This window comes from Hypanus sabinus, chromosome 4 (genome assembly GCF_030144855.1).
Source record: "Hypanus sabinus isolate sHypSab1 chromosome 4, sHypSab1.hap1, whole genome shotgun sequence".
Classification (NCBI taxonomy): domain Eukaryota; kingdom Metazoa; phylum Chordata; class Chondrichthyes; order Myliobatiformes; family Dasyatidae; genus Hypanus; species Hypanus sabinus.
In genome coordinates, this window is record NC_082709.1 from 42,246,458 (window position 1) to 42,380,394 (window position 133,937).

The 133,937-nt window shown below is 40.7% G+C and overlaps 1 long non-coding RNA gene across 1 annotated transcript; it reads right to left on the minus strand.

The window, feature by feature from the left end:
* Positions 1-16,268: 16,268 nt before the first annotated feature.
* Positions 16,269-90,701, minus strand: LOC132392687 (uncharacterized). Its single transcript, XR_009511621.1, has 3 exons — positions 90,635-90,701; positions 56,750-56,887; positions 16,269-20,636 (listed from the first exon to the last, which is right to left on the minus strand). It is a non-coding gene; the product is annotated as an uncharacterized LOC132392687 (long non-coding RNA).
* Positions 90,702-133,937: the final 43,236 nt, after the last annotated feature.

Below are 133,937 nucleotides of genomic sequence, written 5' to 3' on the forward strand. Positions count from 1 at the left end.
AGTCAAGAGGTTGTGTTGTAAGTTTATAAAACTGTATTTGGGCTACATCTGGTGAAGTTCTGGTCACTTCACCACAGGAAGGATGTTGAGGTTTTGGAGAGGTTTACCAGGATGCTGACTGATTTAGAGGGCATGTGCTATCACAAGAGGCTGGACAAACTTGTGTTGTTTTCTCCGCAACACCGGAGGCTCAGGGGAGATCTGATAGAGACTTATAAGGTTATGAGAGGCATAGAAAGAGTGGACAGAGAGGACCTGTTTTCCAGTGTTGAAATGTCAAATACCAGAGGGCATGCACAGAAGGTGAGAGAGGATAGGTTCAGGGGGGATGTGAGGGGTAAGTTTTTTACTCAGCAGGTCAGGGACGCCTGGAATGCACTGCCTGGTATGGTGGTAGAGGTAAATACATTAGAAGACTCTAAATGATGTTTAGATAGGCACTTGGATGTAAGCAAGGTGGAGGGATGTGGACATTGTGTAGGTACGTGTTCGGGTGTTTTGGTTTGCTTTTTAACTGGATTGGCAAAACGTTATAGGCCAAATGTCCTATTCCTGTGCTGTATGTTTACGTCTCTATGCGTTATAACAGTGGGATGCAGAAGAACATTTCTGAAGACACAACATGTTGAATCTTGAAGTGGCTGGGCTACAGCAGAAGACTATGAACATACACTTTGTAAGGTACAGGAGATACCTACTAAGCAGCCACTGAATGCATTAAAATAATTCAACATTCTTCCTTATGCTTATTTCTTAAGTGAAGATCAGCTGCTCTGCACTCAACACTTGATCCCAAGGCCCAGCATTCAATAGTGACACCAGAAGCACAGTGAAAGGTCAGGTCAACACAAAGAGCAGTAGATGTGCTGTCAAATATCAGTTGCTATAGCGACACTAGTGGGTCAGGCAGCATTGGTGGAAGGAAACGGTCAATGTTTCAAGTCGCAAAAAATGTGGGAGAAGGGGTGGGGTAAGAGCTGGCAAATGATAAGGAATCCAAGTGAGGAGATGTTGATGGGACAGGTGGAGAAAAGAATGGTGGAAATAGCAAAAGAGGTGATGAGGTGTTAAACGGAGGTACCAATCAGAATCAGGTTTGTTCTCATTGACGTAAGTTGTGAAATTTGTTCTTCTGCAAGTTATAAAAATTACCAGTTTAAAAAACTAGTGCAAAAGATGAATAATAGGATAGTGTTGATGGGTTTATGGACCATGGTGGTGTAGGGGAAGGAGATGTCCATAACATATTGCTGCCTCTTCCCCGATGGCAGCAATGCAAAGAGGGCACGTCCTGGATGGTGAGGGATGATGAGAACAGCAGATGTCAGAATCTGATAAAGAAGGAAGGTGAAGAATACATTCATGCAGCATAGGAACAGACCACTTGGCCGAAATTGTCCATGCTGACCCATGCGCACACACTGCATTAACCCTATCCTCTAGCACTGAGCCCATTGTCCTCTATGTCTGAGTAATATAAGTGTTTGTCTTGGCACTTCTTAAATGCTGATAGTGAGGCAGCTTCATGCATTCTCTCAGACAAAGCATTCCAGATTATTTATATTCTCTGGCCTAAGGCAGACTCCTTTATATTACTTCTAAATCTCTTCCCCCTTACCTTAAATCCACGCATGTCCTCAAATGAAAGGCTCCTCTAGTTTTAAATCGTGATGTGGGAAGTTTTTTTCTCATATCTACTCTATAAATCATATAATTAGATGTCATTCAATCATGTCCTCTCCTAATCTTATGCATCCCAGGGAGCACAGACTTAGCTGCTTCTCCAGTGTCTCCTCATAGCCAATTTCTCCATCCCAGGCAATATCCTGGTGAATCTTCTCTGCACCCTCTTCAATGCTCTCTTGTTTTTCCCAGTGTAGTGAGTAGAACTGCACACAGTACTCCAGCTGAACTCGGACCAAAGCTCTATAAAGTTGGAGTAGATCCACTCTACCTCTGTATTCAGTGCCTCAACTAATGACAGCCAGCATCCCATATGACGTCCTAACTACATTATCTGCTTATGTGTCACCTCCAGGATCTATGGACTTGTACCGCAAGGGCCACTTGTTCCTCACAATGAAGTGAATGAGCTGTGGAGCTGAACCTGCACTGAACTGGAGAAAGTTAAGCTGTCAGATTTCCAGGTGCTGCTGCTGTGGGGCTGCAGGAAGTTGACAGCCCACAGCTGGACTCCATGAGGAATCCCCCGCTGAAGTGTAGTTGGAATGACACCTGTGAGGAGTGCTCAGGAAACGCAAAACCTTTGTGTTTGCACAGGCTTACATGGCTATGCCAGATTTCCTCCCAGTTAAAAGGGGAAATGGGCGAAGTTCCACACAGAAGGGATGACGTTCCTCAAGGAAATCCGGAATGTCACCGGACGTGTTCGAGAAGCGAGTTGAATGGTCAGTAGTTCAACAGGAACTGGACCATGGGTGGTGTGAACAAGATGAATTATGATATGACATGGGAGAATAGAAACAAAACAGAAAGAAGCATGTTTAGAAGCAGATGAATTGTTTTTTGATATACACAGATTACTTTTTATAATGTGCATTTTACTTACATTTTCTTTTGATTTTGCTGTAAGAATGACAACTTACCTCAATATAGCTATAAACTCAAGCACATTCACCCGTGTCCCTTTACCACACCGAATTTCTTGGGGATCCGTTTGCTGAGTTTATTGAAACAGTGCTGAATAACGACTGATGATAAATCAGCTTAAATCCACTAGAAGCAAGGTTGATGCTGAAGGACTCGACGTTACAGGCTCAGTGTTTGCAGCACCAAAAACAGGTTCCTCCCCACCTACTTCATCTTTGTTGACCAATATACTTATCTGTGCTGGTTCAATTTACCCACATTCAGTCTGTAACCTTCCATTTGTGTGATTTTACTGATTCAAGTGCCTGTTGGATGCTTCTTAAATGTTATGAAGTACCTGCCTCAGTTACCTCCTGGGGCACTTCTTTGGGTGTGTAACTTCATTTATTTTTGTTAGGGCTTCAAGAAGTCGAATGTAATGCTGTTTTTTATTGGCTTAACATATGGGGAATGAACTTCCTAAGAAGCATTTATTGCCCTTAGAGCAGCCTCAATTAATCTGCCCAACCAAGCATGGTGATAAGCTTAGCAATATTGCAATTATTAGAGAGCACAATAGAAGTGAGACAACATTTTTTTAAATTCTAACAATGTTGATTAGGATCTTCTTTCTGGAGCAGATCTAATGAGATTTTCTGTTTAAAACAGTATCTGTTTGAGCAACAAATTACAGCTATCTTGAATCAGTTATGCATTCAAAATGTGTGACTTCAAAGTGTGGTTACATTGCTTTAGTGAAGTGTTATCATTAGCATTTAAATTAATTGATGATGACAGGGTTTGGACTGGCGCCTGGAATTAGAAAATCATGCTGATTGTTGAACCTGCGCATCTTATATTGATATGTTACGTCCTAGCTCAGTTAATATTGGCACAATTAGAGGCTTCGTTAGCCATAAACCAATGTGGAGATAGTGCTGCAAATGGAATGAGGTGGGATATTTTTCAACAGCTTGCAGAGTGATGGAATGCCGGAACCTTGCCAAGATAATTAACAAGGCTGTAGCTAAAAGGGACAAAGGGAGTTCATGAAAACAGATTAAGGAAGAACAAGCAGGTGGTGGATAAATGGAACGGTGCCAGGCAAGGTGAGGCAGGTACAATGATAATACTTAGACAGGTACATGGATTAAAGAGGTTTGGAGAGATACATTTGCCAAGCACAGGCAAATAGGGTGAGGTTAGGTTGCTATCTTGGTTGGTAATAGACAAGTTCAGCAGAAGGGTCTGTTCTCATGCTGTGTGACTCTAAGGATCTATGAATCTATAAAAAGAACAGAGAAGTCCTTTAAACTCATTTAAGTAGTAGTAATGCACTTAAAGGGAAAGCAAGACCAATTTAGCCATCATAAAACAACATTGATGTTTCTGGTCAATACCTTCCTCAAACTAAAAGATTAATTATTTCCTTTCCACTAAGCTCCATGGTCTGTTGAACTTCTCAAGCTTTTCTGCTTTTAAATATCAATTTCCAGCATCTGCATTTTTTTTAACTTTCCAGTCACAAGAGAGACAGTGATTGAGAAATTGTACATGATACGAGAGGATGCATTTGAAAGGTTGGCAGTATAGAAGGTGGAAGGGTCATCCACCCTTGATAGAATCCATTCTGGATTGCTGATACAAAGAGAGGAGGAAATTGCTGAAGATCTTGCCACAATCCCCTGCATCACCTTTGAAATGGGAATGATGCTGGAGGAGAGGAGGAAGGATTCTGAATTTTAGCCACCATCCAAGAAGCAAAATAGGAGTGACCCTGACAACTGGAGAACAATTTTAGAATGTGGTCAACAAACCTTCAATAACAGTAAACTGGAAAATATGGGATAGTGAACAAAAGCCGGAACTGATTTCTTAAAGATAATTCATCTTTAACCATTGTAAGACCATAAGAGATAAAAGCAGAATTACACTATTCTACCAATTGAGTCTGCTCTGCTATTTCATCAAGGCAGATCCATTTCCCTCTCAACCTCATTCTCCTACCTTCTCTCCATAACCTTTCATGCCCTGATTATTCAAGAACCTATCGTCTCCACCTTAAATACACCAATGGCCTTGCCTCCAGAGTCACTGGTGACAATAAATTACCCAGATTCACCACCATCTGGCTAAAGAAATTCCTTCTCATCTCCATTCCCAATAAATGTCCCTCAATTCTGAGGTTGTGCCCTAGACTCCCCAACTATAGGAAATATCCTCCTGACATCCACTCTATACGATAGGTTTCAATGAGTTCCTAACTCATTCTTCTAAATTCCAGCAAGTACAGGACAAGAGACATCAAACTTCATATAAGAATCCTTACCTTCCCAGGATGTCCTCTGAACCTTCTCCAAAGTCAGCACATCCTTTCTTAGATAAGAGGCCCACAACTGCTCTCAATACTCCAAGTGTGGCCTCACTGTCACTTCTTTGCCCATTCTCCTAATCTGTCTAAGTCCTTCCTCAACACTACCTGCTGCTCCACCTATCTTCATATTGCCCACAAACTTGGCCACAAATTCCATCATTGAAATTATTAATATATAACACAAAAAGAAGCAGTCCCAACACTGACCCCTGCAGAATATTATTAGTCTCTAGCAGCCTATCAGAAAAGGTTCCTTTTTATCCCTACTCTTTGCCTCCTGCCAATCAGCCAATCTTCTGTCCATGCTGGTATCTTTCCTATAATACCATAGGCCCATATCTTAAATGCCTCATGTATGACACTTTGTCCAAGGCCTTCTGACCATCCAAAAACAAAACATCAACAGAATCTCCTTTGTCTATCCTACCTGTTGTTGCCTCAAAAATTCCAACAGGCAAGATTTTCTGTGAGAAAGGTCATACCGACTTTGGTCTATTTTATCATCTGCCTCCAAGTACCCTGAGACCTCATCCTTAACAATCAACTCCAGCATCTTCCCAAACACTGAAGATAGGCTACATGGCCTATAATTTCCTTTCTTCTGCTTCCCTCACTTTTTGAAAAGTGGAGTGAAATTTGTAATTTTCCAGTCCTCCCAGAACCATGCCAGAATCTATTTATTTTTGAAAGATTACGATCAATGCTTCCACTATCGCCATAGACTCTATAGCCTCTCTTTCAGAACCCTGCGGTAAAGTTCATCAGGTCCAAGTGACTTACCTATCTCCAGACTTTTCAGCTTCCCAAGCATCTTATTCCTAGCAATAGCAATTTCACTTTAACATTCTTGAACTTCCAGCATACTGTTAGTGTCTTCCATAGTGAAGATGGATGTAAACTGTTTATTCAGTTAATCCACCATTTCCTTGTGCCCATTATTACCTTTTCAGCATGATTTTCTGTGGTCCAATATCTACTCTCACTTCTCTTTTACTCTTTAGATATCTGAAAAACTTTTTGTATTCTTTTTGATATTATTGGCTGGTTAACCTTCGCATTTCATCTTTTGCCTGCTTGGGGCTTTATTATTTGCCTTCTGTTAGTTTCTAAAAGCTTCCCAATCATTTAACTCCCCACTAATTTTTGCTTTATTATATGCCCTCTCTTTCGCTTTTATGTTGGTTTTGACTTCACTTGTCAGCCACGCTGGCGTCATCCTGCCTTTAGAGTATTTTTCTTCTTTGGGTTGTAAATATCTTCTGCCTTCCAAATTTCTCCCAGAAGCTCCAGCTATTGTTGCTCTGCCATCCTCTCTCATGCCTCTGTTCCTTCACTGTAATACTGATACATCTGACGTTAGCTTCCACCTCTCAAATTGCAGGGTGAAGTCTATCATATTATGAGCACTGTCTCTTAAGGCTTCCCTTACTATAAGCTCCCTAATCAAATCCAGTTGATTACAGAACATCCAATCCAGAATAGCCTTTCTCCCAGTGGACTCAACCACAAACTGCTCTAAAAAACCATCTCATGGGCATTCTACAAATTCTCTCACTTGTGAACTAGCACCAACTGAATTTACCCAATCTACTTGCAGATTGAAATCCCTCATGGCTATTATAACATTGCTCTTTTGACATATATTTTCTTTATCCCGTTGTAATTTGTAGCGCATATCCTGTCTATTCTCGGGAGGACCGTATACCACTGTCATCAGGGTCTTTTTACCCACGCAGCTTCTTAGCTCTGCCCACAGAAACCTAAATCTTCTGATCCCCTGCCAACCCTTTCTAGGGATTTGATTTCAAATTTTTACCAACAGAGCCTCCCCACCTCTTCTGCCTACCTGCCTGTCATTTGGATGCAATGTGTATCCCCGGATGTGATCTCCCAAAGGAGATTTTCTTTCAGCCAGTGATGCCCACAACATCATAACTTACAATCTGCAACTGTGCTACAAGATCATCCACATTGTATTATACTGCAAGCATGCAAATATTACACCATCAAGTCCCATATTCATCACTCTTTTTTATTTTGTTCCCTTGTCACACTGCAACTCATCCCACTAACTCCGATTTTGCTCCATTATCTGCCTGTCTGTCCTGACAGCCTCACTGTACCCTGCACCTAGCTGTATACCAATTGCCCCATCCTCAGCCCTATCATTCTGGTTCTCACCCCCCTGCCTATATAGTTTAACCCTTTCCAGCTGCTCTAGCATACCTGCCCACAAGGATAATGGTGCCTTCGGGTTCAGGTGCAACACATCCTTTTTGTGCAGGTTATACCTTCTCCACAACAGATCCCAGTGATCCAGAAAATTATGGGGGGGTTAGTTAAAATATATATTATAGTGTTGATGATGGCCATGATTTGATGTTTAAAATGGTGTTATCAAAGTATTACATACATGACTTATTAGCAAAATTAAAGAGGCAGAGACTGAATAGATATGACTTACCCAAGAGGCAGTAACTAGAAATAGTTGTGAGTGATTGTTTGAAGACTGGGAGAAAACATGGATTGATATTCCTCTATGGTCATTGAAAGTACTTGGGCATAAGTTTGCTGATGAAAAAGTCTAGGGGTTAGGAGGGGAAATAAAGATTACATTTATTGCAAGGAACAAATAAGAGGGAAAGGTAACTGACCTGAAATATTAATACTCTCTCTCTCTCTCTCTCTCTCCCTCTCTCCCTCTCTCTCTCTCTCTCTCTCTCTCTCTCTCTCTCTCTCTCTCTCTCTCTCTCTCTCTCTCTCTCTCTCTCTCTCTCTCTCTCTCTCTCTCTCTCTCTCTCTCTCTCTCTCTCTCTCTCTTTCTCTCTCTCTCTCTCTCTCCCCCCCACCCCTCTCCGTCCCCTCTCCCCCTCCCTCCCTCCACAGAGGCTGCCTGGTTTGCCAAGTTATTGCCGCAGTTTCAGTTTCTTTCTGCAAATGAACCGATGGGGATCTCATTGAAACCCACCAAATGTTGAAAGGTCTAGATAAGGTGGATGTGGAGAGAATGTTTCCTCTGGTGGGGAATCTAGAACTAGAAGGCACAGCCTCATAATTCAGGGGCAACCTTTTAGAACAGAAGTAAGGAGGAATTTTTTACCCTAAAGAGTGGTGACTCTATGCAATGCTCTGCCACAGACTGTGGAGGAGGCCAAATCCGTGGGTATATTTAAGACGGAAGTTGACAGATTATTAATTGTTCGGGGCATCAAGGTATATAGTCAGAGGGCAAGTGTATGGGGTTGAATGGGATCTGGGATAAGCCAGGTGGAGTGGACTCAATGGGCTGAATGGCCTAATTCTGCCCCTCTGTCTTATGGTCTAAAGCAAATATAGCATATATAAGATAGCAAGCAGATATAAGATATCAGTAAAGTACAGTTACACAAAAAAACATAGTCCAGGATCCTGGGTCCACGTACAGTGCACCTAAAAAGTATTCACCACCTTGGGAGTTTCCATGTTTTATTGTTTTATGACATTGAATCAGAGTGGGTTTAATTTGGCTTTTGGCTTTTTGACACTAATCAATAGAAAAATATTCTTTCATGTCAAAGTGAAAACAGATCTCTACAAAGTGATCTAAATTAATTACAAATATAAAACACAAACTAATTGATTGCATAAGTATTCATCATCCTCCTCCCCCACTCCTTTAATATGACACACCAAATCATCGCTAGCACAGCCAATTGGTTTTAGAAGTCACATAATTAGCTAAATGGAGATCCGCTTTTGGAAACCCTTGTGCAGTCAAGGTGTTTCAATTGATTGTAGTAAAAATACACCTGTATCTGGAAGGTCTAACTGCTGGTGAGTCAGTATCCTGGCAAAAACTACACCAAGAAGACAAAAGAACACTCCAAGCAGCTCCACAAAAAGGTTGTTGAAAAGCACAAGTCACTAAATTTTAAAGTCACTAAATATCCATTGGAGTACAGTTAAGTCAGTCATCAAAAAATGGAAAGAATATAGCACAGCTATAAATCTGCCTAGAGCAGACTGTCCTCAAAAACTGAGTGACCGTGCAAGAAGGGGACTAGTGAGGGAGGCCACCAAGAGACCCATGACAACTCTGGAGGAGTTACAAGCTTCAGTGGCTGAGTTGGGAGAGACTGTGCATACAACAACTGTTGCCTGTGTGCTTCACCAGTCACAGCTTTATGGGAGAATGGCAAAGAAAAACCCACAGCAGGAAAAATAAATCACGAGAAATCTCAGCTAGAGTTTGCCAGAAGTCATGTGGGAGACTCTGAAGTCAGCTGGAAGAAGGTTTTATAGTCTGATGAAACCAAAATTGAGCTTTTTGGCCATCAGACTAAATGCTATGTTTGGCGTAAACACTGCACATCATCAGAAACACACCATCCCTACCGTGAAGCACAGAGATGGCTACATCAAGCTGTGGGGATGCTTCACTGCCACAGGCCCTGGAAGGCTTGTGAAGATGGACGGTAAAGTGAATGCAATAAAATACAGGGAAATTCTGGAGGAAAATTTGATGCAGTCTGCAAGAGAACTGCTAATTGGGAGAGAGCCAATAACAAACAGGAGAAAATCTGCAGGTGCTGGAAATTCAAGTAACACACACAAAATGCTGGAGGAACTCAGTAGGCCAGGCAGCATCTATGGAAATGAGCACATATGGAAGAGTCTCGGCCCAATATGTCAACTGTACTTTTTTCCATAGATGCTGCCTGGCCTGCTGAGTTCCTCCAGCATTTTGTGTGTGTTACTTGGGAGAAGATTTCTATTCCAGCAAGACAATTACCCCAAGCATAAAGCTAAAGTTACAAATGAATGGCTTAAAAACAACAAAGTTAGTGCCCTGGAGTGGCCAAATTAGAGTCCAGACCTCAGTCCAATTGAGAATTTGTAGCTGGACTTGAAAAGGGCTGTTCAGTCATGATCCCCATGCAATCTGACAGAGCTTGAGCAGTCTGGTAAAGAAGAATTTGGAAAAATTGCAGTGTCCAGATGTGCAAAGCTGATAGAGACCTATCCACACAGACACAAGGCTGCAATTACTGCCAAAGGTGCATCTACTAAATACTGACTTGAAGGGGGTGAATATTTATGTAATCAATATTTTTGTGTTTTATATTTGTAATTAATTTAGATCACTTTGTAGAAATCTGTTACTTTGGCATGAAAAAGACTTTTTTCTGTTGATCAGTTTCAAAAAAAGCCAAATTAAATCCATTGTGATTCAATGCTGCAAAACAATAAAATATGAAAACTTCCAAGGGGGTGGGGGGTGAATATTTTAATAGGCGCTGTATGTTGGTGCAGTCTCCAGTCAAAAGCAATACAGCTTGTTTTCTGTTGAGCAAACAGTGGGGGCTGCACCAACTGCCCCCTATCTTTCTAGTGGAACACACTGACCCTGATGCCTCTCTCCTGGGTGGTCATAAACAGGTGACACCATGGCTTGGTCTAGTCCATGCTACGAACAAGGCCACGTAGCTCCCCCACTCTCACCCCTGCCATCCGCCAATAATTTGCAGCAGACTTGCAGCATTCCACCTTAACAATGTCCAACAGGATCTTGGGATCACAAGAAAAATGATTGTTAGTCTGCACACCACCTTCGCACCTCAGCTCCTTTCTGAAGCAGGCAGCAGTTTCTCTGCCAGCACGCAACTCACTGATGGGGTAGCGCTAAAGTTCTTTAAGTTTTTAATGTCCAGCAGGGTCATGCGATCATAAAAAAGTATGTTTAAAAAAAGAAAATAACACCTTTGGTTGGCCTTGTAGATTCTGCTGTGACAGAGCATACCAGCATCTTATAACATACAGATTATTAATTGTACAAATAGAAGCACAGACTATAAAAAGATATCATTCTAAAACTATAATTGTGCAGCCTTGGCTAGAGAATTTTGGCCAATTTAACGCAACAACTTTTGGAAAGATCTCAAGGCCTTGGGCTGGAATAGCAGCATGGATGAGTGATTTCAGTTATTTAAAGAGACTGCCAAAGGAGAGGTAGTTTTCTTCAGAGCTGTGAAGGGTAAAATGAGATTTGATAGTACTGCTGAAAATCATGAAGAGTTTTGATTAAATAATGTTGGAGAAATGGCTTCAGCTGCAGCATAGTCAGTAACAAGGTAACTCTTATTTAAAGTAACACAGACAAAATGCTGGCAGAACTCAGCAGGCCACACAGCATCTATGGGAGGAGTTCATAGATGCTGTCTGGCCTGCTGAGTTCTGCCAGTATTTTGTGTTTTTCAGTAACAAGGTGATTCTTACTTAAAGTAACACAGACAAAATGCTGGCAGAACTCAGCAGGTCAGGTAGCATCTAAGGAATAAACAGTCAACATTTTGGGCCACGACCTTTCACCAGGTCTCAGCCCAGCTCAAAATATCAACTGTTTATTCCACTCCATTGATGCCGCCTGACCTGCTGAGTTCAGCCAGCATTTTGTGAGTATTACTCTGGAGTTTACTCATCTTCTGTTTTCGTTTATTACTAATTGAAGGTAGTTTTGCAAAGAACCAGAGGAAAGACTGAGACAATTTTTTCTTGGTTTATGCAGAGACAGTATGATATTGTGCTGCCCAAAAGTCTGGCACACAGTGAAGCAATAACAATTTTCAAAAGAGAGCTGAAAAAAATGCTTGAGAAGGAGATATTTTTAGGTTGCAGGGAGAATAACATCGAGACTAACTGGACTCATCAAAAAGCCTTGTCAAGGACAATGCACATCCAATATGACCCAAATAAATGGACTCCTCTGTATCATATTTTGATTCTAGGACCCTGAATCCCAGTAGGAAACTGAATTTTAAAAGAGCAATTTGTTTGGGATTGTTGCAATTATCTTTGCAAGTAGTTTGATACTTTAGAAATTGACTGTGATATTAGCAAAGAATCAAGGAGGCAAGATCTGATACAAATAAATTTCTCTGATAGAGAAAGATATGAAAGGAAGATAGTCAGTAACAAGACAGGAGTCTACATGAATGATTACTCTTGGGGCAAAAAAAATGCATTCTTGATATAACAATTGATTAAGCATAACTGTTAGAACAAGGGAGAGAAGTCAATAATAGCACAGTTGGTGAATTACATGGATTTGCTGTCCTGGTTTTGCTGAGTATAGGAAGATCCTGTCTGTAATAGAAAGGAGTTTGATTTCTTTTTTGCCGAGGCAGCACTGGTCTCAGTTATATGTTTTCCATTCTCACTCCATGTGCAAGCAAACCTTTGCATTTAATATTCATTGTTTATTTAGTTTAGTGAGTGGTCTGAGCATTGTGGTGTTTTTTTCTGCAATGTGATGGCTATTCGAAGGAAATACTGCATCAGTGTTCAAGTAGCGAACTTAAAGTCCTGATTTAGCTACAAAGAGAAGATAATGACAAAACTGCAGATTGTTTAATAGAAAAGACTCCTATTATTTTAGCTTTTAGTGTTTAATTTGCATCCTAAAATCCCATCTGTTACTTCAATAACTGCAGGGAAGAGCTGATTTCATTTATCTGTTTGAAAGTGTGACAGATTCAGTGGTTTGACTTCATCCAATTCTCACATCAATTTGAGGCAGAGAAGGAGAGAAAGGAGACACTGGAGTGAAGTAAGGTAGGACACAATAAAATAGCCAAAGACGGAGCAGTAAAGTGAAGTGCTGCAGCTCTCCAATAGCATCCGCAAAGCAAATTGAATACTGATTCTGTGAAATCCGCATTTATTTAGCTTAATTTCGGCAGGTTTTGATAAGAGGGGCAAAAAAGCTCAACCTCATAGAAAAGCTGGGAATGACATTGTTGAAGTCTTAAGTTTTATCCAAACTGCATACTCTTGAAACAAGATTACATAAGAGAATGCAGGGCACAATTAATCTTTATTTTTTGACACTAGCCTTTTTATTCATTGCATCCTTAATAACCAAATGATCTTTGGTATCACCTAGCAAATAGAACATCACTGGTGTATTACCATTTGATTAACAACATTGCACTCTCTACCTGAAACAAACACCTCAGTAGGAATTTTGATCACACAAATGCCACGGTGAAGATCTGGATGAAAAATAAGATGGGAGAAACAGCTTCTAGCTCCCATATACAGAAGACTGCTGAAAGACAAATGCTAGATTATTCTCTAAACAGTGAATTGGGGCAAGGAATTAAATCCACCAAGAGATCTAGAACTGGAGATGGTGTGGGTACGAGGGTATGGTTCTGTGTACTTCCAATGTAAAGTAATATTGAACTTGGACTACAGTTCTATGTATCTCAAAATGGAAAGCCAAAAGTTTCAAAGTAAAAACTAAGGTTAAGTTTATTGTCATATGCACAAGTACATGTACATACAGATGCAATGAAAATGTTTCTAAAAAAAAAATTCTCTGAAAATGGAGATTTTCCTTAAATGCAAGTTTAGACATATGTTCATTTATACTGTATGTCCTTTTCAATTTTTACAAATCTCAGTATATGTTTAACATTTACATTTTTGACATAGAGTATTGCCCAGAGGAAGTATCTGAACATTCGAGTCCGACATTGCAACAGACATTGTGGTAAAATTGCTTACATTAACCTCAAAGCAAGGAGAAACAAGGCAACATGTCTTAATGACGGCCATGCAGTGCCTCTGGCATCCAGGTGCTTTGAGAGGATGGTCAGGGCATGCATTAACTCCAGGTCATCTCAACCCACTGAAACTCACAGAGGTCTGTGGCATTGTTAACGTCCTGACCAACAAACTGCAAAGAGTAAGAGTGGGCATCAAAATGACCACCATGATTTTTCTCAGTTCTTGAGTCCCAGAAGACTGCATCCAGAGACCCCTACTATACCGTCTCTATACTCATGACTGCATGCCCAAGTTCTCCTTTAACTCCACCCGTAAGTTTGAAGATGATACTGGCAGAGTGGGCTGTATCTCAAATGATGATTACTTGGAGGAGATGGGAGCCTAGTGACATGGTGTTATGATCACAACCTTTTCTCCAATGTCAGCAAAACAAAAGGTCTGGTCATTGACTTCAGGAAGGGGCAAGTGCACAGGTTCTTGTTTACATCAATGGTGCTGAGGTTGAGAGGGTCAGGAGTGCCAGGTCCTCAGAGTTAACAGCATCTATAGTCTGTCCTAGTCCAACCATGTTGATGTCTTCGGCCTGGAAAGCTCACGAGCGCTTCTGCTTCTTCAGGAGGCAAAAGAAATTTGATCCTCACCAATCCTTACTGCGGTACCACCAAAAGCACACTATTTTATGTGAATGCATGACAGTTTGGTATGGCAACTGCTCTGCCCATGACTCAGTGACACTGCAGAGAGTTGTGGACACAACTCGACATATCATGAGAATCAGCCTCTCCTCCATGAACTCTGTCTGCACCTCACACTGCTTTGGTAAATCAGCCAGCAGAATTAAAGATCCTACCCACCCTAGACATTCTTTTCTTCCCCCACGCCCACTGAGTAGAAGATACAAAAGCCTGTACTACCAGGCTCAAGGACAGTTCTATCCCACTGTTATCAGACTACAGATGGCACCCTAGTATAATAAGATGAAGTCTTGACCTGATCGTCTACCTCATTGGGACCTTTCAACTTATTGTCTACCTACTCTGTAATCTTCTCTAATTGTTACCCTTTATTCTGCATCTTGTTATTATTTTCTCTTGTACTACCTCAATGAACTGATGTGTATGGACCAAAGATTAAAGTAAATTTGTTATCAAAGTACATATTTGACATCATATACAACCCTGAGATGAGTTTTCTTGTGGGTATACACAGTAACTCCAAGATACACAATATAAAGCTGAAGAAATTTGGCCTGTCCCCTAAAACCCTCACTAGTTTTTATAGGTGCACCATAGAAAGCATTCTTTTAGGGTGCATCACAACCTGGTATGGAAGTTGTCCTGTCCAAGACCGGAAGAAGCTGCAGAAGATCATGAACTTAGCCCAGCACATCACACAAACCAATCTTCCATCCTTGCACTCACTTTACACCACACGCTGATGGAACAGTGCTGCCAGGATAATCAAGGATAAATCCCACCTAGCCAACACACTTTTTGTCCCACTTCCCTCCAGGAGAAGTTTCAGGAGCTTGAAGATATGTACAGCCAGATTTGGGAACAGCTTCTTTCCAACTGTGATAAGACTGCTGAACGGATCCTGACCCGGATCTGGGCCGTACCTTCCAAATATCTGGACCTGACTTTCACTACCTTACTTTCCCTTTTCTATTTTCTAATTATGATTTATAATTTAAATTTTTATTATATTTACTTTGATTTGTACTTCAGAGAGCACAAAGCGCAGAAACAAATATCCCTGTGATGATTGTACGTTGAGGGATGATGGATGCTGTCTTCCTGTGACAGTGCTCTGTGTAGGGGTGCTCCATGGATGATATGCAAGGCAAGTTTTTCACAGGACCTGGGTAAATATGACAATAATAAACCAATTTGCCAATTTAATTTAATTTAATTAATTTACCCCAGGTTCCAGTATGTTATGTACACCTGATTTATGGAATACATAAGCATGATTTTGATGGGTTCTATAAGGCTGCAGGTATCTTCTGCCAGATAGGCATGGGGTATTTCCATTTGCCTTCTTCCTGTCACTAGCCACCCACTCCCAGTCCCAGCCCTCTTACCGAGGCACAACAATCAGAGGTTGGCCTGGGAGTGTTGAGCAGACTCACTCATTCACTGAATCAGTGAGGCTGGCTGGTGGCCACTGTTCACGTGCCAGTTTTTGTTCATTTCCTACTTAAGAACAGTTCCAATTACAAACAGTTATCAGGAACAGAACACTGTTGTAACCTGGGGACTGCCATTTTCAAATTCTAAAAACCAGCAGCTCATCTGTTTATCTCTCTGCCTTATTTGTCTCTGGGTTCAGCACCATGCCAACTGTGAAGTCAGCTAAGTTTCTTCACCCTGCTGGCCGTAGCAGTCCCAGATGAAATCATTCTGCTTAATCTCAACCTAGTGCATATCAATGCAGAGCTGGAAGCTACTGACAAATTGCATTAAATAGGCAATCTCATTCTGGAAATCCATAAGGACAGCTACTGTGGGAAGTGGCAGAAAATAAACTTGATGCAGTAGGGAATTCTTTCTTCAGTTTGAATCAGAACAAAGAGGAAGAAGATTAATTCCACATCTGGTAGACAAAAGCATAGCACTGTAGCTTCAATTATTATTTTGTAATAAATTATGTCTTTAATCATCCAGGACCTTTTATTTCAAAAGTCCTCCTATTTATATACATCAAGTCATATCAATGACAGAAACAAGAATTTCATTTTTTTTCTGTACTTTAATGTAGCCAAGGTCAGTTCAAGTTTATTGTCATTCAACCATACACATGTGTACACCTAAATGAAACATCATTCGTCTGGGGCCAAGGTGCAAAACACAGTACAAAGAGTCACACAAAGCACGTTTAGTTATGGTCCAGCACATGCAGTTGCAATGTACAGTAAGCTCAAGTCCCAGAGTGGCATGGCCTAGAGATTGACAGGTTGACATAAAGTGAGGTACACAGGAGCATGTTTATGTAAGACAGGATAGATAATGTTACCGGCAGTATTATAATAAAACAAGCTGTGGTATAAGAATGTGAAACAGCCACAATAAAAGATGAGAAGTTGCTGATTAGGTGCCACGGTAATTGATTTTCTACTTTTTATTTGCTGGGATCACCAAACTACTCTTTTGCGGTATTTTCTTGTAATTGATTTTCACTATTTAGCAATCAGACACAAAACGTGCAGCATTCGTCCCTTTATTTTCCCACAGCTATTTTGTCCGTAATCTCTGCAGATCCCTCTTTAAGTCCCTCAGACTCACTCCCACCTTTCCTTTGATTAAAAATTTTGGAATCTGTCTCTTGGGCTATGATTTTGGTTACCTGCCCAATATATATGGCTCAGCAACAAATTCAGTTCAAATTTTCTCCTTTGATGTGCCTCGAGATACTTTCTTATTGAAAACAAAATGCCATGGCCCAGGTTTTGTGGGCTATGGCAAATCAACTGTATTTGCCAATTGATCTCAAAATCAACTATTCCTTTCCTGATACCTTTTGGCCAGATGTCAGTTTAAGGAAATCCCTGCCGCGCATTGGCAGCGATGTCATCAAACTGGCTAAGCACCAAATCACATCGAAGAATTCTCACACTCAGCAGCTCAGAAAGGAAAAAGCACAATGTTTAATAAATATTTTAAATCTCGTTAATAGTGTTAAATAAAGGCTGGGACATATAAGTGTGTAAGGAATCAGTTGAATTAATATCAATAAACCATTGATAATTTTTGAAAATCCATTATGATTTAAACAGAAAATTACAACATTGATAGGTTGCTTTTTCTACCCATCACAACAAGCAGTTATTATGGGTTAGTACACCAAAAGATACAATATAGGGCACCATATATTGTGGATGGAGCAGTTCATGAACATTCTAATACATAACTGAAAAGTTCATCCTCCATGCCATACTGGAGTATGTTTGTACAAAACCAATCACTTCAGTTACATCACAGAAGCTTCTCCTCACCTCTCCTGTAATGTGGGGTTGCACACTAGTAAAAAAAATACAGTGTCCTAATAATTGTCCATCTGAAAGGCTTGGGTAGCAGGTGTCAGTCTTCACAAGACAGGCTGGCTGCATCATTAATGGTCTTACATTTGCTTTTGTCTCCAAGTTTTGTAAGTCAATCTTGAACTCCTCCATCCTTACAGCCATTGCTTGGTATGCTCCACATGGATCCATTTCCCCACCAGATACCACAGGCATACATGATTGCATTTCAAAAGTAAATTGACTAGCCAGCAAATAGTTGTTTCAGGATTGATGTTTCATTGCAGTTATAAGGTAACATATAATGTATCTTTGTAAATTGCTTTGTGGCTTCTTACATAGACCATAGCAGTGTACAAAAAGGGGCTTTTAGTCTACCATATCTGAGCCTCCTGTCATGTGGTCCATATCCTTCCATGTGTCTATGTCAATCTAAATACCTCAAATTATGTTATCATGTCTGATTCTGCCAACTCCTCTGTCCAACTGTTCCAGACATCTGCCATTTCCTGAGAAAGAAAGATCTTGTCGCACAAATCTCCTTTAACCTACCATCCTCTCATTTTAAACCCATGTTCTCCGGTTTTAAATATTTCCACCCGTATAAAGACAGTATTCATCCTCTCTCTGCCTCTCACAATTTTATAAACTTCAATCAGATTATCCTTCAGCCCCGAGAAAACATCCAAGTTTTTTCAGTCTCTCCTTATAGCCAACACCGTCTAATTCAGGGCAAAACCCTGAAGAACTTTGTCTGCCTCCTTTCCAAAGCCTCCAGGTCCTTCATGTAACCAGAACTGCGTACAGCACTCTAAACACGGCCTAGCAGCTGCATCATGGGTTTCCAACTTGTATGTGCAATAGCCCAGCCAGCCAATGAAGGCAGGCATGACATGTGCCTCCTTTACCATACCATCCAGTCATGTTGCCACTTTCAGGGAGTTATGGACTTGCATGCTAAGTTCTCTCTGCATGCTGAAGCTCCGAAGTGTCCTGCTAGTTACTGAATACTTTCCTCTTGCTTTAGCCCTTCCAAAATTCAAATATTGAAGTCTTGAAAGGTTCCCCAATTCCTTTCTTCTTCTTTATTTTCTTCCTTCAGTTTTCCTAGAAGATATCTATTTCTTAAAAGCTGGACTGATGGATTCTAGATCCCCTGCTGGTCGGAGGTGGAAGAGATTTCCCCTCCGTGTTTCAGGAGGTTTTGTGGCTGCTTTTGATCTGCTACTTCTGCATTCCACTTGCATTGCTGTATCTTTGTAGAAAATTGTAGTAGAGTAGGATCCCAGAATTCATACAGCAAAACATCTGCACTCCTCTCCTCTTTAAAGACAGCTACCATGAGCATCAACAGTAATTATATTTTGAGATATAGATTAGCGAGAAGAAACAAGGTAATTATTATTTGAGATGTAGAATAATGAGAAGTGCACCTTCTTTCATTTATAATTGATTGTTCTATTGTTCCTTGACATTAACCAATTCTGCTGCACATCCAAAGACTCAAAATGCGACAAAAATAATCCAGATCAAAGAGGAACAATACTTGAAAGCGATATCTTTCCAGTCATTTTAAATGGATGGGACAACAAAACAATCAATTGAGAAGATAAATGGTCTGGAAAATAATTATAAAGTCATGAAAATCTGTTATTGAAGTGAACATACTGATTTGTAAAATAAAGGAGAGAAAAATTCATTTATACCATCACTTTGGAAAAAAATTTACATACAAGTACCAGGGAGCATCTTCAAAGCACCGACAAATTTTCTCACTTTAAATTGGCTGGGAAACAAATGATTGGATTGGAATAGATATTTGGATGCAGCTATAAAGGAAATCATGATGTGTCTAATCTGTGCAAACAAAACTGAACAATAAAGATATTTAAATCTTCATATTTTTCAGGAAAATAGATAACTTGATCAATAACTTAGGTATGGTAGTTAAATTAACAGCTAATAATCTGTTCTGGTGAAGGTTCTATGATCTGAAACAGTAATTTTGTTTCTTTATCCAAAGATGCTTACTGACTTGCTGGAGTAGTCCCAGAATTTTCTGTTTTTAGTTCATAGAACGTAACTGTCAATCCAGAGATGCAAGTTCAAATCCTTCCACGGCAGGTAAAAAATTTCAATAACAGAACATAGCTTTAATAATGGTGACCAGGATACCGATTGTCATAAAACCCTTTCTGATCCTCTGATGCACTGTAGTAAAGAATATCTACCAAAGCAAACACGAGGAAATCTGCAGATGCTGGAAATTCAAGCAACACACTCAAAATGCTGGTGGAACTCAGCAGGCCAGGCAGCGTCTACAGGGAGAAGCGCTGGCGACGTTTCGGGCCGAGACCTAATGAAGGGTCCTGAAACGTCGACAGTGCTTCTCCCTATAGGTGCTGCCTGGCCTGCTATGTTCCACCAGCATTTTGTGTGTTCTGCCATCTTTACATGGTCTGACCAAAAGGTTCACCTAGTCACACTAAAGTTAGTGCAGAACATCAAGAGTGATAGAGGTGATGGATAGGTCATTTACATAATTGTATCCCCTAGGGAGCCTTGATGGTTTTGGGGAGGGGTGGGTACTTGATTTGTTGCTCAATCACAGTAATAACCCAGCTCCATGCATCACCAGCAAGAACTAGACTGCACACCACAAATGGGTGGGGAGTTATCACAGGAATTGACAAGTTTATAGGACCTTTTGAGGAACTTCTACATTCTGCAAACTCATCTGACTGAAAGGCAATGTCTGACTAAATGCAGAGTTCTGAATATTTTTAAATAAAGATGGAAAATGCTGGAAGCACTCGGAAGGTTAGCAGCATCTGCAGAAAGACAAACAGAGTTAATGCTTTAGATCATAAACCCTTCATCAAATAATGTGAGAAAACAAGCTGTTTTTAATTTGCAGAGGTGGGTGGGGTGTAGGGGTGGATTCAAAAGGCTTCAAAGTTCCCAGGCTGAAAATGAGGTGATGTTGGTCAAGTTGGGTTAAGTCGCGTTGCAGAGCAGGAGATCAAAAAGACAGCAGAGTGGAAGTGGAATGCCGTACACTAGACTGGTGAATCACTGCTTCACGTGGAAGATCTGTTAGGGTATCTGGGTGGGAGAAATTATAATAAGAATATTGTGAGGGTTTATCAATTTATTTTTAAATTATAAAATCTTGTTTTCATGATATATTTTAATTATACGCATATGTCCTGATAGTTTATAAACGACTTTGACAATCAGATACATTAACAGCAGTTCAAAAACCTTGGACAGTGATAAGCTGTTAAAAGCTGCCAGGATGTCACAGGCTGGGGCCTCAGCACTACTTGGTAAGGAGCCAGGTCTAGAGCAATCCAAACCAGTGACTTTGACATGGCTTTAAATTTAATGTCACTAGCATGTGTCTACCACAGGGTTTGCATATCTCACCAGCCGCAGAGCAGATGGATGTCTGAATACGTATTTGTCCCACCTGAATAGAAGCTTTCTTCTCACCACACCATTTGCCGTTCCCTCTAGCAGATGTTTGGCAGGAGTTCTTGTGCTGACTTGGCTCTTCCTCAACCTTGGACATCAGCACGTCAGTAAAGAAACATCCATGCTGGAGTCTAAGTGCAGTGAATGGGATCAGCACGGATTGGAACTGGAATGTGTTTATTCTTGTCACATGCACTGACATACAGTGCAATGCTTGCCTTGCATACTGTTCAGACTCAACACATTGAGGTAGAACAAAGTAAAATAAGAATAATGCAAAATAAAAAGAGTAATTGCTACAGCAAAAATGTGTACAGGTGAACAATGACTTGCAAAATCATAATGGGGTAGATTGTGAGGTCAAGATTCCAACTTATTGTACTAGGGAACAATGGGGTAGAAGCTGTTCTTGAACTTGGTGACACGTGCTTTCAGAGTTTTTTGCAATCTTCTGTCTTATGGAAGAGAGTTGGAGGGACCTGGCTGCTTTACAGATGTAGGTGGGAAGATGTATTTAGGTGGGGTAAGTGCCCAGGAGGGTGTGATGAGGTCATACACTGAAGTATGCTATGCATGAGCATGCTGCACAGGAAGGAGACAGAGGAGCTCAGCAAGGTTATGAAAACAAGGGATATCCATAAGGGCTCTGGAAAGGAGAGACAATCAGAAACAAAGTCTGGAGATGGAGATTCAGAGGCTACTGCACACGACAGGAGAGGGAGAGAATCAGAAGACCAGTGGACAAGCAAAAACTGTACAGGAAGCAGGTGAACACTGCAGAAGATCTAAAAGCATCCCAATAGTAAATAATCATGAAGCTACAAGGATGGAGGAGATTAAGCCGCGCACTATCACTAGAGAAATTAACTTGGCAAATTAATAAGGTTAAGGGCCAACAATTCCCCAGACTTGATGTCCTGCATCTGAGAATCGACTGCAGAGACAGTGCATATGTTGGTTCTGATATACTAAAGCACTCTGGTTTCTGGAGAGTTCCCAGATGATTGGAAAAGCACAAATGTAATGCCAGTCTTCTAGGAGGGAAGCAATAAATCCAGGCCCGTTATTCTGATACCTGCCATCAGATAAATATTGGATTCCACTATTAAGGAGAAAGTAACAGACATTTTGAAAATCATAAGACTATTAAACAAAATTGATTTGGTACTATGAAAGGGAAATGATGTTTGATAAATATGCTGAAGTTATTTGAGGAACAGTTTCAGGGGAAAAAAAAGGGGTCACCCATTTAAGTTGAAGACAAAAAGGAACTCTCAGAATGCCATGAGTCGTTAGAATTCTCTACCAAAGCAAGATGTGGAATCTGAGCCTTTGAACATATGCAAGACCTGCTTCTGTGCTACATGCTTCCGTGGGTCTACAGCACGGGACATCTGTAGCGCAGACCAGACTGAGCAATGTGGATGGAGAGATGGCAGGCAAAGCTGCCTAGAATGGGATGCCAAACCTCAGGAAGCTGGGCAGAGAACAAGCTCCAGTCACACAGGACAGCAAAGAGCAGAGGAACACAACATGGAATGCAGAGCAGTTGAAGCCAGGAATTAAAAGATTGAGGAGCAGCAGACAAGAGAGAGATAAGTCAGAACTATGATTTTGTGTCCAAGAAATCTGAATACTCTGCTGAATGATTTTCTTTCATATAAAACTCCTTTGATGAATTTGTATTTTTGGAAATAAAAACAGATAATGTCTCCCTTCAAGAAGCCAAAAAAAAAATAACTGCCTACAAATACATGAACTGTTTGTATGCTAATATTAACAATACATATTTTCAAGGCCTTGCTGTTTATCCTGAGACCTTCTTGCAACTGCAATAAGCATGACAATAAAAATACATTCATATTCATAGATTATTAAAATCCACATTAAAAATGTCATTAGGATACATTCTTGATTGCCTCAATGTAACTTCATCCATGGCAACCTATATTTGTTTGCTCATTAACAAACAAATTAGAACCCTATTAACATGGAAAACATATTTCATGCAATATATTTGCAGATTACTTCAATAAATTTTTATGCATTCATTTATGGATAAATTTCCAATTAAATGCAACTTTTATATAATGCAATTAAACCTATTTATATGTAATGTGAGAATATGCAAATGTGCTTTTATGCAGGGTTGCTGAATGCCTCAGTTGTCAGTCACTCATTTCAATTATGTCCTAATTCATTGCAATGCAAGTGTCTTTATGCAAATGTGAAATACTTCCAAAGGGCTAAAGGTTAGATTAATGTATAATTGCTGAATAGCGTCTGTGTTTTGCGTGATACAAATAGTTTTAAATGAACTGTATATGGAAATAGCTAGTACTAATCCTTTCTTATCCTCAACTGTGGATATAAAAGAATACTCTAAACATATTTATTTCACTGTCCAACAATGATCAGACATAAATAGTTATTCAATGAAGATTTTTAATAATATGATTTAATAACTTTGTCAAAACGTAGTAATGCTCCATTAATCTGGCACACTTGAGTCTTTGATAATGCCAGACAGGGAGATTTTTTGGACTGTTAGATGTTATAGGATTTAATGCACCAGGACACGTTTAACTCACTTATGTTTGGATGTTGCAGAATAGTAAATTAAATGTTCCAGTGAACCTGTTCAGTACAAAGGGAGTGTAGAAAATGGAGTCCTTGTAAATTTAAAGGAAGCACAGAAATAAGAGCCCTGGTGAATTTATAGAGAGCAGAGATCCAGTGTCCCTTCATGTAACAGGGATGCAAGAAACAGAGGCAGGTGAGCCGGATGCTAAACGTTTTGAATAACAAATTTCAGAGTGTTACTGGACTACTTTGTTGGTGTATGGTGTGTTATTTATGCTGCATCGCTCCGTGGTATGGAAACTGCACTGCAGCGGACAGGAAAGCTTCGCAATGGGTAATTAAAACTGCCTGATGCATCTCCAGCTCTAGCCTACCTGCCACCAAGGACGTATAGTGTATATTCAGAAAGGGGCTGGAAAAAGGCCTGAAAAATAGCATGAATGATCCCACCCACCCAGCTGACTTGTCCGACTCCCATTAGGGAAGAGGCTACACAGCATCCGCAGCAGGACTACAAGATCAAGAAGGAACAATTAGAACTGAACACAGAGAATAAACTGGTTCAAGATTGGAAAAGGAGTACGACAAGGCTGCATACTGTCACCCTACTTATTTAATGTATATGCTGAGCACATCACAGGGAATGCTGGTCCAGAGGACTCAAATGTTGGAATCAAAATTGCTTGACAAAATATTAACCTCAGATATGCAGATGATACCACACTAATGACTGAAAGTGAGGAGGATCTGAAGAGGCTTCTAATCAAAGAGAAAGAAGAAAGTGCAAAAGCTGGCTTGTTGCTCAATGTTAAGAAAACCAAGATTATGTTGACCAGCCCTATTAACTCCGTGGTAGTAAATGGAAAGGATGACAGAGGCTATGCTGGACTGATAATATTACTCGGACAATGCGTATGACCGTGCGGGATCTCAGGGAGGCAGGTTCCAACAAGAAGGCTTGGTGGACAGGAATCCACGAGGTCACGAAGAGTTGGACAAATTAACGACTGAACAACAGCAAGTCCTGACTCAGAAACAGGTACATTCACCAAGCCATCAGGGTGATCAACATCTCCTCCCAGTAATCCACCCACCACATCCACCAGCATCACTACTTTGTCATTTCCTGTCAGAGTCACCTTAGAGTCACTTTATACACAGTACAGTCTATGTATATAACTAATCTTTTGTATTTATATCTATTGTGTTTTTATGGTTTATTTATGCTGCAGCAGATCTGGAGCAACAATCATTTCATTCTTCTTAACACCTGTGCATTGAAGAATGACAATAAACAATAATCTTGAGTCTTGAATTTAATTTTCACATACTTGCAGAAGTTTACCTACAACACACAAATCAATAGTTGTTAAAATTTCTTTCTCTTAATGTCTGTTCCGGAGAGCAACAACTGCAAGCCACCCAGTGAAGGGTCACTTACCTGAAATGTTCCAAGATTCTGCAGATGCTGGAAATCTAGAGTAACACATATCAAATACTGGAGGAACTCAGCAGGTCAGGCAGTGTCTATGGAGAGGAATAAAGAGTCAACGTTTTGGACCAAACCCTTCATCTGGACTGGAAAGGAAGCGGAAAGGAACCAGAGTGAAAAGGTGGGGTAGGGGAAGGTATAGAAGTCGGAAACTGATAGGTGAAGCTAGTTGAGGGGGAGGGTAGGTGGGAGGGGGAGGGGAGATGAATTGAGAAGCTGGGAGGTGATAGGTGGAAAAGCTAAAGAGCTGAAGGAAAAGGAATCTGAGAGGAGAGAGGACCATGGGAAAAATGGGAGGAAGAGGGGCATCAGAGGAAGGTGATTGTGGTGAACTACATATACCTGTCTGGACACGCCCCCCCCCCCCCCCCCCCCCGTTGACTGCTCCTGTGGCTCCTCCCACAGACCTTGGTATAAAGGCAATTGGGGCCTGAGCCCTGCCTCTCAGTCTCCAGGATGTAGAATGGTGGTTAATTGCTGCTTGTTCTTTCTTCCAGTCAATAAAAGCCGGTATCTCGCCTCACGTATCAGAGAGTTATTGATGGTGCATCAGTGATAGACAGGTGAGGAGAACAAAATGGGGTAATGAGGGAAGCCAGAATATGGATGGAAATGGAGAGCAAGGGGAGCCATTTCAAAATGCTGTAAGTTGGAGAAATCTACATTCATGCCATCAGGTTGGAGGCTACCCAAATGGAATATATTAACTCTGAAAAGTCAACTCTGTTTCTCTTTCCACAGGTGCTGCCCGATCTGCAGAATATTTTGCAATTTTTAACCCCAAAAGCACTGGACCAACTCAGTTATTTTCCCAAAGTGTCAGGTTAAAGCCACAATATTTTGCCTCAAAGTGAAGAGTAAATCAGCAAGTCAGGTTAACCCAGTTATAGAGAAAGTTGGCCAGTGGGTGAAAAAAGACCATATTTCTTTGATTAAAATATCGAGGTCCCAAACAACTTAAAGAAAACAACTTGCCTTTGTGTAAAGAACAAGATTTGCTGCTCAGTCATATGCAATATTTCAAGGAGCTTGGTCAAAATGATAGTTTCAAAGAGGCTTTGTAAGGGAAGAGGAGGAGTGAACTCCAGAGTTTTGAGAATGAAGTTCCAGAAGTTAACTCTGTAACAGATAAAGGCTTTGCCTTGAATTGTGGAAGGGTGAAAAACAGGAATGCAAAGTGGTCAAAATGAAACATTTGCAAAAGACTCAGTTGAGAAAAGAATGTCAGTAGAAAGTTGGAGACAAATTCATTACTGATATTTAGAGCTTTATATTTCAGCTCTGACAGAATATTTGCACAAAAACTAATGCAGTAGCATCTTGCAGAGCAGTAACAAAATGAAGTGTGTTTTTCAACAAAGCTATCCACTCCTATAAAATAAAATAAAAACTAGGGTAGCACTGATACTCATCATTTAGCAGGTAATCATATGCTAGATCAAAAGTACCTTGTAGCCACTAGGCAACAGTCTTAGAAACATAGAAAACCTACAGCACAATAAAGGTCCTTCAGCTCACAAAGTTGTGCCGAACATGTCCCTACCTAAGAAATTACTACGCTTACCCACAGCCCTCTATTTTTCTAAGCTCCATGTACATATCCAAAAGTCTCTTAAAAGACCATATCGTATCCACCTCCATCACGGTTGCCGGCATCCAATTCCACACACTCACCACTCTCTGAGTAAAAAAAACTTACCTTTGACATCTCCTTTGTACCTGCTCCCCAACACCTTAAACCTGTGTCCTCTTGCGGCAACCATTTCAGCCCTGGGAAAAAGCCTCTGACTATCCACATGATCAATGCCTCTCATCATCTTATACACCTCTGTCAGGTCACCTCTCATTCTCCGCTCTACGGAGAAAAGGCCTAGTTCACTCAACCTATTTTCATTAGGCAAGCTCCCCAACCCAGGCAATGTCTTGTTACATTAGCAGTGGTATGGCTAACTGGCCTACAGAAAAGTAGGTTGGTAATATCCAGAAACTCTTCAAACCTGGGCAGTTTGGTAACACAGCAGTTAGTGTAACACTACTCCAGTGCCAACGACCTTGGTTCAGTTCCGTCATTATCAGTAAGGAACTGATACATAGTTCCTGTGACCACATGGGTTTCCATAAGACTATAAGACAGAGGAGCAGAATAAGGCCATTTGGCCCATCGAACCTGCTCCACCATTCAATCATGGTTGATCCTCTTTTTTCCCCTCCTCACTGAACTTCTCCCGGTGACCTTTGAGCTATGTCCATTCAAGAAGCAATGAAGCTCTGCCTTAAATATACCCAACGATGTGGCCTCCACAGCTGCTTGTGGTAATAAATTCCACAAATTCACCACCCTCTGGCTAAAGAAATTTCTTTGCATCTCTGCTTTAAATGCAGGCCCCTCTATCCTGAGGCTGGGCCCTCTAATCCCAGACACACCCACCATGAAAAACATCCTTTCCACAACTACACTGTCTAGGCCTTTCAATATTTGAAATGTTTCAATGAGATCCCCCCCTCCCCAACCATCCTTCTAAATTCCAGTGAGTACAGACCCAGAGCCATCAAATGTACCTTGCATGATAACCCTTTCATTCCCAGAATCATCCCTGTGAACCTCCTCTGAACCCTCTCCAGTGCCAGCACATCTCTTCTTAGATGAGCACAAAAGTGTTCACAATACTCAAGGTGAGGTCTCACAAGTGCCTCAGCATCACATTCCTGCTCTTGTATTCCAGACCTCTTGAAATTAATGCTGACATTGCATTTGCCTTTTTCACCATTGACTCTATTTGCAAGTTAACCTTTAGGGTGTTCTGCACAAGGACTCCCAAGTCCCTTAGCTTCTCAGATTTTTGGATTTCTCTTGAAATTAAAAAAGGCAGGATCTCCTAGTGGCCACCCATTTTAATTCCACTTCACTTTCACAGTCCAATGTGTATAATCCATGGCTTCCTTCACTGTTGTAATGGGGCCACACTTTGGTTGGAGGATATTCCATTTGGGTAATCTCCAACCTGATGTCATGAATGTCGATTTCTTAAACTTCTGATACTGCCCCCCCATCACCCTTTCTTAATTTCCTTTCTTTTGCCATCCTCCTTTCTTAAAGAGTGCAGTGACATTTGCAGTTTTCCAGTCCTCTGGCACCATGTCAGATTCCCATGATTTTTGAAAGATCATTACTGATACCTCCGCAATCTCTACCACTGCCTCTTTCAGAACCTTAGGGTGCAGTTCATCCAAACCAGGTGATTTATGTATCCTGAAGTCTTTCAGCTTTTTTAACACTTTCTCCCTTGTAATAGTAGTGAATTGAATTGAATTGACTTTATTACTTAAATGCTTCATATACATGAAGAGTGAAAATCTTTACGTTATGTCTCCATCTGAATGTGCAATGTACAACATAGAAACATAGGAAACCTACAACACAATACAGGCCCATTGGCCCACAAAGCTGTGCCGAACATGTCCTTCCCTTAGAACTTACCCAGGGTTACCCACAGCCCTCTATTTTTCTAAGCTACATGTACCTATCCAGGAGTCTCTTAAAAGACCCTTTCGTATCCACCTCCACCACAGTCACCAGCAGCCCGTTCCATGTACTCACCACTCTCTGAGTAAAAAACTTACCCTTGACATCTTCTCTGTACCTACTTCCAAGGACCATAAAACATGCTAGCCATTTCAGCCCTGGGAAAAAAGCCTCTGACTATCCACACGATCAATGCCTCTCATCATCTTGTACATCTCTATCAGGTCACCTCTCATCCTTTGTCACTCAAAGGAGAAAAGGCCGAGTTCACTCAAACTATTCTCATAAGGCATGCTCCCCAATCCAGGCGACATCCATGTAAATCTCCTCTGCACCCTTTCTATGGCTTCCACATCCTTACAGTAGTGAGGCAACCAGAACTGAGCACAGTACTCCAAGTGGAGTATGACCAGGGTCCTATATAGCTGCAACATTACCTCTCAGCTCTTAAATTCAACCTCACAATTGATGAAGGCCAATGCAGCAGTTTTGAGTGTCTTATGGACTTGGACCCCAAGATCCCTCTGATCCTCCACACTGCCAAGAGTCTTACCATTAATACTATATTCTGTCATCATTTTTGACCTACCAAAATAACTACTTCATACTTATCTGCCTCATAATTTATAATAAATAGCATGTACAAAGGATAGCCAATATAACATAGAAGTACAGTTGTGTCGGTATGAATTAAGCAGTCTGATGGCCTGGTGGAAGAAGCTGTACCGGAGCCTGTTGGTCCTGGCTTTTATGCTGCGGTACCATTTCCTGGATGGTAGCAGCTGGAACGGTTTTTGGTTGGGGTGACTCAGGTCCCCAGTGATCCTTCAGGCCCTTTTTACACACTGGTCTTTGTAAATGTTCTGAATAGTGGGGAGTTCACATCTACAGATGCACTGGGCTGTCTGCGCCACTCACTGCAGAGTCCTACGATTGAGGGAAGTACAGTTCCCATACCAGGCAGAGTGATATAGCCAGTCAGGATGCTCTCAATTGTGCTCCTATGGCAAGTTCTTAGAATTTAGTGATCCATACCAAATTTCTTCAATTGTCTGAGGTGAAAGAGGCGCTGTTGTGTCTTTCTCATCACATGGCTGGTACGTACAGATCACGTGAGATCCTTGGTGATGTTTATGCTGAGGAACTTAAAGCTGTTCATCCTCTCAACCTCAGATTCATTGATGTCAGCAGAGGCTAGCCTGTTTCCATTTCTCCTGTAGTCCACAATCAGCTCCTTTGTTTCTGCAATATTGAGGGAGAGGTTTTTTTGACACCACTGTGTTAGGGTGATGACCTCTTCTCTGTAGGTTGCCTCATTATTATTTGAGATTAGGCCAATCAGTGTGGTGTCATTGGCAAGTTTAATTAGCAGATTGGAGTTGTAGGTGGCGACACAGTCATGAGTATACAGAGAGTAAAGTAGGGGGCTTAGTACACAGACCTGAGGAGCACCTGTGTTGAGGGTCAAAGGGGCAGAGGTGAGGGAGCCTGCCCTCACTTCTCTTCCCTACACCCTTGAATATCTTGCACACTGCTAGTGTCTTCCACATTGACAACTGATGAAAAATACTCATTTAGTTCATCTGCCATCTCTTTGGCCCTCATTGTTATTTCTCTAGCCTCATTTTCTAGTGGTCCTCTATCCATTCTCATCTCTCTTTTATTATTTACAAACTTGAAAAAGCTTTTACTACCCATTTTGATATTGTTTGCTAGATTGCTTTCATATTTCATCTTTTTCCTCCTAATGATACTTTTAGTTGCTCTCTGTAGGATTTTAAAAGCTTTCCAATCCTCTGTCTTCCCACCATTTTTTTTTGCTTTGTTGTATGCCCTCTCTTTTACCTTGGCAGTAGCTTTGACTTTCCTTGTCAGCCACAGTTGTACTGTTTTGCTTTTTGATTATTTATTTGTTTTTCGAATAAATCTACTCTGCACGTTCCTCATTTTTCCCAGGAGCTTACGCCTTGGCTGTTCTGCTGTCATCCCTGTCAGCATCTCCTTCCAGTTTACTTTGACCAACTCTTCTCCCATACCGCTGTAATTTCCTTTACTCCACTGAAATACTGCCACGTTAGACTTCACTTTCTCCTTATCAAATTTCAAGTTGAACTCACTCATATTGTGATCACTGCCTCCTAAGGATTCTTTTATCTTAAGCTCCCTATTCACCTCCGGCTTGTTAAATAACACCCAATCCAGTATAGCTGTTCCCTTAGTGGGCTCAACAACAAACTGCTCTAAAAAGCCATCTCATGGGCATTCAGCAAATTCACTCTCTCATTTCCAAACCTGATTTTCCCAATCTACCTGCATGTTGAAATCTCCCATGACTATTGTAACATTGCCCTTTTGACATGCCTTTTCTACTTCCTGGTGCAATCCGTAGTCCACATCCCAGCTATTGTTGGGAGGCCTGTATATAACTGCCATCAAGGTCCTTTTAACCTTGTAGTTTCTTAACTCAACCCACAAGGATTCAACATCTTCCAATCTTATGTCACGTCTTTCTACTTAATTGATGCCATCCTTTACCAGAGGAGCCATGCCAACCCCTCTGCCTACCTTCCTAACCCTCTGCTACAATGTGTAACCTTGGACATTCAGCTCCCAACTACAACTATCCTTCAGCCATGATTCAGTGATGGCCACGACATCATACACAACAAGTTGTAATACTGCAACAAGATCATCCACCTTATCTCTTATACTCTGTGCATTGAGATATAACACTCAAGGGCTGCATTTGTTTCCCTTTTTGATTCTGCATCCTTAAATGCACTGATAGTCACCTTGCTGATGGCAATTTTGTCCTATCATCTGCCTGCCCTTCCTGACAGTCTGACTGCATGCCATCTTGGCTTTTTTAAACATCCTATCCTTCCTGCCTTGAGGCCCTTTACTACAGTTCCTACCCTCCTGCCAAATTAGATTATACACCCCCCAACAGCTCTAACAAACTTGCCCATGAGAATATTGATTCACCACAAGTTCAGGGGCAAAATGCCACCTTTGAACAGGTCATACCTCCTCCACAAGAGATCCCGATGACCCAAGAACCTGATGCTCTAGCTTCTCAGCTATGTATTGATTTGTCAGATTCTACCCTCACTGGCGAGTGGCACAGGCAACAATCCAGAAATCACTACGCAGGAGCGCCTGATTCTCAGCTTTCTGCCTAGCTCTCTAAATTCTCTTTTCAGGTACTCTTTGCTTTTCCTTCCTATGTCATCGGTTCCAATATGTACCAAGACATCTGTCTGGTCTCCCTCCCTTATCAAAATGTTGTGGATGTGATCTGAGATGTCCCTGACCCTGGCACCTAGAGGCAACATACTACTTGGGTGGCCCAATCACATCCACAGAATCTCCTCTCTGTTCCCCTGACTATTGAGTCCCTATCACTATTGCTTCCCTCTTCTCTCTGTTTCCCTTTTGCACCAATGACCATGCTCAGTGCCAGTAACCTGGTCTCCATGGCATTCCCCTGGGAGGTATTCCCCCACAACATTATCCAAAGCGGTATGATTGTTTTTTTGAGGGGAATAGCCACAGGGGTGCTCTGTGCTAACTGCCGATTCACATTTCCATTTCCTCTGACAGTCACCCAGCTACTCACCTCCTGCAATTTCCGGTGATTACTTCCCTGTAACTCTGATCAATTATCTCCTCACTCTCCTGTACAAGTCAAAGGTCATCCAGCTGCTGTCCCAAATCCCTAACACAGTCTTCAAGGAGCTGCACCCAAATGCACTTCACACAGATGTAGTTCCCTGGGAGAACACACAACCACACCAGGCACAGTAAGAGAGAAGAGGAAACTTAATAGAAGCTTACCCAGAGCCAACACCTCTTTTGAGCCAAAGCCTACTCTTAATCTCACCCTGGCCTACTCCCAACAATGGCTGCCCCATTTTGTCCCTTCTGTACTATTAAAAGCATCACCAGCCTGCAAGAAACCTCATTGCTGCTGTAGACTGCTCCTATCAGAATTGTTTCCTCCGAGTGTTCCAGTTTCCACTCACATTCAAAAGACATATGGGTTAGTAAGTTAATTAGTCACATAGGTGCAATTGGGCAGAGGGTTTGTTCGGCCAGAAGGAGCTGTTACCCTGCTGTACCTCAAAATAGAAATAATAAATAAAATTAATTACTTCATGTCCATTAAGAATATTACATTGACTCAATGGCCACACTCAAGCCATTATCTTCTGTCCCTTTCCAGTTGCAACAAGTCAAAAGATTGTTTAAATCAGACAAAATCACATTTTTAAAGAGTTTCAATAAAATATCAAATTCTTTTTGATTTGATATAGCCATGATGTATGATGAATCAGAGAGGACAATTGTAATTGGTCTGTTGTCTTGATTCAGTAAGAAGAATGATGCAACTGATAGAAACTGGGCAGGCAACGAAGTTTCAAGGGGTAATGAATAACATTAATGAAGGATAATCTGCATGTTTAATATATCAGCACTTCAAAGAGTTTCATTTTAGAGGTGAATAACATGTAATGATCCTGTAACACACTTTTTGAACAGAAGGGCTTCATTACATAAGAACATAAGAAATAGAAGCAGGAATAGGCCATCTGGCCCATCAAGCCTGCTCCGCCATTCAATAAGATCACGGCTGATTTGGCCACGGACTCATCTCCACCTACCCACCTTTTCCACATAACCCTTAATTCCCCTACTATACAAAAACCTATCCAACCTTGTCTTAAACATACTTACTGAAGTATCCTCCACTGCTTCATTGGGTGGATAATTCCACAGATTCACCACTCTCTGGGAAAAGCAGTTCCTCCTGATCTCCAGCCTAAGTCTATTCCCCTGAGCCCTGAAGGTATGTCCCCTCATTCGAGTGTCACCTACCAGTGGAAACAACTTTCCTGCCTCTATCTTATCTATCCCTTCATAATTTTATATGTTTCTGTAAGGTCTTTCATTCTTCTGAATTCCAGAGAGTACAGTCCCAGGTGACTCAATCTCTCCTCATAGTCTAACCCCCTCATCTCTGTAATCACCCTGGTGAACCTCCTCTGCACTGCCTCCAAAGCCAGTAAATCTTTCTTCAAGTCAGGAGACCAGAACTGCATGCAGTACTCCAGGTGCGGCCTGACCAGTACCCTGTAGCATAAACTCCCTAATGAAAGCCAGCATTCCATTTGCCTTGATAAACTGAGCCTTTTGTGATTCATGTACTAGCACTCCCAAGCCCCTCTGCACAGCAACATGCTGCAATGTTTTACCATTTAAATATCTGCTCTTTCAGTTTTCCTTCCGAAGTGGCTGACTTCACACTTACCAACATTGTAGTCCATCTGCCAGACCCTTGCCCACTCTCTTAACCTATCTATATCTCTCTGCAGGGTCTCCGTATCTTCTGCACAATTTGCATTTCCACACAATTTAGTATAATCAGCAAACTTAGATACATTACACTCGGTAGCCTCTTCCAGATCATTAATGTATATCATTAACAGTTATGGGCCCAGCACTGACCCCTGCAGTACACCACTCACTTCTGATTGCCAACCAGAGTAACACCCTTGAATCCCAACTCTTCGCTTTCTATTAGTCAACCAATCCTCTATCCATGCTAATACATCATCCTCAACTCTATGCATCCTTATTTTATGGATAAGTCTTTTATGTGGCATGTTATTGAATGCCTTCTGGAAATCCCAGTAAATAACAACCATCTGTTTGCCTCTGTCCACTAGGCTTATTATATCCTCAAAGAACTCCAGTAAGTTTGTCAAACAGGACCTGCCTTTGCTGAATCCATGCTGCATCTGCCTGATGGATCAATTTCTTTCCAGATTCCTCACTATTTCTTCTTTAATGATAGCTTCATGCATTTTCCAAACAAATGTTAAACTGTCTGGTCTTTAGTTACCAGCCTTTTGCCTACATCATCTTTTAACAGTGGCGCGACATTTGCCATCTTCCAATCCACTGGGATCTGCCCAGAGTCCAGAGAATTTTGGTAAATCATCACCAAAGCCTCTACTATAATTTCTGCCATTTCTATCAGTATTCTGGGATGCATTCTATCAGTACCAGGGAACTTATCTATCTTCAAGCCTACAAGTTTACTCAGCATTATCTCTTTAGTGATAGCTATTGTATCAAGGTCCTCACCTCCCATCGCATCCATAACATCTCACTTTGGCTTGTCAGATGTGTCCTCCACCATAAAGACCAACTCAAAATAGTCATTCAAAGCCTCAGTCATTTCTTCATTACCCAATATCAACTCCCCCTTCTTGTTCTCCAAAAGACCTGCATTCACTTTAGCCACCCTTTTCCACTTTATATACATAATTATAAAAGCTTTTACTAACCATTTTTATATTTTCTGCTAGTTTATTTTCATAATCTAGCTTCTCTTTATTTATTGCTCACTTAGTGGTACTCTATTGCTTTTTAAAGTTTTCCCATTCTTCCAGTTTCCCATTATTCTTGGTGGCTTTGCACACACATTTTAGTTTGATGCCTTCTTTTATTTCCTTAGTTATCCAAGACTAAGACTTTAGGTTAGCTGGTGGCACAGTGACATCAGTGCTGGAATCCGGAATGGAGGTTTCCGGGTTTAAATCCAGTCAGGCTGTTCCCAAGTAAGCTTTCCATCTGTGCTGGATTGAATGTTAAGCTTGCAACTCGACCTCGTAAAATAAAGGAAAAATATTGCGAAATGGCTGTGTGAGGAGTGGTGCGCCACACAGTCTTGGTCCACGCCTTGTAAGGCATGAAAATGCCCAACGCTGGCCTCTCAGGCCTCAGTCGACGTCATCATCATCATATCCAAGAATGGATCTCCCCACCCTTACTGTCCTTGCTTTTAACTGGAATATACTTTTGTTGAGCACTGTGAAAAATCTCTTTGAAAGTCTTCCACTGGTCCTCGACTGTCCCACCATATAGTCTGTGTTCCCAGTTTACACTAGCCAAATCCTCCCTCATCCCATTGTAGTCACCATTGTTTAGGTATAATACACAGGTTTTAGATTGAACTGTTGCGCCCTCCATTTGTATGAGAAACTCAATCATACTGTGATCACCCTTTCCAAGAGGATCCCTAACTACAAGATCACTAATTTTACCTCTCTCATTGCACAGACCAGATCTAAGATAGCATGTTCCCTTGTAGTTTCAGTAACATGCTGTTTAAGAAAGACTTCACAGATGCATTCTATGAAGTCCTCCTCAAGACTGCTTCGACCAACTTGATTCACCCAATCTAAGCGCAAGTTGAAGTCCCCATGGTAACTGCTCCATTCTTACATGCCTCAGATATTTCTCTGTTTATTGCCTGTGCCACTGTAATGTTATTATTCAGTGGTTGATAGACCACTCCCACCTTTTACTATTCCTAATCTCTACCCAGAGGGATTCAACATTATGCTCCTAAGATCTTATATCATCTCTCACTATTGCCCTGATCTTATCTTTAATTAAGAGCACTACCCCACTTTCCTTACCTTCCTGCCTATCCTTCCATATTACCTCATATCCTTGGATATTTAATTCCCAATCCTCTCCACCCTGCAACCATGACTCTGTAATGGCCACTAAATCATACCCCTTTGTATTGATTTGAGCCTCTAGTTCACTGACCTTGTTTCGAATACTACAGGCATTCAAATACACTCATTGTGCTTGTAGTATCTTGTAATCTTTTACTCTTTTGCACTTGACTTTTCTTCACTCCACTCTTACTTTTCTCTTTTTCATCTTTTGCTTTTTTTCTTTATTTTTATCCACATTTTTTGTTTTTATTTTATCCATGTTATAGATTAGATATCTGTTGAACCTAAGCAGGATATAAAAATAACTATTCTTACTTCCTGTAGGTTCTACTAACAGGAAATAGTCATATTCCTGGTGTTCGTTCCACTCTTTATATCTTTATATGCTCCTACTGTTAATAATGTTACAAGTGGATGCATTTTATCCTGCAATTAAAACACAGTAAAATATGAATGTGCATATAAATGCCTCTGATGAACCATATTCTCTGATGCTGAAGAGAACTAGTATGGAAACAAATTCATATTATTCTCAGCCAGAAAGATTGACTGTTTATTCATTTCCATAAATACTCAGAACCTGCTGAGCTCCTCCAGCATTTTATGTGCTGCTCCGGATTTCCAGCATCAGCAGAGTTTCTTGTGTTTATTTTATTTATTCCATTTGTTTATTTCACAAATGTGTACATAGACTTTGCCCTATACCAATAATAGCTGCTTTTTCCAAATAAGCAGAGTTAATTTTCTAACTGATGTGTCTGATTCTTGACGTCAGGAGAAGGAAACCAGAGGTCCATGAACCAGTCTTCATCAGAGGATGAAAGGTGGAAGCAGAGAATAACTTAAGTTCCTCTGTATTATTACTTTAGAGGACCTGGCTTGGGGCCCAGCATGTAAGTATAATTATGAAGAAAACACTGCAGCACCTTTACTTCCTTAGGAGTTTGCAGAGATTCGGGATGACATCAAAAACTTTGACGAACTTCTATAGATGTGTGGTGGATAGTATACTGACTGGCTGCGTCACAGCCTGGTATGGAAACACCAATGCACTTGAATGGAAAATCTTACAAAAAATAGTGGATATAGCCCAGTCCATCATGGATAAAGCCCTCCCCACCATTGAGCACATTTACATGAAATGCTGTCGCAGGAAAGCAGCATCCATCATCTGAGACCCCCACCACTTATGACATGCTCTCTTCTTGTTGCTTCCATCAGGATAAATTTACAGGAGCCTCAGCCCTCACACCACCAGCTTCAGATACAGGTATTACCCATCAACCATCAGGATTTTGAATCAAAGGGATAACCACTCAACTTGCCCATCATTGAAATGTTCCCAAAACAAATGGACACTTTCAAGGTCTCTTCATCTCATAATCTGGGTATTTATTGCTTATTTATTATTATCATCATTTCTTTATTTTAATAGTTGCAAGGTTTGTTGTCTTTTGCACACTAGTTGAATGCTGAAGTTGGTGCAATCTTTCATTGATTTCGTTATGGTTATTATACTATTGATTTATTGAGTATGCCTGCAGGAAAATGAATTTCAATGTTGTTTATGGAGACAAATATGTACTTTGATAATAAATTTTCTTTGAACTTTGAACTTAGAGTAAGTCTTTGATGCTTGTTTGAAAGTGTACGGTTATTCGGATTCTCAGCTACCACCCAGTCATCATGATCCTCTCACCACAATAGGTCTACAGCAGATGCAATCTCAGTGGCTCTTCACAAGGTCTTAGATCACCTGGCGAATTCAAACACCTATGTCAGGATGCTGTTCGTTGCCTATACCTCAGCATTTAACACCATCATTCCCACAATCCTACAGTACCTGGGTTTCTGTACTTCTCTCTGCAACTGGATCCTTGACTTTTTAACTGATAGACCACAATCTGTGTGGATTGGTAATAATATCTCCTCTTCACTGATGATTAACATTGGTGCACCTCAGGGATATGTACTTAGCCCACTGCTCTACCCTCTCTATATCCATGACTGTGTGGCTAGGCACATCTCAAATGCTATCTATAAATTTGCTGATGATATAATCATTGTTGGCAGACCCCTGGATGGAAACGAAGGGGTGCACAAGAGCGAGATATACCAGCTAGTTGAGTAGTTTTGCAGCAGCAACCTTGCACTCATCGTCAGTAAGACCAAAGAGTTGATTGTGGACTTCAGGAACAGTAAGACCAATCCTCATAGAGGGATCAGAAGTGGAGAGAGTGAGCAATTTTGAGTTCCTGGCTGACAAGATATCTGAAGATCTAACCTGGTCTCAATATATCGATGCAGCTGTAAAGAAGGCAAGACAACGACTATATTCCATTAGGTTCTTGAAGGGATTTGGTTTGTCACCTAAAACACTCGAAAACTTCTACAGATGTACCGTGGAGAGCATTCTGACAGATGGCATCACTAACTGGCATGGGGGTGGGAGTGCTACTACACAGGATTGAAAGAAGCTACAGAAAGTTGTAAATTTAGTCAGCTCCATCTTAGGTACTAGCCTCCATAGTATCCAAGACATCTTCAAGGAGTGATGCCTCAGAAAGGCAGTGTCAATTACTAAGGAACCCCATCACCCAGGACGTGCCCTCTTCTCATTTTTACTATCAGGAAGGAGGTACAGAAGCCTGAAGGGACACACTCAGCAATTCAGGAACGGCTTCTTCTGCTGTCCGATTCCTAAATGAACATTGAACCCATGAACACTACCTAATTTTTTGATATTATTTCTGTTTTTGCACTATTTTTAATTTAACTATTTTATATATATATATATACTTGTTGTAAATGATTGATTGACTTATTTATTTCTTTTCTATATTATCCTGTACTACACTGTACTGCTGCTGCTAAGTTAACAAATTTCACAACATATGCCCATGATATTAAACCTGATTCTGATTCTGATCTGCACTGCTTATGAAATTTAGGTGAGAATCAATGTGCAAATGGAAATGCACTCCACCCAAAAATATTGCAAGGTTGATCTTAACAGTGAGAGCAAGGTTGTTGACATAATCGAGTATCTGGCATACTGGATTGCTATTTAATTCCTCCTCTGCTTTCAATGCCTCAGTCTCTCTCCACAAGGTGAGTACATACAACAGTTGCACAACAAGTTTCAGGATTGTTCAACGTTATTTCCTGTATACCAGTGTAAGAAGAAGAAAATAATTGTTACTCTGGATCTGATGAAGCACAAAAAACATAAAAGATAAAGCACACAATAATAATAATAATAAAACACACAATAAATATAAATATATAAGATAGCTTATATACATAAACTGATCAGATGTCCATAAAGTGATGCTAAGCTGTACACAAGGTGGAAATTTGTAAAGTAGTGGGTGGAGGTGTTGAGCTGCTTTACTGCTTGAGGAAGGTAACTATTTTTGAGTCTGGTTGTCCTAGCTTGGATGTCACCTAGTATTCTCCCTGATGGGAAAAATAGCCCTGGAGCAGGTTATGTGGACTCTTTCATGATGCTACCAGCCCTTTTTCAGTACCTCTCTGTATATATGTCCTTGATGGCAGGTAAACTGGTGCCAGTGATTCACTGGGCAGTTTTGACTACCTATTGTAGAGCCGCCTTATGTACTGCAGTATAGTTCCCGTACCAAGCAGACATGCAGCTTGTTAGGATGCTGTCTACTGCACATCCATAGAATGAAGTATGGTTGTGCACAGTCCAGCTCTCTTCAGCCTCCTCAAAAACTAGAGGCACTGGTGAGATTTCTTGTCTATGTAGGATGTCTTCTGGGGCTATGACGGGTTGTGAGTGATGTGCCCTCCCAGGAGGTTGAAACTGCTTGCGTTTTCCGCTGCTGTGCCACCAATGTAAAGGAGTTATGAATGGTTGTTGACTTCAGGAGTCAACAACCACCTCTTTTGTCTTGTTGACATTAATGAAAAGACCTCATCAGACCTCAATCTCAATCTCTTCCACCTCCTCTCTGTAGCCCATCTCATCAATGCGGCGAGCGCCACTACTGTGAACTTGATGATGTTCTTGCTGGGTGGTTAGCTGTGCTGTGTGCAGCAGTGAGCTCAACATACATCCCTGGGGGGGGTGGGTGGGGGTACAAACAATGCTCATGCAAGAGAAAAATTATCAGCAGATGCACTATTAGGAAGTAGTTCAGATACCGGCAATTAAGTACTTTGAGTAGAAGAGCGTATAATATAGGAAACGGCATGAACTCGGCATCAAAGTAGAACCAACAAAAAGCAGCAAATGTAGATATTTAAAGAGTGCTGATAATCATCATTTTCGCATAGAGGAACTATCGATTTCATGGTGTTTATGCTCAGGCATCCAGAGCAGTTAGTTCAATAGACACAATGGCCATTACACTTGCAGTTAATGATTACTTGCCCAGTTATTACAATTAAAATTAATATTGTAGTATTTCAAAGTGGATCCTGCTCCAAAAATTAAAATATTAGCGACCATGTAGTTTAATTATTAATTGCTTGAAAGTATGCAGTTGACATCAAACAACTAATAGAGCATACCACCTTCAAGGAGTTTTGTAGCAACGAAATAATGGTGTAAATTCAGCACATTTTTATTGATTTATTTAACTAAATGCCTCAAGAAAAGTAATCTCATTTCAAAGGAAAGAAATTCAAACAATATTTATAGCAAAAATTAAATGAGGGATGAGAAAAGATACATCCATTGAAAGAAAAACAAACAGAAGATAAAGAGTGTGTGTGAATAATAATTTTATTACAATGCCAATTTCTCATAAGTATTCATCAAATATATATTCCATTTTATATTTTTATATTCATACAGATCTGAGGTATGAATGCTCAATCTCATTGCAATGTAATATCTACCTATGAAATTCTATTGATTTTATGTCACCTTCATTTAACTTATGACAACAGGCACTGATTAGTGGAAAGCTAATGAATAACAGGTTACATGTTTACACTCAGTAGCCACTTTATTGTGTTTCTGGTCTTCTTCAAGGTTTGACATGTCATGCGTTTGAAGATGCTCTTCTGCACACCACCTGTTGTAACACGTGGTTATTTGAGTTACCATCGCCTTCCTGTCAGCTTGTACCAGTCTAGCCATTCTCCCCTGACCCCTGTCATTAACAAGGCATTTTTCTTCCACAGAACTGCCACTCACTGGACGTTTTTTGTTTTTCACACTATCGTCTCCTAACTCTATAGTCTGTTGTCCATGAAGATTTCAGGAGATCAGCAGTTTCTGAGAAACTCAAACCACCCAGTCTGGTACCAAAAATCATTCCACAGTCAGAGTCACTTAAATCACATTTCTTCCCCGTTATGATGCTTGGTTTGAACAACAACTGAAACTCTTGATAATGTCTGCCTGCTTCTATTCTTTGAGTTTCTGCCACATGATTGGCTGCTTAGATATTTACATTAACAAGCAGGTGTCCAGGTGTACCTAATAAACCAGGGGCAGGCAAACTTTTTGACTTGAGGGCCACAAAGGGTTCTAAGATTTGACAGGGGGGCCGGACCAGGAGCAGATGGACGGAGTGTTTTGGTAATACACCTCATAAGAGAAAATAAAATATCATGGGATATGTAGAAAACATGTGCTTTAATTTCAATTGAAAATGAACACATGCATTACAACAAAATATCTGTCTTTGAAGTCCCATGGTATTTAGCTATTTATTGAAATGACTTTTAAAACACTGAAAATTAAATGAATAAAATACAGCTTTTTTTAATAGTAACAGTTATTATTTTAAAGCACTGAAAATTCTGTTATCCTTCAAGATATTATCATCATCACTCTCCTCCTGCCTGTCTTTATTTCAAAAACGGTAGGATATGCAGGTCTACTTGTCCTGCTCCTTCTTATTCAATTGTCCCCTATGCCAAAACTCAACAACGACCCGCAGAATGACAGAACAGTATGCGGAGCGTGTTATTTGATCTGGAGAGCATTTTTTATTTTGAGAACGTACGTGCACCTGCGCACTACTCATGTCCATCACTTAACAGAAATGACATGTAACATGTAAGGCTTATTGAAAAAAATATTTTCAAATGCATTTTTTACATAACACAATGAAGAAACTTATTTTTAATTTCAGTGGAAACAGTGTTGTTGGTCTCCCTTTTTAGCCAGCGCATCAAAATCTGGATTTAGTTTTGTTGTGGCGATTCTCAGGATGGATCTTAGGTGTTGGTCAGTTAACTTGGATCTGTGGCTGGCTTTGTTGATGTTCATGATGCTGAACGACTGGTCACACAAATAGGTCGAGCCGAACAAAGAGTAAAGCGCAAATGTGGAGTAATACGCTGCACCTCAACAAAGGTCAATGTGTAGCAGTGTGCTACATGCAGCGCTAAAATTACGACACGGAGTCGGTAACTGCAGTCGAAGAAAAAAACTTTATTCAAAATCCCCAGCCTCACTTTAAGCCTCCCTCAACCTGCCCCCCTGCGCAGAGGCTCCAAAGCTCTGTGCTCGCAAATCCCCGCAGGCTATCTCCCTTAGCCTGAACGCTGGCTAATTGTGAGCCGGTTCAGATGTGCCAGGAAATGGGTCGCCACAAATGTATATAGAGTGCGTCATCGGTTGGCAAAACGCCAGAATTGCGGGGAAAAAACATTAACAAGGTTTATTAATATAATTTCATCAAGTTCTGCGGGCCGGATTAAAAAGCTTAACGGGCCGCATATGGCCCGCGGGCCGTAGTTTGCCCATGCCTGTAATAAACTGCATATTCAGAAACCAGAACTGCTGGAGAAGTAAAACCATGCTGAAGGAGCTCATTGTAATTAAAGAGATTAAAACACCAACGATCTGTGGCATAGAAATGATACAATATGAGCAGTGACAAGGAATTAAAGCCAGTATCTACTTTGACAGGTTATCTGTCAAAGTTAATGGTCAAAATATTTTTTTTATTTTTGTCATTCAGAAAATGGCTCATCAAATAAGATATTGGTAATCAGAAGTGTAGGTGGTTATAAACTAGTGTTCTCCTACTTGACACGTTGTAATGTTTTGAAAAGAAAATTGTCAGAGTAGAAGAAAGTTTACATGTAAGGACCACCCTTTAAAAAGACGTGATTAATTTGCTTTTCTTCTAAAAAGCCTCTGTTGTGACTGTGATCGAAGTCACCAGAGGTACACTGAAGCTGGCAATGTAGAAGCTTTCTGAACAAAATAAACTTTATTCATAATTTAAAAAATTAATTACAAGAAGCAGGCATTCTTCTGGGGAACCTCGTGGTAGAGTCTCACAAACTCAAAAGTACATCACATTTTTATACCCATAACACAAAAGGTAACAGTAGGTGATTCAATACAATTTCAATAGGTACAATGACATTGTTTACTTCAATAGATTAGGTAGACAAGATTTCCTTTAAATTTCTTATCCTCAATGAGAAACACCTCTGAATGTTCAAACAACAACACACACAAAATGCTGGTGGAACACAGCAGGCCAGGCAGCATCTATAGGGAGAAGCGCTGTTGACGTTTCGGGCCAAAGCCCTTTGTCAGGACTAACCAAAAGGAAAGACAGTAAGAGATTTGAAAGTAGTGGGGGGAGGGGGAATTGCAAATTGATAGGAGAAGACCGGAGGGGGTGGGATGAAACTAAGAGGTGGAAAGGTGATTGGCGAAAGTGATACAGAGCTGGAGAAGGGAAAGGATCATGGGATGGGAGGCCTCAGGAGAAAGAAAGTGGGTGGGGGGAGCACCAGAGGGAGATGGAGAACAGGCAAACAACTTAATATGTCAGGGGTGGGGTAAGAAGGGGAGGAGGGGCATTAACGGAAGTTAGAGAAGTCAATGTTCACTGGCCTACTGTGTTCCACCAGCATTTTGTGTGTGTTGTTGTTTGAATTTCCAGCATTTGCAGATTTTCCCGTGTTTGGTCTGAATGTTCAAGCTCCTTTGTTGGCACAAACTAATTGACACGATATGTCAAAAATCTTCTGAGGACGGAAAGCCAGGTGCCCAAGATCAGTGTTTGTGCAAACTGACTTCCTGTCACTCATTGTTATCAAGGCAAATATCACTGGTCTTGCTGCCATAGAGAGACGCTGTTGTCGTGGTACCACTCATCTAGATTTTCATATTCCCTCCTATATGCTGATTTGTCGCCACCTTTCATTCTGCCAAAACAGTGGTGTCGTTAGGAAACTTCAACATGGCTTTGGATCTGAATTTAACCACACAATCATAAGTATAAAACAAGTAGAGTAGGGGGCTAAGCACATAGCCTGTGGTCCAACTGTGCAGATGGAGATTGTAGTGGAGATGTTGCCAATCCGAACAGACTAGAGTCTGCAAGTGAAGAACTTGAGGGTCCTGTGGCACAAGGAGGTATTGAGGCCTAGGTTTGGAGGGGATGGTAATATTGAATGCTAAGTTGTAGTCAGTGAAGAGCATCCTGATGTATGCATCTTTACAGTCTAGATATTTCAGGGTTGAGTGAAGAGCCAATGAAATGGCATCTGCTGGTGACCTGTTGTGCTGGTAGACAAACTAGAGTTGATCCAAATACACCTCAGGCAGGAGTTGATCTGTCTCATTCCCAACCTCTAAAAGCACTTCATTAAAATGGATGTAAGTGCTACTGGACAATAGTCATTTAGACAGATTGCCACATTCTTCTTAGGCATGGGTATAACTGAAGCCTGCTAGAAACGGGTGGGTACGTCAGACTGCTGAAGCAAGAGTTTAAAGATCTCAGTGGGCTCTCCCGTCAGCTGATCAGCACGGTTCTTTAGTGCTCGGCCAGGTACCCTATCTGAGCTGCAGCTTTCCTTTGGTTCGCTCTCCTGAAGAATGTGCTCACATTGGCTTCTGTGACTGCAATCATCGGGGCCTGTGGGAGTTTATGAAGTTACCTTCATGTTTTGACGATCAAAGCAAGCATAAAAGGCATTGAGTTCATCTGGGAGCGAAATCTTGCTGTCACCTATATCTCTCGGTTTCACTTTGTAGGAGGTGAGAGCATTTAAGACCTGCCACAGCTGTCGAGCATCCTTCGGCGATTCAAGATTGGTCCAGAATTACCACTTTGCACGTGAGATTGCTCTCTGGAGATCATGCCCGCAGCTCTTGTATTTTACTTGGTCACCACTGATCTGTCCCTCCGCAGACCGCAGATCTCTTGGTTCATCAAGGGTTTCTGGATGGCGAAGACTTTGATGAATAATTTTGTGGGGACCCACTTGTGTATGAATATTTTTATAAAGGCTAGCGATAACCATGGTGTATGTGTTCAGATTCTCTGATGAATCCTTAAACACGGTCCAGTATCCCTATGCCTAGGCGATCGGCTTTTTACTGTCCTTATCTTTGAAGTCTTGTTCTTTACCCTCTGCCTATATGCAGGTAGAAAGAGATCAAGCAAATGATCAGACTTCCCAGAAAGAAACCTAGAGATGGAACGGTAGGCATTCCTAATTATAATATGACAGTGGGCGAGTGTGTTGACATCTCTGGTGCTGCAGCTGATATGTACATGATAACTGGGCAGAGATTTCTTCAAGCAAGCCTAAAGTCCTAAAGCAAAAATTTGAAAGATGTTGGGGTAGGCTTTTTTTTGTTTGCTAATCGCTGCACTCAATACCTCAAGTGTTTGCTTAATATTGGTCTTTGGCATATGTAAACTGTGGTCAGGGTCACAGAGGAGAACTTAATCATTAGATGTTCCAGGTCAGGGGAGCAAGAAACAAGACATCTATGTCCAAGCACCACGAAGAGTATCCCATTAAACACAGTCTCACCTTTTGCCCTCTTTGAATTAGCATTTGAGAAGCCCTCATGTTTTACCAATGTATCTGGCGAGTCTGAAGTGAGTCACGTCTCTGTGAAACACAGAAAACACAGCAATCGCTTATTTCCCTCCAATACAGCAATGGTGCCTTTACGTCCTCAATCTTGTTCTTCAGCGATAGTACATTTGCTAACAAGATGCTGGGTACATGAATTTTTACACCTCACTGCTTTAATCAGTCTTGTAGTCCTCTCCTCCTCCCAATTTCTGACCAAGGCAATGTACCATTGTCCGCTTAAAGGTGCCAGACCTACATTGCTGAGAGATAGGGCTACTGAGTCCTTCAGAAGTTTGTGAAGTCATTAGGTCATTAAGATAGATCAAAAGTGCATTCCTTAAAGGGAAAGTACAGGCTGCAGATTGTAGTGAGAATTTCAGAATAAATATATAGAAACATAGAAATCTACAGCACATTACAGGCCCTTCAGCCCACAATGTTGTGCCAACCATGTAACCTACTCTAGAAACTGCCTAGAATTTCCCTGGTGCATACCCTCTATTTTTCTAAGTTCCATGTACCTATCTAAGAGTCTCTTAAAAGACCCTATTAAGATACCTCTACTAGAAGATACCTCTATTCAGAAATGTTGCAAGCTGCAGCTAAACATCACCAAATACATCAGTGCCATCTTGGTACTTGGTTCTTGCTTAAATTAATATCTGCTATACTTACATACCTTCAGCATGCTCCCTATCATCTTCCACTATATCATTACTCCCATGCTAGGACACTACAAGTCTGTAGTCTCTTATGTCTCCCTCCACTAGAAATTTTTATGATTCAGTGAACCAATAAAACAAAAATCTTGAGCTCACACAGACACTCTGCTTTGAGTTCAAAGCATGATAAAGGGATGCGAAGAACCAATTATTTTCAATAAAGAGTTTTGGAGGACAAATTATTTTTGATAAGATCAATTACATTTAAAATGGACTACACAATATGCCCAATTAATTTTCACATGATACATGTATTAAATTGTTTTAATTTGAATTTTAAGATTCATTCAAAGTAATTGCAAGATGCACCATTTATAAAGAAACTAATTGGAACCAATCATTTGCCTCTGTGTAGTTCAGTTAATTTATCTGAGATCAGCACATCATATGTCATTACTGTTACAGAAATTATTCCGAAGATGTCAGGCTATCATTATGTCAGTGAATCATATCTTAATGTTAATGTCAGCTAAATACTCTGCTAAACAAAGGAAGAATGAACTTCTATCACAGATGCTGTTGGAAAATAAAGCTACAGTTGGTGCATGTTTGGTTTAAGGCTTGGAACAGGTGTCATTATGTTGATGAACTCTCTCACAAAATGGATGTTTTGCTTATAAAACACACCTATATGAAAGTTTGACCTCTAATTTTGAGTTTATGTGCTGATTAACATGATTTGATCCAGCAGAACCTGTAGGATTAGATTTTGTTTCCTTGGACCGGTATGTGTAGTCTCCACGCACACAGTTCCACTGAAGATGTGATGTGTGCTTGGCACATGCTTTAGGATGGTTCAGCATCCTGGGGTCATAAGGGATATAAGATCTTCATAGAACAAGGGTATCCTGTGGTGGTGTGCCTTATTCTAATTGTCAAAAGTCACTTCCATTATGATTGGTTCATTTAGAAGCTGCAGCTGCTTTTAAGACCATAACATAAGACCATAAGTTACAGGAGCAGAAATAGGCCATTTAACCCATCGAGTCTGCTCCACCATTCAATCATGGGCTGATCCAGTTCTTCCAGTCATCCCCACTCCCCTGCCCTCACCCCATACCCTTTGACCTATTTATCTCTGCCTTAAATACACCCAATGACTTGGCCTCCACAGCCACTCGTGGCAACAAATTCCACAGATTTACCACCCTCTGACTAAAGTAATTTCTCTGCATCTAAATGGACTTCCTTCAATCCTGAAGCCATTCTCTCTTGTCTTATACCATGGGAAATAACTTTGATATATCTAAACTGTTCGGGCCTTTGAACATTCAGAATGTTTCTGAGATAACCCCCCCCCCCCCCCCATTCTCCTGAACTCCAGCCCAAGAGCTGCCAGATGTTCCACATATGGTAACCCTTTCATTCCTGGAATCATTCTCGTGAATCTCCTCTGAACCCTCTCCAAGGTCAGTATATCCTTTCTAAACTAAAGAGCCCATAACTGCACACCAGGCAGCTATCTAATTGGTGGTGAAGAAGGTGAGTGCACTGTTGGTATTCATTTCTAAAGGTATAGAATATACAAGTGTGGTCTCATGAGTGCCTTATAGAGCATCAACATCACATCCCTGCTCTTATATTCCATACCTCTAGAAATGAATGCCAACATTACATTCACCTTCTTCACCACCGATTGGACAGCTGCCTGGTGCCCAGTTTCAAGTATCCTGGGTATATAAAATAGCACATGGAAGGGGCTTGCTCTCTCCTTCCTTTGTTTAAGATGAGACCATCATGAAGGTATACTGTATGCACACTTTTAACTAATTTATGTTTATTGAATGCATGTATGTTTGTTGAGAACTCAGTGTCTGTAACTTGGGGAACATGAATGTTTGGTCGAATTTTTACTCTTTGTAAATAAATGCTTAATATACCTGTTCACAGAGAGTGCTTTCTGTATCACTTGCTAGACCCACGAACCTGACTGAACATTACAGAGGCAAGTCCTGTATCCAAGGAAGGAAGGATATCCTATCCTTCTTTGGACAGGAAATAGATCTTCTTTGAACTTGGCAATGCTCTGCCTGTCCTTACAGCTTACTCCTCATCTTGTTGCAAATGAATGGGATAGGGGCCTAATGTTGGTATCCGAGTTCATATTTCACTGCATAAGCAGTCTAATATGGTAAATTGTAATGATATTTACTCTCTTTAAATTCATCTTCAGAGAATGCAGGTTGAGAAGGGAGCAGCTTTAGCATGAGCCACTAATATGTCATTCAACCTTTTAATGAACAATTGTCAATCATACTCTTAACAGTCCACCAGACAGTTGCTTCCCCCCTTCAGTTCCTGTAGTGATGTGGAGTCTTTTGCAAAACAAGAACCAATCCAGTGTTGAGTTTAAGGAGCCTCAGATGTCCAAGTAGCTGTTCATTCTCTCAGCCATGACAGAAAATTAACCAAGTTTAATTCACACAAACAAGGACCTTATATACTTTAGCCAGTTTGCAAATGGATTGTGTTAGTATTATAACAAAGGTGTAAAAGTATTGATTATGCCTGCTTCATATGAAAGGATGTAACTGGTAATTTTAGGGGAGCTTTATTTGATCTATTCTAAATATTTATCACTATAATGTGTTAAAAGACCATTTCTGGATACAGACGATCCTCATTCTAGGTTATACTGATTCTGCTGACTGAGCGACAGATCTATTAAATCTTATCTGGCAATTTGGTGGTTCCAGAGAAGAATAATAGCCCAGGGGCTTTTAGATGTTTTCACCTGACCTAGAAATGATTTCCTTCAATGTGGTAATTGAAGAAGTTTTCTAAATAGAATCTCTGCATATGGAAGCAGTATACCAATCTCCAAATTGGCTGATAAATAAACTAGGCCTCCCACCTTTCTCTGCAAGTATAATTATGTTGTGTTTTATGCATAAATTAGCAAAGCAATTTCATATATCATTAAAATGCTGTCAGTTATTCTCGAAGTCTTGCAGTAAGGTTTATTGATTTGTTTGTTTATTTGATACTCATTTAGCATACATTAAGAGTGATCTAAATGTACCATGGATAAATAAGTAACAAGAGGGAATAAGTAACAAGAGATTCCTGAATGCTCCCTGGGTGGTGTGTGGGATTGAAATCTGTCATTTTGACATTGCTAAATGTAGGTACTGAATCCTGTTTCTGAAATTTTATTCTAAATATAATTTTATTTTTCTGAGATTCATACAGGTTGGAATTATATTCTACTGCTTCATTCTTCTGGTTTAAGATGGCGCTAGTGAATTTCAGCAATTTTTAGCTGGTGACTAATAAAACAAGGGTAGCTTCTATAAACTTTGTTAACCATACTTTTTCTGGCAAATGATCATTGCTAATAATAACCTGTAACTTCCCTTTGGACTTGGAGGCAATTCAATGTGGCAGAACTGAGGCAAGGCAAGGCAGCGGGCCTGTCGCTGAGAGTGTGGAAGGGCATGACAGGTCAGGCACTGCTGTGGTGTCCAGGCCTCAGAGCATATCAACGCATCTGAATATGATGCTTGGACGGAAATTTACAGGCTGAATTGAGGCAAAGTCCGGTGTATACAAACGGCAGAACGCGTTGTTCGGATGGAGATTTAAGTGCCAGGCCATATTGAAAAGGTCGTGGTGTTAGGGCCTGAGATGTGGTACAGGTCAATTTGGATAGCTCCTCCACAACGTTTACTCAGCTCTGTATTGAACTATGGGACTCCTTTTGTGGACTTCAGTTCAGAAACACTACTTGCAAGCAGTTACTGTTTGCATAATTTTTTAAATTGCACATTGGGTGTTCAACAGTCTTCTTTTTTATGGGTTATTGTATTCCATTACATTTTAATGGATTCTTTATTATGGCATGATTTGGTTTTTATTCTCAGCACATTGATTGCAAGACAACCTTCTGTATATATATATAATGTTTTTTGTGTGTCTTTGTTTCATGGCTGCCTGTTGGGAGACAAATCTCAAGGCTGTATAATATATACATACTTTGATAATAAATGTACTTTGAACTTTGAACTATGTTCAAGTGAAAGCAGTAAGGATGCACATTTTATGGCTAAAATCTTAATTTTCTGAGTGCATTGAAGTATATTTCACTATTTATAAATATTAAAGTTTTTTTCCAATAACATTGCAGAAATTTAAATGGACCTGCTGAGCCATTGATAACACAGATTATATTAGAGGGCCGTTTGCCTCACTTGCCAAAGGCAACTTGGGATTTGATGTCAGAATAATAGTGTCTTTAACAGTGACTCAGCTTCAAGCCATGTTGATATTACTAATTACCTTATTTAGATTTCTATCAGTGTGCCAACTCCATTTATATGATTACATCCAGATATCTTAGCTCAGTGCAGGATTGCAGACTCATTCAAGACTTATAATTCTGCCATCTGATTACTGTAGCCATAATTGGCAGTGTGAATATGAGATCCCGCATGTGGATGTCAGTCTCCCAGAACCCCGATGAAGCAAGTGATGATATCATTTATCTCTTCATTCGTGGACCTCTATACATTCTGCAGGTGTTCAATCCAGCAAACTCTATTTGCTTTCCTTGCAGGAATTTATGGAAATACAGCCAGGATATTTAAAACATTAATATAACTTCTCATTGTTATACAGTTTCACAATTGCTGCTAAATAATGAGCAGATCACAAAGATTGCTCAAGGTCGCAATGGTTTTCTCACTCAAGTAATCAACATTTCAGCATCACATGGTGAAAACTGTGTGTGGGAAATTTAAACACAACTTTGAAGCAGACAGGACTTAAAAGACCTTTGAAGTTTCAGTCAAAATTGTTCCTATTCCTGACTAATTTTCAAAGATATCCTATCTTGAATGTAAAGTATTTAAAGTTTACCCACAAAAATGTGAGATGTTTATGTAATACACTTTATTAGATTTCTGAAATTTCCTTACTTAAAATAACACTAGAATTTTTTCTCAAATTCCTGGATTTATGACATTCATTTTGCCCAATTATGACAATGAAGTGGAAGAATATTTAGGAAGGTTTATAAAATTTGTTGAGATACAGTTAATGCTTTGTTTTCTGCTCATGTTTGTTGGTTTTCTAATGACAAATCTATCCCTCAATATAGCAATGAATTTGAGAGCTGATGAATCATGTTGCCCATTGTCTTCTAATTCTTTTAGGTTTTTGATTATCTGGCACTATCTCCACAGCTCCTTCACCCTTCATCTTTCCTTTTGCCTACCTTATCTTAATGAACTCCAGATAATATCTTCACTTTTCATTTATTTGCTCTATGTTTGCCCCTTCTTATCTTGGGGATTTTTTCCCAGAAAGAATGTAGGAGATGATTATGCTATCAGCTGGGAAGGCTCCACTGAATAGGAGAGAGGAGCATGTTCTCCAAGGAATCACTAGTTAAATGTTTGGATGATTACATGGTTCTCTTCAGACATCGTGAAGAAAACAGCTGTTCATTCCATCTGTTACAGGTCCCAGGCCCTATTGATAACACCAAAAGCAAATCGTAGACTGTTTATTATGCATAAAGGTGATCATTTATTTCTGAACTTTAATGTGCTTAAGAAATACATGGGAGTGTATGTAATTGAAGGGAAGTATTCTGAGTGTGTTGGCTAACCTGTTTTGCTGCAGCATTGCAGTTGTTTCAAAGGATTATTGAGTTTTATCCACTGTAGATCCAATGGGCTGATTGCTCTATAATAAGACAAAACTGAATAAAAGGGTACTGATTTTCAGTCAGTGTATTTTATTTCCAGTACAGGTATGCACTGGGCCATTAAATATTTAGGTTCAGACGTTGTTGGAGCTTCTCCCCTCCCAGAGTGGCTATCTGCACTCAGCACACACTTCCCCAACCCTTCGCCAGGTACGCAGTGCCTTGTAAAAGTATTCAACCACAACCCTTTGCTCACATAAATGAGTATTACAAACAGGGATTTTGATCAGTTTAACTGAAATTTTTTAGTTGTGAATCACATGCTCCTTTTTCCCAGTACAGCCCAAAGAATCAGGGAACATTGTGAAGCGTGAAAAACTACTGAAATACCAGCAATTCACCCCACTCTGCTCAGTACTTAGTTGAACCACCTTTCCCATCTATTACAGCCAGTAGTCTTAATGAATATGTCTCTATTAGCTTTTCACAGAGTGATAGAGCAAGATTTGCCCATTCTTCATTGCAAAATTGCTTAAGCTCTGCCAGGTTAGTTGGGGTGCAGTGGTGGACAAAAATCTTGAGGTCCTGCCAGAGATATTCGATCGGGTTAAGGTCAGGACTCTGACTGGGCCACTCTAGGACATCAATTTTGTTCAATTGAAGGCACTCCATGGTCGCTCTGGCAGTGCTTTGGGTCGTTGTCCTTCTGAAAGAAAAACTTCCTCCCAGTTTAAGCATTCTGACAGAGGCTGGCAGGTTTCTCTTTGTATTTAGCAGCATTTATCCCCCATCAATGTTGAGCAGATTTCCAGTCCCTGCTGCTGAAAAACGTCCCCGTCCAGTATAGTGATACATCCACTATACTTTACAGTAGGGATAGTGTTAACTGGCTGAAGCACAGTATTAGATTTATGTCACACATACTGCTTAGTGTTGAGGCCAAAATGTTCCACTTTAGTCAGAACCCAAAAAAAAGGGAAAAATTTAAAACTGAAATGTCAACATTTCAAAATTATTCATTCCCCTTTGTCAAGTGCTTAGCTGAACCACCTCTCACAGCTATTACAGCCAGTAGTCTTCTTGGATAAGTCTCTATCAACTTTGCATAACATGATGGAGAAAGATTTGCCCATTACTCCTTGCAAAATTTCTCAAGCTGTGCCAGGTGAGATGGGGATCAGTGGTGGACAACAATCTTGAGGTCTTGCCAAAGATGTTGGATTAGGTTAAGGTCAGGACTCTGACTGGGCCACTCTATGACACCAATTTTCTTCATTTGTAACTGCTCCATGGTTGTTCTGGCCGTGTGTTTTGGGTTGTTGTCCTATTGAATGACAAACGTCCTCCCCAGTTTAAGCTTTCTGGCAGAAGCTAGCAGGTTTTTATCCAGGAATTCTCTGTATTAAGCAGCATTCATTTTCCCATCACTCCTGGCCAGATTTTCAGTCCCTGCTGCTGAAAAGCAACCCTATAGTATGGTGCTACCTCCATCATACTTTATATTTGGGATGGTGAAACCTGGCTGATGTGGGTTATTAAATTTACACCATACGTACCTCTTAGTGTCGAGGCCAAAAAATTCCACTTCATTTTCATCCGACCAAAGTTCAAAGTTGAAAGTAAATTTATTATCAAAGTATGTATGCCATATACAACCTTGAGATTCTCCTTACAGGCATCCACAAAACAAAGAGACCTAACAGAACCCATTAAAAAGACCTTCAAACATCCAATGTGCAGAAAAAACAAGCTGTACAAATAATAAAAGTAGGCAATTCACATTTGGAACTGAAGCTCATGAAAGTAAGTTCACTACCAAAAAACTAATCACGGTAGATCCAGCCTCAGTTCAGCACGGAGATGCGTAAACCTCACAAGAGCAAGCTGAACACCGACTCTTCCCTCTCCTCCAGTACCAACACCCCAATCTTTTCAATCTGTCCCAGTACTTAAAATCGATCAAACAGTGGGTCATTCCTCAATCTCAGACCCAGGTCTTGCTGCTTCAAGATGCCCTCGGGCCTAGGGCCCACTGCTTTGATTCAGCCCAGACCTGAACTTTCCAAACTAGCCCGGCACTTAAATCGGTCAAATATCGACTTGTTCCTTGCTTTCAGGCCCGGGCCCTGCTGCTCAAATCTGCCTCTCCTCACCTCGATGCTCCAGCAACAGTCATACAGTAGCTTGTTTCCCTCTCTCAGGCCACAAGACCTTCTTCCACATCTTTACAGTACCTTCTAAGTGACATTTTGCAAAATCCTTATGGGCAATTTTATCCTTTTTTCCACCGGGGCTTTTCTCTTGCCACTCTTCCATAAATACCCTTATTGTGCAAGGTCATAGAGATTGTGGAGTCATGACCTTCATCTCCAGTTGCAGCCACTGACTTCTGCAGCTCACTCAGAGTGACTGGTGTTGTCACAGTAGGCTCTCTTACAATTGTCATTCTTCTCTAGTGCCCAGGTTTAGCTGGGTGGCCTGATCTAGGTAGCGAGGCTACAGATTCATATTTTTCCCACATCTTCATGATCAACTGCACTGAACTCCAAGGTGTGTTCAGTGCCTTTGAGAAGGTCTTGTACCCTTCCCCAGATATGTGTTACCCTATTATCATTTCCCTGACTTGTCTTGAATGCTCTTTTGTCCTCATTTTGGTTTGGTCTATTGAAAATCTATCAGATTGTTGGACCTTACAGTGAGATGGGTATTTGTTCAGGTGATCCTTCAATTTTCCACATCAACAGATTGGGTGAATTGGTAATTAATATACAGTATTGCACGTGAGGAAAGTTAGCATTGTAATTACAAAGGGGATGAATACTTATTCAGCTTCACAATTTTCATTGTAAGCTTTTAGTAAATTGTTGGCAAGTTTTGGAGTTTTTCCTTTGATTTGACATGATGCACAATACTTTGTAGATCAGCTCAAAAATCCTACTTCAATATATTTTAAATCTAGAAAATAAGACATTAATCATGAAAACAGTTGTGGGGGCTGAATACGTTTTCAAGGCCTCTATTTCTCGACCTGAGCAGGTAGGGTCTGTACTGTGCCTGAATTTGGGTTACAGAGGGCAGAGGCCGTGCCCCCAAAATGCACTGACAGAAAGGTCAAGGTTTGATCAGAACTTTTCCTTGTGACAAACTGAGATATATCTGACATACATTAAATTAAAATTGAAGTAACTGCTGTAAAAATTCAGTGTATCACACCCCTTCCCCACCTGTACCTCCTTCCAAACAGATACATGATCTTGACTTGTACGCTGTTTTTAGAGTCGACAAACTATGAATTTTTAAACATTTTAATAAAATTAACTACTGCATACCAAGAAATAACAAAAACGTTAATCTGTAAAACAATTTCAGGGATCAAAGTATCCTTTACTTCTCTCTGAAGTGAATAGGCCTATGATCCAGTGCCATGTTTGATCTGATGGAGGATCGGAAAGGTGATTCCCCAGCCAAGAACTCACAGCAAGACCAGGCTCTGCCATTGGCTTCCGTGAGGTGTCAAGTACCAGAATAAAGTGACAGATGCAGCTCCATCTGTCTGCCAGTCAATCTCACATTTCTGTTTCCTTGGTGCTGGTGTGGATGTCTGATGACTGCTGATCAGTTCAGGCTGATCATTGATGGTTCCAACCAGAATCAGCAAGTCCAACTCGCAGGATTTGCCCTGACTAAGCAATGAGGTTATTCTCACTTCTAAGGAAAATTGAATAAAGTCATACATGTATTGCCTTTTGTTCACTTGTTCATTTATGGAACAGGCTTGAAGGAATCACAAAGGACAAATCTATGATATAATGTCAGAATGAAGAGAGGTCGATGACACCAGCAAGTTGTGCTATGTGGTCTTCTCCATTGAATAGCAATCCAGGTTCAAAGCCAGCAATTCTACCATTCATATCACTTCATTTATACACCTTTATCAACTGTGGTTAGCTTGTGTTATGATCACAGCCTGGAGGCTATTGATTGGCCATGTCTGCCTAGGCTTGCATTTCAACATGCAGGTCAGAAGTGGGATGCTTGCAGATGACTGCACAATTCGTGGCTCCTTGAGTAGTGAAGCAGTTCATACCCAAATGCAGCAGGACCTGGACAATATCCAGGCTTGGGCTGACAAGTAACATTCGAGCCACGTAAATGCCAGGCAATGACCATCTCAACAAGGGAGGCTCTAACCATCGTCCCTTGACATTCAGTGGCATCACCATCTCAGAATCCCCTACTATCAACAGCCTGACAGTTACCATTGACAGGAAAATGAACTGGACTAGCCATCTAAATGGAGCAGGTCAAAGGCGAGGAATCCTGCAGCGTGTATCTCACCTCCTGACTCCCCAAATCCTGTCCACCATCTACAAGTATCAGGTCAGGAGTGTAATGGAATACTCACCACTCGCCTGGATGAGTGCAGCTCCATCAACACTCAAGAAGCTCGACACCATCCAGTACAAGGCAGCCCACTTGATTGGTACCCTTCCACAAGCATCCAATCCCTCCACCATCGAAAAGTTGCAGCAGTGTGTAGTATCTACAAAATGCACAAAAAGGGGTTATAGGGAGCCACATTGTGTATGTAGCTTCACCAGTTTCTGGTAAATGGTAACTCCCTAAGTAATAATAGCAGGGGATTTAATGACGATAATGCCATTGAACAGCAGGGGGATAATAGCTGAATCTTTTGTTGTTGCATATTGTCATGGGGCATAAATGTTACCAGAAACGATTCACATGAGCTTCAGTAATGGAGCTATGCCATGCGGATAATGTTTACAGTTACTTGGATTTGGACACCGAGATCCCAAAAACACAAGAAATGTGTCCTCAAGCTTAACCTGCAATGCAATATGATCATGGTTGATCTACACTGCACTTGGTCTCCTTGGGGAATCGATAACAGATTTACTGAAGCATATGAGACAATGGCCTATCTTTAATATTCACAAGACAAAGCTCCTCTTTTATGTTTTTGTAACTTTAGGAACTAATCAAAAGAAAAACACAGAAGCTGGAGCATTCCCTACCTAGTTTTTCTTCACTTTGGTTTTACTGAGGTGCTCACATATGACCTGGTGGCATAATGACATATGCCATAAGAGACTTCTTACATATAGCCCATAATGAATTATATAAGCAAACAAAGAATGCTCAAACAATATATTTGCAATATTACTCAAATATTACTGAAATATTAAATAAACTACACTCCTTCCGCTTCGCTATAAACACCCACTCAATATAGAATGCATCTCCTCAGATTTGTAACATATTGTTTTCTAGTCATCCAGTTCTGTCCTTAACCTTTCCAAGTACCCACTTCTGATCACCTCTGTAGCCCCCACCAAGACTGCTTGTCCAGGAGTGGAACATTGAACCTCTTTATTTGAGGAACCCTCAATTTGTCTCGGCTCTTTGTTCTGCATATTCCTTCTGATATTGGGCTTGAGGAGATCCAAGTGTGAGTGCAAGAGATGAACCAAGAACAGCGTACCTGGTGAGTTGTTGGTTATGGAGTGTGTTGCTTTGTGATATGCAAAAAGGAGTTTGGTGATCTTCTAATTCAGTGGAAGTGTAGTCTGCTCTGCTGACATTGCTTGCAGTGCATTCTTTAGACTCTGAACAAACCTTTCAGTCGAGCCAGATGTAATATGTATTATTCCATTCATTTTCAAGAATAACTGAAACTGTTCTGCAACAAACTGTGGTCCATTGTCACTGCCCAGTCCCTGAGAAGCGGCACCTGAACACATCAACAGCATGCGATCTGTAGTGGCTATTGGGAACACTTCTATCAACTTTAAAGCTGCATCCATGACTTCCAAGAAATTTATGCTCGTGAATAGTCCGGCAAAATGCTCGTGAATATTCTGGCGAGATGCTCTTGAATAGTCCAGGAAAATGCTTGTGAATGGTCCGGCAAAATGCACGTGAATCCTCTGCCAGGGAAAAGCAGGCCATTCCCAGGGATTGGGAGGCACTACTCTTGGCATCTTCTGGACGTGTTGGCATACTGAGCAGTGCATAGCAAGCTGCTCAATCTGCTGGTGTATCCCCAAGCCACCAGACAAAGCTTCAAGCCAACACTTTCATTTTGTTAATGTCTAGTTGACCTTCAGCACTTTAGTCCTGACCTTGGATGGTACAACTTCTCTCAATCCCCACATAAGGAAACCCCTGTCAAGGGCAAGTTAATCCCAGTGTTGGTAAATATGGTTAAATTGAAATCTCTGCTGCAGATTACAGCCATTTTGGGTTGAAATGTAGATCTGACACAGAGTGGAGTTTTTTCTTGGTTTTCTTTTGGATCTTTTCTGCCATAATAGGAAGACTTCCGATTTGCATTACGGAGAGTCAAGCTAGCGTGCATCACATGCTGGCCGCTTGTTCCACATTCTCACAACCCTCTGAGTGAAGAAGTTTCCCCTCATCTCCCACTTAAAATTTTCACCTTTCACCCTTAAGCCATGACCTCTAGTTGTAGTCCCATCCATCCTCAGTGGATAAAGCCTGCTTGCATTTACCCTATCTATACCACTCATAATTTTTATACCTCTGTCAAATCTCCTCTCAATCTTCTACATTCCAATGAATAAAGTCCTGACATATTCAACCTTTATATATAACTCAGGACCTCTAGGGCCAGCAAATCCTTGTAAATTATCTCTGTACTATTTCAAACTTATTTAGATCTTTCCTGTAGATAGATGACCAAAACTACACACAATACTCCAAATTAGACCTCAGCAATGTATTACACAACTTCAACATAACATGTCTTCTACAAATTCATCTTCTAAATCCAGTACTTTGATTTATGAAAACCAATGTGCCGAAAGCTTTCTTCATGAGGCTGTCAACCTGTGACACCACTTTCAATTAATTGTGGACTTGTATTCCCAGATCCTTTTGTTCTACTGTACTCCTCAGTGCCCTCCTATTCACTGTATAAGACCTATCCTGGTTGGTTCTACCGAAGTGCAACATCTTACGCCTGTCCACATTAAATTCCATCTTCCATTTTTCAGTCCATTTTTCCAGCTGGCCCAGACCTTGCTGCAAGCCATGATAATCTCCCTAGCTGTCCACTATACTCTCAATATTGGTGTCATCTGCAAATTTGCTGATCCAGTTAACCATATCTTCATCCAGATCATTAATATAGATGACAAACAAGAAGAATGGGCTCAGTACCAAACCCTGCAGCACTCCACTTGTCACAGTCAGAGAGGCAACCATCTACTACCACTCTTTGGCTTCTCCCACAAAGCCAATGTCTAATCCAATTTACTACCTCATCTTGATTGCTGAGCAACTGAACCTTCATGACCAATCTCCCATGTGAGACCTTGTCAAAGGCCTTGCTAAAGTCCATGTAGACAACATCCACTGTCTTGCCTTCATCAACTTTCCTGGTAACTTCCTCAAAAAACTCTATGAGTTTGATTAGACACAACCTACCACTACACGAAGCCATGCAACTATCCTTAATCAGTCCATGTCTACCCAAATGGTATCTGGTCCCTTAGAATACCTTCCAATAACTTTTCCACTACTGATGTCAGGTTCACATGCCTATAATGCCCCGGTGCATCTACTTTGAACTACTTTCCGTACTGGGTTGATGGTGACCTTAAAATCATCACAGATCCTGACAGACACATCCTGTTTGGCTACAGGAACCACTGATATTACCCATAGGCTCCATTCAACATCAGAAAGAATTCCTTCAGCCTCCATGCAATCTCGCTCACTGGCTACTTTATCACAGATGGTATAAGAACCCAGATGGACTTCATAAACCTGGGGTGTGGCATTTTCAGTTAACACTAATTTATCCTTGATAAGTCTTTATTGACCATTACCAAGATTTAACATTGCTGTTGCATCATCCAGAACCTTTCTTAATTCTCTTTCATTTGACTCTATTACAGGGGATGTGGAATGCAAATGATGGATGGATCTCCAATCATGTTGTAATTGTCTCAGCCAATCATGGCCCCACAATGCTGGCCCTCCTGTTTTTACAGCATACAGGCCCAATGTGGCATATTGATTGTTACATTTCACTGTTGCAAATGTCACTTCCCCAGGAGTTATCTTTTATCCAGTATAATTTCTTCATTAGATAGCTGCAGGCTTCAGTTTAGTATCTTTGAAATACCGTTCAAACTCATTTTGTGTAATGACTGAAACAACTGAAGCAGAGTCCAATTCCATTTTAATTAATTTGCCTCTCACTTTGTTGTAAGCCATATTACTTGTCTGTTGTTAGTTTTCACAATGTAAATCATAAGGCTACCCTGTCCTGAGTCACGCTCATCATTATCAGATTTTTCATCAACAGCATGCAGATTAGTGCTCTTTTTAAAATTGTCATTTGACTTTTCATCTTTATCTCTTCCCTGTGCAGTCCCTTTATTTTTGTCTGCCCGACATGCTCTTTGTATGTGTCCTATATTTTTGCATTTCCCATAAGTTTCACCTTTAAACCTGCATTGGTCTGGTGTATGTGACCTCCCCCCCCCCACCCCCGCCACAACAATAACACAATTTGTTTGGCCAAACAGGTTTCTGTTTAGACACTCCAATTTTGTTTATGCTTACTTTCATTCTTGACTACAACTCACTTACCTCTCTGGCTACTGTTTCCATTGGTATAATGAATTCAATTATTCTTTTAAATATGAGTGTTTTCAGTTAAGATCCATTTTTGAATGCTTTCTTGTAAGATTCTACAAAGTAAATGATTTCTCTGTGCATCATTAAGCCATCACTGAACTGACAATGCTCAGATTATTTTGCAATTCAGCCATGTAAGCTGAAATGGACTTCCCTGCCTTTTGATTCTGCTTATGAAACCTAAAGCCATCAACAATGATTTCAGTTCTAAATGTCCCTGCATTACTCTCACGACATCAGCAAAGCTCATTCTGGCTGATTTGGTATGCTTTCCTACCCATTGCTCTCAGCAACACTGGCACTCGTTTCTCAACGGCTATTTAATTTGCTTGAAAATTCAGCTCAATTCGTTCAGTATAGATCATCCAGTTATTAGTTGTGCAATCGATTGCATTCATCTTTCCAATGTAGCCGACTATTTCTGCACTTTTAAATTTATTATTATCACTCAGTACTAACTGTTTATGAAACCGTGGCCATATTGTTGCTTATTAATTTTGTCTGTTTTCTGCCTTTTTTAAACTCACATATCTCTTTTCCTTTCCAAAGAAAAATGTGCTGTGCTTCAACAGATACGTAGTTATCTTCGGTTCATTTCAGAACTTCCTTACCACCACTGTTATGTTTTGTAACTTCAAAAACTAATAAAAAAAAGCACAAGAACCAGGACATGGTCTAAATTTTCTTTCCTTTTTTTTAAGAGAGTCACTCACCAATGACTTTGTGGTGTAATGATATACACTGTTCCTATACTTCTTACATATAACCCATAATGATTTATGTAATCAAACAATGAATGCTTTATCAAACAATATACTGACAATATTACTCAAATATTACTGAAAGATTGAATACACTACATCCTTAAATTCCTTCCACTGTACCACACTGCCCTCTGAAGATAAAGATTCACAAACAAAATCCTTGAAAATGTGGGCCAATTCATATCCCTGGTGTCCATGGCTCAATGTGTCAGGAAATGTGTCGGAGGCTTGACAGACAGACAGTCATACTTTATTGATCCCAAAGGAAATTGGGTAAAAAGCAGAGCAGTGGAGATGATTCAGTGGTGAAAGATAACTGGAACATAACAAGCCGTGAGGGTCCACAAAGCAAGAGAAAGCAGACAATGAGACCTACTGGCTACAAGGTAAACTTTAGGCAGGAAGACTGAAGGCTAGGAGCAACTGGTTGAGGCTGGATGACTTGATGAGTGAACAAGGAGTGTATATGAGAACTAGAATAAAATAAGCTGTAGGTCATGAGTCTGGAATGAGCAGTAGGTGAATAGTCAAACACGAGGAAATCTGCAGATGCTGGAAATTCAAGCAACACACACACAAAATGCTGGTGGAATGCAGCAGGCCAAGCAGCATCTGTAGGAAGAAGTACAGTCGATGTCTCGGGCCAAGACCCTTCATCAGGTCTAACTGAAAGAAGAGATAGTAAGAGATTTAAAAGTGGGAGGGGGAGGGGGAGATCTGAAATGATAGGAGAAGACAGAGGGGGAGAGATGAAGCTAAGAGCTGGAAAGTTGATTGGCAAAAGGAATACACAGCTGGAGAGGGAGAGGATCATGGGACGGGATGGGATGAGAAAGGAAGGGGGAGGGGAGCACCAGAGGAAGATGGAGAGCAGGCAAGGAGTGATTGTGAGATGTGCAGAGAGAGAAAAAAGAGAAAAAGAAAAGAGAATGAAGTGAAATAAATAAATGAGGGATGAGGTAAGAAGGGAGGGAGGGGCATTAATGGAAGTTAGAGAAATCAATATTCATGCCATCAGGTTGGAGTCTACCCAGACAGAATATAACACCTTATATTCCATCTAGGTAGCCTCCAACCTGATGGCATGAACATTGATTTCTCTAACTTCTGTTAATACCCTTTTTTCTCTTTTCTGTCTCTCTTTTTTCTCTCTCTGTCCCTCTCATAATCACTCCTTGACTGTACTTCTTCCTATAGATGCTGCCTGGCTTGCTGCATTCCACTAGCATTTTGTGTGAGTAGGTGAATACTATTAGCTAGGTGCAGACTGGGAGGTGCTTGCATGTGCAAGCTCAGAGGTGTCAGTAGGAGCAGGCCCAACACTGTGAATGCAGACGCTGTTGATAAAATTCACCATCATCTTCATTGAACCAATTCAAACCCACAGAACTTGAATGGAAGCACATCAACTTCCAACCAGAGAGATCGGCCAAGAGGAAGTCTTCCTGGGAATGTGTGGGAATTAGCAGGTGGCTGCTCAGCTTGGAAAACATTGAAATATATGGAAATAAAGTAATTATTAGGTTCTCAGAAATAAATGTGAAGCATTGTGGTGAAGGAAAGTTTAGTTTAATTAGTTCAATCAAATTGTACTTAGCCATGGTATTGCCACAAAGTATATTCAAAGTCAACCAGCTTGAAATCCTGACATCATTACTATTACTCTCTGCTGTGAATCATCTTTGTTTTATATCTTCTCACATTTTGTACTGTAATTTTACAACTATAATCAAAATTCCCTTTGGTCTGCACAAAACAACTAACCTGAAGTAGATTATACGCGTTAGGGCATGAACATGGGAGCTTAAGATACAGTCTTCAATAGGAATCTGTATATGTGGCAATTAGGTTGTAACAATTAAATAATTTATATATCATAAGAGTTTTGCATGGGCAGTAACATCATGGGCTCAGCTTTGGCTCAGGAGGTGAGTCATTAAATGGTATGCAAGAAAACCCTGTTTGGATTTACAATTTTGAGTTAGGAAAGGAAAGAGATAAATGAATCCAAATGCATTTGTGTGATGTTTGAGACAAAATGCTGATAAATAAAATAGTGAAAGATAACCCTGTGGTGGAGGAGAAGATAATCTCAGCAGATGAAGTCAATGAAGAAATAACAAACATCGTCCTGGATTAGAGGGATACCTAGGGTAAAAAGACACACATTAAGAGTTCCTGATCTGTGAAACATAGAAACATAGAAAACCTACAGCACAATACAAGCCTTTCAGCCCACGGAGTTGCGCCGAACATGTCCCTACCTTAGAAATTACTAGGGTTGTCCATTACCCTCTATTTTTCTAAGCTCCATGTACCTATCCAAAAGTCTCTAAAAAGACTCTGTTGTATCCACCTCCACCACCATTGCTGGCAACAGTGTTCTTGGTTTAAATCAACCTAAACATTTACGAAATACTGTTTTCGCAATTTAATCACCCATGCCAACATCGGTTTTACAAATGTTGGTTATCAACCTCTGAGGTTTTGTCACACTAAATATAATCTGGAATTTTCTTGGGATTGGAATTGGTTTATTATTGTTCCATGTACTGAGGTACAGTGTAAAGCTTGTCTTGTGTACTCTTCATACAGATCTATTTATTACAAATTGCTTCGAGGTGGTACTAGACAAAGCAATATCAGACTCCAGAATAAAATGCAACAGCTACAAAGAAAATGCTATGCAGATAGAAAAAGAGGTAGAAGATCAGAATGAGACAAATTGAGAAATCAAGATTCCATCTTGTCATACTAAGGAGTCATTCTATAGTCTTAGAACAGCAGGACAGAAGCCGTCCTTGAGCTTGCTGGTACATGCTTTCAGGCTTTTGTTTCTTCTGCTCAACGAGAAAAGGGAGAAGAGGAATTTATTTCCTTGAGGAGACTAACTTTTTTCAGATTTATTCCATTGTTTAATTATTTATTATGAAAATCATCTGAAAAGAATGATGGCATTTATTGGACACTTTTAAGGAGGTAACTCTTTCTGTTCCACATTTTGTTACATTGAAGATATTGGTCTGAATTCAACCACAGTTCTTTAGTTTAACTAAACTTAAATTGTGTGAACTACGATTTCAAGATGATGAACCACTGGCTACTGTAAAATTTATGGAGGTTTCTAATTATGGACAAGGCAATTGTATCTAAAAATGCCAGTTGGAATTTCTGAATACCCTAATGATCTGAGATGAATAGAGTTAATACTGAATATAAATTATGTTTTTCATTATTGTTGAGGTCTAAGATGATGAGAGGCATTAATCGTGTGGATAGCCAGAGGCTTTTTTCCAAGAGCTGAAATGGCTAACACGAGAAGGCATAGTTTTAAGGTGCTTGGAAATAGGCACAAGTAGGATGTCAGAGGTATATTTTTAATACAAATAGACTGAATTGCGTAGACTGAATTGCCAGCAATGGTGGTAGAGGTGGATACAATAGTGTCTTTTAAGAGATTCTTAGATAGAATCAGAATTATCACCAGCATGTGACGTGGTATTTGTTAACTTAGCAGCAGCAGTTCAATGCAATACATAATAGAGAAGAGAAAAGAAATAAAAATAATAATAAATAAATAAATTGCAGTACACATATAGTATATTGAATAGATTAAAAATGTGCAAAAATCAGAAATACTGTATATTAAAAGAAAGTGAGGTAGCGTCCAAGGTACACAATGCTTAGAAAAGTAAAGGGCTATGTGGAAGGGAAATTCTGGGCAGTTTTTAGAGAAGATTACATGGTTGGCACAACATTGTAGGCTGAAGGTCCTGTAATGTGCTGTAGATTTCTATGTACTATGACGTCAGCCAGTTGTGCGCGAACAGTTTAAAAAGGGCAAGGAATCTGCAGAAGTTTTTGATTCGGAACAAGAAGGAAGCAGGAGAGCACCTAAGGATTTCCAACGGGAAGATATTTTGAGTTCTCGGGGGAAGAGAGAGGCCAGACTTTGCAGGCGCATGATGTCAGTCAGTTGAGTGTGAACAGTTTTAAAAAAAAGGCAGCCATATCCAGCTGGCAGCGTTGTCAGAGGCAGCAGAGTGAAAGGGCTTTGGTTCCACGGGCTTCGGCGGTAACGGGACGAGGTGGGGCAGTTGTTGATTGCTAAAGGAGGTAGTATGTGTGTGAGGGCAGTTTTCTATGGGCGGTGGGAGGTCCTGGAGTCCCCCGGCATCCTGGACGGCCACATCTGCACCCGGTGCATTGAGATGCAACTCCTAAGGGACCATGTTAGAGATGCAACTCACTGACCTTCGTCTGGTCAGGGAGAGTGAGGAGGTGATAGAGAGGAGTTACAGACAGGTGGTCACACCGGGGTCATGGGGGACAGAGAAATGGGTCACAGTCAGGAGAGGGAAGAGTCAGGTACTAGAGAGTACCCCTTGACAATAAGTACTCCTGTTTGAGTACTGTTGGGGGGAACAGCCTAACTGAGGGAAGCGACAGTGGCCGTGCCTCTGGCATAGAGTCCGGCCCTGTGGCTCAGAAGAGTAGGGAAAGGAAGAGGAAGGCAGTAGTGATAGGGGACTCTATAGTTAGGGGTTCAGACAGGCGATTCTGTGGACTCAGGAAAGATACTCGGATGGTAGTTTACCTCCCAGGTGCCAGGGTCTGGGATGTTTCTGATCACGTCCAAGATATCCTGCGGTGGGAGGGAGAACAGCCAGAGGTCGTGGTACATATTGGTACCAATAGCATAGGTAGGAAAAGGGAAGAGGTCCTGAAAGAAGACTACAGGGAGTTAGGAAGGAAGTTGAAAAGCAGGACCTCAAAGGTAGTAATCTCGGGATTACTGCCTGTGTCACATGACAGTGAGAATAGGGATAGAATGAGGTGGAGGATAAATGAGGGATTGGAGCAGGGGGCAGGGATTCAGTTTCTGGATCTTTAGGACCTCTTTTGGGGCAGGTGTGACCTGTACAAAAAGATGGGTTGCACTTGAATCCCAGGGGGACCAATATCCTGGGGGGCAAGTTTGTTGGAGCTGTTGGGGAGGGTTTAAACTAGTTTGGCAGGGGTGTGGGAATCAGAATATGAGTGCAGGGATTAAGGTAGAAGGACAAGGGCAAGATGCTAAGAGTTCTGAGTTGATGAGGAAGGACAGGCAGGGGACAGAACATAATTGTAGCCAGTTAAAGGGGTTGAAATGTGTCTATTTCAATGCTAGGAGTATTAGGAACAAGGAGGATGAACTTAGAGCATGGATTAGTACGTGGAACTACGATGTTGTTTCTGTTACTGAAACTTGGTTGGAGGAAGGACAGGATTGGTTTATACAAGTCCCAGGGTTCAGGTGTTTTAAAAGGAATAGGATGGAATTAGAAAAGGGGGGGGGGGGAGTGGCATTACTGGTCAGGGATAGTATCACGGCTATAGAAAGGGAGGACGCCGCAGAGGGAGTGTCCACTGAGTCGGTCTGGGTGGAAGTCAGAAATAGGAAGGGATCAATCACTGTTCTGGGAGAAGTCTATAGGCCCCCAGATAGCCCTCGGGACACCGAGGAGCTGTTAAGCAGGCAGATTTCAGAATGGTGCGGGAAATACAGGGTAGTAGTTATAGGTGATTTCAACTTCCCTCATATTGACTGGCACCTCCTGAGTGCAAGGGGGATAGATGGGGCTGAATTTGTCAGGTGTGTTCAAGAAGGATTCCTGACACAGTATGTGGACCGGCCGACGAGAGGAGAGGCTGTACTGGATCTAGTTCTGGGTAATGAACCTGGTCAGGTGACAGACCTCTTGGTGGGGGAGCATTTTGGTGAGAGTGACCACAACTCCTTTAGCTTCAGTATAGCTACAGAAAGGGATAAAATCAGACAAAATGGTAAAGTGCTTCACTGGGGAAGGGCTAACTGAAGGAATGAGCCAGGTACTAGTGAGAGTAAATTGGAAACAGATGTTCAAAGGGGAAAGCACAGAAGTAATGTGGGAGAAGTTTAGGGACCACTTGAGCTGGGTTCATGATAGGTTTGTCCCACTGAGGCAAGGAAAAAATGATAGGAAAAGGAAACTGTGGCTGACGAAACATGTGAGGCAACTCAGCAAGAGGAAAAAGGAAGCATATGTTAGATATAAGAAGCAGGAAGTAGGAGGGGCTTATGAGAAATATAGGGTAGCCAGGAAGGAGCTAAAGAAAGGACTTAGGAGAGCTCAAAGGGGGCATGAGAAGGCCTTGGCATGTAGGATTAAGGAGAACCCCAAGGCATTCTATGCGCATGTGAAGAATAGGAGGATGACGAGAACATAGGTGGGACCGCTAAAGGATAAAGAGGGCAACATGTGCCTGGAGGCAGAGGAGGTTGGGAAGCTCCTAAGTGAATACTTTGCTTCAGTATTCACAAGTGAAAAGGATCTTCATCAGGATGAGGTGGAAGTAGAGCGGGCCTGTGTGCTGGATAATGTGGAGTTTAAGGAAGAAGTAGTGCTGGATCTTCTTAAAAACATTAAGATTGATAAATCCCCAGGGCCAGATGTAATACACCCCAGGTTGTTGTGGGAATTGAAAGAAGAGATCACAGGAGCATTGGCCATGATCTTTGAATCCTCTTTGGCTGCAGGGGAGGTGCCGGAGGACTGGAGAATGGCAAATGTAGTTCCCTTGTTTAAAAAAGGTAATATGGAGAAACCTGGGAACTATAGACCGGTGAGTCTTACATCAGTGGTATGCAAACTACTGGAAAGGATTCTTAAGGATAGGATCTATGAGCATTTGGAGAAGTACAGTCTACTCATGGATAGTCAACATGGCTTTGTGAAGGGAAGATCGTGCCTCACAAGCCTGATTAAGTATTTTGAAGAAGTAACAAAAGATATTGGTCAGGGTAGGGTAGTGGATGTGGTCTACATGGACTTTAGCAAAGCATTTGACAAGGTCCCTCATGAGAGACTCATCCAGAAAGTCATGAGGCATGTGATAAATGGAACCTTGACTGTTTGGATAAAAAAAAATGGCTTAACGGAAGAAAGCAGTTGTGGAGGGAAAGTATTCTGTCTGGAGGTTGGTGACTAGTGGAGTGCCGCAGGGATCTGTCCTGGGACCCCTGCTATTTGTGATTTTTATTAATAACCTAGATGTAAAGGTGGAAAGATGGGTGAGTAAGTTTGTGAAAGACACAAAGATTGGAGAAGTTGTGGATGGAACTGTAGGTGGCCGAAGGTTACAAGAGGATATAGACAGGCTGCAGAGTTGGGCAGAAAAATGGCAGATGGAGTTCGATCCGGACAAGTGTGAGGTGATGCATTTTGGAAGGACAAACCAGAAGGCTGAGTACAGGATTAATGGTCAGTAACTTGAGTGTGGATGAACAAAGGGACCTTGGGGTTCAAATCCATACATCCCAAGGTTGCTGCACAGGTTGATAGGGTAGTTAAGAAGGCCTATGGGATACTAGGCTTCATTAACAGGGGGATTGAGTTCAAGAGTAGAGAGGTCATGTTGCAACTCTACAAATCTCTGGTGAGACTGCACTTAGAGTATTGTGTTCAATTCTGATAACCTCAATATAGAAAGATGTGGAAGCTAAGGAGAGGGTGCAGAGGAGATTTACCAGGATGTTGCCTGGATTGGAGAACAAGTCATATGAAGCAAGGTTAGCAGAGCTGGGACTTTTCTCTTTGGAGCATAGAAGAATGAGAGGGGACTTGATAGAGGTCTACAAGATAATGAGAGGCATAGGTAGGGTGGATAGTCAGTACCTGTTTCCCAGGGCACCAATAGCAAACTCCAGAGGGCATATATACAAAATTAATGAAGGGGGGTTCTGATGACATCATCTTAGAGAATGGTAGCTTAAGTCACTAGCTCCTCCGTAAAAACACGTATTAAGCCCCATTATACGTGGCGAGTACGACTGAAATTCTGAAAGATACAAGGGAGTTCCAGAAAGATATAAAGCAGCAACTACATGATATTAAGTCAGAGCTCGCCAATGTCAATCAAGAAATAGCGGTGGCAGAGACTTGAATTGAGAAGGTGGAAGATTGTGTTCAAAACGTGGAACGGATACTGAGTAAGACAATAAAATATTAAATCACCAAGAAGGACCTGGACCTGGAGGGAATATCATGGTGGAAAAATATCAGAATATACAACTTTCCCAAAGGAGCGGAGGGCTTGTCTACGACAGAGTTTGTCGGAAAGTTGCTGCGGGACGCGCTAGTGCTTCTCTCGACTATGGAGCTGGAAATCGAGAGAACGCATCGTGCACTAGTCCCGAAACCTACCCGAGGTAAGCCACGCTCAATAATAATTAAATTCCTTCGGTACAGTACCAAGGCGGAGATTCTACGAAGGGCCTGGGGTAAGAAGAGGTTGTTTTATGTGATAAATTGATATATTTCAACCAAGTTAACCCCCCCCCCAACATTCCTGCAGAAACAAAACGAATACTCTGAAGTAAAGCGAGTACTAAAGCAAAAAAGGATTAGATTTCAAACTCTGTACCCTGGTAAGCTTCTAGTGTTTTATGGAGACGGGATGCAGTTGTACCAGACAGTGGAAGAGGCAACTACAGACATGAAGGCCAGAGGGTTTCCCATCAGTGTGATCAAACCGAGGGAAAGCCTGGCAGAGGAATTATCCTGCTCCACTTGGGAAATAGTGCGCGAATCGAGAAGGCAGGAGACTGGAGGAGGCCATCCACATAATGAACTGGGCTCTAAAAAAGGCACAAATGCCACCCAGTTGGAAGGAAGTGATAATCTCAGCTATACCGAAAGAGGGCAAGGATAAAATGGAATGAAGGTCATTTAGACCAATATCGGTTCTTAACGTAGACTATAAATTATTTACCTCCATCATGGCCAAATGATTAGAGGAGTTTCTACCCATACTGATAAGTAACAATCAGACAGATTTTTATACGACAACGCCAGACACAAGACAATATACGAAGGACACTTCACATTATGGATCATCTACAAAAAAATAAAATCGAAGCAATAGTGATAAGCGTGGACACTGAAAAGGCATTTGATTCGGTTAATTGGAATTTTCTTTACAGAGTTTTACATAGATTTGGTTTCCAAGACACAATTATTAAAACTATACAGACACTATATGACAACCCTATTGCTAGGATTAAAATCAATGGATATTTATCAAATAGTCTTACTCTAGAAAGGGGCACAAGACAGGGTTGTGCATGGTCACCGCTACTCTTCGTATTATAATTGGAAATATTAGCTCAATACATCAGACAAAATGAAGATATCAGGGGAATTACTATAAAAGGGATAGAGCATAAATTGGCTTGTTACGTGGATGACATTTTGATCTGTCTAGGGCAACCAATATACATACTCTTTACCTAAATTGATGCAATCCTTTGAACAATATGGTCAATTATCAGAATACAAGATCAACATAGATAAAACCCAATTACTTTCATATTAGTATAGCCCACCAAGAGAAATTGAAAGTAGATACCCTGGGCATGGCACACAGAGTCTTTCAAATATTTGGGCATCATTATGCCAAAAGGTTTGGCAAAATTATCAGAATGTAATTATCAGCCTTTATATAAAAAAATTAAGGAAGATATAGGCAAGATGGAACCTGATTCCTTTATTCAGTCTCCGTTCAAGGATTGAGTCTATTAAAATGAATATACTGCCCGGACTGTTATATCTCTTTCACACCCTACCAATAGAGATTAATCAAAATCAATTCAATTAATGGAACAAGATGTTATCAAGATATATTTGGCAGGGCAAAAGGCCTAGATTTCATCTCAAAACTTTGCAATTGGCAAAGGAAAAGGGGGGATGGGGCCTACCTTTTCTTAGAGATTATTATTTTGCTGCACATTTGAGAGCTGTGATATGTTAGTGCAACCCATCATATGACACTCAATGGAAAAACATTGAAGAGCGGGTACTTCCCATCCCTATACAAATAATTTTGGCTGATAACAACCTGCAAAGATACATAAATACTACTGATAACCCATGGGTGAAATTGACTCTTAAAATATGGAAAACTATTATAAAAGAATATAATCTAGAGGGAGATATTGCAATTCTTAAATGGTGTGCATATGACTCGGATTTTACACCAAATAAAATTGGATGCTAGATTTAAGGACTGGACAGCTAAAAGAATAACAGTTCTTTGCAACATAATGAAAGAAGGAACACTGTTCAGTTCAGAGAAGCACTTATTAGAAAAACAAGATTTTTATCGTTATTTACAGATGCGACAATATGTTAATAATACACTTAAAAATGTAACCAAGGCAAGTACATGCTTGATAGAGCTATGTAGAAAAGCATATAATTCAGATAACGGTAGTAGAATCATTTCAAGCATGTATAAGGGGTTGTCAAGTCTTAAAACACATTCGACTTCATACATTAAAACAAAATGGGAGAAGGAAGGAGGGATAATTATATCTGAGGAAGAATGGACAACAATATGGAGGTATCAATGGAAGTGTACCAGTTCATTGAAATGGAGGGAGTTTGGATGGAAAAACTTGATAAGATATTTTATTACACCCTCTCAGAAATCCCATTATGATAGTAACCTCCCTGTTTGCTGGAGAAATAGTGGAAATCAAAATGCAAATCATTATCATATATTTTGGGACTGCCCTGTTATCAAAGACTATTGGAGGGGAATACACAATGCCCTACAAGACATCTTTAAATGTGAGAGTAAGACCATATATTTTGGATATATACCTCAAGAATGGTTGAAAAGAGATAAGTATTTAATGAATATACTCTTGGTGGCTGGTAAAAAAGACTCATACTAGGAAATGGTTAACACAGGAAATCCCAACTTTAAATGCATGGGTGGAAATTACAAACTCTATTTCCAGAAAAGTTGGGATATTTTCCAAAATGCAATAAAAACAAAAATCTGTGATATGTTAATTCATGTGAATCTTTATTTCACTGACAAAAGTACAAAGAAAAAACTTTCAATAGTTTTACAGACCAACTTAATTGTGTTCTGTAAATATACACAAATTTAGAATTTGTTGGTTACAACACACTCAACAAAAGTTGGGACAGAGTTAAAATAAGATTGAAAAGTGCACAGAATATTCAAGTAACACCGGTTTGGAAGACTCCACATTAAGCAGGCTAATTGGTAGCAGGTGAGGTATCATGACTGGGTATAAGAGTAGCATCCATCAAAGGCTCAGTCTTTGCAAGCAAGGATGGGTCATGGCTCACCCCTTTGTGCCAAAATTCACGAGAGAATTGTTAGTCAGTTCAAAAGGAACATTTCCCTATGCAAGATTGCAGAGAATTTAGGTCTTTCAACATCTACAGCACATAATATTGTGAAAAGATTCAGAGACATCTCAGTGCGTAAAGGGCAAGGTCGGAAACCACTGTTGAATGCGCGTGATCTTCGAGTCCTCAGGCGGCACTGCCTAAGAAACCATCATGCTACTGTAACAATTATAGCCACCTGGGCTTGGGAGTACTTCAGAAAACCATTGTCACTTAACACAGTCTGTCGCTGCATCCAGAAATGCAACTTGAAACTGTATTACACAAGGAGGAAGCCATACATCAACTCAATGCAGAAATGCCGGCGAGTTCTCCGGGCCCAAGCTCATCTCAGATGGACCGAAAGACTGTGGAACCGTGTGCTGTGGTCAGATGAGTCCACATTTCAGCTAGTTTTCGGAAAAAACAGGTGTCAAGTTCTCTGTGCCAAAGATGAAAACGACCATCCTGATTGTTATCAGTGAAAGGTGCAAAAGCCAGCATCTGTGATGGTATGGGGGTGCATCAGTGCCCACGGCATGGGTGAGTTGCATGTGTGTGAAGGTACCATTGACTCTGAGGCGTATATTAGGATTTTAGAGAGACATATGTTGCCATCAAGGCGATGTCTCTTCCCGGGACGTCCATGCTTATTTCAGCAGGACAATGCCAGACCACATTCTGCACGGGCTACAACAGCGTGGCTTTGTAGACACAGAGTGCGTGTGCTTGACTGGCCTGTTGCCAGTCCAGATCTATCTCCTATTGAAAATGTATGGCGCATCATGAAGAGGAGAATCAGACAACGGAGACCACGGACTGTTGAGCAGCTGAAGTCTTATATCAAGCAAGAATGGACAAAATTTCCAATTGCAAATCTACTACAATTAGTATCCTCAGTTCCAAAATGATTAAAAAGTGTTATTAAAAGGAAAGGTGATGTAACATAATGGTAAACATGCCTCTGTCCCAACTTTTGTTGAGTGTGTTGCAGCCATTAAATTCTAAATTTGTGTATATTTACAAAATACAATAAAGTTGGTCCGTAAAACTATTGAAAATCTTTTCTTTGTACTTTTGTCAGTTAAATAAAGGTTCACGTGAATTAACATATCACAGATTTTTGTTTTTATTGCATTTTGGAAAATATCCCAACTTTTCTGGAAATGGGATTTGTACAATGGACATTTACAAAATGGAGAAGATAACAGCATCTGTTAATCATAAGCTGGAACAATTTGATTCATACTGGGAAAATGGTTTAACTACATAATGCCTCATAGGCCTGATTCTATTCTCACAAATCAATGAATATGTTGTAAAAAAAAGATCACTCCCTACTTGTACATAGTTTTTTTCCTTTTGCTTGTTTTTTCTTTCCGCTCTTTTCTATAAGTGTATACCTCAGATAAATACTTTGTGGAGATTTGTGATATATATGATTATAATGATATATATGTACAATGTCTGAAATACATCTTATAGAAATGTTTGATGATGAACTTCAATAAAAAAATAAATTACAAAATTAAGGGAGGGAAGTTTAGGGGAGACATCAGGGGCAAGTTTGTTTGTTTGTTTGTTTTTTTACACAGAGGGTTGTGAGTGCCTGGAATGACTTGCCAGGGATGGTGGAGACTAAAACATCAGGGGTATTTAAGAGCCTCTTGGACAGGCACATGGATGAAAGAAAAATGGAGGGTTATGGGGTAGTGTGGGTTTAGTACTTTTTTTAAGGATTATATGGGTCGGCACAACATGGAGGGCTGAAGGGCCTGTACTGTAGTGTTCTATGGTTCTATGTTCTATGAGGAGTGACAATCAATAAAACATTAAAGAGCTTTAGATGAAGTGCCTATAAGTTCCTTATTGTATAAAACTGTTAATGCATAAAGGGTTGAGGAACAAATTAAGGTTTGCTTTTAAACACTATAGCACAGTACACTGTGATAAACCAACAATGAGCAGTCAGATGCATTTTCACTATTAGCACCAATGCAATTGCTTTGTGCTGAGGCGAAAGGAATGCTTGGAAGTTAATTGGTATCCTCACCGCCAGGATTGTAAAATGTAATCTACTCTTTTGCCTCATGGTTGTCCTTCAAGGTGAACAGACTTGCTAAACTTGCAACCAGTCTAAACCGGTGAGAGTTGAGTCAGCCGATTCCTCAGTATTCACAACACTGGACTCTGACAGATTCAACATGGAAGATTCAGTAGATAGACAGGACTAGGATCGCTCAAGAAGTTAGGTACTTCTGTTTTCAAGTGTGCTGATGTTGGACTTCCTGAACATCTAGACAGTGCAGTGGGGAAACGTCAACAGTTCCACACACACAACAGCTGGCATTTCTCACAAAAAGCAGCCCAATGAGTTGTCAGTTCACTTTTTTCAAGTTAAGTCTCAAGCATCGGTATGTTGACGCTGCAGGAGTGCATTTTCATTTCTCTTTCTGTCACTTTTACCCTGCCTCTCGATCAAAGGTTCTGTCAGTTAGTTAATTACTATGATATACTGTGTATTGAGACTTCCTTTGTCAGAAAAGTGAGAGTGTAGATAAAGAATTCTTTAGACCCTAACAACTAAAGGAAAAAATACACGATGGTACAATTAGGCTACTAATCTGTTTCTGTAAAATTCAGCTTTAATTCATTGGAGGTCAATGGAGCGGAAATATTCTCCCTCATCTAGTTTCCCCGAGGTCATCATTATTTCATATATCTCCATTGGGTCACTGAAGGCTTCTTTTCTAAAGAGAAACTCTTTTTATCAGCTAGTTGAAACTATCAGAAAGTTGTTTGAGAAAGTGATGAGAATAAAGATGGGATTAATTTATGTATAAATGGATAGTTGATGGTCAGCATGGCTTCAGTGACCCAAAATACACTTTTCTATGCTGTATCTTTCTATCACTCTGTGAAACCTCAGATCTGGTATCATCCTTGTAGATCTTCCCTGTCTCTAGTGGCCATCCACTAAGGTATTGAGACTAGAACTGTGCACTCAATTATAACTCTACCAGGAACTGATTAATGTTGAAAATAACTTTATTGTCTCTGAGTTTCCCATGCTGAGACATAAATCCCAGCGTTTTATTAGTATTTTAAAAAGCTTTACTGGCCTATTGCTGCTTTTAGTGATTTATTCAGCTCTATTCCTTGTGGTTCTCCTTTTGTTATTCCATCCCATTAGGTTTCTTATTTTCAAATTTGAATTCAGTGTTTCTATTTTTCCTGTCAAGATGCATCAGCTCACAATTAAACACATTAAAAGATTTTTTTTTAGCGTGTCACACCAGACAGTCAGCCATTCTTCTCTGGCACGTGGTGTCAGGATGGGTCTACTTTCGGATTAACCGGGTCACGGTATGAACGTTCCTGACTCGACCCTTGTATTTTTTTATGAGGCCGAGTGGCTAGCTTGACGCTCAACCTGGCACGGATGGAAAGCGCACTCGGGAGTGGCCCGACTTGGATTCGACTTCGGAGCCTTCGCTCCGGAGTCTGGCACTGATGCCATTGCACCACCAGCTGGCCGGTTAAAAGATTATTTAGTATTTAAACTGCTGGTCAGTATCTTTTACACTGCATTCATCCTGAAATCCACAGGCAGCATTGTTTCAGAATCTGAAGGCATTTTCTTTTGACATCAAAGAACAGACTCTGGTGTTTTAGTATGTAGACCTCTTGGTGGGTAGTGCAGATGAGAGAATGATCAAAAGGCACGCATATGAGGATAACTGCCAGGATAAAAGCGGAGAGGGAGAAGAGCTCTTGACTGGATATCAAATACATGAATCTTCAAGGAGGAACCTCATAGCACATATTTAATATGTTTCAGGAAAGACATTCTCACTGAGAATGTTATGAACCAACCCTGGAGCAGACCAAGGAAGTTTTGCCAGTGAGTATCAGATCTAAGGTTTGAGTTATAGTTGAAAAGAAAGTGATGTAGGAATGATGATTTGAAATGTGTCTGAGAATGATGATGGAAGATGGCATTTATAGTCCTGGCCACACGTGAGGGGCCATTGTACATCTTACAACATTGCACCCAGGCTTTCGTTGGTTGGCTCCTACTCCAGGTGTAATCAAAATGCAAAATCCACACAGGCACGTAACATCATTCAAACTGTAATCACAATAAAGACATAAATGAAGCACAATTTTACAAGGAAGAATGCAATTACAACAAAATAATAAAGTCCACTTTAGAGGAAAATGGTCATAGTGTAGCCAAAGTGTAGTGATAGGGTTTTGCCAGGAAAACCCTTCTCATCTTTTTTTCCCAGTCCTAATGAAGGGTCTCAGCCCGAAATGTTGACTGTTTACTCTTTTCCATAGATGCATCCTGGCCTGCTGAGTTCCTCCAGCATTTTGTGTTTGTTACTTGGGAGAGGATTTCTATTCCAGCAAATCAATCACACCAAGCATAAAGCCAAAGTGCTGCCAGTGGTGGTGATCAAAGAACTCAGAAGGTTGAAGGGAAGTAGCAGTTCTTGAACCTGGGACTTCAGACTTCTGTGCTTCCTGTCAGATGGTAGCTGCAAGAAGATAGCAAGGTCTCCTTAAGGCAGCACCTCCTGTAAATGTGATGGGAAAAGACATGGTTGCACTCTAATGTATGCCCTTCTTAGTAAATAAGATACAAATACAACCTTTAAACTATTATGTAGTTCCATATTTGATTAACCAGCTACTGAGAACATTTTGCAGCTTTAACATAGACTGAGAGAGGCAGAGCATTAACAGTTCTGCTAAGCAATCAACCGGTTTTCAGGCTGTATTAGAGGTGCTCGTTAAAAAAACCCTTAATCCATGCATCCTATTGGCAGCAGCCCCAAGAGCTACAAATAAAGTTTAAAGCTATGTTGTGATTAATTGCTGTAACTGTTGAGATGTTGTCACTAACAGATCTTGGCTTATCCATTTACAATATAATAATTGCTCCACCCATGTCTGTGAAACACACCAAACAATGGAATTGAATTGCTTGGGCTTCGGGATTGGACTGCTGAGATTTACAGGCCACATATGGTCTGCTGAGTACTGCTGATTTATCTAATCCTATCTTGTTCCAGTTTATTAAAGAAGATGTTTATTAAGCCCATTGCATTCTCATCATAACTATACAAGCTCTAACTGTGATGGCACTCCTAAATGAAATTTGAATATTAATATTCTCAGCCATGCATTTCTTTCTTCTATTTACTGTTGACAATTTACATTATTTTATCCCTTTCAATCCTTGCTCATTTTATCTATAATACATTCTTTCGCAGTCACACACTTAACTCTAATTCATTTGTATCTGGAGTGCATTATACTAGCAATATTTGAAATTCACCATCTCTGCTGGAAATGCACAGTTCGTTATTTGAATGTGAAATATGTTTTGATTTGGAACTCCCATCATTACACAACACATTTAAAAAAATGTCCCTCAAAAGGATGCTAGCACCAGCAGCAGAGAACGTTTGTTTGTGTTGTTTCAGGGATGAGTACAACACAATTTTTGCTCATATTTGCCCAAGAAATGTTTGAGATTTATATTCCAAAGCAAACTACTAAACACTTGCTCGGAGAGTCAAGAATAAATGTGGTTAGTTAATTCATCTGCAGTGAAGTACTGTCAGCATTATTTTGGATAATATTTTTTAATTAAATGACTAGTTGCCTCATTATAGCAATAAGTGGTAAATTATTCATCTTTAAAATCATGTGGTGGTGCCTTAATATATGCTGCTTGTGAGTGATTCTCTACCTTATTTGAAAATTATTAATGTCAACCCATGCTGTGGAAATTTGTGCTATGGAAATTTTATAAATTAATTTGATTTCATCAATTTCTCTGAGGTGGTATTATCATTCATTCCTCAGTGGAAATTTATAATTCTGTACAGTTGAACACTGAGATATGGGCTTTTGAATTTTTGACTTTTTTGATGCTTTGGGGAAGAATGGAAAATGATAGGAAAACTGGAGATGCAACAGGGGATGCTGAAGAAGGAAACGAGATGAGGTGCAAGATCCGGTTGAAGATGGTGGTGGTAAAGCACAGTGACTTCTTGTCAGTAGCAAACAAAACAAACAAAACTGCTAACTAATCACCCTTTTTCTGGTGAACAATCACAGCAATCAATAGGCTGTAGTTTCCATTTCGGAGATGAGCTTTAGAACTGCCTCTATGTCCTGGCAATTTTGTGGTGTGAACTGAAGTCTAGAAGGTACACAACGGTTGCAGCGCGGAATGTATGGGCTGAGCCAAGGCGGCGTGGCCTGCAACTGAGAGTGGGAGATGAGCCATTGTTCAGCCATTGCTGGACCAGTTGAAGGTGATTTGATGTAGCAGAACTGAGGTGAGGCAAGCAGAGGCAAGGCAAGTTCGAGGTGATGGGTCCGGGCCCAGGCCCAAGAGCGAGAAAGGACCCAAGGTTTGATCGATTTAAGAGCTGGTGCAAATTGAACAGGTCAAGAACAGGCTGAATCAAGTTGGCGGAGCCAGGTCCAAGAGCATATCAAAGTGGCAGGGCTCAGGTCTGAGAGCAAGGAACACAAGGTTTGATCAATTCAGTCACCAGTCCAGATTGGAAAGATCTGGCACAGGCTGAATTGAAGCGGCAGTGTAGGGGCCCAAGAATGAGGAATGATCTGAGGGGTCAGATTGAAAAGGTCAGCGTGTCAAGGCTGGAGGTGAGGGATGGGCTGGTTCAGCTCGCTACTCCACAAGGTTTACTCGTCTCTGCACTAAACTGGGGTTGTGGCCTGCAACTAATGGGCTGCAAGGTCAGCTGCTATGATGACTGGCTTTGTGGCTGTGGACTCACTTTCGTGAACTTCAGTTTGCATGATTTGTTTTTATCTGCACATTGGCTGTTTGACAGTCTTCATTTTTTAATGGGTCTTATCGACTTTCTTTGTTTTCTGGTTGACTGTAAGGAGATGAATCTCAACATTGTATATGGTATACATACTTTGATGATAAATGCATTTTGAACTTTGAGCTATGAAGTAAGCTGCCAATTTGCCACCATTGGTTCCTTCATCCAGAGATAATGGTGTAAGTTGCATTACATGAACTTCAAATTTGGCTTCATCAGATTGGCGGGTTTTGGAATAAAATCAGAGAATGCTGGAAGCACATAGCAGATCAGGCATCATCTGTGGAATACAGAAACCAAATTAAAGTTTCAGGTCAAACATCTTTCAACAGATGTTTGACCTGAAACTTACCCCATCCCTATCTATAATTTTAGTCTGGTTCTCTTTCTCTCTCTTCCCCCCCCCCCACTATAATCTCCCCCCAGCCCTACCCTTCTTTCTCTTTTATTTCCCATAATTCTCCACCTTCCCCCAGCCCATTTCCCTTCAGCCTATCACTTTCCAGCTCTTTACTTCATCCCTCCCCCAACTTCTTATCCCCCCCTTGACAATCCCATGTTACTTCACTCCTGATGAAGTGCTTCGGCCCGAAACGTCGTCACTTCCTCCTCCCACAGATGCTGTCTGGCCTGCTGAGTTTTGCCAGCATTTTTTGTTTTTATTTATTTCCAGCATCTGCAGATTCACTCGTGTTATCTTTCAACAGAGTTTGGATCTGTGATTGTCCTGGAAATAGTTGAGATGGCCAAAGATTGCAGCAGAAAGTAGCAGAACACTAATTGCCATCAGTATGATTGAAGACAAATTAAGAAAGAGAAGGTGATAACCATGTAATCCACTAGCCCTCCAACTTTCCTCTGATATGTTCTGTTGTGCATACTCCCAAGATGGTAGTGGTAGCCTCTTCCTTTGGAATCAGAGTTTAAAATGCAGAGGGACTGTTCTGATTGGATGCCCCTGGCCATGATTCATGTTTTCTGCAAAGAACACTAGAAGGTGGTTAATATTTTGCCCCAGGCAAAGACATGAGGCATGATTGAACCAGTTCCCATGTTGTGCACGAAGGCTTGCTGAAGCACCAAATGTAGTCAAGAGGAAGATTACAGTTGCAAACACAGTCGTTATATCTCAAGAAGAGAGCAGGGGGCTCACGGAAAGCAAGCAGGGAAAGGGTGATATGGCTGAGAAATGACAAGTCAGCATAGCGAGTGTGACTCCCTAAAGGGGTTTTTTATCATAAAACTCTTAAGTATTTATTACATTGTTTTGATAGCATTGGTTTTTCACAGCATGGATATTCACCACTTTGCAATGGGACCCATCAAAATAGGCATCTTGTTCACTTACATCATGACTCTCTTAAAGTCTTGGGCCTTAATGAGCTCCTCTTCTCCACAGCCTTCATCCTGCAACCCCACACTGTTCTCTGGCCACAGGTCCCTCACTCTGTGAATGTCTGCCCCTATTACCTACTGGGACCTCACATCCACCCAGCAGCTTGAGGGACAAGGTCACCTACCTCTAGTACCTTTTCAGTTAGCATCTAAGATGTTGCCGATGGGAACATTTGTTTTCAGTCTTTCCCTGTGTTATGTGAAGTTTCATGACCGGAGTAAATTTATTTTTGGGATGTGTGGTGGGAGCAGGCGAGCAGCAGGTCAGGCTGTATCCTAGAGTCATCGAGTCATAGTCTTACAGCACCAACAAGGCTTTGCATGTCCTTGCTATGATTGCACTTGTCTACTCAAATCCCATATTGTGGGGGGAGGGTCACGAATGTGGGGGAACCGAGAAAGCTCTGCAGAAATTGTGACGATGTGGAGGACTTGCTTCGGCACTTTTGGCAAGGCAAAGCAGATTAAGATTAAAACATATTTTGAACTTCTTTGGATGCTATTACTAATTGTGCAAACTGCAAGCCTGTATTTACATCTGCACAGTTGAATGCAGAATTAAACTGGGAGAAGATCACCCCAACAACACTAATTGAAGTTTAGTGTTTGTAACATTCTTTCTAGTTGAGGTAGTAAACAACAGTGGCCTGTCAAACACATACGTTCGGATGCTGTTCATAGACTTCAGTTCAGCATTCAACACAATCATCCCTCAGAAACTGATTGGAAAGCTGAGCCCACTGGGCCTGAACACCTCCCTCTGCAACTGGATCCTAGACTTCCTGACTGGGAGACCTCAGTCAGTCTGATTCGGGAGCAGCATCTCCAACACCATCACACTGAGCACGGGAGCTCCCCAGGGCTGTGTGCTCAGTCCACTGTTGTTTACTCTGCTGACCCACGACTGTGCTGCAACACACAGCTCGAACCACATCATAAAGTTCGCCGATGACACGACTGTGGTGGGTCTCATCAGCAAGAATGATGAGTCAGCTTACAGAGAGGAGGTGCAGCGGCTAACGGACTGGTGCAGAGCCAACAACTTGTCTCCGAATGTGAACAAAACAAAGGAGATGGTTGTTGACTTCAGGAGGGAACGGAGCAACCACTCCCCGCTGAACATCGACGGCTCCTTGGTAGAGATTGTTAAGAGCAGCAAATTTCTCGGTGTTCACCTGGTGGAGAATCTCACCTCAACACCAGCTCCATTGCAAAGGAAGCCCAGCAGCATCTCTACTTTCTGCAAAGGCTGAGGAACGTCCATCTCCCACCCCCCAATCCTCATCGCATTCTACAGGGGTTGTATTGAGAACATCCTGAGCAGCTGCATCACTGCCTGGTTCAGAAATTGCACCAATTTGGATCGTAAGACCCTGCAGCGGATAGTGAGGTCAGCTGAGAAGATCATCAGGGTCTCTCTTCCTGCCATCACGGACATTTACACTACACACTGCATCCTCAAAGCAAACAGCATTATGAAGGACCCCATGCACCCCTCATACAATTTCTTCTCCCTCCTGTCGTCTGGGAAAAGGCACAGAAGCATTTAGGCTCTCACGACCAGACTATGTGACAGTTTCTTCCCCCAAGCTATCAGATTTCTCAATACCCACAGCCTGGACTGACACCAACTTGCTGCCCTGTTGTCTTGTTTATTCTTTATTGTGATGCCTGCACTGTTTTATGTACTTCATGCAGTCCTGGGTAGGTCTGTAGTCTAGTGTAGTTTTTTTGCTGTGTTGTTTTTTTTATGTAGTCCAGTCTAGTTTTTGCACTGTGTCATGTAAGACCATGGTCCCAAAAAATCATTGTCTATGTACTGTACCAGCAGTTATGGTTGAAATGACAATAAAGTAACTTGACTTGACTGATTCCAGACCAAACCAATCTAGTCTTTCCAACTAGTAGGTAAGAGTGTTGAGCAGTGATAGAATGGCAGTATTAGCAGTCAGCCTGGAAGAAGACTCTAGACTTCTTGTACTGGCACTCCCACTGAGTAAAGCAATGGAATGCTGTGATAACTTGCACAGCCGTTTGGTCCATGGATCTCCAGCACCTAAACTTCCACCGGAGCTCTCCAACACCAGGCTGTTGCTGCCTGGCTTGCAAATGTGAATCAAGAGAACTTCCATTAGATGCTGAAGGATAGTTAGTAAGGAAGTGTACTTTTCCCCTGTGATCAAATGTGTTTTTGTATTAGGATTCTTATGAAGATGGCACAAAAAGGATTTTTGTTTAGAACTCCTCTCCTTCAAGACTTCCTTCAGAAGTTTGCAGTGGTTTGCTCTTTGCAAGGCATGTTTTCTGAAATTAGAAGTTTCTCTTGTGGATCACTGTGAGAAGACAATTGGTACTATATAAAAATGCATTCAGTAGAATTGTTGAGAGGCGCAAGCAGGCATTTTCCACTGAGGTTGGGTGACACTAGAACTACAGGTCATGGATTAAAGTTGAAAGCTGAAAGTTTAAGGGGAACTTCTTCACTCAGAGGGTGATGAGCATGTGAAATGAGCTGCCAGCGGATATGTTAGATACAAGCTTGATTTCAACATTGAAGAGAAATTTGGATAATTAAATGGATGCGAGGTATACGGATGGTCCAGGTGCATGTTTATGGGACTAGACAGAACAATAGTTCCACATGAACTAGATGGGCCAAAGGGCCTGCTTCTGTGCTGTAGTGCTTGTGATTCTATGATTCTGCCGTGCTGCTGAACCTCAGGAAATCAAAAAAAATATTAGCCAAACTAAAGATTTTCTAATCAATACACGCAAATATTACGTTTATGCCTCCATTCAAATATCTGCCTTTAATTCAAATAAACCATAAAATCTGTTCCATCACCCAGAGCTGTCAAATAAGCCTTAACCCAAAACATTGACCAAGATGTTGCCTGACCCTCGGAGTTCCTCTAGTACTTCATGTTTTGTGATCACCACGATTATGTCTCTCAGTCAGTCTTGACAATGTGATGCTCTTTGCAAGGCATGTTTTCTAATGTTACGAATGTGCCACAACTCTGAGGGGCCGAAGGGTACAGAGTCGCCCCCTCCTTGTTGAGAATTGCAAGATCGCTGTCAATTCAGGTCTGGGACCCAGGAAATGAGAGAGAATCCTCAAGGTTTTGGAATGTGTCCTGGCCTCAGCAAGACAAAGCCACGGATACCGGCCATTGTCTCTTGGAGACGGAATTGTGTATTGAGTACTGTACGATTCATTGAAGCCCTCAGGGGATGACCAGAGTGGGCTGGTTGAGGAATTGCATCATCCCAACCTGATTGACATCTGAGACCCCGTGAGTCAGGATAAAAGAGGGTCTGGGGAACAACCCCTTGAGATGCACCAGGAGAATGGCTAGAAATTCTGTGACAGCATTTAATAGCGACAGCCGGTGGGGGAGTTTGCATGCGTCCTTTTCCCTTGCCTGGGATTGGCGGGCTTGCCACGGAAGAACGGTTTTAGCACAAGTGACCGGCCACACCAACAGAACTCTCGAAGGATTGAAATCATAAAAAGGAAAAGCTGGAAAGTTTCTAAAAATCTCTCTCGACTCCAACCAAAGGCTGCAGCCTGAATGAACTGAGTGACTTTTATATTTCCATCGGACAATACATTATTCCCTAGACGATAGAGCTTATTTCTTATTATTATACCCGCACTTTTAGATTTAGTATTGATGATGTATATTATCTTTATATTTGCATTGACATTATTTTTGTGTATTTTTACTAATAAATACTGTTAAAAATAGTACCAGCAGACTTCAACGGACCTCTCTATCTTTGCTGGTAAGTGACCCAGTTACGGGATTCGTAACACTAAAAACACAAGTTTTCCTGTGGATCACTGTGATTAAAATGACTGGTTCTGTATAAAATAATGCATTCAGGAGAAATGATGAAGGCAGTTTAATTTGCCTTAGATAATTTTCTGTGTGACTTGTTGATTTGTTGATAGCTAGTATTATTCCACTTCAAGTCTGACAATGTGAGATATGATTTTAAAATTGTTGTATATTTTAAAACATGATGTAAGGTCATGTTTTGGTTCCCATCACATTACTAGACAATATTTGCACTATATATTTTACTAAAATAATTCTTTCTGGTGACCTTGCAGCTTTCAAAGTTAATGTAAGTCCTCAGCCTTAATACTTCAAGAAAGCTGAAGTGCTTCTCGGAAAACCTTAGCAAATAACTTTTCAGTAAAGTCACAAGAGTAAAGTTTGGTTAACCTTTGCAGTAGATTAGAAATGAAGTTTGAATTTAACAGCATTTATAAATAGGGGATTATTGCAACTCCCTGTTTTGCTAGCTATTTTCAATGTTCTTGTAGAAGATGAATTGAAGCATTAAGATGGCTATTAATAGGGACGCTAATGATAGTGCAATTTAAAAAAAAAGTATTGTAACCACTATATCTTCCTGAGTTTAATTTTTTACTTGACAGATCCCATTCTTCACTTATTTCTTCCTATTCTGAAGTGCTAGACTTTCACCATCTGGGATATGCCCTCTTTTCATTGCTACCATCAGAGAGGAGGTACAGGAGCTTGAAAACCAACACTCAATGTTTTAGGAGCAGCAACTTCTCCTCTGTCAAGTTGCTGAGCAATCCATGAATCCTTGTACACTACCTCACTATCCCATTGTTTGCACTATTTACTTTTATTGTAAGTTATAGTAATTTGTTATGCCTGTACTGTATTTCTACCACAAAACAGCAAATTCCATGACTTACAAATGCTAGTGATAAAATTTCTGATTCGGAGAATCTTGGTGATGGATAACACTTTTGATCATCCATCACCTGGTTACTATGATTTACACATGAGCCGGCGTGGGATGAGAAACTGAACAGTACAAGGCTTTGCTAACAGGATTAAAAAACCTAATGTGAGGTGTGCTCTAATTGAGTACAGTATACAAGACTCAGGGGGGGTTGACAAAATTGATTTAAAAATGATCTTGCACCTGTGGCAAAGATGAGGAGCTGTAAATATAGCAATATCTTTAATGTGAATCATGCCATCTTCTCACAATGGCCATCAGACAGGAGGCACGCAAGTCTGAAGTCTATTGCACCAGGTTCAAGAACAGCTATTTCACTTCAACTATTTGGTTCCTGAACTAATCTGCACAACCCTACTCACCAACTCAGTATAGCATCATCATAACCATTTAGTAGTACAACACATTTAATTTATTTTTCTAATTTGTTCTGCCTTGTAAAAAAAAGTTGTGCATAATTTATGTTTATGTTGTTCTTGTGAAAGATGCATATCTGATGCATGTGATGTTGCTGCAAGTAAGCTTTTCATTGAAAATGTAACCAGTGTTCTCTCTAAAGTGTGCGCACGTGCACACACACACACACACACATCTGCTACTAGCGTACAAAGGAATTTAAACTGCACATAAAAAGTTGACACACTCTTCCTCATTGGCACGTTAAGTATATTTCATTATTATTCAAAATCACATTTCTTTGTCCAGTTTCTGATGCGGATGGTGTTGATAATGTGGTGATTCCAATGATTTGTCTGCAGGTTTTAGAACTGGCTTATTTATACTGTTTTTACTGAAGAAATTATTCAGTGCAGACATGTTATTGTCACTGGGTAAAAAGTTGCACAAGATTTTGCGCACGCTGGTCATTACAAATTAGAGGGAACTGTAACCATTATAGAGCGATCGATGCATTTCACAGGCAAATACTATACATGTGATAAATAAATCTGAAACTGAATTCTCTGTAGTTATGTACTTGTGTGAATTACAACAAACTTAACTTTGACATTTTGGGGGAACATTCTCAGCAAGTTGCAAATTGTTTATCCTCAAAATGGCTAAAATCTATGTATAAGATTATAAGAGAAAATATTCATCTTTGGTCATAGCATTAAAATGTGTCACATATTTAACTGCCCCCACACCATTCTCTCTCTTTACAGTCAGCGGAACCATAGGTGCAACCCAAGTATAGGCAGCAGCCAGTAGTGTCTAGACTGTTCAATCTTGGCCACCAAAGATGATTTACTCACCCTGCAACATCCTGTTCTGGATTCCCACATCAGCAGAGATCGTGCAAAAAGCTATCAAAATCTTTTAATGTTTTAAACACTTCAATCAAAACTCCACTTAATCTCTTTTGCTAAAAGTACCTAATTCTGTTTCTTTGCTGAACTGCAAAGCAGACTGATTTGGGCCATGAAAGAAGAACTTTGAATGAACAAAGGTGAGTGGACAGGTCACACATTTAGTCCAAAGCCAGGGACCTGAATCATTTCTGGTCTTCAATATTCATTTAAAATGTTCCACTAAGCCACAAGAGCTGAATTCATACACCGCTGCAAATTGCTGGCTATTGGGAGGTGGAGGGAGAACACTGATAAGATTCTGTGAGAGGAATGGAGTCTCAGGTAAGTCGGTGTTGTGCCAATGGAATGCTTGCTCTTTCTAGCTTCAAAGCTGAAGCTTCTAGGGTTGTTTGTGAGAAGTCCCTTTGAAGATATGAGCCCACATTGCAGGCAGAAGTACAAATGTAATTGCTTGCCTATTTGGCACCAGCAGACTGCAGGTATGTTTATAGATCTACAAGAAAATTGCATCATCAGTACTCAGGGTGATTAAGATTTCCTGCCACTTCAGTCGATTCTGATTTTCAGCTACCAATCACCTTGCAAATTGCTCACAACCAAATATTGTAAACCTCCCCTGCTATTAATGTAAACCCTGTTTGGTCGGAAGAATACACTTCATCAATATATTGCACCATGGAAATAGTTCATACATACACTGGCTGCTCAGAATTTACCTGTGGAACAGAACATCAGAGATCCTCAGTTACACACAAAAAATCCTGGAGGAACTCAGCAGGCCAGGCTGCATCTATGGAAAAGAATAAACAATCGATGTTTCGGCCCGAGACCCTTCATCAGGACTCGGGGGGGAGAAAAAGATGAGGATTCAGAATTAGAAAGTGGGGGAAAGGGAAGGGAGAAACACAAGGTGATAGGTGAAATTGGGAAGGGGGAGGGATGAAGTAAAGGGTTGGGAGGTTGATTGGTGAAAGAGATACAGGAATGGAGAAGGAGGAATCTAATAGGAGAGGATAGAAGGCCATGAGCGAAAGAAAAGAGGGTGGAACACCAGAGGGAAGTGATGAGCAGGTAAGGAGATAAAGTGTGAGAGGGAAAAGGGAATGGGGAATGGTGAGGTGAGGCATTACTGGAAGCTCAAGAAATCAATGTTCATGCCATCAGGCCGGAAACGACCCAGATGAAATATAAGAATATAAGGCCAACCTGAGTGTGGCTTCATCGCTGTAGAGGAGGCAATGGATTGACATGTCAGAATGAGAATGAGAAGTGGAATGAAAATGGGTGGCCACTGGGAAATCCCACTTTTTCAGGCAGGCAGAGCATAGTTGCTTGGTGAAGCAGTCTCCCGATCTATGTCAGGTCTTAGAGTTATACAAGAGCCCTCACCAGGACCACCAAATACAGTAGGTGACACTAAGAGATTCACAGATCAAGAGTTGCCACCCCTCCCCCCCCCCCCCCCCCCCCCCGGAACGACTGCTTGGGGCCCTGAATGGTAGTGAAGGAGATGTAACACTTGTTCCACTTGCCAGGAGGCAGAGCAGTGGAGAGGGACAAATGGATAAGGGAATCACCTAAGGAGTGATCCCTGCTGAAAGCAGAAAATGAGTGGGGGCGGGGAAGGGAAAGATGTGCTTGGCGATGGGATCCTGTTGCAGGTGGCGGAAGTTACAGAGAAGTACGTGCTAGATACCAAGGCTGATGGGATGGTAGGTGAGGACTCCTATCTCTGGAGGGGTGGTGAGGAGATGGGGTGAGGGCAACGTGCATGAAATGGAAAGGATGTGGTTGAGGGCAGCATTGATGATGGAGAAAGGAAGCCCCTTTCTTGGGAGAAGGAGGACGCCTCCTTGGTTCTGGAATGAGAGCAGATGTGGTGGAGATGGAGGAACTGAGAGAAGGGGATGGCATTTTTACAATTAACTGGGTTACTGGTCTCTTTGGTGGCTTTTGATGGACCACTCAGTTCAAACACAACAACCTGAATAATGCAATTTAACTTGCTCTAGGAGAAATAAAATGTAACTAGTGTACAGCTGTAATTCGAATAGAACTGCCAATTAACCACATAATTTGAACAAAACCCATCAACTACTTGCAAAATACTGAAGGCAGTTAAACACTGTATTAAAGGTAAACTCCTGATGCTCTTTACTATAATTCCACAACAATTAACAATGCAGCTTCACTTAAGTTGTAGCCACAGTGGCAGCAAATGTGAAGGACATTCCTGTTGATATTCCATCGACTACTATTTCTCAATGGAAGTTGAACCAGTTCAAGTAAGTTATAGTTTTTGACCTGGTAAGCAGCCTGTTAGAAATCTAAAATAGCATACTCACAGTTAACTCATTTTCAGAAACAATCCTGGTAACGGATCACTGAGCATTGCATTAACCCACGGAGCTTCTGCAGCATTTGCAGTGGACTTTATCCAGGTGGAATGGACTCACAAAGATGAAGAGTACAGAAATGGAATCAAGAGGAACTTTGAAGAGAAGAATAGCTACTCTCAATACTGGAATAGGAGTCAATAGAGAGAATGATATTTAAACTCCCAGTTTCTGTATGTCAGTCATATTGCTCATCACCAGCATGCACATTGATGATTAAAACACTAAAGGTTAGTTTTATTTGTCACATGTACAGAAGAACATCGAAGCATTCAGTGAAATGTGGTGTTTGAATCAATCATCAACACAGTCCAAGGATGTGCTGGGGCCAAGTGTCACCATGCCTCCAGCACCATCGCAGCAAGCCCACAACCTGTACGGCTTTGGAATATGGGCGAAAACTGGAGTACCTGGAGGAAACCCACACGGCCACGGGGTGAAGCTACAAATTCCTTAGACAATCACAGGCACTGCATCCACTACACTGCTGCGCTGCCCTTAACTTGCACAACATCTTTTTTAGTGTGATAAAGATCAAGCATACCCTTTGAAAATAGTTATTAAATATAAATGGACAATAGAAACTAGCAATATACACTTACTCTCTTTCACATGGATTTTCTCAGTTTAGTTTCTCTGGAAAATTTACTGTAACACCGGTACAGATGTCATGTTAAGTCGTTGCCTTACCCAGTCCCTCCCAAAACCAGAAAGATTTACAAATCTAGTCCCAGACTCAAAAATACAAAGTCTTTTTTTCTGCAAAAGTAACTTTGCTGCAGAATAAACATTGACTCTTCTACACTGGCATACAATGAAGTACCCAGGACTTACATGATCATATAGAGCAGATAAGATGCAGGGGAAGACACAAGGCAGCATTTCACAATATGAAGCAAGCATCTGTAGTACTTCCAGAGTAAACTGAACACATGGCAGCCCTTGCACTCTTACTAATTGTAATTCAATAAGGTATGGTCAGCTGATATAATTTGCAAAGACTAATTTGGGTAATAATCACCCAACACACATTTGCTGTTGTGCATCATTAAACAGCCACTGCAAAGTGTTTAAAAATAGTTAGTTTTGATCATGTTTTCTTTCAGATTCAGTTGGCATAGATTACCGTTCACCTTGGTGCATTTGCATGGAATACTGAATCTAAATGATGGAAAAGGATTACAAGGTGTAGGCTTTTTTTGAATAAGTTAACATGAAATTCAATAATAATCACAATGAAAATTTGATTTTCATTCAACTCAAAATCAAATGCTGTAAATTTTCCATTCATTAAACAAAAAAACTAGAAGGCACTTTCTACGGTACTTGAAAGATTTGGCATCAAAAAGGTGGCACATTATATATGATTCCTAGTTACACTAATATACACACATGGCTGAGAAAAACAGATTGAGGGAATAAGTGGTTTGGATGCAACAATGAAGGTCCCATGGGTAAAATGCAAGATTCCTGGTTTATCCCTGCCAATATCTGCATTTCACTATTGTAAATTACATTGTACATACACAGCATGCTAAATAGAGACAAATTCTGGTGTTAAAACATACTTTTATAGATTTTGGAGTTTAAGTTTTGTTCCATAGTTTAGGCTTTGCACCATCCCATACATGATCCATGAAACTAAGACAAGGAGAAACGATAATTAAGCATTCTAAAGGCAGGATATGGATATACGCTCGCTACTTTCATAGATCCTTGTGTGGTGGCGCCTGTGCTGTTGACAATATTGACGCCACAAGCTTGTTTTAAACACCAACATTGTATAGTTAGTCCTGACGAAGGGTCTTGGCCCGAAATGTCGACGCTGCTTCTCCTTGTAGATGCTGCCTGGCCTGTTGTGTTCCACCAGCATTTTGTGTGTGTTGTTTGTATAGTTATATTTGGTTCAGTGGTTTGAGGTGGATGTTGGTGTTTGGACCTACAGGGCAATGTAGATTTAGAACTCAAGTGAGGGTGTTTCTACTTTTGGGGCCGACTATAGTCTGTTCTATTGAGGGACCTGACCCTTCTCAGTGAAAAGCGGAGTCAGCAAAACATGGTACCTGTAACATGAGCTTGTAAAGTGGATAAGAGGCTCCCTCAAGATTTTGAAGGGCTCGCAGCACTTCCAGTCACATGGTAGCAGGTGCTTGTGGCCTAGCAGCCATTCTCTCCAATGAATGACCTCATAAAAACATTTCATCCGAACTTTTAGCTGCTGCTTCTTTGTTTTGGCTCACTATTATGTCAGTTCTTCAAATATCCTTTTCATCTTTCAATGTGACATTGAAGGAAGCTGTCCAGCCCAGCAGCTCACATCTCAGAGAAATTCCATCAGTCCTCTTCCCTGATGTTCCCTGGCAATGTTCACTCTCACACGGCCATCAGTTCCTTCCCGATTCACCAAACCCCCAACTATGCCAATTAACTTGCTAACCAGCGTGTCTTTGGGATGGAGGAGGGACCCCACATAGAGAACGTACACCTGAAACCAGATTTGCTGGGGCAGTGAGCCACTAATACAATCTGCTCCCCCACTGTGCCACGACTCCTGTCAGACTGAGGGGGCATGTACCAAATCCCTTCCAAAAACTAATAATTTAGAGGTGCTGATGTACATTCTTTGTGATTGCATCAAAGTACTGAGCTCAGGCTAGATCCTCTGAGAGGCCCAGGAAACTGCTCACCCTTTCGACCACTGACCCCTTAATAAAAACTGTTGTGTGTTCTCCTGACTTCCCCTTCCCAAAGTCCACAGTTATTCCCTGGGCCTTGCTGACATTAGGTTGTTGTGACACTACTGAACTAGCTAATCTACTTCACCGCTGTAAGCAATACATAACTGGTGTCTAGCCACAAGAAGATGTTTAATCAGCCATGCAGAAGAGCTTTGGATACATGCTACGATGCTCCTGCGGTGAAGCCATTAATCTCCCTGAACGTTTTTGCAGCTGGATGCAGAATTATTGATTGGCTGATCAGAGACGAGGGATTAGCAGATGATGGCTCTCAAAAGTATGAGGAAAGAGGCTCACCAGTGGCATGGTGAAGACTGTCCCACTGCATGATGAGTCACAGAGTGGCTCATTGGCATGCTTAAAGGAAATCCAGCTGTCTCGATAGACATGCAAATTCTGACCAGTCTCCACAAGGCAGTGAGGTTTGGATCTGTAGGAATAGCAAAGGGGAGAGCTCAGAGCCTCTACGGATTATTCTGAAGGAGAAAAAAGAAAGGAGACAAAAGATAATGCAGGTAATATATCACTGTTGCCATGGCTTATCATCTGTGATGCCCTTATTGTTATGGTTCACTTGTGGTCCACCAGCCTCCCCAGTGTAACAAATACATTTAATGCCTTCCCTTTCATCATCAAACAAATGGTACTGAGCAGACACTGAGAAAAATGTGATGGAGGCGCTGACTATGAAGATCAAAATACTTAGAATCACACATTCTTTTTCTGTACGTAAAGAATTCTGGGGGAGTTTGTATCAGAAAATGGCAAGACCAATAACCATTTAATTATTCTGCAACCACTTAAAACTCTCACATCAAAGATGTGTTCAGCTTTCAAAGTCAGAAAAATATTATAACCTCAGTCTAGTTATCTGTTTACATAACAGAAATGCACAAATACAGAAATCTTTCATCAATTGAAGTTATAGTTAGAAGCACACAAAAATAAAGAGTTTTATGTTGAAGTGATGCTTCACATTTCTATGGCCTATAACCTATGAGAAAGTTACTGTTTTGCCTGCCTTTACATTTGCTTTATTTTGTTTGCTTTCTGAAGATCCTTCGATATTGGGAGCATCCAGAACATAATTCAAAAGACTACTTCAGAGCTTGAAAGGTTATTGTCCATGCAGTTTTTATCACTACATATGGACAATGAGAGGGTTCAGATGGAGCGTTACCTAAATCAATATCCATAACATGTAATAACACATTCATCTGAGTGCCTTTTAGTCTGCATTTTTAACTTTGTGGGTTAGTCATAACTGATCCACTAAATGTTGCCATCAGTTAACAGCTCGCTCCCAAAGCTGCTAAAAGCCTTGCCTTACCTTAGTCCATCTCCATCTCCATTCTCCTCTCTCTCTCTCTCTCTCACACACACACACACACACACACACACACACACACACACACACACACACACACACACTCTCTTTCTCTCTCTGTCATCCTCCCTCTCTCCCTCTCCTTTCTCTCCTCCTTCCTCCCTTTCTCAGTCCCTTGGTTTATAATCTCTGAACCTCTAGGTCTTGGATCCTATTTGCAGCACTGGCACTTTCCAGATAGACATATATCAAAGACTGCTGCTGTTTTTATATCATTTTGTTGCACTTGTCAGAGATAAATGATACTTTTTCTCCCAGAAGAATTTATAACATAATGATATAACCACATGACAGTCCTGTTATTGTGAGCAAAATAAATCTCAGAATGGTGAAATCAACGCTTAAAAGCCCAAAGATATAAAATACACAATTTTATCTGTAATGACAACCTTAGAGACTACACGTAGGCATCTATCACTGATGTACTGCTTGTGGAGAACCACTTATTTTCCATGAAAGGGAGTCACCAGTGCAGAGTGAATAACCATTTAGACTGAAGTAGAGACTATTTCTTCTGCCTACTATCCATACACGATTTAATTATTCAGTAGGAAAAGCAGGTTAATTATGAAGATATTCTGAGTATGGCTAGAGTTACAATGTCTTTGAGGTGTATGGTCTTATGTCTGATTGTGTGATGCCAATCACGTTTCAATAATCTATCATGATATTCCTGGATGCTGGTTTCTCTGCTTCATCCAGACACATTAGCAACCATATCTTAATTTACAGATTACTTTCAAAATAATCAGTCAAGAAATAATTTAATAAATATATTGAGTAATAATCTGAGAACCATTTTAAAAGCCTGTGTTGTCTTATGACACATCTGACATATTGGCTTTCAAGATAACAGACTAGCTATATTTCAGCTTCTCCACAGAAGTAATTTTTTTTAACAGACAAGCCACCTCCATGCTTCGGGGCTATGAACTCACTTTCATTCTGAATGCTATTGCTTACTTTCATTGTTTGCATGATTTGTGTGTTTTTTCCACAAACTCCATGAAGCAAAGAGCTTAAATTTGACACAATGATCAAAGACTCCAACATAGCATAGCTGTGGCAACAGATAAAGCTTACACAACAAAAGAAGCATCCCACATCTATAAAGCAGTCTTCACAAAGCCTCATGATAACTGATTAAATATTACACAGGGAATCCTGGCATTTACTGTATTTTATAATTTTAATATTACTGGAAAAGTATAATTATTCTGCATATTATTAACACAAGAGATTCTACAGATGCTGGAAATCCAGAGCACAAACACAAAATGCTGGAGAAACTTAGCAGGTCAGGCAGCATCTATGGAGATGAATAAACAGTTGCTCAACCTGTCCACAACCCACCTACTTGCATTTGCCGGCTTCTAATCCCTCCATCTTAATTTGGCTTCTTCCCCCTTTCCTCCCAGTCTTGATGAAGGGTCTCAGCCTAAAACATCAACTGCTTATTTCACTTCATAGATGCAGCCTGACCTGCTGAGTTCCTCCAGCATTTTGTGTTTGTTTTTTCACATATTATATATCGATTTCATGTGAGTTGAGGTATCATTGATGGAACATCCGAATGAAAACTGTTCTAGAGAGAGGAGGGGGAAGAAAAAGATTTTTTAACAAGCTTGTGTTTATGGTGAAGTTGTTTAAGGCAGTGCCTTTGGAGCATTCCTTCAAGTGAAAGCTGGACCTATTTCTGGCTGGGACAGAGAGAAGGTCCTGTAAAGGCGAAGCAATTCACAACATTAATCATGCCCAGATTGATGGACTCAAGTCATTGGGGAGGAAGTTTCTAGTTAATCTTCCCCAAATGACCTGTGCTTTCATTTATTTTATCATCTCCCCGTGGAGATTGCATGGCTTGCAATGTGTGTTATTAAGTAAAAAGCACCAGTTGTATAGGTCAGCTTAGTGAGTCCTTTCATGTCCATAATTCTGAGGTAATGATAAAGTAATTTTACAGTAAAAACTAGGAACTTATTGTAGTCAGGACAATAGTCAAAGCTCAATTATTAAAATAAAGCAATTACATTTATATTCCACATTTCTATTTGGACGTGGCATTAAAGGTTACAGGGAGAAGTCCAGGCACTGGGGTTGAGCAGGAGATAGAAAAAAGAATCAGCCATGATTGAATGGCGGAGCAGACTCAATGGGCCAGATGGCCTAATTCTGTTCCTGTGTCTTACGGTCTATGGTCGAAGTCTCTGGAGCCACCCTCTCCTCCTTCAATCCCCAATCATGCAATTTAGGAACATACATAAAGTTAATTATTTTGCCCTGCTTCAAATCAAAGTCTGGAATGCTTTATGTCCACTAAGTATAAGACAGAGTCTCCAACTTCTCCTAAGAAAGCCAACGGCAGGGCAACATCTTTTCACTACTGCTCTTGACAACAGTCGAGAATTTTGTCCTCAAGTGGGGCTTGATCCATTCAGGTCTAAGTGGTTCAAGTTGTGAGTAATTCCTGTCTACTCAAAGGAAACCAATATTCACATTCCACTTAGTTTTGCTGAGATAAATAGACAGGGATATCTTATAATGACAAAATTACCTTCAGCTATGAGTTTCTCCTCTCCACGCCTCCAGTTCCATCCTCACAACTCTTGAGCAGGTAGTCTGATAGAAATCACTGCTCAGACTTAGTCATGAAGGAAAGGGTCTTGAGTGGGTTTTTAGAGGGTGATAATTCCAAATTGATGAAAGTCCAAAGGTTAAGGTTGAGATAGTTGAATGTACAGGCACCAATAGTGGATTGAAAGGGAAATGGGCCAGGAGAGAAGGAATACAGAGCTTGTCGGTCCAAAGCAGTTCAAGTGGCGGGAATGCACGATTCAAGCTCATGCAGGAAATCCTTTCTCACAAGTTATTGTACCATCCTGTTGTGTGACTCATAAGTACCATCTTTCAAGACCAACCTCCCATCTTCCCTGTGGAGCAGAAAATCATGGAACGAGTTAGAGACAGTTCCTTCTGGACAGTACCAGCCAGTTTTAAAAAGCAAGTGGGACCTGTCGGGACTTGCCTGTGGAGCAGGAGATCGCGGAGTGAGTTGGAAGAAGTTCCCTAAGGACTTTATGTGCTGGTGTTAAAAAGCCATTTGGGTCTGTTGGGATTTGTCCACGGAGTGGGGGATTGCAGAGAGAGTTGGAGACAGTTACTTGCAGACTTTACAAACCAGTGTTAAAAAGCAAGTGAGGCCTGTCAGGAATTGCCTGCTGATTGGGAGATCAGGGAAGGAATTGGAAACAGCTCCACAGGGACTTCATGCATCAGATTTTAAAAAGCTGGCGAGGCCTGTCGGGACTTATCTGTGGAGCAGGAGATTGCTTGGGCTATTAGTAACTCCGCGAGGGCTAATAAAAAGAAGTGAAGTGTAAACGGAGGAGCCTTTAAGGTCAAGCTTTGGCTTCGCAGGCTTCAGTGAGAAAAGGCTAAAGCTAGAGAAGTTAAAACCCATAGGTAAGGATGGTAATTAAGGGGTCTGGTTGATATAGAAGTGTAGAATACCTAATGGTGTCCCTGGTTACTGAGGGAAGTGCACCAACTTCATGGCATGACTGACATGGTCAAGGAACAGGAGCTGGATATATTCAGGAACATCCGGGAGGCTGCAAACCTCATAAATGAACCTTTTATCGAGGTAGTTACACCCAGAGTGCAGGCCCCAGATAATAGATGTGTGACCACCAGGAGAAGTAAGGGCAGTAAGTAACCAGTGTAGGGTTCCTCTGTGGCTTTTCCCCTCAGCAACAGCTACCTTTTGGATACGGCTAGAAAGGATGACCTAGCAGGGCACAGTGGCAGCTGCCAGTCCAGTAGCACTGTGGCTGGCACTGAGGCTCAGCAGGGAAGGGTAAAGTCAGGCAGAACAATAGTGATAGGAGACTCAATAGTTAGGGGACAGGCAGGAGATTCTATGGCCACACAAATGACACCAGGATGGGATGTTGCTTCCAGAAGCTATGGCAGGGGAATGGGAAACAGAGTTTCTAGTCAGAAGGTGGAGGGATAGAGGAAGATACCAGGGCCAGTAAAAAGCAGGCAGGAACAATGTAATAGATATGATGGTGCAGATTGTTTGAAGTGTGTCTATTTTAATGCTGAGAGCATTATGGGTACCTAGAGATGGATCAGTACATGGAGCTATGATGTTTTTGTCATTACAGAGACAATTGAGAGAGGAACAGGAATGGGTGCTTAATGTCCCAGGATTTTGATATTTTAGAAAAGATAGAGAAGGAGGTAAAAGAGGTGTAGGTTTTGCTGTACTGCACAGGGACAATGTCACAGCTGCACTCAAAGGGGGGACATAATGGAGGTCTTGTCCACTGACGCTATATGGTAGAACTCAAAATGGAAGGGCTTTGATGGAATTGTATGACAAAACCCCCAATCACCTAGGGCATTGAGGAACAGATATGCAGGTAGATGAAGGAAAGATGTAAAACAATAGGGTTGTTGTCATGGGGGACTTCAATTTTCCTAGTATAAACTAAGACCTTCTTACTGCAAGAGGTTTAGATGAGGGCAGAATTTGTTAAGCACATCCAAGAAGGTTTCTTAAATCAATATAAAAAAATTGGATAGGTATATGGACAGGAAAGGAATGGAGGGTTATGGCTGAGTGCAGGTCAGTGGGACTAGGTGAAAGTAAGCGTTCAGCACGGACTAGAAGGGCCGAGGTGGCCTGTTTCTGTGCTGTGATTGTTATATGGTTATATGGTTAATATATAGATGGTCCAATAATAGGAGGGGCTGTACCGGACCTGGTGTTGGGTAATGAGCCTGGCCAGGTGATGGACCTTTCAGTGGATGAGCAGTTAGGGAACAGTAAACAACTTAAATTTTAAGATAGCTGCAGGTAAGGGTAAGTATGGAACTTTGGAACTTGTGGGAGAGTATTAAAATGGAACAAGGGTAATTATAAGAACATTAGGCAGGAACTAAGGAGTGTTAAATGGGAACAGTTGTTTTTGGGCAAGCGTACATGTGACATGTGGAGGGTGTGTAAAGACCAGCAGAACAGAGTACAGGACAGGTATGTTCAGTAAGAAGGACAGACAAAAATAGCAAGGTAAAAGAATCTTGGATATCAAGAGAATTTTGTCAAGAACAAAAAGGAAAAGTATCTATAGCTAATGAAGCTAAAATCAAGCTGAAACACAAGAGATTCTGTAGATGCTGGAAATCCAGAGCAACACACTCAAAATGCTAAAGGAACAGGTCAGGCAGTATCTATGGAAATGAATAAAGTTGATATTTTGAGCCGAGATCCATCATCAGAAGTGGAAAGGAAGGGAGAAATCAAACAAAGCCCTTGAGGATTATAAAGAAGCCAGAAAATAACTCAAGAAAGGAATTAGGAAAGCCAGAAGAGCCATGAAAAGTCCTTAGGAAGTAGCATTAAAGAGAAGCCCAAGACATTCTATACATTATTCAAGAGTAAGAGGATAACAGAGGGAGAAGGTAGGAGCACTCAAGGATAAAGTGTTTTTGGATGCTGAGGATGTCAGTGAGGTCCTTAAGTATCTTACATCATTATTTAACAAGGAGGATGTGGAGGATAAGGAGATCAGTGATGAAAGTAGTAATAGGCTAGGACATTTCAAAATAAAGGAGGGGATATTGATGGGTCTCTTAAAGAGCATTGAGGTAGATAAGACTCTAGAGTTTCATGGGATATACCTCAAGTTATTGAAAGAGGCAAGAGAAGAGATAGATGAGTCCTTGACCAATATCTTCATGTCCTCTCTAGGGCACAGGTGGGTTCCCAGAACACTGAGGTAGTTAATGTTATTCCATTATTCAAGAATGTAACCAGGGCTAATCCTGGAAACTATAGACTAGTGAGTCTCATGTTAGTGGTAGGAAAATTACAGGAAATAATTCTTAGGAATGGGCCTAATTAGGGAGATCCAGCATGGTTTTGTGCAGGGCAAGTCATGTATTAATATCTTGATTGGGTTTTTTGATGAGATGACAAGGGTGATTGATGAAGGTAGAACTGTCTACATGGATTTTAGTAACGTCTTTGACAAGGTCCCCCATGGGAAGCTCATCCAGAAGATTAAGGTGCATGGGATCCATAGTGATTGGATTCAGAATTGGCTAGAAGACAGAGCATAGAAGTTGAAGGGACTTATTCTAACTGGAGGACTGTGATTAGCGGTATACTGCAGGGATCTACACTGGGATCTCTGATGTATATAAATGACATGGATGAAAATATAGATAGGTGGGTGAGTACATTTGCAGATGATATTAAGATTGGTGGTGTTGTAGATAGTGCAGAAGACTGGTAAAGAATACAACAGAATGTACAGTAGATCACTTGCAGATATGGGTAGAAAAATGGCAGATGGCGTTTGACCCAGCCAAATGTGAAGTGTTGTACTTAGACAGGTCAAATTCAAAATGACAGTACACTGTTAAGGGCAAGATCCTTAACTGTTTTGGTGAGCAGAGGAACTTTGGGGTCCAAGTTTGGAGTTCTCTGAAAATGGCTACACAGGTTAATGGGGCGGCTAAGAAGGCATATGGCATACTTGCCTGGATAGTGGAGGCTGATAATTGGCGAGCACTGTATTGCACTGAGGGAAGGATGGCAAGCTGATAATTGGCGAGCACTGTATTGCACTGAGGGAAGGATGGCAAGCTGATAATTGGTGAGCACGGTATTGCATGGAGGGGAGGATGGTAGGCTGATGGTGAGCGTTGTACCGCAGGGAGGGGAGGACAGTAGGCTGTTGAGGAGCATGAAGTGCCTTTTCAGAATATTGAATGGACCCACCTAACTTGGGCTGTGACGACAGCCTTTCCCTCCCACAACTTCCCCTTACGCTTCCCCGACTGACTTATGGGGGCAAACATACGCTACCAGTTTAGTAGAAAATTGAAGGGAAATTTTCATTCTAAAGGAACTTTTACACACCGCCACTCAGTTGCTGGCCTGCTGCTTTGCTCTTGTTGTAAATAAATCAAAAGGTGGATTGTGTAGGTTAGAAGTGAATTGCATTGTGCAGTTTTCATATTTTTGCAGTTTTCTCATTTAGATATTTATTATGCCATTCTTTTTGTTATATTTTATTAACCCCTGTGTTTTACAGACATGTCTGATGGTCCAATGTCTGACTATATGATCTTCTGAGTCATTTCGCTGCACTAGTGCAATAACGGACATAGAAAAGTCCGTCTTTATAATGAAAGCTACTTGCCAATTGTTTTCACATGGACTGGCGATCCGGGTTGTCCTATTCCATTGTGTCTGGTCTGTGGCAAACAACCCACAAATGCAGCAATGGCTCCAGCAAAATTGAAAAAACACTAACTACAAATCACAGCCAGATGACAGATAAAAGTATTGATTAATTTAAACGGAGCCTGAAAACAAACAGAGTAAAGATTTAGTTAATAATATCACAGTCTGTAAAAGGAACCAGGAAGCAAGTTATTTAGTAGCAGAAATTATTACCCAGAAAAGGAGAAGTCACACAGTTGGTGAGAATTTAATAATTGCAGCATATAAAATTATAGTGGGTAAAATGCTAAGACAAGAAAGTATGAGAAATTGAAAATGTTTCATGCTCAATGATGATGATGGCTGGTTCTGTGCTTGTGAAGATCACAGATACAGCTGGTAGTTCTTCCACACACGTTTCTGGGGGCTCCTAGAGGTACTGCTGGCTCTGGCCAGTCAATTGTCAACGTTCCTTCCTAGTGTAGATTCACTGGAGCCGACCACACCCAGGTAGATGAACTGCTCAACTGTGGGGAGAGGGTGTTTGTCAATGGTGATCTGAGGTGGGCTGTAAACACTACGAGGGGGCTTTTGATGGAGGATCATTGTTTTTTTTAGACTGACTGTTAAACCAAAAGCCCTTACAGCCTCGGTGAACTGTGACTGCAGCCTGTAGTGCATCCTCTGTGTACATGAGGTCTTCTTATAGTAGCTCGAGAATGGGATCTTGCATGGTTTTTGTTCAGGCGGGAAGTCAGTCACTCTCAAACAGTGTGCAAGTCGACATATTGATGACATGTCACATAATGCTGAAGAGGTTTTGTGTGAGAAACTGAAAAACTACAGCTTCTCTATCCAGATTGATGAATCAACCGACTTCACCAATAAATGTTATATTGTGGCATTTGTAAGATCTGTAAATGATGGGGAAATTCAGAAAACATTTTCTGTTGCAAACAGCTGCCCAAAACAAGCAAAGGCCAAGATATATTTAATGTTTTGTCTTCATATCTGGAAAGAAAAGATCTGTCTTGGAGGAATTGTGTTGGTATCTGTACTAATGGTGACCCATCAATGGTTGGCTCCATGAGAGGTTTTGTTTCTCTTGTTAAAAAAGAAAATCCTGACGGTGTCACAACATACTGCTTTCTAGAGAGGTCAAAAACTCTTAGAGATAAAATAAAAGAAATTTCTGGATGATGCTAAACCAATGGTTAACTCTATTAAACAGAGACTAGTTCACTTGAGAATGTTTAAAAAATTCTGTGACAATCTGGACAAAGAGCTCACCAATCTCCTGCTATATACAGAAATCCGATAGCTTCTCAGAGGGAGAGTTCTCAACAGGGTGTCTGAGCTGAAGGGTGAATTGCAGGAGTACTTTCAGGGGAATAGTAGGTGAGATTTAGCTGAATGCTTTGAAGATGAAGAAGGGCTACAGAAACTAGTCTACTTAGCAGACATTTTTCATCACATGAACCAGTTGAACAAGATTGTGCAAGGCCCTAGAGAAAACGTTTTGACTTCAAATGCCAAGATTCTTGGATTTAAAAGGAAATGGAATTTTTGGAAAAATCATGTTGCAAGAGGAAATCTTGAAATGTTTCCACTGCTGGTTGGACTTGAGAGTGAGGAAGGATCAGAAAGTCTTGAGTCTTATTGAAAACCACCAGGCAGAACAGTAAAAGAAAATTGAACAGTATTTTTCCTCCCTTTCGACACAAGTGTATGACTGGCTAAGGGACCCTTTCTCTGAATCTTCTGCTTAGCCTGAGAGCTTGACTTTGAGAGATGAGGAAGATCTTTGTGAGCTGCACTCTGATCATACACTCACGTTGAGATTTACTGACCTGCCCCTGGACAAGTTCTGGATTTCTGTGAAAGATGAGTATCCTGCCATTCAGAGGAAAGCAATGAATATTTTGCTGCAGTGTTCAACTTTTTGCACGTGTGAGCAAGCTTTTTCTTGTTTAACAAACATCAAGAGCAAGGACAGAAACTATCTCATTTCAATTGAAGGTGAAATCCATGGGTGCTTATCTCAAGTTTGACCCAGAACTGAGTATTTGTGCAAGAAAAAACAAGCACAGGTTTCACATGCTAGATCTATATTTGAGCCTGATCATGTCACTTAGTAAGAAAAAATGTTTTTCAAAGTCCTATATAAAATTGTTTTAAGCCATATTTTCACTCATATTGCTTTGGCTTATGGTTTTTAGTAACTTTATTATTCAACATTGTCAATAAATTTTTATGTGGTAAATAGCATTAATTAAAGTCAATTTACAACCTTTATTTAAATTAAATCTACTGAGCCTACCTTCATAAAAATTAAATCCCACATTGGCTTAAGCCAGTTATTTAACAGAAATTTATTGTTTGCCTTATGAGTTTTTAAAATTTATGAAAGGGAAAGAAAGAGCTTAATTTCAAGAAAGGTAAGCTAAGCTTAATTATCTGTTCTTTTCAAGAAAGGTTGGCTAAGAATTCATTCTCTACTCAAAAGAGCATTGTCAATTATTTTTGGATTACTATATCTACAACTTATTGATCATGCTAATGTATCATGTTCCATGAGCCATAATTTTTACACAGGGGTCCCGAGACCTGAAAATTAGTTTAACAGTTCCACAAGGGCAAAAAGGTTGAGAAAGGCTGAGGTAGAAACATGAATGTGAGGAAAACAGATGGAAATGGACATTATGGAGGCAGAAGAGATTAGTTTAATTAGCTATTTGATCACTAAATTAATTGGTTTGGCTCAACACTGTGAGCTGAAGGACCTGTTCCTGTGCTGTACTGTTCTATGATTTATCTTCTATATTCCACTACCAATAAGCTTGAGTTCATCCCAAACTCTATTGCCCATATCATTACATGGACCAACTGATGGGAAGAAGTCACTTTCTTTCATCGGCCTTCACTTGCGATTGGGATTTCCAAATGCTCATGCATTTCTTCAAAACTGATCATTGTCTTGTCCCCTATTTCTGAAATCTCAGCAATACCCTTTGTAATCCCTGGAATTCCCTATCCTTCTCTAATTTTGACTTCCTTCCTATTCCATTCCTGAATCTCTAAGCTCTTGTATTTCCTTCCTTAACCTTTTGCCTCTTTGTCTCTGTGACTGATTACTTTGCCATTTGGAGCAGCACCAACCAACACAACATTACGTCTCAATTGTGCATATAAGCTATTATAGACAGAGAAGGCAAAGCTCAAATGAAGGAAGAAAGGACATAGAAATACTAATTTACAAAATACAATGAAATTCCACTTCAGACATGTGTTTTGAATGTACAATAGAGTAGCAGTTGCGCATTGTCTTCTACCACTAAAATTTATTCTTGATTCTGGAAGCGGAATGTAATGACCTCTGCTCTGATGTAAGGTCTTTCACCTCAGATATGAACACTGTTTTGTCACTCTCTGATGATGGTTCCTGACTTGTTACATGTTTACATCTATTTCCATTATTGTTTGACATTTCCAGTATTAGTATTTAGCTTTTGCTATGCTGTTTTTTTTATGCATGGGACAGAGGGCATAAATCTACTATGGATGTACAGTATATAATGTTTTAAAATAGAATACAAAATGCACCAGGCATGGAACAATGTAGGGTGTTGTGCTCAAGCAAACTGAGAAACTAAACACCTCCAGGATTCCAAATCAAAGAAAAATCTAGCATGTAAGGAGTGAAATAGATTTTTAAGAAGCAAGCGGCAGCACTAATTGAGAATACATCATGTTCTTCACATAATAGAAGCAGTAATTGCTGGAAATTCTAAGCTGATCAGCCAGCATCTATCTCCTCCTACAAGTCTGCAGATGATGTCACCATAACAGGCAAGAAGTAAGAGAGTTTGGTAAAATGGTGTCACAGTAACAACATTCCCTTTAGTGTCAGCAGAACAAAAGAGCTTGTCATTAACTCCAGAAAGGGGGCAGCACATGTTCCTGTCTATATAAACGGCACTGAGGTCAAGAGGTTTGAGAATTTCAAATTCCTAGGATTGAGCATCACCAATAGCCTGCCATAGTCCAAACACATAGATGTCATTACTAAGAAAGCTTATCAGTGTCTTTACTTCCTCAGGAAGTGAAAAAAAATTGGCATGTACCCTTTCACCCTCCCCAATTGTTATCAGTGTATCATAGAATGCTTTCTGTCTGAATGCATAACAGTGTGATAAGGCAACTAGTCTGCCCATGACCATAAGAAACTGCAGAGAGTTGTGGAGACAGCTCAGTAGGTCAGCAAAACCAGTTTCCTCTCCAGGGAACACACAGAAAATGCTGGAGGAACTCAGCAGGCCAGGAAGCATCTATGGAAAGAAAGTACAGTTGCCGTTTTGCTCTGAGACCCTCTGGCAGGACTGGGGGGAAATTTAAACTTTTTCAAGGTAGGCAACCCTGGCAATGTAGTAAACCAAAAACAAGAGAGGATCTGGAGATGCTGGAAATCAAAGCAACACACACAAAACAGTCTCGGCCTGAAACGTCAGCTGTGCTGACTGGCCTGCTGAGTCCCTCCAGCAATCTGTGCGTGGTGCTTGGATTTCCAGTATCTGCAGATTCTCTCTTGTTTGTGATTTGATTTCCTCTCCATGGACTGTCTATATCTCTTGCTACCTTGGTAAAGCAGCTAACATAATTAAAGAAACCATGTACCCACAGACATTCCTTCTTCTACAAAAGAAAATACAAAAGCCAGAAAGCACTAATCACTAGGCTCTAGGACAATTTATACGCACTGTTATAAAACCAGCAACCAGCTCCTTAGTAGGATAAAGTGGGCTCTTGAGTTCACATTCTACCTTATTATCACCTTGCAGCTTATTGTCCACCTACACTTTAACTATTACACTTCCTTTTACATTCTGTTAATATTTTGCCTTGTACTACACCTGTGCACTGTATAACGAATTAATCTGTATGAATGGAATGCAAGACAAGATTTTCACTGTACCTTGGTACACATGATAAAAATGAACCAATTCTAATTCAATCAGTAGAACAAGGAACAGAATTAATTGGCTTTTCACTTTCAAGATTTATTGCCATCTTTTCAGCCAATCAGTCTGCAATGATGCCATTTTAAATAATAAATACAAGTCATTTGTTATTTCTAAACTTTAGAATACTTTTCAAATACCGGAGAACTTATCTTCTGGAATGAGTCAGCATTTAGAAGAATGGTAATTGCTGACTGTGATCATTTTCTTTCGGTTGAAAACATGATTCAGTCTATGGAAAAGTCAAACAAATGATCTGAGCTCACTCTCTCCAGAAGCTCCTACCATCAGCCACGGATCATATGATGTAAGGAACACAAATTCTTTCTTGCTTCTTTGTAGAACCACTTTTAATTCACTTAAATTTTAAGCATCCTATTTATTTGCTATTAATAGATTGAAGTCTTTAAGTTGTAATACTGACTCTTGTTCCATTGGTGCGATAACTAAGCCACGTGCTTCCGTATCATACGATACCATACTTCTGCTCCATTGGCACTTCCCGACCTTATGTGATACCTTTAGGTCATAAAGTGCAAAATCAGCTCCTTCTGCATACCATGTCCACGATGACCATCAAACATTCATTTTCTGCTAGGCCCATTTTATTCTCTCTACATCGCCTCATTCTACCCACCTCCTAATTCTGTCATTCACCTGCAATCTAGTGGCATTTTACAGAGGAAAGTTAATCTACCAAGCCATGCTCAGTAGGAGTGTTTCTCAAGTGCTTCTCGGGCACTCAGTGGAAACACATGCGGTAACAGGGAGAAAATGTAAACTCTACGCACACGTTCCCAGAGGTCAGAATAGAATCTGGATCAGCTATGAGGCAGCAACTCCACCAGCTGCAACGCTATCCCACTCCTAAATGAGCTGAAGCTGAAAGATTTTCTATTCATGTACTAATTTAGTAACATATTTGTGTAGAAATCTCTGTTAGAATATATTCATTGATTTTAATAATCTATTAAAATTAATGCACTAGTTTTAATTATTCAGCTTCAATTAATTCACATCTTTGTTCTATTATTAACAGGGAACCGGCTTCTATTTATTCTTACTCACCTCTCTTCACAGCTACCATTTGTGTGCAAGCAGCTAATTCCAATTCTATAGTGTGAGTTAGCATTGTACACTCAACCAAGAAAGGAAGGTTCTTTTATTATGGGAATTCAACATTAATTGGGCAAGAAGTGGTGTTGCTTCTTGCCTTTGAGAGTTCTTTGTCAAATTATAGCATATTGTCAAAAAACATTGCTGTAATTGGAGATTGCCATATTCTTTCATAGCTAAGCTATTAATTGTGACTCATTTAAGCTCTCCACTTGAGGGCCTCAAAAGTTTCAGACTCCAAATACAAGTAAGGGCAGCATGCTAATGTAGTGGTTAACATAAGGCTTTACAGAACTAGCAATCAGTGTTCAATTCCCACTGCTGGCTGTAAGGAGTTTGCACATTCTCCCACTTATGCTTCCTCCGGGTTCTCTTCTTTCCTCACACATCCCATAGACTTAAAAAGTTCGGGTTAGTAAGTTGTGGGCATGTTAGGTTGGCACTGGAAGCTTAGTGACACTTGCGAGCTGCTCCTAGGAAAATTTTCAGATTGTGTCTCGTTGATACAAATGATGCATTTCACTATATGTTTCAATGTACATATGTCAAATAAAACTGACCTGTAAGCATCAGCAACCTAGGAAGCTGCTGCTTCAATTGAAAAAAAGTTAAACAAAGTTCTAAATCAGGATAACTACAGTGGATTCTGGTTAATTGTGAGGTATGGGGATCGATATATGTACCATGGAAATGTAGTTTCATGGAAATAGTTAAAAAGGCATAAAAAGACAAATTACTGTTTGAGTGCCAAATTATGTATTTAGATGAAATACAGAATAAATTAGAACACTACCAATATTACTACAGTACTATAAAATGTGTATTAGTTCATAATAGTTACTGATAGAGAAATTCATCGAGTATAGGCTGGCATTGTATTCAATTGGTGAACTATCCATTATTGACCCCTTAAAGCATTGAGGCTTAACGCTTTTCCCAATAGTGAACAATCTCTTTTTATCAGTTCCTAACATACTTGAACAATGCAATACAATTCTGCAATCCACTATTTTCTTTCAACCTGATAGTTTTGTGTGTTTGTAGCAAAGGGAACCACTTGACATGGCACGATCAAAGAAAGGCCTGTTTCATTATCACTGTAGATATCCTCTGCACGTTTTGTATATTTTCATGTTTCTGCACTACCTTTCTTGCCATGTGCTTTCTTGATTTTAGTGTGGTGCTTACATTTCCATCGAGACAACCAACCATCTGTTGCATTAAATTTTTCTGACCCAGCTTCTTAGCTAGATCCTCTGACTTGCTTTGTTTCCACATTGGTTCACTGACACTCACACCCCATCCATTTACAATGGAAGACCATGGATCGAAGGCTCTTCAACATCTGGGTCCTTACCATCACAACTTTGCTTTTGGGATGTCCCACTGCCTAATGTTCATTCTTCCTGCAGTTTATCTTGTTGATGTATCAAGTGTGCAATTGTAGGTTTCTGTACTCCAGTTATCTTTACGAGCTGGTGATGAGTGGTGTTAGATGGGTGGCTTTAAATTTGGTCCAGTAGGGTAATTTTTTTTGGCAAGGGTGTCAAAAAATTTTTTAAGTCGAGATTAAAAAAAGCAAAATGATCAAAAATCAAAATGGCATCCATCAGCCAGAAATGAATAACACACAACTGATGCAAATTTTCACTCTAAACATGCTGTAACGGCCACACAAGTGCACATGACTGATCACATCCTGCCCCAGTTAAGCAGCAAAGTGTCCCAAATAAACAAAGGAAATTATGACTATTTACACAATTTGTGTTTGTTCTTTAAGACTTGTCCCAAATAAGTGGCTGCCCTGATTAACTGACGGGCCAATTAATTAATATCCACTGTATTTTATTCTATTTGCTGTTGAAACCAGACTATAATAGAGGAAACTTTCAGTAGGAAGCATTTGTATGGATATTGACTGAGATGTTGGTGGAAGAAGCCTCAATTCTGAATGAGAAAGTGAAAGATTCTAGCCCAGGGGTCAGCAACCCGCGGCTCCAGAGCCGCATGCGACTCTTTCATCTCTGTGCTGCGGCTCCCTGTGGCTTTGGAAAATAAATGATGAGTATTTAATTAAAATGTATTTTATGTTAGTTTGTTAGTTTTTGAAATGTAATTCTAAATTTGAAGATTATGGTGATCTTGTACAATCTAAATAAAACATTGTGGTGACCCATTTCCTGGCACATCCGAACCGGCTCACAATTAGCCAGCATTCCGGCTAAGGGAGATAGCCTACGGGGGTTTGTGAGTATGTGTCTTTTGGAGCATCCATGCCCATGGGGGGGAGGGTTGAGGGAGGCTTAAAAGCAAGGCTGTTTAGTGCGAACAAAGTTATCTTTGACTGCAGTTTGCCAACTCCGTGTCGTTATTTAAGCGCTGCGTGTAGCACACCACTACAACGTGTTTTTTATCGCTATTAATATGTCACCACTGCCAATGCCTGACACCCGCCACTCCCCTAAGCATCGATCCATCCCTACTGAATATGACTGCATTGGCAGATGTGAGTCAACCTGATCTTGAGATGGAACTGGCCGACACAGCCGACAAAGACATATGGGTGTCCAAGTTTAGATGCTTGACAGCAGACCTTGAAGATGTTGCCCGTCAGAAGGCCGTTCTTGCTCAGATGGAGTGATATTGAAAACCTCCCCAAACGGACAAAATTGTGTTCGAAACATGGAATGCTATCCCCGACATTTATGTAAACATTAAAAAGTATGCACTTGGAGTCCTGTCGATCTTTGGATCCACATATGTATGTGAGCAGGTGTTCTCCAACATGAACTTTATTAAAAACAAACATCGTGCACGCCTCACAGATGACAGCTTGCGATCCTGTGTAAAGATGAAGGTGACGTCATACAGCCTTGATGTGCAGACGCTGTGCGCTGAGATCCAGGAGCAGAAATCCCATTAACCAAGTATGGTAAATATTTTAATTGCCTATTATTTTACGTATATTCATAATTTTTCATGTTTCAGTGAAGTAGTCCTTTTATTTTTCAGGTTGACAGGGGGCTGACGTTATTTTTGGTTTGCTGCTGGCGGACAATTTAAGTTCGACATTTTTCATAAATACAAGAAGGACTCAAATAGACATTGAGTATTTTACTTAAAAGTAACCTTCAACCCAACGTCTTTTTTTCGGAGTTCAAAATGTTTTTGTTGCCTGCAGAAATGTAATTTCATTTTCTCTGCAGGAGTTCATCGATTTCATAAATGCAACACATTATAGTTTGTTTATACATAGCATAAAGGCAAAAAAAACGTTGTATGCAGTGTTATTTCATTTTAAATGTCAAACGGGTTTTGTGGCTCCCAGTGTTTTCTTTTCTGTGGGAAACGGGTCTATATGGCTCTTTCAGTGGTAAAGCTTGCCGACCCCTGTTCTAGCCCCATTTCAGGCAATTTTAACAAATAGAGCCAAACACTTAATCTCATTGCTGGTTTGACATCCAACAGGATTGTTGAGCTTGGGCTGTTTGCTCTGTGGTTATGCTGTATGGGTCAATGTCTTTCCAGTTCAGATGGTTCTTGCAAAAATAAAATCAGATAACATGCAGGGTAGGGATTTGAAAAGTATATTTAATCATCTCCATAATTAATAGCGGGGCTGCATGTGGTGTATAGTTACACAAATAAGTCAGTTGTCAAAGATAACGTGACATTGTTGAGTGCATGTTGATGTAAATAGCATAGAGTTTGTTCCTTACTTGAAGTTCCAGTGCTCTGTGGCTGTTATTATGAGTGTAATTAATCAAAATTTTAGCAGTCATCAAGGCCCACCTCGGGATAGCTTATAAATAGCAACAAAACTGAAATCTTTGCACTTAATTAACAGTGCAATGGTCATTGTTCACTGAAGAAAGAGGTTCCTTGACTTTCAGACAGTAATTCATGGAATTATCTTAGAGTGAAAGACAGAAGGGTTGAAATGCCAGTTTACTAGGAGAAGAGGGAAGGTAATGGCTTCAGTTAGACAGCCTATGGATGTCTGATGAGCCAAATATATCATTCATATCTGATATGGAAAGGACAGGGATAAATTTAGTTGCAGAAGATAGGTATGGATTTTAAAGCACACAGATATCATGATAAACTATAAATCTGTTGTTCATTGTGGTAGTTCAGAATTAAAAGAGTACAATCATTTGAGGTAGTAGAGAGCTATAAACTAAATATATGCAATCAAAAGTAGAGAATAACTATGAGTACTCAAATGTTTTCGATGTATTATAACCCCAGAGCACTTTTAGATTATGCTCCCAGAAACAAGTGTCTGTATTGTGTGTGTGTAAGTGGGGTTGGATATGGGATGGTTCCCAAAGACAAATGAATCCAGTTAAAGTTTGAAGAATAAGAAGATTTCCATTGTGTCTAAGACTGCAAGTAGAAGGCAGCGAAGAATCCAAGGAATTCCATCCTGTGTCACAGTTCCAGTCACAATACAAAGTCAAAGGACAACTCACTGTGTCTTTCAGAAGTCAAGAATGAGGCTTAAAACTTCTTACTTCATAATTGTTTTATTAAGCGCTAAGAGAACAAAGATATTGGAAGCAGAGAGTAGCAAGTGTCCAGTAGCAAAGAACAAAGAAGAAAGAGAAACTGGTGAGCCAACGTGCCCTGCTTTTCTTATACTGTATATATCAGATATTTCATTGCATTTCCATAGATAAGAGTTAACCAGTTAGATAGTCTGTATTCAAATAATGCAATATTCAAGAAGTTTCCGGAATAATAGAAAGAACTCTAACCACTAGGAGACACATTGAGTAATTGAACTATTTCATGTACATAGGTAATCTATATGAAAATACAAGACGGAATGTGAAAGTTAAACTGCAAAGAAAATAACAATAATGAAGACTAATCAAACATCTCAAAGCTTTGACCTAGAAACGAGGACAACAAAGGCAGCACCATGTGACTATAAATGGCATGAGTCACCATCCTAGATTTACTTGCAGTCATTTCTCATACAGCTGTTCTTTGAAAAGGTCTAAGTGCTACTCATGTCAAAAAAAGACATATGGCAATAGCTTGTTAAATGAAACACAAGACAAGAGGCAGGAATCTAGTCTCAAATGCAATGTCAGTGCAGAAAGATTGATTTTCTCATAAGAATTCACAAAGAGAGAATCTGCACAATATTGTAACTGTTGCAGATGACACATTTATTTCCTACAGTACCTCTACTGAAATCAACTGTTATGTGAGACAATGGGACTATAATGCCATTGTCCTGATTGACAGAAAGTCAATAGAGATGCAGATCAACATGATGGCAGACTGTTCCATTACTGGTAATAATATATATAGTATGACAAGCTCTTCTGTCATCTGCCCTAACTAATGAACAAATTCACATACTCAGAACAATTTTGGAAAGCCTCAGCATAGATAAAATGCATAATATGAATCATCTACAATTATTATGCACTATACTGAACAACCAATGGTAGGAAGAAAACCTGCTTAAGAAGATCATAAATTGAACATGTTTATTATTCAAGTTGATGCTCACTTTGCATGTTTGTGTGGATAAATAACTATGCCCAGTGTAGAATAATATTTTCCACTAATAGCCAGTGTAATTGCTCAGACTACACAGAGAGGCCCCAGTGACCCTATGATTTCAGTCTCTGAGGCTGATGTGCAAGCAGCCTTCAGGAGGGTGAACCCATGAAACACATCCGTCCCCGAAGGGCTACCTGGCCAAATTCTAAAGACCTGTACTGATCAGCTGACTGGAGTGTTCACTGTGATCTTTAGCCTCTCGCTTCAGCAGTCTGAAATACACATCGACTTCAAACAGACTTCACTTAGACCGGTGCCTCAGAAGAAAGTGTTAACCTGCTTCAATGACTATTATCCAGTTGTACTCACATCCACAGTGATGAAGAATTTTGTGAAATCAGTGATGGAACATATCAAGTCCTGCCTGAGGAGCAACTTGGATTCACTACAACTTGCCTACTGGTCCAAAGCAGATGCCACCTTATTGGCTCTTCATTCAATCCTGGAACATATGGACAGCAAAGATACATATATCAGGATGTTCTTTATTGAGTAGATATGTGGTGGACAGTATAATGACTGGCTGCATCACATCCTGTTATAAAAGCCCCTATTCCCATTGAAAGGAAAATCCTACAAAAAGACCAGTCCGTTACAGGTAAAGACTTCCCACCACACCTTGTATTGGTCCACTCTGCTTATTTCTTTTTCCACGTGTTCCATTGGGCGCCTTGATTAAGGCACCTGATCCTCATTCGAACAGGCAAGATAAATAGTTCAGCTTACAGCCATTCGGTGCTGGTTTGGCGCCATAGCCAGTGCGGCTATGCTCGTCCCGGGGCAGCCAAGAATTGTGGACTCTAAGTTGCTTGTGAATTGCAGGACTCTAGAAGCCTGTGGCTGCCTAGTGAATTCAGACGTTTTCGTGTCCAGCTGTGTTGCCGGCCATTTTGCAGCTACACCGAGCTAGGATGTGAATTCTGTCATTTTTATGTTTGGCTGAGATTTGCTGGTTGATTGTTGCCACTCTGAGCCGCTGCGAATAAGGGACCGTTTTCATGAACTTCTCCACGTCAAAATACGTTTTGTCTGTTGTTGTTTGTTTTTGTCGTCTCGTGTCCAGCTGGGTGGGCCTGGCCATTTTGCTGCTGCTCCAAGCCAGGATGCAAGTGGTCTGTCATTGTTTGTCTTTGTGGCCTTGTTTCCTGTTGAGTGTTGCCAGCCGTTTTGCTGCTGTTCTGAGCTGGGATTTGAGTGGTCTGTTGTTGTTTTGTTTTCAAGGATCCGAGTCCCAAGTCAAGCTTCCAAGTGTCCAGTCCAAGTCAAGACTCTGAGTGTCCAGTCCAGTCAAGACTCCAAGCATCCAGTCCAAGTCAAGGCTCCGAGTGTCTGGTCAAATCAAGATTCCAAGTGTCCAGTCCAGTCAAGACTCCAAGCATCCAGTCCAAGTCAAGGCTCCGAGTGTCCAGTCAAGTCAAGACTCTGAGTGTCCAGTCAAGTCAAGACTCTGAGTGTCCAGTCCAGTCAAGACTCCAAGCATCTAGTCCAAGTCAAGGCTCCGAGTGTCCGGTCAAGTCAAGATTCCAAGTGTCCAGTCCAAGTCAAGACTGTGAGTGTCCAGTCCAGTCAAGACTCCAAGCATCCAATCCAAGTCAAGGCTCCGAGTGTCCGGTCAAGTCAAGACTCTGAGTGTCCAGTCAAGTCAAGACTCTGAGTGTCTAGTCAAGTCAAGACTCTGAGTGTCCAGTCAAGTCAAGGCTCTGAGTGTCTAGTCAAGGCTTCGTGTCCAGTCCAGGCTTTGTGTTCCAGTCAAGTCAAGTTCCAGGTCTGAGTCTGGTTCCACGTCCGAGTCTAGTTCCAAGTCCGAGTCAAGCCTCTGTCCAAGTCATATCCAAGTTCATCTCCATGTCAAGTCTCCTGCACTTGGGTTTGCTTCCTTGGCTTCCTCAGCTGGATGTTGCAACACATCTACAAGAAGTGTTGTCCCAGGAAAGCAGCATCAATCATCAGGGACCCTCCACCCAAGTCAAAGTTCAAAGTTCCATGTTCAAAGTAAATTTATTATCAAAGTACATCTATATCACCATATACAACTCTGAAATGTGTTTTCTTGTGGGCATACTCAATAAATCTATACAATAATAACCACAGCAGGTTCAATGAAAGACTACCCAACTTGTGTGTTCAATTAGAATGCAAAAACAAATAAAATGTGCAAATACAAAAAGAAAGAAGTAATAAATAAGCAATAAATATCAAGAATATGAGATGAAGAATCCTTGAAAGTGAGTCCATAGGTTGTGGGGACATTTCAATGATGGGGCAAGTGAAGTTGAATGAAGTTATCCCCTTTGATTCAAGAGCCTGATTGCTGAGTAATTATTTCTGAAGCTAGTGGTGTGAGTCCTGAAACTCCTGTACCTTCTTCCTGATGGCAGCAGTGACAAAAGAACACTTCCTGGGTGATGAGGAACTTTGATGATGGATGCTGCTTTCCTGTGACAGTGTTTCATGCAGATGTGCTCAGTGGTTGGGAGAGCTTTACCCATGATGGACTGGGCCATCTCCATTATTTTTAGTAGGATTTTCTGTTAAAGGCATTGGGGTTTCCATACTAGGCTGTAACACAGTCATGTTCTCTTCTCACTAGTATTTTCAGGAAGGTACAGGAGTCTCAGAACTCACCCCACCAGGTTCAGGAACAGTTATTACCCCTCAACTATCAAGCTCTTGAAACAAAAGGGATAACTTCACTCAACTTCACCTGCCCCATCATTGAAATGTTCCCACAACCTATGGACTCACTTTCAATGATTCTTCATCTTATATTCTCAATATTTATCGCTTACTTATTTTTTTCGCTTTTTTGCATTTGTACAGTTTGATGTATTTTGCACACTGGTTGAACACCCACGTTGATATGGTCTTCATTGATTTTATTACAGTTATTTTTCAATCATGGATTTATTGAGTATACCCGCAAGAAAATTAATCTCATGGTTGTATATGGTGACATATATATACTTTGATAGTAATTTTACTTTGAACATTGTACTTTGAAGGTGTAATATATAATTAGCATTTAAAAGCTGGTCCATGAACATTTTTGAGGCGATGGACCAGCATGTCCAGTGGAAGCCTTGTTGCCATTCCACTATCACAGGTTAGAATTATAATCCAACTGAATATGTTTGCAATACAGACATTTAGTTATCATTTCAGTTCTTCTCAGGAAAAGAATTGTTGGTGTATGAGGTGTCAGACACCCTGGATTGAAGATGAGCAATGAGAGAAGTTCAGGGGATGTTGTGACTATGTGTGCAGGTTGCCAGCAATGCAGTCTAGCCTTACAACCTTGAACTGCCCATCTTGCCCATTCCAACACATCTAGGTCGACGTTTCTCAAAAGAGGAGTAATTAATTTCTCTTGTACTCTTAGATGTATATGCAAAACAGATTGAGGTCAAATATGAAAGTACTTAACCAAGAAAAGAACTTATTAATGAAGAATTGAGGTGATTTCTGTGATGCATAAAATGACAGCAGTATGAGCATATAGAACATAGAACAGCACAATGCAATATAAGCCCTTTGGCCTACGATGTTATACCGACCTTTTAAGTGTCAATATCAGAACTAGTATTTGACAATGACCAGTTCAATTTCCATTGATGTGAGAATTTTACGCAAAACAATAGGATCCATTATGATTCCTCCATATTACTCTTCTTTGAGCTGAGCAGCAGACAGTGTTTCAAGCCCAGCTTTAAAGAGGCAAATGTCTCAACATTACTCTAGTTTCACAATGAACCATCTTTGACTTATTTCTTATTTACATACCGTACGATTTCCCACTCTAATATTGGTTTTACTGCAACATCACTTTTGTATATGTTTGAGTTTCACACCAACTTGGATGGGGGAGAAGGGAGGCAGCTATTGATGCAAAAGATGATGTTCTGAGGAGTCAGCAGATACAGGTCAGGGAACAGCAAATCAGTAAAGTAGTTGAAATCTATTGTCTAAGAAGCATTCAGTATGAGACCTGTCTGTGTACATCAGATAATCAGAGCAAGAAATATGCCAGTTAATGCTGAAGTAATATTAGAAGATTCAATTCCTATGATGATATAGTGGCAAGTTCTGTAAGTTTATTTTTTATAAATGGAATAAGGATATTGTCAGATAGGATGAATTGCATTCACATTTTCTATAAATTGGTCCATTGTGGTTCACTGTCAAGAGTTTGCAATCTCTCAGATTCTCCAGTAATCATTCGAACCTTAAATCTGGAAGGCTACTTACTAGAGAATTATTAATAACCATAATTCAATAACAACTCCTATAAACAAATTATGTTATCCTTTGCACACTGGAAGAAATATCATTATTGATATCCTGACCTTAGAAATATATATTGTCATGAATAACTATGATACCATAGTCATTGCAATCTCCACTCTTAAATTAGTATAAATTGCCCAACACTAACAATAGTGATTCCACTTCAAAAGCACTTCAAACGTGTTGGGACAACTTGAGGTGGTGATGTATAATTGTATGTCTTCCTTTTTTTTACTATTTATCTTAAAATTGAGTGGGGTCTGAATAGCAACTTGGATTCGCTCCAGTTAATCAACTGAAGCAACAGATGCTATCTCGTTGGCTCTTCACAAAACCCAGGAACATCTGGACAGCAAAGTTGCATTAATCAGGATGCTCTTTATCAATTACAGCTCAGCATTTAACACCATTATCCTCTCAAAATTAATCAGTAAACTCCAAGACCTGGGCCTCAATACACCCTTGTGCAAATGGATCCTGGATTCCCTCATTTGCAGACCCCAGTCCATTCAGATTGGCAAAAACATCTCCTCCAAAATCCCCATCAGCACAGGAGCACCACAAGGCTGTGTACTTAGCCCCCTGCTCCACTCACTTTACACTATGACTGTGTGGCTAAGTACAGCTCCAACACCATATACAACTTTGCTAGCGGCACCACCGTTGTGGGCTGCATCAAAGGGGGTGATGAATCAGCATACAGGAGGGAGATTGTAAACTTGGCAGGGTGGTGTAATAACAACAATCCCTCACTCAATGTTAATAAGACCAAGGAACTGATTGTAGACTTCAGGAGAGGGAAATCAGGGGTACATGAGCCAATAATCTTCGGAGATTCAGAGGGGGAGAAGTTCCAAAATTTTAAATTCCTGGCTGTCACAATTTCAGAGGTCCTGTCCTGGACACATCATATAAATTATTGTGAAGAAAGCACAAGAGAGCCTCTACTTCCTCAGGAGTCTGCGGAGGTTCGGCATGTCATCAAAAACTTTGGCCAACTCCTATAGATATTTGTTGGAAAGTGTGCTGACTGGCTGCATTACAGCCTGGTATCAATGCCTTTGAACAGAAAATCCTATAAAGGTTAGTGGATTCGGCCCAGTACATCATGGATAAAACCCTTCCAACCATTGAGCACATCCACTTGAAATGTTTGCATAGGAAAGAAGCATCCATCATCAAAGATCTTCACCACCCAAACCATGCTCTTTTCTCACTGTTGCCATCAGGTAGAAACAACAGTTGCCTCAGGACCACCATCAGGCTCTTGAACAAAAGGAGATATTTAAAAATTCTGTTATTATTTCATAGTTGTTAATTATTGCTATTTATTTATATCTGCATTTGCACAGTTTGTTTACAGTTAACATTCCTGATGTTTACAGCTTAGATACTGTTCTATAGATTTGCTAAGTACATCTACAGATAAAAGATCTCAGGGTTGTATGTGATGGCATGCATAAATTTTACTTTGAACTTTGTTACAAAACCGACTTAGTTTTCTAACCAAAATCATAAATTACTTTATTTACAAATAGAAAATATGATCAGCAAATATTTGGAGCATATCGTCCCGACCTTTCAACCTACACCATGATCAACCTAAGCGTCCTATGTAGCCTGTAACTGCCGATTATAGCCATATGCCTTTCTAAGAGTCTATCAGAAGTCTCTAATATTTCAGCCTCTATCACAGGCCCTGGCAGTGCAGTATATTCCAAGCATTTACCCATCTCTGTGTAAAAATCCTGCTGTCATCATCCACCTTAAATTTTCTTCCACTCACTTTAAAAGATATTCTCTGGTATTAGCTATTGACACACTTGGCTTAATGGACTGTCTGTCCATTCTATCTATGCCTCTTATAATCTTAAATCTCCATCAATCCTGCTCTCATCCTCCTTCACTCCAAAGAGAAAAGTCATAGCTTTCTCAAACTCTGCTCATAAGACATGTTCTCTGATGCAGACAGTATGCGAGGAAATCTCCTCTGCACCTTCCCTAAAATTTCTACATCCTTCCTATAATGATTTGACAAGAACTGAACTAAGTGTGGTCTAACCAGAAATTTATAGAGCTGCAACAAAACCTCACAACTCTTGAACTCAATTCTCGACTAATGAAGGCCAACACATTAATTTCAAATCTATGCTGCCAAATTTCCATGGATTCCATGCCTCATGAAGTTCTGGACTAACTTTCCATGGGCAACCTTGTCAAATGCCTTACTAAAATCTAAATAAGGCCATAAGGTATGGGAGCAGAATTAGGCCATTTGGCCTAATTCCTCTCAGCCCCAATCTCCTGCCTTCTCCCTGAATCACTTCATGCCATGACCAATCAAGAATCTATCAACCTCTGCCTTAAGTATGCATAAGGACTTGGCTTCCCCTCCATAAATTCACCACTTTCTGGCTAAAAAATTCCTCCTCATCTCCATTCTAAAGTGATGCCCCTTTATTCTGAAGTTGTCCTCTGGTCTTCGACTTTCACCATAGGAAACATCCTCTCCACATACACTCAGTCAAGGCCTTTCACCATTTGAAAGGTTTCAAAAGGTCACCCTTATTCTTCTGAATTCTAGTGATTGCAGGCCCAAATACGTCTGATACTCTCCATATGACAAGCCATTCAATCCTGGAATCATGTTCGTGAACCCCCTTTGAACCCTCTCCAGTTTCAGCATATTTTTTCTAAGATAGGGGGCCCAACCCCACTCACAATACTTCAAATGAGGCCTCACCAGTGTTTTATAAAATTTCAACAAATACACCACATCCACCACTCAAACTTCAATAATTTCTTTTCTCTCTTGCTCAAATAAGTCTATCAGTCTTGTGAGGCAGGATCTGCCCCTCACACAGCCATGCTAACTAACTCTAATATGACAGTGCTTCTCCAAATGTTCATAAATCCTGTCCCTAATGAATTTCTTCATTAGTTTTCCACTACTGATGTGGGACTCATTAATCTATAATTCCCAGAATTATTCCTATTACCTTCCTTGAGCAAAGGAATAACACTTGCCCTCCTCCAATTCTCTGATACTTCTCCTGTGGCCAGCGACAATGTAAAGATCATTGTTAGAAGCCCAGCAATCTCTTCCCTTGCTTCATGAGTAAGATGTGTATATCCCATATGGCCATGGGGTCTTATCTATCTTAATATTGTTCAAAAACTTCAACATTGTCTCTTTCTAAACCTCGACCTGCACCAGCCTGTTCCATGCTGACCTCATATTCACCATTTCCCTCTCATTGGCAAACACTCAAACAAGTATTGATTAAGGACCTCCCTCCCTCCTCCCCTTCCAGGCACATTTCCTCCTCTATCACTGGTCAGTCCTATGCTCACTCTAGTCACCCTCCTGTTCTTCACGTACATGTAGAATGTCTTAAGGTTTTCATTAATCCTTCTCTCAAAGGCCTCTCATGTCCTCTTCTATCTCTTCAAAGTTCTTTCTTACAATCCTTCCTGGCTGCCTTATAACTCTCAAAATTAAGGTCTGATTTCTGATTTTTGCTTCTTAAGCATGCTTTATTCTTCCTTTTGACAAAATGCAACTATGTCTTGTTAAACAAGAGAAAATCTGCAGATGCTGGATATCAAGTGACGCACACAAAATGCTGGAGGTATTCAGCAGGCCAGGTATCATGTATGGAAAAGAATACAGTCAACATTTCAGGCTGAGACATTGACTTACTTTATTTACATAGATGTTGCCTGGCCTGCTGAGTTCCTCCAGCATTTAGTGTGTGTTGTTACGTCTTGTTAACCACGGCTCCATCATCCTAGCATCCTTTCTCTGTTTCAATAGGACAAACCTTTCCAAAATCCCATGCAAGTGCTCCTTAAACAACTTCCACATTTCTGCTATGCATTCCCCTGAGGACACCTGTTTCCAGTCTATGCTCTTATACATCTATTTTTATCTCTGTAGGTGCAAAGCCCAACTTCCAAAGAAAGGCCAATAATGTGTTGCAGTTTAAAACATCGTCTGTTATAATTTCTGATTAATGTACGAAAAAGCTTGTGTAGTCTCAAATAACCCATGCATCATTCATTCTGAAAAAAAATCAGGGGAATTCTTCCTGTGTCCAAGCCAATATACTTGTCTTAGTCAAGTTACACAAATAAATTTGTCATGATTTTAAATCTGTTCATGAAATCCCATATATTCTTTATGACCTATTGGGAATGTGCTCCAGAGAATTCTACACAATGTTTTCCCAATTCTGATACTGCACAGCAAATTCATTTTTACTCCATGCCTGAATTCACTGATACTTACTTGGAAGATGCTAAAGAAGATTATCTTGGCATATGTAGTCTTTGAGGTGCTGTTCCTGCAATGATGTACTGCTGATAACAACAGTAGTATTCATGAGAAGTAGTAGATGTAAGATCACAGTAGCAATGTGTAATTAAAGTGCTAAAGCTCCATCTTAAAATATCAGAAGTACTTTTTCCAGAATGTTATCTTATTCATTCACATGACACCAGTGTTGTGAGCATGACTGATGTTTAGTACTGACGATTTGAGCTGAGTGGCTTGTATTTCTGAGGGCAGGTACCACTTTGATGGGGATCTAATGTTACATCTGGGCCAGTGTGTGAAATGACTGCGCATTTCCTTCCCTAAAGGGAAATGGTGAAGCAGATGGGTTTTAGAAAAATGTCACCAATACAGATATCAGATTTTTGTAAAACTTGAATACTGATACTACCATTTTATTCCAAATTCTGTTGATTACACGTCTCTAAGTACCACTTCAGTTCACGTCTCTAGATCATTAATCCAGGTTCTCTCAATTGCTAGTCTTTTTAAAAGTTCAAATGAAAGGAATAATCATGTTACCATGTTACATGGTAACATACAGTATATGTTACCATGTAATACCTTGAGATTCATTTTCTTGCAAGTGTTTAGAGGGAAAATACAATAGAATTTTGTACAAAAAAGCATACATAAACAAAGACTGAAAAATGCCAATGGTAAAGGAAAACAAAATGTGCAAGCAAAAAAAAAATACCGAGGAGTTGTAAAGAGTCCTTGAAAGTGAATCACTAGGTCGTTGAATCAGTACAAGGGAGTGGTGATTGAACTTAGCCATGGCAGTTCAGAAGCCTGATGGCAGTAACTGTTCTGGAACATAGTAGTGTGGGAACCTAAGGCTTCTGTATCTCCTGCCCAATGATGGTGGCAAGAAGAGGGCATAGTTGGATGGTGAGGGTCTTAGAAGATGGATGCTGCTTTCTTGTGGCCATGCTCCATGGAAATGTATTCAACAGTGAGGAGAGCTTTGGCTGTGATGGACTGGGCTGTACCCACCATTTTTTAGAGCCTTATCCATTCCTGGGCATTAGTGTTTAATATAGCTACAGCATTATCATAACCCTTTCAAGTAAAGTAGAAGGAGTGGAAGAAATATCAGGGCTAAACGTCAATTTTGTAGTGCACAGGAAGCCTCTAAACAATGGCCTACATTTTTGATGCCAAGGTCCTAAATTGCAACTGAACTGCACTTTCCACAGGCATAAGGCAAAGAGGAGCTTGTGCAGGTAAGTGCTTTCTACCAATTGACAAGACACTGTGTAGTGCCAGAGCATCACAGGCTCACGTGGATGGGCTTGAACAAGCTGAGGAATGATAGATGGCAAAACTGTCAAATGCCATCTGTCGAGGTTGCCAGGTGCTCTCAAAGATTTTAATGTGCCTGGCATTCACTTAAGAACTACCAAAAGTAAGTGATCAATTAAAAAATAAAAGTAGAACCATTGAACACTACAGCACAGTACAGGCCCTTCAGCCCTCCATGTTGTGTTGACCCATATAATCCTAAAAAAAAGTACTAAACCCACACTACCCCATAACCCTCCATTTTTCTTTCATCCATGTGCCTGTCCAAGAGGCTCTTAAATACCCCTGATGTTTTAGCCTCCACCACCATCCCTGGCAAGTCATTCCAGGCACTCACAACCCTCTGTGTAAAAACTTACCCCTGATGTCTCCCCTAAACTTCCCTCCCTTAATTTTGTACCTATGTCCTCTGGTGTTTGCTTTTTTTTAATGACCAATTAACCGACCAACTGGTATGTCTTTGGCCTGTGAGAGGAAACCAGAGCTCCCGGAGGAAACCCATGCGGTCATGGGGAGAACGTACAAACTCCTTACAGGCAGCGGTGGAAATTGAACCCAATTCTCCTGTACCATAAAGTGCTGTGCTAACCAATATGCTACCATGCCACCCCAAAAAAATCACCAAAATTCTTAATACCATTTAAAATAATTAATAAATGCAAATAATTAAATCTCTTCCTTACAGTTACAAAATCCTGAACTTTAACCTAATGGACTTGCAGATCCACTTTGAGTTTAGCAATGTTCACTGACCGATTGGATGACAGAAATCAAAGGACAAGTTCACAATCTGCCAGCAAAACCCATGCCAATGAATCCGTAATAAACTGAACTTCTCATTTCCCAACTGCAGAGTGCATGGGCCTTTATACAGTACTTGGTATATAATGCAAGACTTGACAATTTCTCACCCACAACAGGGGTAGAATGTCCAGCACTAAGCCACCTCTACCAATTAGTTCAATCACAGGTTTATATTCAATATTTGTTCTCCGGCCCTCTATAAGGTCACCTAACAAATGTCAGTCTATCTCAGTCCCTGCTTTATATCACCAGGCCTTAATTTTGCTTTGCATTTTGGTATCTTCATTCCATTTTAATTGGATTTGTGGTTGCAACAATCCAAGTTTATTTTCATCAGTATTGCATCAAGGCTGGGAGGAATACAAATATCAATATTTAACCCTGAGAGGATACTACAATCTTTAAACAATCAGCATGAGAAAACTTCTCATCTGAGAATGAGAAATAAAATATTATATCAACATTACTTTTCCAGAAGTCTTAGCAGGAAAATGACCAGGGTCTTTTGAACTAAGCTATTAGGCTATAGGGAATGTAGATTCCCAGTTGTGATTAGATTCCTAGTTGTGCCAAAGAAATGCAGGACATTAAGGTATATATGAAGAATTAAGAGAAGATGTTCACTCCTCTTTTTAATGTAGCAATTCCCATACAAGCACTAACCTAAAGTGAGAGTGAAATTGATCTCCGAAGGTGGTGATCTTTAGTGACCTGCATCAAGAACATTGCCAAATGCACAGGGTTCTAAAAGGCGCCTACTCTTTGTAAAACCACCTCCTTCAGTAGATGAAGAAAGAAACCCAGCAGAATATGTAATCTTTTTCTTACAACACAGAAAATTATTTTAATGACATGTCTGTGCTCCACATGAATCCTCTCCCATTCTTCCACCCCAGCCTAGCAGCAGAGTTCTTTTGACTCGCAAGTGCTCATCCAGATGCCCCTGAAATAGATGCATCGATACTTTTAGGAACTGTAATGATCCATGAAATTATGAATTTCCAACCTCATTTATTTTACTTAATACTATGTGTCACAGTAAGGAGATACATTTTCCTTATTAACAGGTTAACAAATTAGTGGGATATTTTGTAAATATTAACAAGAGAAATTATATGTTATTATACTGAATGGGCTTTGGTGAAGACGTACTAGATGGGTTAAATTTTGAGTGAGGCTATAATCTTTGTGATAACCAAAACTGTCACTCTGCCAAGATGCAAACTATGCTACATTTTGTTGATGATAGCCCTCTAACAAAGTTCACTGCCAGACTACAAAAACTTTATGAGGAAGCCTTTGCAAGGCTGGACTATTACAAAGCCAATAATCAACTGATTAACATTAAATTAGACCAGCTCAAAGAGCTTTAAAATACAGCCTTTTAATTTGACTACTTATTTAGAGAGTTCTTTACCTCTTTGATGAAACTAGCATGCATTTACTCTTTATTTGGCTAAATCCTGCTGGATTCACCCCATTATCCAGGCTCAGAGCTGACAGTATCCTCTTACCCACACTTAACCTAGACTTGATGCAAGGAACATTCTAAACTTACTTTTTTCTTCTAAATCTCCAGGTAGGAATCTCTGATCCTATTCATGGTATGCAAGTTACTGGAAAATCCCACTGAATCAGGGTTGCACAGCTGGACAATGCCTGGTAACCAACATTGGAGCATTTTGACAGAGTGCTGGCAGCAGTAACTCAGCTTGTACAACCCAGAGCTTACTTATGTGGGAGAAGCTTAATGTCAACCACCCTCTTTGGTATCACCAACTATATTTAGCATAATTTTGTCCCATATTCATGACGAGTTGATTTTAAAGGCATTTATAGAAAAACATTATGCCCAACTCATATACTGGATTCATACTGTATCAACAGATTACACACATAGATTCATTCTTCTTTTCTTCTGGAATATACAATGCAAACATACTAATAATATTTTGAATCTTTTTATTTGTAAGCTAAGAGTGTGTGTTAGGCTCCTTGAGTGAGATTTGACTCAGATTCCCCTAACTTCAGAACGTGATGATACCAGACTAAATTTCTGTACTACATTTTCCCTGCTTCATTCATACACTTCACATCTAGGCATAAAAGGCTAATCAGCCCATCAAGCCTCTTCTGGCTCTCAGAGCAATACCATCAGTCTCATCTCTCCACCTGGTTTCCTGCAACCCAGTCTCTCTCACGTGCCTGTTACTTCCTCCTTGCTCTTCAGTAGGGTCATGAACCTGCCAACCAGCATACCTTAGAGATGTGGGAGAAAACTGGAGAGTCTGTATGAAACTGATGTTGCCACAGTGAGGATATAAAAACTCTGAGCGGACGGCACCAGGGGTCAGGATTGAACAGGGAAAGAGGGAGATTGCTGGAGATACAGTGCATCAGCGCTACGGGATGAACTTCAGTGTTGCCTTGACAGTCTTTGAGATACACCAATGGTGTTTGTTTCTCCTTCTTGCATTTTGGATTCTCCAGAATGAAAGAACAGGGTTACAAAGAGTCTGAATAAATGTTCGCATTCACAAAAGCACGAAAGGAGGAGTTCTAAAGTACCAGTTGCAGCAATGCCATGCAAATGAAATTTTTCATAAAAATTAAAGCTGCATGCAATGGAAAATTTTCAGCAATACTTCCGAGGTAGTAGCACGTGACAAGTTGCGACAGCGCTGAGACGCAGATGCTGAAGAGCTTGACTGACAAACCTAAGCTGCAGCAAGGAAAGAGTTAAAATGGTGTGCTTACAGAACAGAGCACAGACACTCTGTGTAGCCTCTTCTACGTGTGTAAGTTCAGTGAGGCAAGAGTCACAATGATAAACTGACAGAGACAGTGTGCAGACACCCAGTCTGAATGCTGCCCTTGAAAGCCTAATTCCACTTTGTACAAACCTTCTGATCAAGCATGGGAAGATAAAGATGCAAATGAAGGATTCTAGGGCTACACTACTACTGGACAGTTATCTTACTAATTTTCAAGTATTGTTGGCCTTTACTACATAGGTTTAATTGCTTATTAACACCTGAAATATGTATTATGATTTGTAAATTAATATGCAAATAATGGGATTCAAAAGTGCACAAAGTTGCATAAACATCTGTATAAAACCAAGTCAAGTTCTGTATAAAAATGAGATTTCTTTGTTCAGACTTCAGGGTGAAAGTGTCGTGCTGTTTCCTTGTGCAATTGTAACTAAAAAGAGATTGAAGAATAAGTGCAAATTATCCGAATCCAGTCATCTGCAAAGACATATTGATCATCTCTGCTCAAAGTTGCTCCTTCTCCATCAAATGTAGGTCTTCTGTACATTATAAATTAGTCTAGAATGTGAATATAACTGGTCTTTATTCTGTGGTTTAACTAAGACAGGAAGAAATCATAAACACATGGAGAAGAGAACTTCATGGACAAGGATTTAACCTCTAATAAAATGAATCACTGAAGATTTGGATGATTAGAATTTGGAGAATAATCACACTGTTAGCTTAACAATTTTAAAAGGTCTTAGTAGGGGTAGTGCAGAGCACCTTTGTTTTAGAGCATCTTATTTGAATGTTGATAAATACAGGCATAAGTCTACTCAGAGAGGCCAGGATCATTAGACAGATACATCATGCACCATAGTGATGACACTTGACCAGAAGTATCACAGTCCCTCATTTCATATTTAATCTTATGCCTTCACAAACTGCGAATTAAGTTGCTTGACTGGCTTTCATAACAAGTTGGCAGAATTACCTCCTTGTGCAATTGGATGCTCAATTTCCTTACTTGCAGTCTCCAGTCAGTTCATATTGGCAACGGCATCTCCTCCACAGTCTCCATCAGCACAGATGCATGAGAATGTGTGGTTAGCCACTGCTCTACCCACTTTATACTTCAGACTAGGAGGCTAAGCACAGTTCCAATGCCATATTTAAGCCTGTCGACAATGCCATTGACCTTGGGTGACTGAAATGTGGTGACAAATCAGTATATGGGAGGGTGATAGAAAATCTAGCTGAGTAGTACCACGACAACAACCTCTCACTAAATGTCAGTAAGACTAGAGAGCTGATTATTGACTTCAGAAGGAGGAAACCAGAAATCCGTGGGCCAGTCCTCATCAGGGGATCAGAGGTAGAGAGAGTCAGCAACTTTAAATTCCTCAGTGCCATCATTCCAGGGAATCTGTTCTGGGTCCAGCATATAAGTGCAATTACAAAGAAAGCATGCCATCACCTCCAATTCCTGAGAAGTTTGCAAAGATTCAGCATGAAACATCGAGAAACTTCTATAAATGTGTGGTGGAGAGTATATTGACTGGCTGCATCACAGCCTGGTATGGAAACACCAATGCCCTTGAGCAGAAAATCCTACAAAAATGTAGTGGATATGACCCAGTCCGTTACAGCTAAAGCCCTCCCTTCCACTGAGCACATTTACATCAACTGCTGTCACACGAAAGCAGCATCCATCTGCAAGGACTCCCAGCATCCATTCCATGCTCTCTTCTCCTTCTGCCATCATGAAGAAGGTACAGGAGCCTCAGGACCCACAACACCAGGTTCAAGAACAGTCAGTATCCCTCACTCATCAGGCCATCAGGCTCTTGAAGCCGAGGGGATAACTTCACTCAACTTCACTTGCCCCATCACTGAATTGTACCCATAACCTATGGACTCACTTCCAAGGACCCTTCATCTCATATTCTCGATTTTTTTTTCTCTTTTGTATTGCACAGTTTGTTGTCTTTTGCACATTGGTTGTTTGTCCATACTGTTGGGTGCAGTCTTTCATTGGATTGTATTACGGTTCTTGGATTTACTGAGCATGCCCTCAAGAAAACAAATCTCAAGGTTGTATGTGGTGACAAATGTATGCTTTAATAATAACTTTACTTTGAACTTGCAGTGACAGTACTCTTGAAAGAAATTTACTTGTGATTCCATCAGCTGCACAGGTAACATGAATTGACTTGCAAGACCTGTGTTTTAAGCATGACACAATGATCTTGGTGGTTTTCAAAGAGATCAAAATAATATCTGATTTATTTGATCAGATCATCTCTCGATCCACCAGGAGCACAATGGAGTCAATGCTGCCATCATCTACCTGCTGAAAAAAAGCCTATACCTATTTGGATAAGCAAGGCAGCACTGTAAGGATCATGTTTTCTGATTTCTCGAGTGCTTTCAATGCTATATAGCCCTCACTGCTCCATTCAATGTAGATTGGCACTTCCTTTGTATTCTGGGTGATGGACTATCTGACCTGCATACCATAGTTTGTGAGGCTTCAAAGCTGTAAGCAGCACAGGAGAATGTATTTGCTCCCTTCTTGTTTACCCTGTATACAACACTGAGTCATGTCATCTGCAGAAATACTCCGATTACTCAGCAATAGTTGGGTGAATAAAGAGAGGTCAGAAGAATGAACACAGGGCTCTGGTGGAGAACTTTGTCAAGTGGTGCAAGCTGAATCATCTGTAGCTCAACATCAATCAGACAAAGGAGATGGTGATGGGCTTAGGAAGACAAAGCCTGCACTGCTGCTTGGTATTATAGATGGTGAGGATGTGGATGTGGTGAGGACCTACAAGCACCTCGGGGTACCGTGGGATGACAGACTTGAGTTGAACACCAACACAATGACTGTATAGAAGGGCCAGAGTTACCTTTACTTCCTGAGGAGAATGAGGTCCTTTGGAATAGGCAGGCCCCTCTTTCACATGTTCTACCAGTCTGTTGTCGCCGGTGGTGTGCTGGCTCAATGGCATTAGAATGGGTGATGCCAACATGCTCAATAAGCTGATTAGAAAGGCTGGCTCTGTTACGGTAGTCACACTGGACACGGTAGAGGCTATGGTAGAACAAAGTTCCCTACGGAAAATCCTGGCAATTCTGAACAATGTTTCTCACCCTCTGCATACCACTCTGGCTGAACAGAGAAGCACCTTTAGTAATAGACTAAGACAACTGCACTGGTCCAAAGAGCGCTATATGAGGTATTTCTTACCCTCAGCCATTAGGCTCCATAATGAGCCAACCTATAGCTGGAGAAGCTTTGAAACACGTCCTGTTAGACTGTTTGGGGTAGCATTTTTTATTCTTTCTTACTTCTCTCCTAATATTTGTATGTTTGTATATCTGTGCACTTGTAATGCTACCGTGACTCGAATTTCCTTTGGGAACATAAAGGATCTATTCATCTAGCTATCTTATCACTGACATATCATGTGAAATTTGTTGTTTTGTTGCAGCAGTACAGTGCAAAGAGATAAAAATCTATGCAAACATAAATTAATAGTGCAATATGAAGGAATAATGAGATAGTTTTATTGAGTTCATGGATTTTTCAGAAATTTGCTTGAGGGGGTGAAGAAACTGTTCTTGAATCATTGAGTTTGGATTTTCAGGAGAATATTCAACATTCCTAACTCTGAGCTCTAAAATTTTATGGAACTAACCATAGAGTTTATACTAAAACTCCATCCAACTGTCTTAACATAAATATAAACATTTTCAGTCTTAAATATTGAGCTTGTGATTATTGTGGGTGTCTGATTGACCAATTGTTGCCAGTTGGAACTATAGCGTAAATAGAAAATGCTGGAAATCCTGAGTTCAGACGGAGTTCTGTGGAGTAAGGGGCAAAGGTCAATATTTCAGCTTGAAGTTCTTTCAACACGATAAGAAGTTGTCATGGGTTCACAATTTACAGGGAGGATATGTGCCAAGTGAACTAGAAGAGGAAAGTGGTCTGTGACTAGATGGAAGGCTGTTTGTTAAGTGACTAGCATGATAATAGTGTGGACCTGAAAAGGGGGAAGTAATGAGAGAAGTAAAAGATTTTTCTGAGATCCAGACAGAATGTGAATAATTGTGACAAAATAGCCATGGGGGGGGGCGGGGTGGGGGGACGGGACAAGAAATGTGTTGAAAATCTGGCAGAGTGGAAAAGGTGATGCAATGGAGACAGATGGGTGATATCTGTTTGTAGACCATCTGCTGCTGTTTACCCAAAAAGGGAACAGGATCCATAGGACAAGTTCTCAGCCTCTGATGTCACTGGGACATGAAGTCCAGGGGAGAATAGGAGGTGTGTGTAAGGGAGGGCTGAAATGTGATGTGAAAGAGGAGAAGGAGAACTGGATACAATGCAGGAAGTGTGTGGGATAGGGTCCCAACATATCGATGCAGTTATAAAGAAGGCAAGGCAGCAGCTATACTTCTAATGAATGAAGAGATTTGTAGAGATTTAGTATGTCAACAAATACACTCAAAAACTTCTATCGTTGTACCGTGGAAAGCATTCTGACAGGCTGCATCACTATATGGTATGGGGATGGGGGAAGTCTACTGCACAGGACCGAAAGAAGCTGCAGAAGGTTGTAAATCTAGTCAGCTCCATCTTGGGTACTAGCCTACAAAGTATCTAGGGCACCTTCAAGGAGCGGTGTCTCAGAAAGGCAGCAACCATTATTAAGAACCTCCAGCACCCAGGACATGCCCTTTTCTCACTGTTACCATCAGGTAGGAGGTACAGAAGCCTGAAGGCACACACTCAGTGATTCAGGAACAGCTTCTTCCCCTCTGCCATCCAATTCCTAAATGGACATTGAACCCTTGGACACTAGCTCACGTTTATAATATATAGTATTTCAGTTTTTGCACAATTTTTAATCTATTCAATATACGTATACTGTAAATGATTTAGTTGTTTATTATTATTTTTTTCTATATTATGTATTGCATTGAACTGCTGCTGCTAAATTAACAAATTTCCCGTCACATGCCGGTGTTAAACCTGATTATGATCCTGAACAGAGTCTGTGCCTGCTTCTGATATAGAGCAAACAGAATCAGATCATTCTGACCTGGTGCTTGGAATGGGGATCGGATCATACCGAGCTGTTGCTTGGAATGGGGATCGGATCATTCTGACCTGGTGCTTGGAATGGGGATCGGATCATACCGAGCTGTTGCTTGGAATGGGGATCGGATCATTCCGACCTGGTGCTTGTAATGGGGATCGGATCATACCGAGCTGGTGCTTGGAATGGGGATCGGATCATTCCAACCTGGTGCTTGGAATGGGGATCTGATCATTCCAACCTGGTGCTTGGAATGGGGATCGGATCATTCCAACCTGGTGCTTGGAATGGGGATCGGATCATTCCAACCTGGTGCTTGGAATGGGGATCGGATCATTTTGAGCTGTTGCTTGGAATGGGGATCGGATGATACCGAGCTGTTGTTTGGAATGGGGATCGGATCATTCCGACCTGGTGCTTGGGATGGGGATCAGATCATACCGAGATGGTGCTTGGAATGGGGATCGGATCATTCCGACCTGGTGCTTGGGATGGGGATCAGATCATACCGAGATGGTGCTTGGAATGGGGATCGGATCATACCAAGCTGGTGCTTGGAATGGGGATTGGATCATTCCGACCTGGTGCTTGGAATGGGGATCGGATCATTCCGACCTGGTACTTGGAATGGGGATCGGATCATTCCGACCTGGTGCTTGGAATGGGGATCTTATTCCTTCTCACTGCTACATTCTATGTTACTGCAGGCAATGGAAATTAAGATGGATTTGACAGCATCAGCAGGCAACCAATCTCCTGCTGCCTCTTAAGTATCCTCCAGTGCCAAACTCCGCCCCCTGAAATTAATCTGAAATACAAAGCATTCAAATCATTTTACAACAATTATTAACCCCTATCATTAGATTAATTAATTATGCATACAAACAGTTTTATAGAGCAGTAAAGTTTAATGAAGAGTAGAGTCTCTTTATAAGCACTATAACATTGCACCAAAGAAAATCATAGCAAGGAAGCATTTCCATAATTACACAATACGAAAATTATAGAATGCTACCAATGCTCCAGGTTCTACTTAATTTACTGACTTTAGGTTAATATCGTACTCTGCTGCACATTAGGATAATAGAAAGTGAAAAAGAAGCTAAATTGGATAAATCCATAAAATTCGGCACAAGGATTAACCCACACCTATCAATTGCAATTCATGCAGCAGAGACCAGATCGACTATATCTGCTCAATATTGTGATACAGGGCATAGCCAGCTCTGGCTTTATGGTTCAATTGCTTATTGTCATGTTAGGGAAGTAAAAGTATGTGTAGTCGGTGCCCCTAAATCTGAACCAGAAGAAGCCAAGCTGCATCTTTTCGAGATTCTTTGTGGACTCAACAAAAGCTGACAACTTAAACTGATCTGGGAGAAATTCAGAAATGACACAGCATAGGAGAAAATATGCTCTGTGATTCAATGACTTGCACTGGAGATGTTGGAAAAAAGGTGCAGGCAGGTGTTTTAGGGATGGGAAATGTCTTCTGTCTACAAGGTGAATGAAGCCACTCCCAGTCTCTCACACATAAGGCTGTGGGAGGAAGCAGTTGTCATAATCAATGTCAGGAGTCTACCCACCATGGACCTATATCTGTGTTGTAAGAATATCTACTCCAATGATGGTTAAAATCAGTCAATGCACCAACACATACCATACCCACCAACTACAGTAGTAACATTACACACTATTTCCATTACCTGTTTAATAACAATCAAACCATGAGCCAGAAACCATGGCAGAGCTTTCCTAATGACCACCATAACTCAATATACTATCCTGCATCCCTGTAGCTGTGGCTGTCAGCCTGAGCATACTGCCAACCATTGAACCGTGACAGGTACATCTGTCCAGCACATGCCCTACATTTGGGAGGTAACAGCCACAGCGGAAAGCACCATTGAGTAGGTGAAACAAAGTAGTGACGTCACCCACCACATCCCACCCTAACCATAACTCAAAGTGTGTCTGCTCAACGTCAGAGGCAAGCACAGAATCTGTTCATTCATCAGACCCTACCCCACGTTCTGTGCTATTCCAATGAATAAGTAGCTTTCCCTTCTGAGAAGGACTGGCTGTCCTCTGGCCAATGTTCCCTCTAAGGTGAGAGCATGTATGCACACACACATCTTTTGCTACTATTAGGCACAAAGGAATTTAAACTATGCACAAAATGTTGTCACCCTGTACCTTGTTGTTATGTTAAGTATATTTCATGATCATACACAATTACATTTCCTTTTCTGGTTTCTGAAGCAGAATGGTGTCGACAACATAGAATTTTAAGATGTTTTGTCTGCAGATTTTAGAACTAGATTATTTATACTATTTTTGTTGAAGAAGTTATTGATTCACTATGTCAAATTCCAAAGAAACAAAGGGCATGAAGTGCAAAAGAACTGCTAGCTCAATTAAAGTGGAATGCCTTAATGAAACTGTAGAAACTGCTACAC